We start from the raw sequence: 144179 nt of genomic DNA, 5'->3' as shown, positions 1-144179 counted from the left end.
AGGCACACCCATTCATGCACGCACCTACCTGCATGTCTTTAAACTTCACTTGACCGCAGGGAGGACATGCAGACTCCACACAGTAGGAGCTCCAGCTGAGCTAATGTGTATATATTTCGCTGTCTATGTTTTCATATAGTGGCCACTTTTATTTGACATTTGGTAACCTTAATTTTCACACTTTCTAACTAATTTATTACTCATCTTTACTGTGGCTTCAGAACTGGTAAAAGTATTCAGCCTTACCAATGTCCTACTGAGGGAAAGATGAAGTCAGTATTCTAGGAATCCACTCCCCTTTCTTTGTAGCCCAGAATCTTAGTGGTCTTCATAGTTGTTTAATATTGTTTAGCAAGATGTAGATTCAGGTTAGTTATTATCCACCAATCAAGCCATTGTTGTTTAGTGCCATTTTAATGGAAGTATATGTTTCCCAATGCTTCAACCCACACCAAATTGCATATTCTGGATTTTTTTTTATTTACATTAAATCCCAGCTGCATAAGCTGAGAGTCACCTCATATCTCACATGAGGCTGAATCCCGCATATCTGACTGCCACTCCAATCTTCATATCATTAATATACAACCTGGTCATGTTTTCTATCCCTCAAGTGAGAGCAACACAAACAGAACCAGCCGTGGCACTGAACCTATAATGATTTCTTTCATGACAATTCTCATTCTAAAACAACACTCTAGCTAGTTTGAGATCCATCCCCAAAGTCATTTTGTTTTTCTACCAACCCCTTTTATTCTGCTGTATAAAAGGCCTTGCAATGGTCCAGATCAGCAAATCTGTGGGATTCCATTCTTCTTTTCGTATTGATCTAATCACAGAACTGGAGCAACTTGCATTAGCAACTTTTGCTACCTGAAGCAGTGCTTCTGATGACAACAAGAATATGCATCTTGACACTTTGTCAGCCTTCCATAAAAAAATCTTTGTTGTAACTTCCCTCTCAAGTAGAACAGAGACTTAAGCATGTTTACTTCATATGTTCAGCTCAGTGCAAAGGAACCACATGCAATAATGAAACATGTATGTGGTATCTGTTCAATGAAATCCATTGCAACTTAACTCACTGTGTCAGAATGTGAATTAATTGCTTATGCCTGTCATCATTTGCTCACATGGAATCTTTTACTAATATCCAGTACCAGTGACTAATAGTGACCAAATATTCTCACACACAGAGCTGGATCACAGTCAAATAGGGCCTTAGGCAGGGTAATGGATCAACCACCCCACAACAGCATCCCATTTTCCCCGGCAGCAGCCCCCCCTCACAGCCATGTCAGTGTCCTATTACTTGGCTATTTCTCCCCAGTTATCAAACACTGTTCAAACCTATCAATGTGTACGCTATTTTCTTCTTTACTTCTTCAATGATCACAGATATTTGGATGTAATTTAAAGCTTTTATTTTAAATTTTATAGCACAAACACTGATGGCCATTTGCTAAACAAAACAATACTGTTTCACAATGACAACACAGTTAGCACGAACAGTAATCTTCTGTCTTGAAACTCACATTCATTGAAATGGCATTGAAACCTACATTCAAAGAAATGCATCTGGCCATTGGGGTATTAAGTTTACCTTTGGGCTGTTTTTAAATCGTAGGCCACTTGCACAGATTTTTAGGACCATGCATACATGCCTGTGTTCTTTGATTCATCTTCCTGGTTGTATTAAATTATATTTCTTGTGTAATACAGCACCACTTGCTAGAGTGTGTTTTTAATTTGAAGTTTTGAACATTTTTCCAGTAAGCAATGAAACAAAATGTATGAAACAATAATGACAAAACTACCCATTTTAGAACATTTCAATCATAAAAGGCCACTCGAACTTCTATCCTTACAGTCCACCAATATCAGTCAATATGCACAATCTCTGCAGAGGTAAAAGTCATCCAAATAATTCCACATTAAAGAGATCTGTAATTAATGAAGATGTTTCTACTGGCAAACAACTTTTCCATTTTAGTGTTTCATCTACAAATTAAGTGCCTGCTGCCCTTGAAGAATAAATTGCATATGTTACATTAAAAAAAAACATTGGTATGCTGGGAATATTGCAATAGGGGATGGCTGAAAAGTTCTTAAGCAATGAAACAAAATGTATGAAACAATAATGACAAAACTACCCATTTTAGAACATTTCAATCATAAAAGGCCACTCGAACTTCTATCCTTACAGTCCACCAATATCAGTCAATATGCACAATCTCTGCAGAGGTAAAAGTCATCCAAATAATTCCACATTAAAGAGATCTGTAATTAATGAAGATGTTTCTACTGGCAAACAACTTTTCCATTTTAGTGTTTCATCTACAAATTAAGTGCCTGCTGCCCTTGAAGAATAAATTGCATATGTTACATTAAAAAAAAACATTGGTATGCTGGGAATATTGCAATAGGGGATGGCTGAAAAGTTCTTACGCATCTCATCCAAAAGAGAGCAGCACCCTTATCCCCCTTTAAGTGCACTGCAAGAAGACAAGAATCTCACTCTAACTTCAACAAAAAAATATTGATTCTGAGGAAGTACACATCTACATGGCGTGTGAGTAAAATCCATGGTCTTCTGCACCAAAGGCAGATATGTCTACTAGAACTACTTTCAAATCCTTTGGCACAAACACTGATGGCCTTTTGCTAATAATAAAAAAAAAAAAAAAAAAAACAGACAAAAAAAAAACAAAGCAATTACAATATTAAAAACAGACAGCATGAACAACAGTAACCTCCTCTTCCCTTGAAAGTTATAATTCCTTGAAAATGCACTGAAACTCACATTCCTTGAGCAGCCTGGTAGTTGGTGTGGAGTATTCAGACTCTTATCTCCTGTAAATCAGAAAATAAGTGGAACGATACCCAAAGTTCAACTAATAAAAATGAAATGATGTATCTTTGCAGTCCACCACCACAGAGTACATCGAACACTACTTGAAATGATAAAACAGTGCTTTATTAAAATGATTGAGCACTTTCATCCATGTTAATGTGGACCTCCTCAGAATCAATATTTCCCAGAACTACAAACGCAATGTAACGTTCCCAATAAATACATCCTTTTTCGCTGGTTTGCCAGAATATTGCAAAAAGAAAAAAAATCAAACATACCCATAGTCAATACTATACTAGCCAGTTGCCAAAAGACAAAGCAGAGTCCAAGACTTTCTTGCATCTCCCTGCACTTGTACTACAGTACGTTATGCAGACCATAGACAGTACATAGAAAGAAGACAAGAATCTCACTCTAACTTCAACAAAAAATATTGACTCTGAGGAAGTACACATTAACATGACAAAAACGCTTAATCATTTTAATAAAGTAGTGTTTTATCGTTTTAGGTGGTGTTCAGTGTACTTTGTGGTGGTGGAATGCAAAGATACGTTATTTTGTTCTTATCTCCTGTAACCATGGTACAGGGTTTGAGCCTTAGCAAGTTAATTCACTCACCTATCAGCCTTAATTAGGACATTTCACAGACACATACACAAGTGGCATGTTCTGTAACTTACTGAAAGAAGGAGTGGCTTGGTTGTCTCTCTTATGGCAGCAAGCAAGCAAGTTTAAATCATGCACATGAAAAGAAGCAGCAGCAGGAATGTTTAAATCTGCGTTGAAGTGCATGCATTGTACTAAAGATGCATGCACAGACACAGAGTGTGTAGTTAAGGAAGAAACAGCATGCACAGATGCCATTAAAAAGAAATATTATTTAATTATTTTATTGTTTAATTAAAAATTAAGCCGCGGTGGTGTAGCGGTAGTGTTGTCGCCTCACAGCAAGATATTCTCCCGTTCGATTCTCGGCAGGAGCGCCTTCTGTGTGGTGTCTGCATGTCCTCCCTGCAGTCAAGTGGTGTTCGAAAGACATGTGTGAATGGGCATGCCTTCATTGGGCATTGAGCTGGCACCTCGGCAGCGTAAAAATCTACTGCCAATCATTGGCGGATCGGAGTTCCACTGTGGCAACCCCTAACCGGAAAAAGCCGAAAGAAGAACAAAAACATTGTTTAATTAAAAATTAAATGTTGTTGCAATGCCTGACCAGAAGGCCTCCCCCAGCCAGTGGGCCCTAGGCAACTGCCTAGGTCACCTAGTGCTGGATCTGGCTGTGCTCACACAGTAACACACACACGCACACACATGCATGCACACACATATATGCGTGCACAGTCACACACACACACACACACACACACACACACACACACACACACACACACACACACACACACACACACACACACACACACATTGCAAACAGAAATTCCTGCCCTGTCCCTGGAAAGACCAAGTGCCATAATGAGCAGTGTGATGTAGTATTCTGTCAGCTTCATGCACAACCTTTGTCTATCTGCCTATTTGTGTTGCAAGAAAGGTAATTTGAGACGCACACTTTATCAAAAGGCAGCAAGAGACACCCAGGTTCATACATATATGGAGAGATCAGCACAAGGTGCTTATTTGAGATATTCCTTGGCCAGTCCTTGTGACCTTATCTGACTTGTGGACTAATTTTTCAGTGTACATTAGGCATTGTTATGGAATACTACTGTGCTTTTTTCATCTCTACTTTTAGTTGCTTTAATTAGCTTGCTTTTCAAAATTTTATGAGCGTTTGACTTTAGGGCTTTGGCTTTTAGCTACTATGCCTTCCTCCATAATATGAAAGTGAGTGAATGCTACTGGACATTTAACAGCACACCAAATAAGTTCAGAAAGTTGTGCAATAATGATTATTTTTTTCTTAAATTAATGTTAAGAAAACAAAGACGTCTGATTATGAGTAACATGTTAACAGGCTCTTAAAAGTACAACTTGGCTTGCAGTACTCTTGTTAGAAAGCTGAAATGCAAGTTTAGGCATATGTGTGGAGTGCCATATCACTGTCAATGCAGTTTACTGTGTTTAAGTATTTGAAACATCCTTCATACCAAATGAATATGCATGGAATATCAACCTCACTGGTGGGTGACCCCCAGCATTATTGTTCTCTTACCATCTCATTGTTACCATGCAGGCTGGAGTCATGCATAAATAGACATTAATTCATAGAGCATTTAGCTAAATTAAACTTTTCAGAGAAGCTTTGTGCATTTTCAGTCATGTTATTTGGCACATACAATTTCCAAACTTAAGCAAAATTCTGTTTATGCATACATATATTGTCAATAAAACACAAAATGTGCAAAACTTCACTAGATGAAAGCACATATTACATATCTGAAAGGCAAGTAAACTCAGCTAATAGTAACTCTTTTTGAGCCTCATAATGAGCTACTGTACATCAAAAAGCTAATATACAACAGTTGTTCCTGGTTTTTATTTCAAGTAGATTTTATCTTCCATTTGGTTATTCAGAATTTTTTTTTTACTTGAAGTTAGATGGCGTGACTTATTCAATAGTACTTTTTCTGACAGCTACTGCATTTTCTAGCTTTGTTCCATTTACCACATCACCAATAAAATGAGTTCACTAGTTTTGAAAGCATAGCTACCCAAAAATAATTCCCAGATAAGTGATGTCATAGTCCTTGTTGAAATAACATGATCAATAACTTGACATCATATTACCTGCCAGGCAAATGTCATTTGCACAAAGACACCAATAATATTTTCATACAGAAAATAGATCAATAAAAAAGCAACTGCAACAAAACACTATTTTCATAAACAACAGCTCTGATCAGATCCATCATACATATGCACTGCAAGAAAAAAATGGTTGCATTCATTCAGTAAAGAATGCTAATGAAGTGAAAGCAAGACAAGACAGATCGTATAACAATGTAACACTGGCTTTTCTACCCAAATTTCAAAGTTTAAAAGTGTTTAGTCTGGTGCCACTACAAGCATTTTATTAATATAAATATAATTTAGCGTGACATTAATTTTAATTAATTAATTTTCTTCTCTGTTGGGAGTACACAGGAGAGGAAACAGCCTTAGAACTGAAGAAGTGTTATATAAAGCATGAAAACTTGATTTTGTTTTTAATTGACTGTGATTAAAATATTTAGCCACATATGTGAACATATTTTTATTCTACATGTTTAATAAAATGTTTGGTATACTAACAGAAATGTTACATGAAAACAGTGTTAAATAATTATGAAGCACAAAACACCACTGCTCTTCAAATGGAATTTTATGACTGGTAGGTGAAAGTTATCATTAGAAAATGGCACTACGGAAGACACACCAAGAAACATTGTTTACCCCCACTGTTATAATAAAGCTGTTTCATCTCAGAATAAGATGTTTAAACATCACTGCTTTTGATTTAGACCATTGTCTGCTATTGTACGTTGCAGTGTGATTACACAAGACATATTGTAAAGAAATATCATAATGCAATTAATTTGTTAAACGAGACCAGAAACATGTTATCTTGCAATATACGTATTGGTGTGGATAGAATATCTCAGTGCATTTTATGTTCATCATTGTGTTCATCATTGTGTTAAATATGACCAGAAAACTGGTTATCTTGCAATACATCTATTGGAGTGGTTAGGAAAATGAAGTATGTTACTTACATCTTTTAAGTTAGACTTGCCCAAGAACTTGTAGATTGCGCAGTATAAACATTTGTATGAACATTTGAATGAATATTGAATGGCCATGATAAATATTTAATTTCAGCTCCTAAGTGCAAGAAACACACACACATGCATGCAGACAAGCACACGCACACATGCACACACGCACACACACACACACACACACACACACACACATGCACGCACGCACGCACACACACACACACACACACACACACACACACACACACACACACACACACACACACACACACACACACACACACACAGTCTGTCTCTCTCACATGCACACAAACATGCACCCACTTGCATGCATACACAATACAGCTGAACAAACCGCAGCAAAAGAATTAGATGCAGAATGAACATCTAGACTTCCATGAAACATTCTCAAGAAAAATATAGTTGATTAAGTCCTACATACGTATAGCAGTAGATGTTTAAATTTCATACTGCCTCAGTGCCATCTGAATTCTGTGCCTACATAAAACCTACAACAGCATCTTTTCAGAGCTCAGAATCCTATCCTCTGACTCCCTGGGATAGGGGATTGAATAAACCCCTTCTATCAGGGGAAGCCTAACCTCTGCCACAGAAGGTCAATTATTCATGATTTAGTACTAAGTAGAAATATCCAAGCAGGACCAGAAGCAAGAATTGTCTAAAACTAACCAAGTCACAGTCACAAAACACCAAAGCAAATAAAACCAACCAACAGCACAACAAGGGTGGAGTCCATTGAATTATATACAAAATAAAGAGGATGGTGGGTGGGTGCTGCCAGTGAGGCAGTGTGAAAGTTGAATATCTACTGTTACAGGTAAGTAAGAATTGTGTACTATGTTCATAATTCACACTGCCTCAGTGGCATATGGATAGATTCCCAAAGCTTACTTTATCTTGGAGGAGGAGGAAGGATAATGATGCAGGAACCCCTGGAGAATGGTCATCACAAAGTCTACTCTGGAACTTGAGAAGGAATCCAGTTTGTAGTGCTTTGTACAGGTATGAATTGAGGACCAGGTTGCTGCCTCTAGAGTGTCCCCCTTTCCAGTATGCCACCAAAGAAGGTAAGGATCCGGTGGAATGAACCTTAAATTTTCCTGTAGCAGATTTACCCTGGTGGTAATCACAAAAAATAATAGCAGAGGGCAATCAATGAGCAATTATTTACTTAGAGACAGGTTGACCCTTCTTAGCCCCAGAATAGGAAATAAACAGCTGTCCAGCTTTATAGCAGAAATAGATGAAAATAAAACTAAGCCATGTTCTGCAATCAGCACAGTGTAGTAAACATCAGCACATGCAGTCACAGTACCAAGTAAAATGCACTTGTCCAAATACTGACACAAATCTAATATATGCTCTTAAATCAGAGAAACCTTTTAAAACAGCAAAAATAATATTTACTTAAGAAATTCCCTTGTCAAAAATGACAAAAATCTCTACAGAAAATGGAAATAAAATAATTTATTGTAAAATTGTGATTTAACAATAAAAATGGCTATAGCAGTGTTAAATCATAAAAATTAAAAAAAAGTGAAACAAATTAAATATTTTCCTGTCAGAACTTCAAAAGGAAGCAGATAAACACCAGAAACAAGAGGTCTTGTGTTCAACTGACACAACAGAACTTCAGTTTCCCAGTACAAGTCATAGGACACTTTAGAAGTGCCCGATAACTGCTTAAAAGCAGTAAGTATACAATCAACAAAACAGTAAGAATTCCTAAAGGAATAAATAACTGTAATAAATAGCAAAAATATTAAAATAAAAAGTTATATACATTATCATACATATATCTGTCTATCTCTATATACACACACACACACACACACACACACACACACACACACACACACACACACACACAAACAAATGCACACACACACACACACACATATATATATATATATATATATATATATATATATATATATATGTCTAACTGAGAACACCGACAGATCGAAACACCGAAGACGAGAACACCGACACCGTAAGACCGACAATGGAAATAACCGACAGTTCGAAATCACGGCATTGAAAACACCGACATGCGAAACAAGAGCGACTGTGTAAGTATGCGATAGGGTCGGACTTTAGGGTTAGGGTGCGGGTAAGGTAAGTGTGCGATAGTGACGGACCTTAGGGTTAGGGTTTGGGTTAAGGTTAGTGCATAGATAGTTGTGTATGTAAGGTTTAGTGTAGGTTTGTAAGGTTTTTGGTGTGCTTGTGTTGTGTGTGTTTTTTATGTAGGTATTGGGTAGGTAAATGGGATGTCTGAGTTACGTGGGTAATGGCATTATGGGATGTTGCGGTGTAGTGGGATGTGTGTGATTTGCCAGTACGGTCTTGTTTATATTTTAGTTGTGATAGTTTCGTTTATGTGTGTAATTTTGTGTAATAGTGTGTAAGAATGCTTGGTGTGGTTTATGCTGATGTTTCTGTTTGTGTTTTTTGAGTCGGTGTTATGGTGTTCGGTAATGTGGACTGTCGGTATTGTGTGGTTTCGGTGTTTTGGTGTTGGCATTTTGGCTGTCGGATTTGTGGTATGTCAGTGTAGTGTAGGGGATCTATATATATATATATATATATATATATATATATATATATATATATATATATATATATATATATATATATAGCCAATTCTGCATCACAGGGAGTCAGAGTAAGGGAATCTGAGCTCTGGAAAGTCGCCAATGGGTCTGTATTAGTTCCTTGAAATACATATTCGTGGAATACATATTCATCGACAGCTAAACAGAAAAATTCATTACAGGGAAGCATGGAATTTTTCCCAGGGTTAGGAACTACTGGGCTATCACCACAGCTTTGCCATTTTCCCCATCGTAGTGCAATCTCAGAGTTGGTATATATAGTCCGGGGGTGTGGGGACAGTGGGGGACAAATACCCCCCACTTGGGTGGATATGATTTAGTGCAGTATGTTTTCAGGAGTGCTAGAGGGCCAGTGGTTCCTAACCCTGGGAAAAATGTCATGTTTCACTTTAATGAGTTTCGCTGTTTGTCTCTCGATGAATACATATTTAATGAATATGTATTTCGAGGAACTAATATAGACCCCTGCCAGTGTATGTTCGTGCAGGCAAAGAACCTATATGTCTGTGATACAATATGACTGATAAACATATTCAGTAATATAATATGTGTAGGTTTAAGAACTGTAAACCTCTGAATTAATTTTGTCCTTGCCAGACATCATGATCAGTATATAAATCAAATTATTCAGTGCACATTAATTAACTAATTTTAACAGCTTTACTTGTTTATCTCGTGAGCCCCTGCTAAAAAGACTTGTCTAAAAATAGAAAAAAACATATGTTTTCCTACATCAAAGACTACTGTGGATTGATGGCAATGTTGTAGCCATTTGTGTAATTAAAAAAATCAAGGTATTAAGTCATTTTTGTATATTACAACAACATTGCTATCTATTAATTTCTTTGTTAATCTGTAGCATCTACATAATTTATAATGTTTCCATCCTGCCTCCATTTCTGCCAGATGTTATAGTCAATGACAGAACATGAAAGTACAGAATGCAAACAGAACAATCTGAAAGTTCAAAGACCATAGTTGTGAAGTACTTAAGCAATAACCCATGCCTGGGTGTGGGTAATGCTGGATTTACCCACAGTTGGTGTGACTTGGTCACGAGGGCGAAGCCCGAGTGGCCAAGCAAAGACAACCGTGGATAAATCCAGCATTACCCACACCCAGACATGGGTTATTGCTATTATAGAATGACATTATTGAAGAAAAAAAATACTTACTTTTCTTAAATAATGGCAATGTATAATGCCTCCTTGCTGCCCTTCCGCAGCTGTCCAGTATTCTGCGGCAGTACTGATGTACTGCTCATGCATATGGTTACGCAGTACATCAGAACTGTGTGTGTGGAAGCAACGGAGAAAGGAAGATCTCCGTTGCTTTTAAAAACTTGTCTTGCTATGTTAAAAGAGTTTAACATAGCGAGATAGCTTTAAAAAAGCAACAGAGATTTTCCTTTCTCCGTTGCTTTTTTTAAAGTTGTTTCACTATGTTAAATGAGTTTAACATAGCGAGACAGCTTTAAAAAAAAGCAACGGAGAAAGGAAGATCTCCGTTGCTTTTTTTTAAGCTATCTCACTATGTTAAACTCGTTTAACATAGCGAGATAACAGCAACGGAGCTCTTCCATTCTCCGTTGCTGTCCAAAAAAAAAGACTTATACTAATAGAAAATGTCCGGGCGACCAGACCTTTTTCCATTAGTGTAAGTCTGATTTACAATGTGCATGCTGACCAATCAGCGTGCAAGTTTTGGAATATTAATGGGGGGTCATTGTATAAATTGAAATAACACATTAAAGATTCACAATCCTACAAAGAGAGTACATCCACATTGGTTAAACCACTGTTCCTACCATATACAATCCAGTTATCCCTTTATGCAGCTATTTCTTTAGCTGTGACCTCTTACCATTAGGCAATTGCTATGGCAAACATAGTAAAGCAAAGTTAAAACACTTTTAAGTCTCTATGGCAGACTTCAGAAGATTGCACAAAAGGTTGCTAATACTAAGAGATAGTTGCCTTATATAACATATAGTTCCAGAGAGAATGAAAAATGAACTCTAGCTTTTGTTTAGTCTCTGCAATTAAGTTCTCACTGCTGTGGCTTTAAGGCCATTGCATCATGAAAACCACATACAAAAAGCAGTTTCCATTGTAATAACACACCAAAGGATTAGCTTATGCAGTAGTGACTGATGACAGTTTGTAGTACAGCAGTTAGCTCTTTCAGGACTTTCCTAAATAAAAACTTGAGATATTATTTTTGGTTGCTAACAGAATCTGAGAGGAAGTAACTATATTAATAATTAATGCATACCATTCATAGTACAGTGTAAATCAAATCAGGTATTGAACCAAAGGCTGAGAAGTTAAATTTAATTTGCAGGAACTGACGGTAAACACTGAGTTGTTTCCTGCTGTGCGTAGGTGAAGCTCTGGGAAAGTGTACTCAGCCAAGGCATCTATAATGTTTGATATTGGCTTTCTTGGGGGCCTTCATTTATCACATGCAATGAATCACTGGAATTACTTCTTCCTGTAAAATGTTAGTTTTGCTATCAGCTTGTGTACTTTCAGTTATTGTATGCAATAAAGACTGTAATATTTTTAGTTCTCAGACTTAAGAGGACAGGCAGACAGTTAAAGCAAATAAGCAAAAACTGTGGACTGGAATCTTTCAACACTTTGGATGAGACTGCATTCTTTTTTCTTTGACTTTCCTACTTAATTATGAAGGACAGTATTATACACTGTGTGATGGAAGCAAGACAGAAAGTAATTTCATTATACACTGTTTTTTTTCATGTATAAAAAACTTAGGTAGTTCTATCAAAGAGTAACATCTCATCAGTGTTAGAGCAACTGTGATAACATTTCACTTAGTATCAAGGATTCATTTCCAAAATTTATTAGAACTACACTCTGAATGATTAAAGATATTGCCATTGCTTTGAAATACTGTACTTTATTACTACATGCATATCCAGACACACAAAAATAATTTGTCTGATTATAACTTCAGAAATAATATTTTATTTATGAAAAACTGTATAAAATCATGACTAAATATCATTGTTAAAATTAATAGTTCTTATTTACAGCATAACTGCTAAATAGCAACTTGTATGTTAAGTAACTGTAAGCTACCTTAAGCAGAATGTAATAGTATCTTACACTTAGGTTTCTTAATCTATAGTGGCTATAACAATGTCATATCATGGTAATTGTTAATGAAACATTATAAATAATTTTTTTGCTTCAAAATATATTTATTGGAATGTTTTTAAGCAGAAGTCCAACATTAGAGAGAATGGCATAATTAAGATAATTTACTCTGGAATAACTAGCGAACAAGAACCTGAAGGTGAGTGCAGGCTAAACTAGAGCAATCCTTTTAAAGACAGGAACAACATTCCACAAAAGTTGCAACCACAATGAGACACTCTAGGTTTGCAATGTTTACCAGTATTTAAATACTGCAACCACAATGTAACCCAAAACAACTTTACTGACTAAATTAACTAACTAACTAAAAAGTGCAATTAATTAAACAAAAAGCTGCTCAAGCATTCTAAGAAAAATTGTCCTTGAGGTATTCATGATGCACTTTATAAATACACTTGCAAACCTTATTGGGGCATCTATAAATGAATGAAGAGAAACTGACTAAGGGACAGGTAAGCTGATACATATATCATGTTGCAGTCGCAGCACAGACAGATACAGGACAGAAATACTATCTAAACCTGGCAGGCCATCACAGGGAACTAAACAAATCTGCACATTTTTAAGTAAAATATTTTTGTATTCACTGAAGCTTGTATGTGTAATTCATAATTTAGGCACAAAATGCATCATGACATTAAATTTTCAGTGCTGTAATAGACATGAATAAAGACAACAGCACCACAGGGTACCTTGAAGTGACTGTGCACAGTATATTTTTCATAAATCAGTGACAATCCCTCAAAATCGCTCGAATATTAATGTAGTGCATGGAGTGCTGTGATTATATTTGGAAAAAGACAATTCAGTTAAGTGCTAATGTAGTGTGAGATCCAATCTTAATAAATGTTAAGCACCCCTACTCAACATTTTAAGGCTCGGTCTCTCACTAGGCAGTTAAATCTACCAGTACTGACCATCAAAGTCAGCGGCAGAATAAAAAATACAGATTTGTTTTTGCCTGCTGTCCATACTGATAAAGGGTCCCTTCCTCTTACAAACTTAGAAAGTAGTTTGAATAACAGGATGTGTGTTTGTCTGCATTTTCTGAAGGATACAAACTCTTAAACTCAAATGTGTATGATTATTTAGTGACTTGAATCCTCAGTGATTTTTTTATTATATAAATATTTTATGAGGAACAGACCAAACATATGATGCAAACCTCTTGATATTTCAAAAGCATGGCGAGGTGAGTGTAAGCATAAAGTGATTGTGTTACACTGTCTTTCTGAGAGCACCTGTTAAGCGCTTTATGGCTTTGAAAGCCAGTAAAACACTTACTCCAGGATTTACTAATCTTCTGTGTAAGACTAGATTAGTCTTACAAGGAAGTGCAAATCTAAGTGTATGACGGCAGTGCGCCATGCATATTAATGAGGGCGCACTGCCTCATCTCTAAAGCTTACACGGAGCATGGATGAGTGTAGGGGGTGTGTCGGACTGCCGAGCAGTCCAAAAATCCACGCCCTGCAATGAAGAAATGCCGCAATGTCAAGTTATATGAGTGAGTCCGCTCACATGTGCACAATGTAACACTATACTCCCCCATATGTTAAACAACTGACAAAATTAAAAATAGAAAGATTTTTACATTTTTTTTAATTTCATCTGATATACCCACCTGTATTTGTGCGTGTTTGCGCGGGTTTGCCCATTGCTTAGCTACAGTTAGCAGCTTAGACACCAGAAGAGGATAATAAGAAAAATATATGCAAATTAAGCAAAATAGCGATAGCGTAGTGGTTAGAGCCTTCGCACAAAGAGGAGGCATTCCCGGTCCAAGTCCCACTACTGCACGTTCCATTTTCTGCTGGAAATCTGTATACAAAAATATTTCCTGACATTTTTAATGTATAAGTTTTGTAAATAGCATTGAAAAGTTAAATGTAGTAGTGAACGAATTTTATATATATATATATATATATATATATATATATATATATATATATATATGAAGGTGAAATGGTTATGCATTCTGAGGCATGCGTACCCTATTTTAAACAATATAAAGTACTGCTAAGCACATTTTACCAGTATTGAGCATATTTAAATCCAATTGCTTGTAGCTGTGCACTATGTTAACCAGCACAATCACAACATATTTGCACGTAGCTGCACACCCCGCTAACCAGTGCAATGTCGGCCGTCGAGCAACATTGAGCAATGTTGAGCAATGTTGGCCAAAGTCGGGCAAAGTTGAGCAAAGTTGGTTAAACATGGCCACACATCCTTTACTGTACCTTAACCAGTCAGGTCTGCCAAGTAGGAAAATAAAAAGCAGTGACAGGGCTCAAACTCAGGATACTGTACTTAACCACTAAGCCATGACAGCATTTCATAAACATGCACTTTCAACAGACACATATCTATCAAAGGAATTTTAAACATTGCCAACATCAGCTAAGCAGGTGTGCCTACAGCTGAGTTTTTTCAAAACTGGCCAATCACAAATAAGTGCGGAAAATGAGACATATTTAAGCTCCACAGGTGGGAATACTTGCTATAACTGGTTGTAGCTTCCTTCTGCAGTCAGCATGGCTGGTGTTGGAGAAGGCACTCGATTTAGAGTGCAATGCTAGGGCACTGAGGAGTCCAAAGTAATGGTTTGGCTCCTTGTCCACAATCATGAGGAAAGACTCCTGCAGGGCCAGTACCAGGGTACCCAATATAAAATGGAGGCCTGGAACAGTCTTGCTTATGATCTCACCAGTGCCATTGGTGTTCTTCGGACAGGTGAGAAGGGCAGGCACCATTATTCTGACCTGAAGCGACGTAGGGAAGATCAACTGGACCAGTGGCTCCAGGAATCCCATGCGATGCCTAATGCCCCAGTACTGAGTAAGTAGCCATTGTATTAAGTAGTTAAGAATTGCTATGCTTGTCTATACTATGGATAGGTATGTCTCAATATCACTGCATTTACTTCACAGCTGCAGGTGTCCGGGCTATGAATCAGCAAGCCCATGAAGATAGGCTGCAAAGGCTGCATCATCAGGCAGGTTAGTAATTATTCTGCATGTACTGTTATATAAAATAAATGAGAGAGCCTTCAAAAAGTGTTTTAACCCAATAAATAAAGGTGTAATAATCCTTTAATAAATGTATAATTCCTGGAGTGCGTCTGTGTCATTTTCTTTGATATGTTGTTGTACTGTTGCATTCTACAAATAGTAGTGTTGTATTAAACAGTGTCAACCCACACTTGGGTAGGCCCATATAACGTGGATGAAGGGAGTGCCAGTAGCTTTTATGCATATTTATAGCCCTCAAGTGTTGGGTCATGCCCAGCATGTACAGGTTAATCTGGCACATGAGTAGCTTGGTATTGTGTTCCCCAGAAATGTCAGTGTGATGCCAGAAATGTAGGGAGCTGTTAACATATAACTGATACTTTCACCTGAACATATCTAGATAATAATTATATGAAAGTAGAGCTGTCAGTGTGCCATCTTTGCAGTAGTGTGTGTGAGCAACTCTCAAGATATGTAGCAGTAACATCTGCATCTTGGACAGTTTGTATGTAAGATACAGCTCATGTACATAATGATCTAGCAAAATCCAGTTGCACAATATAAGGACATTGGGTAGTGTAATAATACATGTAAGGGACATATAACAGCAGTTAATAGGAATGTGATGAAAACTAGAAGGATATATAAGTTAATTGAGCTATCTTTTTCCACCCTACTGTATGTGCATAAAAATGCAATTCAACACCTCAGTCGATATGTCTAATCTCAAAACATTTGTTGGGACATATGTCCTATTGGTTTATATATATTTACAATTATTTGTGTGCATGTGCCCTGTTAAAATACCACAATATTGGTGGCCTGTTGCGATCAAGTCAACCTGCATGCTGTTGTAATGTCCACTATTGTTCTATATATGCATGTGTTATGCTTGCTTTTCAACTGTTGAAAATCTGGTGTGTTGGGTTAATGGGAATACTTCTGCATGCTGTTATAACTAATTGGGAATGCTGTTGACTGTTACTAACCCATATCTTTATTAAACTCTCCAAAACATAGTTCGTATGGGAAGGCCGGTCCCAGCAGACCCACCTGTCCCACCTCAGCTGGCCATGGCACCTGGCACCAGCAGATCCGGTGCCCAGCCTGGGACCTCCTCCTCCATTGGTCCTGTGCCACCTTCAAGTGGAAGCACTGCAGGGGATGGGGCTCAGCCCCCCCGTGCAAGCAGGGGCGGAGGAGGGCCACCTATCATCCTTCTAACGGTCTGGGCTGTGGTGCGTAGAGAGATTGAATGTTCTGTTGCAGAACCTCTACACCAGCTTGAGGCTCAAGTGGCACAACTCACGGGTCAGCCTGCCCCTCCTACACAGCCACCCTCTGGACCGTGAAGGTGCAGTGGTAACTGACCATGGGTGGGGACCTCAGTCCCACTGTTTCCATCTAGGGGCTCATGGGCTTGCGATTTCCAAACATCCCTCCCTGTCAAAGGTGTTCACCCACCACATGTGTCATATACCGCCCCTGTATGTATCTTGTTTGTCTTGTCTGTTTACCTCCCCAACCTGCCTCCCCAAATATACGTACTTTCCCTACCCCACATTCCACTCTCACCTGAAAAAAAAGGGGCAATCTGCTCCCAAAAAACAAATTTTGCCCCATACATAGCTGCCCAATTTGCACACATGTCCACTGGACACATGAAATGTTATTTAATTGGCATTACAGCATACTTTGTTGTCCTCACCCCTCTCTTAGGGGTTGAAGGTTTCATATCTGCCTCCAAATTTATTGCATATGCACAGCTGTTGCTGTGGAAGAAATGGGCAGCTATGGACCTTCCCTACACCCGTCCTGCACATCCCAAGCTATTTTCCATACTGTCTTTCCCTCTTTGTGCCCCTTTTTCACCACTTTCCTATCTCTCCATTTTTCTTTTCTTTCAAAGAAATGAGCGCGGGGTTAGCGGGAGTGAGCACTATTAAGCAGTAGTTAGCGGGTTTGCGCGGGTTTGTGCAGGTTTGTGCTTGTTTGCGCTTGGCTAAGCAATGCGCAGCAATGCAGAAAAGCCACACAAACCTGCTTACAACTGCTTAAAAGTGTCTTAGTCACTCTGTATGTGAGGGCCCTTGTTCTGCTCAGGAGCAAAATAAAACACCTCTGTAAGTCTCGAACCCCAGACCTTGCACACACTACACAACATGAAGTACCACTAAGCCACGGTAGATATACATCAAGTTGGTGCTTAAATAAATATATCATGCATCAGAATGAGTGAATGTAAAGGAAAAATAGGAATACCATACCACACAACTTGTTCTGTGGATGTTGACCAACAGTTGTGGGATTACATTACATGACTGTGATAAGAGAAGCAGCCATTCTAGCAGGAAATAATGTTACACCATCACTTTACAACCCCACACAGTATCACAGCAGGACAAACACTGGCATATCTGTTTAGGGCAGAGGCCATACCTCCCAACTGTCCCTAATTTTCAGGGATGTCCCTGATTTTGAAACAATTTTTAGCTCTGTCCCTCTGAATCCCTCCAAAAACTACTGACTTTGGCCAGAAAGGTGGTGAATTACACTTAATGAATAATGACAATAATTAAGAGTTAGACACTTCTTTTACTTCAGAAAAGGTGTATTAATTCATATGCTCTGATTCTCTCAATGTCTCAACTTAATGGCACTAATATTTTAAAGGTGTCCCTGATTGTCCCTGACCTTTTCTTGACTTTTCCCTGAGTCTGTTCAAATATGTACCTGAGTGGTTGAGAGGTCTGGCAGAGGCAGAAACACAGAGGCATATCAGCCTTTCTGCTGTTACACACTGTGCAAATAGCTTTGGAAGGAGTTTCGGAAGCATACCCTTATGTAGGAATACAACACTGAAATACAAATGGATGTAGCCATGTACTGGTAGCAACCAACTGTAAGAATGCCATTGCTCTATTGCTGAAAAGACCTGTGTGGTGCACAGACAAAAAATAGGCTATTCTCTGGCTATCATGTGGATAGGTCCACAGTTGGGAGTTACGCAGACAGACTACTTGCCTTGATAAACTAACATGTACACAGCAACCCTGTAAGTCCAGCAAGATAAAATCCACACAATAGTACTTACGCTCTCTGTACTTCTGCAACCCTACCCAAATGTAGAATATACCTGTGTGTGCAGGGTCTACCAAGGATGTAGGTAAGCATACTCACAGTACTGAAATGTGTCCAGTTTTTCTGAGCAGCTTGTGCTAATGTCAACACTAAAAAGCACAAACTGTTTAGAACTGAGTAAATGAATATTCACAGTATAGCAGTTCACAAACAATTCTTGTGCCAAAGGAATACATCTCAATAACTAGCTTTGTATGGCAGTTAATTGTAACAGTTGAAAAGAAAGTACATCTTTCCATGTATCTTGGGGTAGCATTTTGAGGGGTGAGTACATTTCTACACTGACAAGTGGGTACTGGAAGCAGCAACATTAGGTCTGAGTACAAAATGTAAATCTCTGGCTACACCCCTGGCTTCTGATATAAGAACTATACCAACCTTCTGTCTTAAACAATGATGTCCACAGCAAACAAGGATGATCTCCATCTTGGAAAGCTGAAAGGGCCACGCCTACATGAGTTAGCAATTTATAGTACTGGGTTGCTATGACAGTGATTACTGCAATTACTACACAGCAGGCTGCATGCAATTAGCAAATGGTGGCCACTAATTGGTGCAGAGGCCATCACATGCTCATGTGCAAATTCCTACAAAAGCAGGCTGCAATCTCTGCCAACAAACTCAATCACTCTATTGCAGAGACTGACAGAGAGAGAGACAGAGAGAGAGAGAGAGACAGAGAAAAGGAAAAAAAAAAGAAATATTACCAAATCATACAAAGGAAAGGTATGTGACACATATGTATTTACTGGCATGTAGTAGATGTTATTGAAGAATAGTCTACATAATGTGAACCATTCATATGTGGCAGCAGTACTTCTTTATGCACAGATGTTCTGCTTAACTACTGCTATGGACAATACTGTGTGTACCTGTGGGCAGTGGGACATACCTGTGAAATGTGTAGCTCAGCATTAAATGTCAAAGATCTGATCCATGTTATCTGTGTTCTGTACAGTAGTGTGGCCAATGGCTGTTGGGGGGATTAGCGCTGACATTATATAAACATGGGTGTGACAGAACAACACATGCATGATAGTCATATTAAAGTGTAGCTTAGCATTGGCAACTGCTGTAGCAGTCTAGTATGCTTATCTAGCATCTGTAGCCATATATACCCCCTAATGTTAGTGTGTGTTCATATGTGACACCTGTTTGTGTTGCAGCAAGGCCCAACAGTTCAGCTGTGAGGTCCAGGGACTTACAACAGTGTGGACCTTGTGTGTGTATGCCACACACACATATGGAGAAATATATATGTGTCATATATATTCACATCTGTATATGTGCATAGAGCAGGGGACATATTGCAACTGTTTGTGAAGGGTGGAGATATATATGTTGGTGAAGGTTAGTATGCACATATTTGTATGTAGGTTTTAGTGTGTGACAAACAAGACAGCATACAGTGCTGGTATATGACATGTGGTGGTTAAACACTGTGGGTGGTTTGTTCAGTTTGCAATGTTGAAGCCAGTAAGGCCTGCTAAAGCTACCTGGGCTGTGAACACCTTCAATGCATTTATCCCAAGACTGTGCGATTTTATTACATTACTGTACACCTTACATCCTTTGTATAATTGATATTCTCACTATGAAAGGTGAAATGTATATGTGCCTACATATATATGTATATGTAGACCAATGGATGTGTATATATATATATATATATATATACTCATACACACCTACATCTACTTGTTGCAATAGATTCTCTGTACTGTTGACTGACTGTGATGGTCAATATGTTTGTGAATACATCAAAGATATGTATCTGTGGGATAGCTTAGTGGGAAACTGTTTATGTCATGGTATTATGGGTCCTTGCTTTGATCCTAGCAAAAGCTGTGTATTCTGTTGCTAGGCAGAACAAGTGCTATTGCATACAGTGTGATTAAGTCCCTTGGTTTTAACTAGGGTGTGTCATTGGAGGCTAAAGCACTACATCTATGATTATTGATTGGTACCGATGTTGAATCCAAATCCTGTGTGTACTGTAGTACTACTTGAAGCTCTGGGCCTGTACAGCAAAGTATGGTGTATGTCCACATTGCTTGCATCCACTGTTTTGTGTGGTCCCTGTATTCATCACAGATTACATTTCTCAAGATTAAGGTTGTGTAAGTACTGACACACAGTACTGTATAGTACACACTGAAAGCTTATCTGGGTTGTCATACCTTTGTGTCCTGTAATTATGTCTGATGTGTGTGTGGGTATGTCTGTAACATGTCCTTTGACATATGTGTGGTAAAACATATAACTGCGTATCTAGCAACATTCATAGTGTACTACAGCAGTATGCAACCTATATTCCCAATTGTGCACATATTTTGGCCATGGGTTTGCCATTAACAAGTTGTGTGGTATAATAGTAATACATTTACTGGACCTTACACTGATTGTGATGGATGATATATTTCTTTACACATCAGCTTGATGTATATCTGCTGTGGCTAGGTGGTGCATCGTGTTGCATACAGTGTGCCAGGTACTCTTGTATAGTCTTATATAGTGATTTTATTTTGTTGCTGTGCAGAACATGGTTCATTAGATAGAGAGTGAGCAAGGCACTTTCAAGCAGTTGTGGGGTGAGCAGTGATAAGTGGCAGTTACAGTGTTTCACTCTTGGTTAGCTAATAGGTTGCTATATATGGCAGTTCAGTGATATCTGTACTGTATAATGTTAAATGTGCCATATGACTTGCTCAGACATATTTTTGTATTTATGTCTTCCAGGGATCATGGCCCATTGCAGGAACCCCAGTTACAGTAGTGCTGAAGATGATATAATTACTAGCAGTATGATTCAGCACTACCGTCTCATGTTCTCACGAACCAGCCAGGACCAGCAGGAGCATACTGCAATGTGGCAAGATGTTGTCCGCAGGGTAAATGAGGTAGGCCTGCATAACTGGACATATGAGCAGGTACACCACCACTGCAGTGATCTTCTCAGACATGTCCGTCAGCATGCTGCTGATGTGCGTAGACAACAGCTTGCAACAGGAGGTGGTGTTAATATCCATCCCCCCTCACCAGAGTGGAGGAGCTGCTCCTGAGCCTGGTGGCACCTGCCCAACAACAACAGCAGCAGACATACACCATGATGGAGGTTGGAGCCACCCAGCAAGCACACATGGAGCATGCAGGTAACATGGCATATCTGTAGACTACTGTTATCTGTATTGGTAGATCATGCATATGTGAGATGTGGAGTGTGTCATTCAAAGATGTGGAGCCTGTTGTTGTGCAATACTGATCATTTGGAACATAATCTGTAGCCCTGTGAATGTAAACTGTTGTTGTACTGTAAGATTGCAAACACACAGTAGCAATGCCACAGTTGTGGCCACTGACAAACTGTCTCATCTCTATGTAGGTCCCTCTGGGGTGACATCAAGGCAGTGGACAGATGCTGGTGAGTGTGTTCTACATTTATTATTGTAAATAAAAGTGCATGTCATAGTTAAGGTGTAGGCCATGTACACATGTAACACACCTACCCATAATGCATGCTGTGCATGTTTGGTGTAAGAGCACGCACATCTCACTAATGTGATTAGCTGCCTCAAACACATGCAATACCCAGACCATCTCAAACAAATGTGGCTAGACTGTAGTGACCATTGGATAGGCACAGTTGATACTCAACATGCACATAACATACACATCTATGTCATACACAGAGCATTTTAACATGCTACACATAAAGGATTCCCAAACCCTCTGTAAAGACACACTCCAGTATCCAAAATCTCATCCACACATTACACATAATATACCTGAGGGTAGAGGCCTATCATGGGGCATTTAAACACTCTGCAACACACTACACATTCATGTCAGGGAATGCTCCTTATTGGCCTCCTTACAAACTCACGTAACAACTGGTTGTGAAATGGTGAATGTAGCCAAGGTAGTACAGTTCCAGCACAGCATGATTAGTGCTGGTTTGGGAAACATTTGTAGCCTTGAGTGACCACATGATGCTTCATGATGATGGCCTATGGTACTATACCCCATCCAGTTATTGTAACCACAGTACTACACATAGCTTTCATTGCTATACACCTTAATGTTGCATGTGTGCACACATATGCACCTCTAAACAATATGCATACCAATCACCATTTGCACAACTGACACATATATGTCTTGTGATGCTATTGAGTGGCTAGGTCATATGACACACATTGGGTATGTGTAGTGTTTAAATATGCAGTTGTGTTTTAGCATGCCATGTCATGGATGAGACTGGCATGTCCACAATATGATCTACACTCACCATAAGTACCGTACATTGGGTATGTGGCCGAATGGTATTCCATCAATTATCCATGCACCACTGATGATGTTGTGTGAATACTCATCATGCATGTGCTAAAAATGTGTCCACAATTATTTGCTAAAGACACAGAGGCTGTAATCAGCATTGGATACCTATCTGACACACAGATACACATCCAGCAATGGTATGTACACCTGTGAGTTATGGTGCACAGTACATTACAGGGTTATGAATACCTGCACAGCAATGTTGTGTCCATGTATGCATTGTGTTCCAGGGGGAGGCCCATCACCTAATAACAAAACACATGCATCAAAGCCATGTATACTGTTAGTAACAAGGACTGTCTACACTTGCACTGCATGCTGTTGAGCAACACATGTCCTGCATGCTGACATGTGTGATATGACTGTTTTGCTTGTGATACTGTACCCCACCATCACCTGCTATTGTGTATGTTCTGAGATTGCTGGTGTTGTGTGTGTCTGCTTTAGGGAGGAGTGTATTTTTGTGTGTGTGCATGTGTGCATGTGTGCATGTGTGCATGTGTGCATGTGCATGTGTGCATGTGCATGTGCATGGTTGCATGTGGTCTGAAGTCATGTTCAGGTCTTAAAGTGTGTTTCCTGTTTTCCTCTCACAGGTGCCGAGGTGGGGCTGGTTCAGTACAGCAGGGAACCTGATGTCACTGAGACAGACAGTGATGATGAGGATAGGTGTGTTGAGGCACAGGCAGGTTTGTCAGGGTCTGTTGTTGGGCCACCAATTGACAGTACACAAGTCTCCACCCCATCCATGCACACAGTCATACTGCCTGTACATCCATCATCACCATTGCCCTTAGCTGAGGGACAGTGTATGGTTGGCACTGGCCAGGACAGTGTGGTATCTATGGCACATGTATCAGGACACAGCAGCCATAGCCAGATGTCTGGAATGGTACCACATAGGCAGATGCCCAGGGTTCTCGTCAGAGCACTGCTGGTCATCATGCCCCTGGCAGACGTGCCACACCTCTTTCTACCACATGCATGTTCCAGGCTGTCATGGAGGCACAGACATGAATGGAGCGGTACACCAGACAGGGACTAAGGGCACAGAGGGCTCATAACACCTCTGTAAATGACAGTATCCGTGACCTAGCAGGTGCCATACATAACTACACTGAGGTCATTGATAGACATTGGGGTGAGACATTGGATGTCCTCCACAATGTCATGTCCATGTGTCAGGACAGTGTGGGATGGTTGAGACGTTGACGTGGATGTATGCCAGCAACATCAGCAGCTGGAGGTCACCGTGGACATCCAGCAAGTCACAGCCACTCCCGTAGTGCCAGTACCAGCCCCAGCAATGTTGGGGGTCTGTCCATAGACCATCCTAGCAGACCATGTGCACATGGCTCTGGCCAGTCCCAGCAGGGACCTGGATCCAGTGGACATATGTCAACCTCTTTGGATAGTACCCAATCTGGATTAGTACCTGATACTGTCTGTAGCACCCCTGCCAGGCACAGGTTCCATATCCATGGCCAGAGATGGTGATCTGTAAAGCCTGCCAGGTACAGTCTGTAGCTGTCTCACAAATCCCTGTATATGGCAGCCACATGGTGGAACTGTGTGCATGCAGACACACACACATAAACCAGAAACCTAGGGCAAACACATACCCACACACATTACATCAACATTGGCCCATAACAGTACTCATGGCCCTCACACACACATGTCGATTGTATGGCTCAGTGTAGGCCTCTGGCAAACCAACAACACACCCTGTGCATATGATGAAACCTGTGCCACCTCCTGTCATCTGTAACATTGATGCAGGAACAGGCTAACATGGTGCTGATGCACAGGGTGACTTTAATAAAGTATAGCAATGGTTGGATGTGTAGCATGTTGTCAGCAGTAAAGTGTAATGATATCCTTGAAGGTGTAGCTGAGCAGGCATGATGCATTAAAGCTGTAATTAGCAATGTTGTATTGTTTTCACCAGTGTTTATTCCAATTGTGTTTTGTTTGCCCATGTGCCACTTGGCTGATGTGTGTAGTTGTGTCAGCATGCATTATACAGTGGACAGTAAGTGTGGGGTGTGTGCAACACAGGTTTGCAGGTGTCCATTTGTGAACATGGTGGAGGTGCACTGTCTGCATGTACATGCATATTGGACACATGGGCAGGGTGACATGCCCTGTATTGGCCAGTGTTAACACTCCATAGTTTCTATTGGTGGCCAGTATGCATTGTACTACACACATTTTGGAACTTGAGTATGCATGTGTGTGTATGACATGGGTTGACACTGTGCTGTGGGTGATGCTGTTGTTGCTATCTGTCATTGGTTTGCATTACTAAGGTTAACACTGTCCCAGCTGCATAATCCTTTAGTAATGCACACTGTTCACCTACAGGGTTGCATGGACCGTGCTATCACAAACACAAGAAATTCTCACTTATACAGTAAAAGTGCATTAGTCTCATGGACCCCTGCCATAAACTAAATATATAATAGAAGGTGTGAAGTTGTACCAAAAAGAGTTACATACCAAGAAGGGATAACCTCTCTGGTCAGTATCATTGGGAAAATACAATCCCTCAATAAACATACAAGGCAAGCTTCAAAATACAAAATGGCAAGGATTCCAAAGACAACACTAAAGCTTTCTTTAGTGTTGTTTATAATCTACAGGGGAAATCTCAGATCGGGTCACAGTTAATGTAAATGGTCACAAAGTACACTTATCTGACTGACATTACCAATTCCTTGTCAGACAGTTTGAATGCGGATTTCACCACCCTGTCATTACACAAGGGCCACATTTCCAGACCTGAAGAATGTAAAACCTGATGATTCACAGACACTCTAGTTAAAACATCTCTTTACCAAAGTCCAAACCACAGTGGCAATGGTACTGGACAGTGTCCCTGGCTGTGTCATACACAAGCTGACATATGAAGTCACCACTCACCTAAACACTCTGTCCAGATGCAGCCTCTATACAGGTTACATACTTGTGGAATGATGCACGGTAATGGTGTTCACAGTCCACAAGGGTTGAGCTACAACATCTTCTTCTTCTTCTCCTTTCAGATGCTCCCATTAGGGGTCACCACAGTAGATCATCTGTTTCCATTTCTTCCTGCCCTCTGCATCTTGCGCTGTCACACCATCCACCTGCATGTCCTCTCTCACCACAGCCATAAACCTCATCTTAGGCATTCCTCTTTTCCTGTTACCTGGCGGCTTCATCCTTAGCATCTATTTCACAATATACTCTGCATCCCTCCTCAGCACATGTACAAACCAACTTAATCCTGCCTATCTGGCTTGGTCTACTAACCTTCAAACCTGGCCTGACCCTCTAATATACTTATTCTTAAACCTGTCCACCCTCATCACACCCAGTGCAAATGTTAACATAAATTGATTAAGGGTAGAACTACAACAGATCCTGGAAACTCTCACCCTATAAGCCAGACAAATGTTATCTGGAAGGCTATGGAGCACAGCATTATGGAACTCATTAACAGAGACATTATGAACCTGCAAACACTGCACCATACCCACTTAGGTTCTCTAAAGGCCAGATCATGGCTCCTACACCTAGTAGACTTCAAGCCAGTTAACAAGGCTATAGGTGAGGGAGGGGAGGTCAACACAGCCAAGCTATAGCTCACCAGCAATTCATACCCATCCCACATTCTGGTATTATACATAACCTCAACAGACTGACCATAAACGATTGTTAGATGATGGCTTGACAACTGACACACAGATGTAGGACACACAGTAACATTTGCAGCCTCCATGTACTATTCTATGCCAGTAACAAGTGGTATTCACCTGCACTCAGTCCTGGGACCACTCCTGTTTGGCATATAGCTTTCTTAGGTACAAGCAAACACAGTAGGGATATGTCTGCCCACATTTGATGAAAATGCATACTGTGGGCTATACTTTATTCTCCAGATGACACACACATCCTCCAAAAGGGTATCATAGAGACAGATACCTGGTGTCAAACTCATGCTGTAAAGCTATAAGCCAAAGAAAGCATAGTTATCCACTTTTAGAAAACAAAGTATCCCCAGAGTACCACATAGGTAGTAGCCCCCAAAATGTGGAACAGGTACTAATGTATACATAGAGCCATGTGTTTAGTCATCTCTCCTTTGATAATCACATTACCAAAGGGTTTTGGAAATCCCTCTGTGGAGCACATAAGCAATAAAGGGTTTGCATGCAGATCCACAGAGGTTGTTGCACACCTATAATGATTAGTCATCTTTGCCAGACTTTGCTTGCTTTGGAACAGGTTTCAAATATACCTCAAGCATAAACCCTCACTCACACTCTTCAATAGAAACCGTGATGAGTGGATGTGAAACAGAAGATGTAGCCCAGGGATCACTGCAGTGGCTAAGCTTGTCACAAGCATACAGAAGTGACCTAAGGTCTGGAAAGTGCCAGCACGCTCTGGCAAAGATAACAGATGCATTCATGGAGAAAGCAGAGTACCCACCTATGAAATAATTGAGGTCACATGTATGTATATGGATTTGCCCCACAGCTACCTTACATGTGTAATGCACATACAGTTGTCATTGTGATATGTCATACACTAGAAAAATCAAAACCCACTCCACATTGACCAATGGTGTCACACACCTGGAACACACACACACAGTCAGCAAGTGCAAGATTCAAACTCCTTCCTAACTACATTATGATACTACAGCAGTATGCATTTACACGACATGCTATACACATTACTGGGATTTCACCTTTCCACAGGTATATTTGTAGGATGGTGACATCATCAGACTTGACAAAGATGAGTATACCACTTTTAAGGGGTGTGAGTATTCTCCAAAAAGGTTGCTCCTCCCCAGGGAGACACACACACACAGTTGGCAAGTGCAGGATTCAAACCCCTACCTAACTACATTATGATACTACAGCAGTATGCATTTACATGACACGCTATACACATTACTGGGATTTCACCTTTCCACAGGTATATTTGTAGGATGGTGACATCATCAGACTTGACAAAGATGAGTATACCACTTTTAAGGGGTGTGAGTAGTCTCCAAAAGGTTGCTTCTCCCCAGGGAGACACACACACACAGTTGGCAAGTGCAGGATTCAAACCCCTACCTAACTACATTATGATACTACAGCAGTACACATTTACACAATGTGCTATACACATTACTGGGATTTCACTTTTCCACAGGTATATTTGTAGGATGGTGACATCATCAGACTTGTCAAAGATGAGTATACCTCTTTTAAGGGATGTGAGTAGTCTCCAAAAAGGTTGACTTCCCCCCAGGGGACACACACAGTTGGCAAGTGCAGGATTCAAACCCCTACCTAATTACATTATGATATTACAGCAGTACACATTTACACAATGCACTATACACATTACTGGGATTTCACTTTTCCACAGGTATATTTGTAGAATGGTGACATCATCAGACTTGACAAAGAGGAGTATACCACTTTTAAGGGGTGTGAGTAGTCTCCATAAAGGCTGCTCTTCCCCAGGAAGACACACACACATGGCAAGTGCAGGATTCAAACCCCTACCTAACTACATTATGATACTACAGCAGTATGCATTTACACAACATGCTATACACATTACTGGGATTTCTTCTTTCCACAGGTATATTTGTAGGATGGTGACATCATCAGACTTGACAAAGATGAGTATACCACTTTTAAGGGGTGTGAGTAGTCTCCAAAAGGTTGCTCTCTCCCCAGGGAGAGAGACACACACACACACACACACACACACACACACACACACACACACACACACACACACACACACACACACACACACACACAGTTGGCAAGTGCGGTGTTCTTAATCCAAACTAAGTATGTCTTTACACTTCAGCAAGCAATATGGAGTTACAGGGTGCAATACAGACATTACTTGCTGACAGTTTGCCCAAAGGTTTTTTCACATTTGCTAACCTCAGCAGGCTTATCATACTAGGTGTATTGTGAGTGTATTGTATGCATAGGCCATGACCATATCATATATGGGTTGATGCACCACATGCTGGCACACACAGGGTCAAACCGGTGGCTAAGCTCTGTCAACCCAATACTGGACAATACAGTCAGGAGGAGTAGGGTCATACAACCACAACACCAACTGTCTCACATAGACCTACAATATAAGCACCAGCAAAATACACACATAAATACACATTACCATACTCAGAGAATACAAATATTAATCTGAAAAAGAGAGTGTTCTCCTAAGCAGACAAGAAAGCAACATGCACCTCCAAGCACATGCCAGAAAACACATAATACACCAAAGCAGTGTGCCTCACAACAGGCCCTAAGGCAAAACAACATACCCAACACACTAGTAATAGGTGACTTCATAGTCAGGCACACAGATGTTCCACTCACTCGGCTGGACAAGGGGAAGGTTACTGTCAGTTGTCTGTCAGGTGCTATGATCCGCCACATAACACAAGCACTTACATCACTCCAGAACAGGTACATATATGATGTGTTCTTTGTACATGTCAGTGTGAATGATCTGAGACATACCTCCCAGGACAACATGACAAGAGATATATATTAGCTCTATGATCATGTAGCCCAGGCTGGTATGACCCTGACCTTGAGTAGCATCTTACCTTCACCTACATGATACTGCAATATAACAGAAAGATGATAAACTTCAACAATTGGCTGAGCTTCTGGTGTCATTCAAAGGGGATCCAGTCTCTGTCTGCCTGTGATGACATGATAGACAAGCCTCATTGCTTCACTACAGATGGTTTGCACCTGTCACCCCTATGCTTCTGAATACTGGCCAAGGCTCTTGCTGTCCCCATATTACCTTTTTTAGGCAAGGCTCAAAGGTTCATAGGTTCATAGGTTCATAGGTAGGTACTAGGCTATCGGCCCTGGGGCCTATACAAGCCCAGCCAAAAGGTACCCTGGCTTTTGCCACCCAAGAAATTTATTTTCCTGTGCCACTGTCGAGCAGAGACACAGAAGTGATCCCCAGGGTGAATTTCCTATTTCCCATCCAATCATCAAGATTTTTCTTGAAGAGTGCTAATGAGGAGCTTTGTTTGATATAGATAGGTAGTTTATTCTGGAGTATGGGAAGTCTCTGGGACAGGAATCTATCCCTCCAGCATGTTCTGTTTATTGTGGTGACAAGGTTTAGGTCCCTAGAGCGTGTAGGTTCATAGGTTCATAGGTAGGTACTAGGCTATCTGCCCAAGGGCATTTATAAGCCTAGCCAGAATGTGTTGGCTTTCACCTCCCTTTTAAATTAGTTTCCTGGGCCTCTGTCTAGCAGGGCCACTGAAGTGATCCCAGGGGTAAATTTACAATTTCCCATCCACTCGTCAAGATTCCTCTTGAAGAGAGTCAGCGAGGGGCTCTGCCTAACATAAACTGGGATTCTATTCCAGAGTGAGGGAAGTCTCTGGGACAGGAATCTATCCCTCCAGCACATCCTGTTTATTGCTGTGCTGAGGTTTAATTCACTGGAGCATGTGGCTCTAAGAGATTTGGTTTTCTTGAGGTGGAGCATGTCCATTAATTCCGGGTTGGACATGGCCTTATACATCAGGCATAGATCACCTCTGAGCAGGCAGTAAGCAACCGAGTAGAGCTGGAGTTTCTTTAGTCGAGCTGCATAGGGCATCTCTTTGAGGCCCATGATCCTCTTGGTGAGGTACTTCTGTGGTCTTACCAGCTGTTGCATGTGCCAATTAAGGTACATACCAAATGGGGCATTGTACTCTATTATGGGCCTAATGAGTGATGAGTAGAGGGGCACAATGACCTCTCTTGATCTAGAGGTGAACCCTTTTGTGATTAGGTGGGCTACATAGAAGGAATTTCTAACCACTTTGGCAATGTGATTATCAAAGGAGAGGTTACTATCTACCTGGGTCCCCAGGTCCCTAATTACATTTTCCATACCTAGTGGATTACCACCTATGTGGTAATTCATGGGCACTTTGTTTTTTCCAAAGGGGATGACTATGCATTTTTTGGCATTCAGCTTGAGGCCATGGTTTTGACACCAGGTATCTGTCTCTGTAAGACCCTTCTGGAGGATGTCTGTGTCAGCTGGAGAGTCGATTATGGCCCCAGTTTGCAGTCATCTGTGAACTTGGTCAGCCATAGTCCTCCCATGCTTGCCTGTACCTCAGAGAAGTATATACTGAACAGGAGGGGTCCCAGGACCGAGCCCTGTGGGATGCCACTTGTGACTGGTTTAGAGTCGGACATGGCACCCGCAACTCTGACCATGTGTGTTCTATCCATGAGCCAGTTGGCCACCCATCTCGTGACATAGGGGTTAATGTTCAAGCTGGTAAGCTTGTCTATGATGCCAGAGTGGGGAATGGTGTTGAAGGCCTTAGTGAGGTCCAGGTAGGCTGTGTGGACTACCTTCCCTTCATCTATGGCCTTGGTAACTGTTTCAAAGAAGTCAACTAGGTTTAGGAGGCAGGATCTGCCTTTAACAAAGCTGAATTGGGTAGGGTCCAGTGTCTGGAGGTTCCCAATGTCTCTGTTTATGAGTTCCATGATAATTTGCTCCATAGCTTTGCAGACCAGGCTGGTCAGGCTTATAGGGCGATAGTTCCCAGGTTCTGTTGTGGCACCACCTTTGTGGAGTGGGATGACTGTTGCTGTATGCCATTCTTTGGGTACATAGCCTGTGGTAAGGCTGAGTCTGAACAGTGAATTTAGGTGAGGGTTTAGTTCCTTTTGGAGCTCGTGTAAGATGCAGCCTGGGACACCATCCAGTCCCATTGATGCTGTGTTCTTAGCTTTGGAGAGGGCTGTTTTTACCTGCATGTCCATGATGTCTGGGGCTCTGCATTCTTCTGGGATGGACACGGGCCCTTTTGGGGGTGAGGGGGGTGAAGTTTGCACTGAACTTGTCTGCCAGGATGTTGGCAATGTCAGTTGGTTCAGTGTATTTTTTGCCATTTTGCAGTAGCTCAGAGCATATCTGAGAGTTGCCACCTAAATGTTTGATATAGCTAAAGAAGGCTTTGTGGTTATCTTTAGATTCCTTGGCAATTTTTCTTTAGAAACTGGCCTTGGATGATTTTATGAGTGATCGTAGTTTCTTGCTAATAATGATCAGTGATGCCTTTCCTTTTTGGAATTTTGCTCTATCATGTAGTAGTTTCCTCCTTCTGTTGTATAGCTTATTTATGGCCAAGGACCACCAGACTGGTTTCCTCTTTTTGGAGGAGTGAGTCTTGGTTTTACTTGGGATGGCTCGATCCATGCATCCCTGTAGATGCTCATAGAATGCACTTGTAAAGGATTCTGCAGATTGGATAGCATTATCCTGTAGCAAGGGGCTTTGAAACTTTCCACTTTGGTCTTGAGAAGTGTGAAGTTTGCTTTTGAAAAGTTTTTCACAGTGGTTTCCTTGACTGGGGGTGGGGTCGGGATGTGGATGTCCAGTGTGATTACTTTATGATCTGATCTTACCAGCGAGGGGTTTACCTCTGGTGTGGAACACTGATCCCCCATGTTGGTGATGATCAGGTCCAGTATGTTGTCACCTCTAGTGGGCATGGTGACCAGCTGTTCCAGGGCATTTGAGTTTATAAACTCTAGGAAGCATTGGGCAAAGGAGTTTGTACTTGAGTAATTCTCCCAGTCAATGTTTGGGTAGTTGAAATCTCCTAATATCATGGTGTTTGGTAGGACCTTTATATTTTCCAGTGTTCTCAGGAATGCTGAGTGAGGGTCCTGAGACAAGGTAGGTGATCTGTAGCAGGCTATGATCTGATAAGCAGCTTTGCCCACTGTTAGTTGCACTTGGATGGTCTCTGAGGCCTCGTGCTGTGCCACTAACCTGGAGGTGTGGGTATCCTTTATGAAAATGGATACACCCCCTCCTTTTGTATTTTGGTCCAGGTTTTGGGGCCAAAGCTCAGAGGGATTGGGATTTCTTTAAGTGGAGCATGTCCAACAGCTCTGTGTTTGACATAGCTTTGTATGTTAGGCAGAGATCACCTCTGAGTAGGCGATATGCGACAGAGTAAAGCTGGAGTGTTTTGAGACGGTCTGTGTAGGGCATGTATTTGAGGCCACTAATCCTCTTTGTGAGGTATTTCTGCAGGCTTTCCAGTTGTTGTAGATGTCTTGTGAGGTACATACCAAAAGGGGCATTGTACTCTATAATGGATCTAATGAGTGATGAGTAGAGGGGAACAATGACCTCTTTTTTCTGCATGAGAAACCTTTTGTGATGAGGTGTGCCACATAGAAGGATTTCCTGACTACTGTGGCAATGTGATTATCAAAGGAGAGACTACTGTCCACCTGTGTCCCAAGGTCTCTTATCACACTTTCAGTGTTAAGTATACTACCGCCTATGTTGTAGTTCATGGGTACAGAGTTTTTACCAAAGGGGATGACAATGCACTTTTTGGCATTGAGCTTGAGGCCATGGCTTTGACACCAGGCATCTGTCTCAGTGAGGCCCTTTTGTAGGATGTCCACATCGTTAGTAGTTTCGATTATGGCTCCTAGTTTGCAGTCATCTGGGAACTTCATTAGCCAAAGACCTTCTGTGTTAGCCTGTACTTCAGGGAAGTAGATACCAAACAGGACAGGACACAGGACTGAACCCTGTGGTACTCCACTTGTCACTGGTCTGAAGTCGGATTTGGAGTCTGCTACTTTCACAGTGTGGGTTCTGTCAGTGAGCCAGTTGGCAACCCATCTTGTGACATAGGGATTTATACCTAGTTTAGTGAGTTTATCTATAATTCCAGAGTGGGGGATGGTGTTGAAAGCCTTGGCAAGATCTAGATAGGCTGTGTGAACCACCTTACCCTTGTCTACGGCTTTGGTGACTGCTTCAAAGAAGTCTATCAGGTTTAGGAGACATGATCTGCCTTTTACAAACCCAAACTGGTTGTGGTCCAGAGTTTGGAGATTACCAATGTCTTTGTTTATAAGTTCCATGATGATACGTTCCATGGCCTTGCAGACCAGGCTCATCAGGCTAATGGGGTGCTAGTTCCTGGGGTCCATGGTGGCTCCCCCCTTGTGTAGTGGGATAACCGTCACTGTGCACCATTCAGCAGGCACAAAGCCTGAGGTGAGGCTATGATTGAACATGGTACTTAGGTGTGGTGCCAGTTCATTCTGTAGTTCATGTAGAACGCAGCCTGGGATGTTATCTGGTCCCATGGATGCTGTGTTCCTGGCTTTGGAGAGTGTTTTTTACCTGTGCAGCCATGATGACAGCAACTTTGCATTCTTCCGGTATAGAGATGGGCTCTTTCATGGGTGAGAGGGGGTAAAGTTAGCACTGATCCTATCTGCCAGGATGTTGGCAATATCAGTTGGGTCTGTATATTTAGTGCCATTGTGCTGTAACTCAGAGCAGATCTGAGTGTTGCCATTGAGATTCTTGACATAGCTATAGAATGCTTTGTGGTTGTCTTTAGAATCAGTGGCGATTTTGTTTTCATAACTAGCTTTGGAGGATTTTATCAGGGATCGCAGCTTCTTACTGAGGCTGACCAGGGAGCTCCTCCACTCATGGGATTTTACCCTCTTTTGCAACAGTTTCTTCCTTCTGTTGTGCAGTTTGTTTATGGCAGGGGACCACCAGATTGGCTTCCTTTTCTTGGAGGATAGCGTCTTGGTTCTGTTTGGGATAGCACGATCCATGCACTCATGTAAGTGCTTATAAAGTGCAATTGTGTAGGATTCAGTAGTCATAACTGTATTGTCCATCTGCATGGGTGTCCTGAAGTTCACCACTTCTGTCTTAAGAAGCATGAAGTTGGCTTTGGAGAAATTTTTAACATGGTTTCCTTAATGGGGGGTGGGGGCAGAATGTGGATATGTAGGGTAATTAGCTTATGGTCAGATTGGACCAATGAGGCATTGACTTCAGGTGTGGAACACCGGTCACTCAGGACAAACCAAACACCATAACCAACACAAATAACCACAAAGTGAGCTAAATGCTACTCATTGCCAGAAGTCTCAGCCTCCAAATGCACACACTCGAGGCACTTCTCAGTATGGAGAATATTGATATCTGTGCAGTAACAGAAACCTAGTTCAAGGCTCCAGAGAGCACACCAGCACTACCAGGATACTACTCATTCCATACCTTCCAGCATCAGAACCTGGATCATAGCACATAGGGTGGGGATGTATCCATATTCATCAAGGATACCTACACCTCTCTCTACATCCTCTCTACAGGATATGTACCCATAGAATGTTGCACAGCAATGTTCTTCCCACTCCACAGGGGTGGGGCCACAAAAGACCCTTGGCATTCATGCTCTATGAGCCTGATGAGTCTGATCTGCAAGGCAATGGAGCCAATCATAATGGAAGTCAACAATAAAGACATTGGGAACCTTCACACAGTTGAGCACACCCAGTTTGGCTTCATCAAATGCAGATCACACCTCCTGAACTGGGTGGATTTCTTTGAGACAGTTACCCAGGCTACAGATGATTGAAATGAGCTCCACACAGCCTACCTATACCTCGCTAAGGCCTTTGACACCATTCCCCAGTCAGGTATCATAGATGAACTCACCAACCTGGGCATGAATCCATACATCACAAGATGGATTGCAAACTGGCTCACAGATAGATCCCACAAATTAAGAGTTGCTGGCTACATGTCAGACTCTACACCGGTAACAACTGGTGTCCCCAGGGTTCAGTCCTGGGGTCCCTCCTGTTTGGTATAGACTTCTCAAAAGTACATGCCAACACAGGAGGGTTGTGGTTGACTAAGTTTGCTGGGAACTGTAAAGTGTTTGCCATAATAGATTCCCGGATGACACAAATATTCTCCAGAAGGGACTCTATGAGACAGATGTGTGGTGTCAGAATCATGGCCTCAAGCTCAATGTGGAAGAATGCATAGTAATCCCCTTTGGTGAAAACAAAGTACCCACAAACTACCACATAGGTGTTACCCCCTAAAACTGACAAGGTAATAAGGGATCTGGGGACACAAGTAGATAGTCATCTTTCCTTTGACAACCATGTTGCCAAAGTGATTAGGAAATCCTATGTGGCCCATCTAATCAACAAAGGGTTTGCATCAGGATCAAAAGAGGTAGTGGTGGCCCTCTACTCTTAAGTCATCAGACCCATCATTGAGTACAATGCACCATTTTGGATGTACTCGACTAAGCATATCCAGCAGCTGTAGAGACCACAGAGGTACCTCACCAAGAGGATTACTGGCCTCAAACAGTTGTGTTATGCAACACAACTGGTAAAACTAAATCTGTTCTCCGTTGCATACCACCTACTCAGAGGCACACTCTGCCTAACATACAGAGCCATGTCCAACACATAACTGTTGAACATGCTCCATCTACGGATAACAAAATTGAGTCACACTACACACTCCAGGGATATGAACCTCATCACAACAATGAATACAACATGCTGGTGGGATAGAGTACCATCCCAGACACTTGCCTTACTGTGGAACAGAGTCCCAATGTACATCAGACAGAGCCCCTCGCTGACACTCTTCAATAGGAACCTTGATGAGTGGATGGGAAACAGACAATTCACACCAGGCATCACATCAGCAGCCCCACTAGAAAGGGGCTTAGGGTACTAACTATTAGAACTAGGGCTTAGGAGACTACCCAATGGGGTGGTGAAAGCTGCACAACTTGCCTAGGCTAATATATGCCTTCGTGAAGATAGTCTACTACATACCTATGAACCTATGTGACAGGTACATGTCTACAGATAGTAGATGTGTACTTCATTGTACAGTCATGTTGTACAGCAGGCACATGGACCACATACACTGTAATGCTTACAGATACTGGTGGCTGTTATGTACAGTGGGTGAGATGTGCACCTCATGTCTTTTGTGCCATTGGGATGTGTGCTGGGTGGGACAGTCCTGGATGGCTCCCTGTCATGGTCACCCTCTTACACACATCTCTGCCCATCCATCTTTGGCTTATTATACTGTGTTCCCCTACATATATATAGGTACATAGGTAGGTAATAGGCTATCTGCCTGAAGGCATATATTAGTATGGCCAGAGTGTGCAGCTATCACCACACATGGGGTTAGTTCCCTAGGCCTCTGTGTAGTAGAGCTGATGAAGTGATCCATGGTGTGACAGTTCAGTTTCACATACACTCATCAAGGCTCCTCTGGAAGAGTGTCAGTGAGGGACTCAGCTTAATGTAGGTTGGGAGCCTGTTCCAAAGCAAGGGAAGTCTGTGAGTTAGTAATGTATCCCTCCAACATGTTCTATTTATTGTTGTGATGATGATATCCCTAGAGCATGTGGCACAGTGAGCTTGGGTTTACTTCAGATAGCGCATGTACATCAGTTCTGCATTGGACATGGACCTGTCTGTTGGGCAGAGATCGCCTGAGTAGACAGTATGCAACAGAGTACAGATTGAGTTAACTTCAGTCTTGTTGCATGGGGCAACTGTTTGAGGCCAGTAATCCTCTTGTTGAGGTACTTCAGTGGTCTTTCCAGCTGCTGAAGGTGCCTAGTCAGATTCATCGCAAGTGTGCCGTGATACTCTCTGATGGGTCTGATGACTGATGAGTAGAGGGAACCTCCTTTGACCTACATGCAAAGACCTTGGCAATTTGTGGGAACACATAGCATGATTTTCTAACCACTTTGTGAATGTGTTTCTGGAAGTAGAGATGACTATCCACATGTGTCCATAGATCCCTTATTATTACCTCCATATTTAGGGTGTTGGCACCTATGTGGTATTTGTATGACTGTAGCTCGAGGCCATAATTTTGACACCACATCTGTCTGACTGAGACCCTTTTTAAGGATGTCTCTGTTGTCCCAAACATCGATTATGACAACCTTTTGCAGTCATCCACAAACTTTGCTAACCATAGCCCTCATGTGTTTGACTGTATTTCTGAAAAGTATACACCAGACAGGAGGGGTCCCAGGACTGAGCCATGGGGACAGCAGTTGTTACCAGCTTACAGTCCAACAGGGAGACCACAATTCTTACCTTGTGGGATCTATCTGTGCCCCAGTTGGCAATCCATCAGATGACATATGTGTTTATGCACAGGTTGTTGATTTTGTGGATACGACATGTGTGTGGGATGTTGGAAAAGGGCTTTTCAAGGTCTATGTAGGCCATGTGTAGCTCATTTCATTGATGTATGTCCTGGGTGACTGCCTTGAAAACTGTCTAGCAGGTTTAGGAACCATGATCTGCCCCTGACCAAACCAAAATGGGTAGGGTTGGGTGTTTGTAGGCTCCCAATAGCTCTGTTTATGAGTTCCATAATGATGGACTCCATGGCCTTGCAGATCAGGCTTATTAGGCTTATAAGACAATAGTTCCCATGGTCTGTTGTGCACCAACACTTGTGGAGTGTGCCAAACATTGCTGTAACCCATTCAACAGTTTCATATCCTGTACAGAGGGTGAGTCTCAACAGACTGTTCAGGTGCAGGGTCTGTTTGTTTTGGAGTTCACATATGACACAGCCAGGGAAACCATGTCATCCCATAGATGCCATGTTTTTAGGTTTGGATAGAGCTGTTTAACCATTGTATATGTGATTTCTGGGTTTTCACAATCTCCAGGTATGGTAATGGGCCCTTTTGTCAGTGAGAGGGGGTAAATATGTATGAACCTGTCTGACAAGATGTTGGCAATGTCAGTCATGTACATGTATTCATTTACACTTTGCACTGACTCAGAACATATATGAGTTTACATTGATATTTATGACATAGCGAAAGAAAGCTTCATGGTTCTCTATGGACTCTTTGGCAATATTTTTGCCAGAACATGGCTTGGATAATGTTAGGAGTGCTCATTGTTTCTTGATGATACTGATCAGAGATTTATTGATCTTCTTTGGATTTTCACTTTCTTTGAACAACTTAAGTACTTGTAGTACATAGTTTGATTATGACAGGGGTCCAATATATTATATGGGTCTGTTTTCATATCACTGTGTGCAAGGCAGGATTGGTGAATAGTGACAAGTGTCTGGAGTAAGAACTGCAACTGCCAGATATGTGTGGCCCACTGCTGTACTCAGACATGGCCTAAGTGTGTGAGCATGCCCAGTATGACCTTTCAGTATGTTGTTGACTGACATTTGCTTCATTTGTTTAAGTGTGTGAGCATGCCCAGTATGACCTTTCAGTATGTTGCTGACTGAAATTTGCTAAATTTGTTTAAGTGTGTGAGCATGCCCACTATGGGCATATATACTATATGTGTGTGAAAAATCAAGTTGGTTTTACTTCAGGGCTCACCTTTGTGTTGTACATCGACAGGAAGCACGCTGTGCCTGCAGGGCTTCCATGAGTCAATTTGCATAGACTTATCAACATTTCTACATACAGGGGGGACAGCTATTATTTGTACATTTCTACCCAGGGGCACACCTGATTGTTACTGTGGGTGTACATAGGATGAGGGGTACACCTGACACTTATACACATTTGCTAGGCCTGCACTGCTATGTCAGGTACTCCATTTCAGTCTGTACTGTTGCCTATCATACTGGCTTGAGGCATACCACTGTACTACAGACCTTAGCTTCCAATTACATGCATATTAGTTTGTGACTTCATAGCCTACCCAACCCACATCACACTGCCTGGCCTGCTGTTATCTGTCTGCATAGGCCTGGGGGGAGGTTACTCATATGCCTCTTCAGAGGGCATGATACAGCATTTGTTTGTGTTTGCATTTGTCTACAATTGTCCTGCTGGCTGTGACTGTTAGGTATGTGACCCCCCAACTGGTATGTGTGAGTGACTTAAGTTGTGTCTGTGCCAGTGAAATGCTGTCATGGCTTAGTGGTTCAGTACTGTGACTATAGTGCACAGTATCCTGAGTTTGAGCCCTGTCACTGCTTTTTATTTTCCTGCTGGGCAGACCTGACTGGTTAAGGAACAGTAAAGCAGGTGTGAGCGTGTTTACCCAACTTTGCTCGACTTTGCCCAACATTGCCCAACTTTGCCCGACGTTGCGCTGGTTAGCGCGGTGCGCAGCTACGTGCAATTGTATTTAAATATGCTCAATACTGGTAAAATGTGCTTAGCAGTGCTTTATATTGCTTAGAATAGGGCACTCATGCCTCAGGTGGTGCTGCAGGGCTGCCTATGTCGGATGCACATAGTACACTCCCTATACATGTTTGAAAACAGGTAGTGTCAAGTTAGGCATCCCTTTTACTGTATGTGCGAGTCAGAGAGAGGTGTCATTTCCAGGGTTCCTACTGAGTCAGTGTATGTGCTATGCGTTGCCTCTTTGCCAAGGCCAGGGCATACTGGGCATGCCTCCTTCTGCCTACTGGGGCAGGCTCAGGTTGTTCCTCCTCCGAGTCACGCTGTGCCTGTGCAGGCCTTGGCAATGGTGGGGGGCTGTTTGGCCCTGCCCCATGCTGTTCCTGCTGCAGCTGTTTCCACAGGATCATATTGTGTAGCATGGCACATACCATAACAATTTGGGTACATGTAGTTGGTGAGTACTGCAAGGCTCCACCAGATGTGTCCAGGCACTGGAACCATGACTTGAGCATCCCAAACACATGCTCAATTATGTTTCTTGTTTGTGCATGTGCCTCATTATGGAGTTCTTGTTCAGGTGTGTGTGCATTTCTGATGGGTGTCATCAGCCACGGCTCCAGTGCATATCCAGCATCCCCCACTAGGTGACCATCAGGGATGTCCCCATTGGCAAATCTCTGGTACAGCTGCGTCAGATGCCAGATGTGGGAATCGTGATAGCTTCCAGGGCAGCCAGCACACACATTCATTATTATGCCCTGGGCATCGCACACAACCTGGCAGTTGATGGAGGGAAAGCCCTTGCGGTTGATGTAGACCCTACCCCGCTCACCGGGTGGTGCTTTGATGCATATGTGCGTGCAGTCTATTGCACCCACTACCTCAGGGTATTCTGCTATTTGGTGGAAAAGATGCATATTGCTGGCCAATGCCTCACGGGAATTGGGGAAATATACGTGGTCACCGACATGTGCTGACATGGCATCCAGGAACTGGTGGAGTACCCTGGATGCTGATGCCTGTGAAATCCCCATCATATCACCAGTTGGTCTCTGGAAGGTACCTGTAGCTAGTATTCTTATGCCAACACATACCTTGGTATCCACTGGGATGGGTTCCCCTCTGTTGGTTCTGTGTGTGAGGCATGGCCGGCACAGCTCAACAATTTGCTGCAGGAGGTCTCTGTCCACCCTATAGCACTCCACTATCTCCAGCTCATGTAGCCCCTGGTAGGTTACCCTGGGTCTGTACACTCTTCTCCATCTCCTCACTGTGGGTTGCTCAGCAGCATTCACAACATCACCACCCTCAGCACCTTGCACATGTTGGTTTATGATAGCAAGAGCAGCCCCTAACATTTTGTCTGACTTAAGCTTTTTAAGCTTTCCCTCTTTGTATACTGCAGTGTTGCAGAGTTCTTGGGAAAAAACAGGGGGGAATGCTGTTTGCAGAGTTTAAAGTGCTGGGCTGGGCTGGGATAGTCTGCTGCCTGTATAATTGGCTGATTCTGATATATTTCACCTTGCAGCTCTGCTAGTTCTCCTTGGTTAACTTTCTACTACTTCTTTTTCCTTTCTGTTTCCGACTGGGGAAGCACTTTGCAAACAAGCACTCATGAGCGCACACGCTGTGTGCATGTTTGCAAGAAATTTCTGAAGTTTTAACAGTGTGCACCTTTGGTTTCAGGTTTTCAAATAGGACAACTGTAGACACACCTCTTGCAATCCTGAGCAACTCAGGGCAAACACAAGCCACTGTGCTCCAATTAGCTTACAGCCTTTCTGACATACCCCCTCATGATGTCACCTATATTCTACTCTACTACTCACCTACTCCTACACTTACACTCTTGGGACATGGCTCACATGCTGGGGAAAATTGGGATTCACTATCCTTATCCTCATTTGCATAGGATTGCCTACTAATGCATGGTTACATCTCTCACACTGAGCTTCCCCCCTTAGCAACCACTACTCAGTGGCCATGTTGTCTTCAGCCTGCCATTCACCTGCATGGCAGGATAAGCTTTTTAGTGAAAATGCCTATTTTGGCTATTTTTAAATTATTTTCTTGTTTTTTAAAGCACCGCACGTTTGCACAGTGCTGCGCTATGCTTAAACATCAGAGATCGGGAAAAAAACAAAGTTAGATTTTAATAATTTTAAACATTTATAAATGCCAATGGCCTTATATTTGGCCATTGGCATGCTTCCTCAACTGTATGCATCCTTTATTTTGAGCTGTCATAGCTCCGTTTAGCTATTTGCAGAACGGTACTCCGTTACCAACGGAGTACATTTCTGCAGATAACACTAATCTTCCACGGACAGGTTAGTGTTTCCTGGATTGCAAATTTACCTCATTTGTATAGCTTTCAGCAGCAAATGTAATTTGCATACCATGACGCTGTCCGTGCAAGAGTAGCTTTAGCAGCTCTCGTGCACGCCCCTGCCGGCTGTACCTGGATCACACGGCAGACATATTGCCGTTGTGAGCTCCTACACTCTTCTTGCACTCCGTGCAAGCTTTTGTAAATCCGTCCCTAATTGTTTTTATTTCCTTTAACTAGTAGTACATGGAGTTGATAAAGCTCCATCCACTACAAAGAATTATTTATTTATTTTATTTATTTATTTTTATTTTACATTTTTTAACCGGGATAGTCCGACTGGATTCATGTCCATTTTCAGTGGAGGCCCGGGGAGAAAAGCTCCACATAACAAAACAAAACAGAGACAGTTAATACATATCAAAGTTTTTAAACACAGGAAACATATCAAAATATAAACATAGGATACAAACAGATAACATCTTCCAATATGTACAGACATACATATGTAATGTGGCATGGGTAGATTACTAAAAAGCAAATTAGGAAGGGACACTTATTTTAGTGGAGGTGCTAATCAGGATTTGAGCAAAGGCAGAGCCAGTGTGATTTAAAGTAATTTTGAGGCCTTTTTAAATAGGGGTAGTGAAGTTTCCTTGGTAAGGTTAGCAGGAAGTAGATTCCAAGTTTTACCAATTGAGTTGGCAAACAGAGCATCTCCTGCAGAGTTGTTGGATTTTTGGGTCAGTACCATTAGTTTATTAGATGAGCGTAGTGGCCTGAGGGCACTATGGGGGCTGATAATGTTTTTAAGGGCAGAGGTGTTTTCAGGTTTGTGGAGGACTTTGTGCACTACTATAAGCTGGTTGAACTGCAGAAAGGTAGGAAATTCTAGCCATCCTAGAGCTTTTAGGTTTTGACAATGATGAGTCCTATATGCCATGCCAGTGGCAAATCTAGCTATGTGGTTGTAACAGCAGGATAATTTGTTGAGATCGGTTTTGGACAGCTTGGTGAGTACAGGGGAGGCATACATAAGGGTAGAGGGAGATGGGAATGCGCAAAAGACATCCTAGCAAGAGGGGTGAGGAAAGGTTTAAGCTTGTACAGGGAGTCAAGTTTTCTGTTAATGGACTTAATAGTATGGTTAACATGCATATCAAATTTAAGGTTGTTGTCTGTTAATACACCTAGAAGCTTAGTCTTGTCATCTGGGGTGATAATGGTGTCATTGTTAGATTTAATGGTGAAGAATGGAGGAGAGCACCAATGGGTAGGGGAGAAAAGCAGCAGTTTGGTTTTGTTAAGATTTAGGAACCAGTGATTAGCTAGCCAGTTTTCTACGGTGTTGAAAGTTGTCTGGGTTAGGGACAGTAGATGTGTTGGACAGAAGGCAGAACATATCAGTGTTGAGTCATCCGCATATTGGATGCAAGTTGCTTTTGGGATGGTTGTGTGAAGATCGGTAATAAAGACTGAGAAAAGAAGGGAACCTAGTATGGAGCCCTGTGAGACTCCTAAGGTTATAGGCAGATGGGTTGACAGCTTATTCTGCCATATGACAGCATGCTGTCTACCAAGTAGGTAGGACTGAAACCATTGTATAGCATGATGGTCTAAACCGATGGATTCCAGGGTATTGAGCAGTAGCTGATGAGTGACCATGTCGAAGGCCATTAAAAGATCTAGAAAGAGTGCTGAGGATAGTTTGTTGTTATTACGATTAAGACTGATGACATTAGAGAAAGATAGGAGAGCAGTGGTGGTACTGTGGAATGGCCTAAAGCTGTGATGAGAGTCAGCGAGCAGCTTGTTTTGAATAGGAAAGTGCATAAGTTGTTTATGGATGCATTTTTCCATGATTTTATTTATTTTATTTTCAGTTTGATTACCGGGGAAGTCCACTGGGCCTAAAAGTGCCCGTTTTCAGTGGAGGCCCAGGGATAAAAGCTCCGTAAGCAATACAAATACATTAAAGGTTACAAAATGTTAAAGAAAAATACAAGAATAAAATTCATACAATCAGTAATGTAAATGCATAAGATGTAAATCAAACAATGCAGCTAATAGGTAATAGAGAACACCTTTTACAGGAGTTCCAAATTCAAAACAACATGATACTAATAATGACAAAAATGCTCTTTTAGCTAGCGGTGACAGAATGGCTATTGGTCTAAAGTTAGACAGCTCTGTGGAACTACCTCCTTTATGGAGAGTTATTACATGTGAAATTTTCCATATTGATGGGATGCTTCCCTTGGAAATGGATCTATTAATCAGGATAGAAATCGGGAGCGCTATGGCGTCCGCAGCTTTTTGCAGATATTCAGCAGGGAGGAGGTCGGCAGCAAACGTAGTAGATTTTAGTTTCTAATTCGGTTTCCAATAAAAACCTTTAATCATGTGTACTGTACATGGATGCCAAGATTCACCTCTCTAGCTGTGCTTTTAAGGTGAATTTCTTGCCATCCATGTCTCAGACACATAATAAACAGGTTATGATAGGTGGCACAATTACAATCCTCTGTATTAATGCTTAACGTCTGATCAGTAAGAGTATCAGGATCCTTAAAGTGATCTATTGCCATCAATCACAATGAACAAAACATGCTGGAGGGATAGGTTCCTGACCCAGAGACTCACCATACTCTGAACTAGACTGCCCATACATGTCAAGCAGAGCATGTCCTTGGCCCTCTTCAGAAGGAACCTTGATGATTAAATGGGAGATTGGAAATTCACCCCAGGGATCATGTCAGTCACCCTGATAGACAGGGGTCCAGGGAAGTAAATATTGTGGGAAGAAATATCCAAAGAATTGTTATGGCTAGGCTTGTATAGGCCCTAGGGCTGATAGCCTAGTACCAACCTATGAACCTATGACAATATTCTTTGTTATTGTTGCCTAAATACAGCATAGAGCATTTTTTTGTCATTAAACTGGACATGGTTACTAACAGACCAGGAATACAAAGAGACCATACTACTCTTAAGTTGAACTGATTTTTAGGTGCATGTTAGCATGGCAGGTACCTAAGAATCTTCAGCAAAGTTAATAACCCAGGTATATTGCTAGATGGGAAAAGCTAACATAAATGTTAAAAAGGAGAGGTCTCATTCCCTATTCCTGAGACATCCCCCATACAGACCAAGTTACGTACAGAAGAAATATTTCCAGTTTTACTATTAGATGTGCAAGAAGTAAGTTGATTTCTTATCCACTAAATTATTTAGGTGTTAACCTTTAACTTAAGCAAGGGATATAGTATTTAACATTTCACTTCTTGATTAAATCAAAAGCCTTGTCTAGGTACAGAGATATAATATCTAAAGACATTCTAACATTAATACAGTCATAGGTTCATAGGTTCATAGGTTCATACTAGGCTATCTGCCCAAGGGCATTTATAAGCCTAGCCCATAGTTATTTGGCTTTCGCCACCCCTTTAGTTTGAATAAAACTATGCCCATTATTTTGCTGTGCATCTGTCAAGCAGTGACACTGAAGTAATCCCTGGGGTATATCTGCGATCCCCCATCCATTGGTCAAGATTCCTCTTGAACAAGGCCAGCGAGGTGCTCTGCCTCACATGTACCGGGATTTTGTTCCACAGCATAGGGAGTCTCTGGGTGATGAATCTGTCCCTCCAGCACGTTCTATTAATAACCGTGTCAAGGTTTAAGTCTCCCGCCCTTGTGGTTCTGAGGGATCTAGATTTTTTGAGGTGAAGCATATTCATCAAATCAGGGTTTGACATGGCCTTATATGTCAGGCACAGGTCACCTCTGAGCAAGCGGTATGAGACTGAATAGAGCTGAAGTTCTTTCAGTCGGGCAGCATAAGACATATTTTTGAGACCCTTTATCCTTTTGGTGAGGAACTTTTGGGGCCTTTCCAGCTGCTGCAGGTGTCGGGTCAGATACATTCTGAATGGGGCATTGTACTCAATCATAGGTCTTATGAGTGATGAGTACAGGGGGACGATGACCTCCCTTGATCTAGATGTGAATCCCTTCATGATCAGGTGGGCAATGTAGAAGGTTTTCCTAACTACTTTAGCAACATGAGTGTCAAACGAAAGGCTACTGTCAACCTGGGTCCCCAGATCCCTGATGACTTCTTCTGTGCTCAGTGGATTGCCACCTATATGGTAGCTAGGGTAACCTTGTTTTTCCCGAAGGGTATGACTATGCATTTCTTGGCATTTAACTTTAGGCCATGGCTCTGGCACCAGTTATCCGTTTCTGTGAGGCCTTTCTGAAGGATATCTGTGTCAGATGTGTTTTCGACTATGGCCCAGTTTGCAGTCATCTGCAAACTTTGTCGGCCATAACCCTCCTGTGTTTGCTTGTACTTCAGAAAAGTAGATGCCGAACAAGAGTGGACCCAGGACTGAGCCCTGTGGGACACCACTTGTGACAGGCTTTGAGTCTGACATGGCTCCAGCAACTCTGACCCTGTGGGTTCTGTCACTTAGCCAGTTTGCAACCCATCTTGTGATGTATGGGTTTACATTCAAGCTGATGAGTTTTTCGATGATACCTGAGTGGGGTATTGTGTTGAAGGCCTTTGCCAGGTCAAGGTAGGCTGTATGGACTGCCTTTCCTCATCAATGGCCTTGGTGACTGTTTCAAAAGTCAACCAAGTTTAAAAGGCATGATCTGCCTTTGACAAAGCCAAACTGGGTTGGATCCAAAGTCTGCAAGTTCCCTATGTCTTTATTTATGAGTTCTATTATGATCCTCTCCATGGCTTTGCAGATAAGGCTTGTCAAGCTAATGGGATGGTAATTTCCAGGGTCGGTGGAGGCACCGCCTTGTGAAGTGGGACCACAGTCGCCGGCGCCACTCCTTGGGTGCGTATCCTGAGGTGAGGCTAAGATTAAACAGCTGTCCTAACTGCAAGGGTTTAATTCCTCATTGAGTTCGTGGAGCACACAGCCGGGGACACCATCCGGTCCCATGGATGCTGTGTTTTTGCTTTGGAGAGAGCAGTTCTCACCTGGGCGTTTGAGATGTTTGGGGGCTACAATCCTCTGGTATAGATATCTCTCCTTTTGGGGAGAAGTTTGCACTGAACCTGTCAGCCAGTATGTTGGCAATGTGTGTAGGTTCAGTAATCTTCACATCATTTTGAACTAATTCTGAGCATATCTGGGAGGTTCCTCCTAGGTTTCTAACATAGCTAAAGAAGGCCTTATGATTGTCTTTTGAGTCCTTGGCGATTTTTCTCTCAAAATTTGCCTTGGATGATTTTATGAGAGCTCTTAGTTTTTTACTTATAATGATCAAAGGTGTCTTACCTTTCAAGGATTTTGCTCTATCTTGTAGTAGCTTCCTCCTTTTTTTGTTGTAGAGCTTGTTTATGGCTGGGGTCCACCAGACTGGACGCTTGCCTTTGGTACAAAGAGTCTTAGTTTTGTTTGGGATTGACTGATCCATGCAGTCCTGTAGGTGCTGGTAGAAGACATTTGTAAGTGATTCAGCGGTTTGAGTAATGTTTACCACTGGCTCAGGGGCCTTAAAGGAGACCACACTAGTTTTTAGAAGTGTGAAGTCTGCTTTTGAGAAGTTTTTCACTGTGGTCTTTTTTATTTCAGGTGGGGGCGGGATGAGGACCTCCAGCGAGATTAGTTTATGATCTGATCTCACCAGTGAGGGGTATACTTCCGGTGTTGAACATTGTGATCCCATGTTCGTGATGATGAGATCAAGTATGTTTTCTCCTCTTGTGGGGATGGTGACTAGTTGTTCCATGGCATTTGAGTTTATGAACTCCAGGAACCTTTGGGCTAGAGTGTTTGGGCTTGAGTAGTGTTCCCAGTCTATATTAGGGTAGTTGAAATCACCTAGTATGATGGTGTTTGGAGATACATTTATCCCCTCCATTGTTTTCAGGAAGGCCATGTGAGGTTCCCGAGTTTGAGAGGGTGGCCTGTAACATGCTACAAATTGCAGAGCAGTCTTGCCTATGGTTAATTGCACCTGGATGGTCTCCGATGCATCGTGCGTTGCCACCAACCTTGAGGTGTGGGTGTCCTTTATGAATATGGACACCCCTCCTTTCTTGGTGTTGTCCGGATTTTGGGGCCGGAACACATGATATGAGGTGAAACCTGATAGTGCTGGGGTGCTCTCAGGAGCCTTGAACCAGGTTTCTGTCACAGCACAGACATCGATGTTCTCCATACTGAGAAGGGCCTCGAGTGCGTGCATCTTGAGATTGAGACTTCTGGCATTGAGCAGCATTACCCTTAGTTTTTACTTTTTGTGTTCTAGGGTGGTAGGTTTAGAATTTGAGCCTTGCCTAAAAAGGCACTATGGGGTGGCAAGAGCCTTTGCCAATATCCGGAAGCCTAGGGGTGACAGGTGCAAGCCGTCCCTTGCGAAGCAGCGTGGCTTGTCCAGCATGTCATCCCAGGCAGACAGACATTGATCCCCTTTGAATGACACCAGAATTTAAGCCAATTATTAAAGCTGATCATCTTATCACTGTATTGTGGCATCATTCTAGGTGAAGGTAGGATACTGCTCAAGGTCAGGGTCATACCTGCCTGGGCTACATAATCAGAGAGCTCCTCAATGTCTCTTTTCATGTAGTCCAAGGAGGTGCGTCTCAGGTCGTTGACACCAGCGTGGACAATGACTGAGTCGTACTTGTACCTGCTGTTGAGAGACCTGAGTGCTTGTGTTATGTGGCGGATTCTAGCACCCGACAGGCAGCTTACTGTGACCTTCTCCTTACTCAGTCTGGTGAGCGGGACGCCAGTGTGTCTGACTATGGAGTCACCTATGACAAGTATGTTTGGTGTTGTATTTGGCCTTAAGGGCAGTGACTGCTTTGCACACTGATTTTGTTGTTTATGTGTTGTTTGTGTGGTGTATTGAGTTTGCAGTTGCTTGGGTGTCTGCTTTGGAGGCCTCTGCTGTTTAGGTAAATTTTTACTCAGAGCCTCCGAGTATGTCTTAGTGTGTTTATGTGTTTGATTCAGTGGTGTGGTTGAGTTATGTGAGACTGGTATTGTGGTGTGTGTAGTTGCCTTCTCCTCCTGCCTGGTCTTGCCAGTCCTGAGTTGAGAGAGCTCAGCCTCCAGTCTGGCTAAATAGCTGCATCTCTCACAACTATATCACTGGTTCATAGGCTCATAGGTGTGTACTAGGCCAACGGCCCTGGAGCTTTTTCAAGCCTAGTCCATAGAAGTGCCCTGGCATCATGCTGCCGTTAGTTCCCGGTGCCTCTATCAAGTAGAGCCACTGGAGTGATCCCTGGGGTGAACTTTCTATTTCCCATCCACTCATCAAGATTTCTCTTGAAAAGGGCCAGTGAGGTGCTCTGCTTGACATGTATGGGAAGTCTGTTCCAAAGCATGGGCAGTCTCTGGGTTATGAACCTGTCCCTCCAGCATGTTCTTTTGATTGTGGTAATGAGGTTGAGGTCCCTGTAGCATGTGGTGCAGAGGGACTGGGACTTTTTTAGGTGTAACATTTCAAATAGGGCTGGGTCAGACATGGCTTTGTAAGTCAAGCAGAGAGTGCCTCTTAATAGACAATATGAGACAGAAAAAAGCTGGAGTTATTTTGAATCTGTCCATGTAGGGCATATGTTTAAGGCCTAGGATCCCTCTTTGTGAGGTATTCTTGTGGCCTTTCCAGCTGTTGCATGTGTTTAGTGAGGTACATGCCAAATGGGGCATTATACTCGATGATTGGTCTAATGAGGGAAGAGTAGATAGAGAGATGATGACCTGGATGCAAAACCCTTGGTAATGAGATGTGCCACATAAAAGGACTTTCTGACCACAGTGGCAATGTGGTGGTCGAAAGAAAGATTGCTGTCAACCTGCGTCCCCAGATCTCTTATAACGCCTTCAGTGTTCAGTGGGCTACCATCAATGTGGTAATTAGTTGGAACTGAGTTTTTCCCAAAGTAAATGACAAAGCATTTTTTGGCATTAAACTTAAGGCCATGGTTTTGACACTAGTCGTTGGTCTCAGTGAAGCCTTTCTGTAGGATGTCTACATCACTTGGGGAGGTAATAATGGCTCCCAGTTTGCAATCATCAGCAAACATGGTCAGCCAGAGTCCCTCCATGTTGGCCTGGATTTCTGAAAAGTAGATGCCAAACAGGAGAGGACCCAGGACCAATCCCTGTGGGACTCCACTTGTGACTGGTTGGCAGTGTTAAAATTAATCATATTGATAGTGCACAGCTGCATAGGACTGAAGACATGCTATTCCTGGTATACTGCCAAAGATAAATTAGCTGGCATGTTTTAAATATGATCTGCTCAAATATTTACTCAATATGCTCATTAAGCTAACTAGCCTGTAGCTGTTTGGAATGCCTGAGAAATCACCCTTCAGAGCAGGAACAGTGAAAGTTGTTTTCCATAATTTAGGGACAGATCCAACTGATCAAGAATGTTGTAAAAGATAAGTTAAGCAACGGACTATCAACTCCCTACTATTACAGACAATCTGGACTGGTGGCTGAGTTTGCTGTAACTTTATGAGGTTGTTTGGCTAATTCTCCTGTTTTTTTGAACAACCGTGGAGTACTTTCAGTTTAAGTTAGAAAAGGAAGTTTAGATCTCATTTTACCAAAGAATGCCTTGGAAAACAATTTTAGGATTTTCAAAGTCAAAGTAAACTTTATTGTAATTTAGCCTACACAAGTACATTCTAAACGAAAGTGCATGCATCAGACTCAAACTGAAACAAGATATACATACATACAATAACACATACAATGGACATATATTCAGCATTTCACATTAGACAGGTTATTCCACTACATATTACCACAGTTTACCTTATCTATAATTTTCAGCAGCTGAATTATTTCTTATTGCACAAGTTCCTATTGCACTCTGTGATTCTCACATGAATAAGATGATCTAGTTAGCATAATATTGCACATTCATTGCCATCTATGTACTGTTTATGTTTACAATCTGATCTGTCATTAATTCATTTGCACCAAAAGAGTTGGCTGTCCCATATCTTGTCAGTGTCTGACTTGCCTGAGATTATTGCCAGAGTTCAAAAGTCTCACCAACTGAGAGAAGAAGCTGTTTCTGAACCTGGATGTTTTACAGCACACACTGTGGTGTCTCCTGCTGGATAACAAGCATGTGAACAGTTCATGAGCAGGGCATGTAGGATCCTTGATTATTTTTATAGCTCTGTTGTGACATTTTGCTCTGTATAACTCTCCTTTGTAGGGCTTTTTGGTCTGAAACTGAGCAGCTCCCAGTACTACACTGAAAAGTTACATGTTAGGAACTTTCTGTGGTACCATAATAGAAAGTGGAGAGGATAGGGGTGGTAGACTCGCTTTCCTCAATCTCCTCAGGAAATGCAGATGTTGATGAGCCTTTTTTACTATACAGCTGGTGTTTATTGACCAAGATAGAGCCTCTGCAATGTGACCCCCAGGAATTTTGTGCTCTTTACTCTTCCCACCATCTCACCATTAATCATGAGCTGGTTGTGTTTTCCTGAAGTCTATTATGATCTCCTTTGTTTTGTTGACATTAAGGTTGAAGTTGTAGTTGGTACACCAGTCAGTGTGCCCACTTCCTCCCTATAGTCTTTTTCATCTCCTTTATTGATGAGGCCCACAACTGTAGTGTCATCCTCAAACATGATGATGTGGTTGGTGTTGAATCTAGCTTTACAATTGTGGGCTAGTACAGTAAACGGTAATGGACTCAACATACAGCCCTAAGGCACGTCTGTGTTGATTGTGATACTTTTTGAAGAGTTATTGCCCACACATACCCTTTAAGGTCTTTCAGTCAAGAAGTCCAGGATCCTGTTGCACATATGGGCATTGATACCTAGATGAACAGTTTTTCGATTAGCTGTTGTGGGGTGACAGTACTGAATGCTGAACTGAAGTCAATAAACAGCATTCTAACATGCTGCTGTTTGTAGTAATCCTGTCCCCATCCTTAAGTTGTACATAGTTGTTTGTTTCTTTATTGTTACACCTAAAATGCTTATAAAAAACTTTATTGTTGTCCTTATCGTATACTGTCATCCTTTACTGATATGCTACCTTAGCTTTTCTTACAGTTCTGTGCATTAAAAAGCTTGACTTTCGGTATTTGTCCAAATATATGGCAGCTGGAAATTGTTGACAAGTTGTCCAATGATGTCAAAATATACTTTTTCTACCATAGTAGAACAGAATTGTTCTTTGGCTGATATTTACACTGGGGGAATGTTCTCATTAATCAGTTCATCCAATTTGTGAGAGAAATATTCCTAACAGTCAATAATACTTTAATGTTCCAGCACAAAACCTAGTCATTCATTAAGCTAATCTGTGATTTGATCATGTTTACTCCAGGGCATTTGTTCCTGCTACACTCCAAGCAATACAGCTGTGGTCAGAATTACACAACCCTGGCAAGGAACAATACAAGAAGTATGTCTAGATTAGCATAATGTCAAAAACATTGTGTTTCCAAGTGACAAAAGCAAACTTTTTTAGATAGCCATTAAGAGCCCACTAGTCAGTTATCTGTTTGTAACATGATTTCACCTAGAAGTAAGTATTCCATTTAGTATGAGATGCATTGAGATCATCAGCTATTACAAGGTAAGGGTTTTAAATATTAGCTGTAAATTCTGTGCTGAAGTTTTTGACCTCCTTTACTGACAAGTTTATAGTATTATATAACCCTGTGTTTGGCAGGGGATGTTTATCACAGGAAACATTGACAACACATACTGTAGTATTGTAAACGTAGAACTATAAAGATGCCTTCACTAGAGGTAAGCGAGTTGTAATTGTAGTAGCCAGTAAAATGCATGAATGATGAAGTTAAACTTTTAAAGGTAAAGTAGTTTTCAGTTGAGATAATAATTTAGAACCTGAAGTGTGCTCTAAGCTAAAGTATCATCTTTAGATGTTGCATAGTAATTTATGAAGGAGTATGAAGTATGAGAAAAGAAGAGAAGAAAAGTAAGTACATTAAGGAGAATAAGAGAAGAGAAGTAAGAGATTGTGGAAAGTGTTTGCCAGAGGTTGTAAAGTATAATGAAGACTGTATATGGCAGGATAGTTCAAAGATAAAGTAGGTATGTTTAGGATAAGGTATTTCAAGTATAAAGTAGGTAAGTAAGCTGATATGTGCATGGGGCTGATTATGGGGGAGATAAGTATGCAGCTGAGCAGATATGAGTTATCTGAGAGAAGTCTTGAAAGGCTCAGTGTCCAAACATTGTATTGACTGTAAAGAGGTGAGTAAGGAATATGACCAGTGGAGTAAATGGAGGGTAGTCACGGTAAGACACTGTCCGGTTCGACTCTCAGCTAGAGCGTCTTCTGCGTTGAGACATGCGTGAATGGGCTTTCCTTCGTTGTCCATTAAACCTGCTCTGAGGCAGTAACAACTCCAAAATTGACAGAATGACAGTTTATTGATTGCCAGACCATACAGTTAATATCCATATTAACCAAGACACTGGACATTGTCATTTTAATGCAAGGCCATAGCCAAACATCATAATCAGCTATTTATACTGAATCTGAATTAATGCCAACATGGGAAAAAAATGGCAGTGTTTCTAAACTCCTCAGCCACTTGGAATAGCATCATTGATCACCTCCTAAAACCACATCACATGACCCATAAAGCAGCATACCACACCGTTCATTCTCATCATAAAACATTTCAGACAAAGCCAAGGGGAAAAGGAGGGTGGAACCTAAACATACTGCTGTAAAACAGCTTGTTCCTCCCCTTTCACATAAAACCACTTCTTCAAACTGCTTTTTGTAAAAACAATGTTAAATAAAGATTAAATAAATCGAGGTCCATCTCAGTCAAGAGAACACCATCTTCTCTGAACTAGACACAGTCCTCATCTTCAAATCTCAATATTCAGTCATTGGCAGACCTAAGGAACCTTCTGCCCTAGCTACCCTATGATTAATAGATGTCATTGCTCCTTCAATAGCTGAAATCTTGATAGCCCTATACCAAACAAACAAGCTATAACTGGTGACCATACTATCAAACTTCCTGGGGATAATCATTGCAAATTCAACAGATACCTGATAATGTGGAATAGCAGTCTCATCTATGGTATTTACCCAAATCATTCCTAACCAAATGAACAATCGCATCTTTAATCAAGTCAGCTGACATATGGGAGTCCTTTACCATATTAATAACTGATGACATATTGTACCTATCCTTCCTCTCCAAAGAGTACCTCAGTTAGCTAAATCAAAGCCCAATAAACTACCCCTTGGCCTGAAAATCAATCTCTTTGGTGCCCAAAAAATGGAATGGCCATTTATTAAAAATTCCATGACCTGCAAAATATTAAATGGTACCAAAACTAGCTCACAATAATATTATTGCAAACAACAATAATGGTATTAACCTAACATATAAAATAACCAAAAATTTAACTGAACTGGAAATTGCCCATGCTTTTCTAATTTATAACATGCTACAAAATTGCTTAATATACTTATTACAAGCCAGCAATGTCCATCTACCTGTCCTCTTGATAACAGCAGGCTTATCCTAATCTGCCAGATCTGATGCCTTACCAGTTCTGAATGAATGTGAAGAATATCTGCCTCTATTAATACTTGAGATAGAAAAGCCTTCTATAACGCCACCTCAAAATTCCTATAATGCACAGGGCCATAATCAGCAAACTGGAATACTAACTCTTTGACCGGAAATCCAGGCAACTTTTTCCATGACAGTGCCCACCTCATTGGACACAAAAGAGTATATTTTTGCCTTTCCAACTCATCCTTTGGACCTTTTCCATATTAATTCATTTTTGACCAGGCTAACCAGAGCAAAACTGTTCCATAAGTAATACACACATCAGCCAAATTTAGACTGCCCAAGTGAATTATTGGTCTGAAGTACGTCTTTATAAAGAGAAAATATTAAAGTTGCCAGAACACATATTTGTTAAAAGAGGTGCTACCATGTAAATACCTCTCAAAACAGCCTTCATAAGCCTCTGACTGATGGGCAGTCTACTGACAACTGACATACGTCTTATCCTTAACCATCCTTGCTACATATTTGTTATAAATCAATAAGTAATAAGATCCTTACAGTCTACCAGTTTTGCTGTTGCACTTGGCACTGCGAACTGAGCCCACAGTGAACACACTGAATCATGCAATCCTCATCAATATCCACAAAATAGCAAGCCACAAGTGGTAGAGACTAACTTTTTCACCTAAAGGCAAACCCTCCAAAAATACAGAAAACACCCAAAGATGAATTAAAGTTCCTGATTGATCGGACCCATGACTGTTGGCTCAACCATCGAGCTACAATTTTCTAATCTGCCATACTTACCTTAGTAGCATTGAAAGTATATATTATGGATCTGAGGCTAACAACCAAAACATTTGAAACTAAAGACAAACTATCAGCAATACAATTCAGGCCACCTGGAGCATGCTTCACTGAGAACAATACATGAATCCCTAAAAAAGTGCTGAACTAACTTCCTCAGCAGCAGCTGAACCCTGTCTGATTTGGATGACCTCTTCAATGAAACCTATTCTATCTGAGTAGAAAACCACGCTCCTCTTACTAAACTCTTCATGCCATACCACTATAGCTGCCCAAAAAGGCATATGCTCAGGGGAAGTTATGTCCTTCCTCCAATTCAGTGGTTATTTCTGCAGCCACTGTGCCACCAACCACTCACTGTTAAAATACGTACCCATTCCTAAACCCCCTGTAGCATCTGTATACAACTGTAACTCTTCTAATGCTAACCAGTCTTTTTGCCACATTGATACTCCATTAAAATGTGTAAAAAATGCTTACAAATCATTAAATCCTCTTTCACCTGTTTAGAAATTCTAACCCTGTGATGCCTTTGCCTTTCCCCTCAATAAATTTGCCAGGGCTCTAATAAATGACCTCCCAAGACCAACCACTCTGTAGATGAAATTCAGCAACTCCAACATTTCCATGACTTTCTTGAATCTAGCTTTTTCTTTACTGAGACAACCATCTATCTTTGCTTACAAAATAACTAACTTATATAAACCATAGATTGATCTATGTCACTTGATCAATGAATGACATTGTCGAAACCCACATGGTTGAGACAGCATGATCGAAATGCAGTTCATCGACCATTTTGACTGAGATCATGGTACAGTGGAGAATGGGGAATGTGCCCTTTTCCCCACTGTAGTGCGATCTTGAAGTTGGTATGTATAATTTGCAGGGGGTGCAGGGGGCTTGCCTCCCTGCAAAAACATTGTTTTTATGTTGTTTATGTTGATAGATGAATGGCATTGTCATTGATGTGGTCTTGACCACGTGGGTTTTGATAGTGTTGTTTGTTGATCAACTGAAATAGATCCCCATAGCTACATCTAACGCTAAACCCATAAAAAGTGAGTACTTTCATTAGACCCTCTTATTTCTCTTTCATCAGAGGAACACCTAAATCATCAAACAAACTTAAAACAGCTTAGAACCCTTCTTGTACTCCTTCACACCCTTTTTGAATCAACAAAAAAAAAATCATCTAGGTAATGAACAGCTTTTTGCCAGGACACTCCATGCTCCCAAATCCATTGCAAAGCTAAACTTGAAATTCTCAAACAATCATACAACCCATAGGCATAGCTTTATCAAAATAAAATTTACTGTTTAAAAGCATACCTGACATGAAGTCAGACTTCCCTTCTGATCAGCAACAAATGAAATGACACCTCAGTATCAAACATCACCAGCCAGAGGTCATCAACACTCTTAATGAAATACACTGACTGCACTTTCCAGTGATGTATACGGTACATCAGCCTCCCCTTTGTCAATATGATCACTTACTGAGGAGGCTTCTGGAAATGAAATATGATGTATATACCTATATTCACCCATTTTTTTTCCTTAGAGACTAAACCAATTTGCCTGAGGGTTAATCTTTCTTCCTGCTACTATAAAATATTGACATATTTGCAAGATTTTGCTCAATTTTAAGAGCTTATGTCCTTGTTGCCTGGCTTGGCATACCTCAAAACCATCTGACATACACAGCTGATATAAGTGTATATCTGATATTGTTAATCCTCATTCATTCCTTACATATGGGTATCGATTCCGACCCCGGAACTGAGCTGGTCATCTTCCAAGCTCACGTCAGCTACAAACTCTCGAGCTAAACTCTTACCCATAATTCCCCTCTCCCTGTTACCCCAGATTTCATTTGCCGCGTTGCCATTCAGTCGTGTCAAGCTGCTTCTCTTGAGCTAAGTATAGATATTTGTTGTCAGACTAGTCTGTTATATAACCTTTCTGTCAGAAAAGTTTCAAATTTGTTGTCTCTTACCCTATCGCATTTAGCAACCATATTTTCTTGAGTTTTCTTCCTTTTATTCTACACTTTTTACTGTGAGGTATTTTCTCCCTTGCCATTGTTGGTAATCCCTTCCTTTTCTTGATTACCTTCGGGTATTCTTTCGTACCATTGCTGGTACCTTTTCTTCTGTCTCCTTTTCCATCATGGCAGATAAAAAAGGTAGTCCAGGATTTAAAAGGTGTTCTGATTGTGGACACAAATTACCTACATCAGATGCACACTCTTTGTGCATTTATTGCTTGGGTGTGTCCCACTTATCTGTTGACCCACCCTGTGGTATTTGTAAAAAATTTTCCAATAGAACTTTGATTGAAAGGAAAAATAAGTTGTTGCTGAAGGGACTTCATAAATCTCCCTTTTCAGAGGCTATTTCTGGGTCGGAGGCTTCAACCCCTCCTAGAGCCCATAAGAAAATTTTGGATGATCCTACTAAGGCCAAGTCTTTGCCTTTGTCCACGGCTGGGGACTCCCACCAACCAAAACCCAAGAAGGCTAAAGTTTCTGCTTCGGAGCTCACTCAGTCGGCCCCAGTGCTTTCGGTGCCTAGACCTTCGGCACCGAGGCCTTCGGCACCGCCAGTGATCTCGGCTCCATCTTCTCCTGTAGCCTTTACTATATCGGTACTGAGGGGCTCCTCGGTTCAGACTATTGCGACTACTACACCAGCACCGACAGTTCAATCAGTGCAGACCTTGACCATGTCAGCTCCGACATCTTTCTTGGAACCAACGGCTCAGTTATTGGCACCAATTTTGTCAGTTCCAGCTTTGGTACTGGCAACCACTTTGGCACCGATCCCTTTGTCAGTGCAGACCATGACCTTGGCACCGTTGTTCTCAGTGTGGATTGGTGAGGTGGGCACCAAGCTTGTTTCTTCTGAGGACAGACCTGTTTCTCCCTCAGTCTCTGTGAGATCCTAGAAGCCTTTCCGAACATGATGTCTTGCGTCTTGTGGATCAAGTGCTTCTGGCCAGAGGTATCCCACCCCCCCAGGACCTATCCTTCCTTGGGAGGTGATCACCCATCACCAAAGACCCCTTCTTATTCTCCTCCTTCATTGCCTTTGAAGTCCATTGATATAGCACAGTCTTCCCCCTCTGTGGTTCCCTTTATGGATCTCACTAAAGAACTGCAGTTGCCTTTGTGGCAGGAGAGTTTTGCTATGACCAAGGATGACAGTTGTGACATGTGTAATTTGTTGTTTCACAGCCATCTGGGGAATCCAGGTTGGCAGGCTGAGCCATTTAGGGGAGGGGTGACCCCTGTCCTGGACACTCACTCCTCTTTAGGTGCACCAGCCTTCCAGCTGCAGGAGAAGGCTCTGGCATCTGCTGGAGATACTGTGCTGTCTATCCCCCCACCCTCCTCTGGTCCACTGTGTTCACAAGTTGCACCTAGTGGACACCGGGCACAAGGGCCTCAGGATATTCCCACAGGAAACCCCCTTTCCATTGTCTTCCCCATCTTCTCCCTCTGAGGAAGTTCACCCTAAAAGTTTGTGTAAGAGGAAGCACATGGACTCCACAGAGGAGTCCCTCAATGAAGACACAGACTTTGATGAGGGGGAAGGATCCCCCTGGTCACCCTCTAAGGTATCCTTTGGTGATATCCTCAAAATCCTTAAACAGAGAGGTGACTGGCAGTCCTCTAATCCAACCTCTGAGGAGTCTATGTTTCTGCAGGCTTTTCGCGCCCGGCCCCCTACCTCCTGGGTTACTCCACCTGCAGATGAACTTGTCTGGCTCATCATGCAGCATGCATGGAAGGCTCCTGACACTGTCGAGGCTATTCCACGGAGGCCAGATAAGATTTTGTCCCCTCCTGCTATGGATCTCCATTGGTCTAAAGGTCTTCCTGTGGATGCTCTGGTGGTGGCGGCCACAACCAAAAAGGATCTGGCAGAAGAAGAAAGCCAGACTGTCCACCCACCTAACAAAGAGTCCCAGGCACTGGACAGGATAGGGAAGTGCACCTTTGCATCAGCGACCTTTGCCATCAGGTCCCAGAATTATATGGCACACTTTACTAGGCTTCAAAGGGATTTGATTTCCGAACTCTCTGAAACCTTGGCTGGTGCCGTGTCTGATGAGGTCCGTGACAAGGTGGCCTGTCAGCTGGCCACCATTGAGTCAATATCTAACTCCTCCATGCGACTGATATCTCATGCATCAGAAGGAGCAGCTAGAGTGGCGCATTCAGCTGTGGTCTTGAGACGACAAGCCTGGATGCGCTTGTGCAATTTTGTGGAACCCGTTAAGGCTTCCTTTCTTAATGCTCCCATTGAGGCCTCTTTGTTGTTTGGACCCAAAGTTAAAAGCACACTGGCCAGATGTGAACAGGACGGTAAGACCCTTTCTGCCGTAGGTGTCCGTTATTCTTCCCCTCAACGTGCTTTCTCCTGAAACCAAAAGAGTTGGAAGATATGGTTCAAGAAATCTCAGGGTCCTTTCCATGACACACAGGCTGAGTTCTCCCATAGAAGCAGAGGGGGAAACTCACAGGGAAGACGGCCCTTTTGGGGCAGAGGGGGGTCCGCGTAACCAGGGTTCCAGGGTCTCTTTGTCTGGCCAGTCTTACCAGCGCTCCTGAAGAGCGGCCCAACTCCTTTCATCTGGAGGTGGTTGGGGGTCATTTCTCCTTGTACCCTTCTGCCTGGCTAACCATCATCACCGATTCTTGGGTACAAAGTATTATAACCAGAGGTAATCATATCCCCTTTGATCTTTGTCCTGTCCCTTCAAAAAACCTTCCCGACGTTCCACCCAGTCAAAGGGAAGAAGCAGCACTAGAGACAGAAAAGCTGCTAAGAAAAAGAGTCATCCAAATAGTCCCTCCAGACCAGATAGGATCCGGATTCTACTCAAGACTATTTTTGGTGCCAAAGAAAAACGGGGACTGGAGACCAATTTTGGATCTCAATGTATTGAACAAGTTTGTGAGAGTACAGAAATTCCGGATGGTCACAATACAGTCTATCCTCCCGCTTTTGGAAAAAAACGATTGGATGTGCTCGATAGATCTTCAAGATGTGTACTACCACATAAAAGTGGACAGGCCATCAAGGAGATTTCTGCACTTCCATGCAGGAGCCAATCACTACCAGTTCAGAGTACTACCTTTCGGATTCTCTACAGCCCCCAGAGTATTCACAAAGTGCATGGCAGTCATTACAGCTCACTTGCGACTACAAGGATTCCAGGTGTTTCCTTACCTAGACGACTGGCTCATTTCCACCCCCACCAGACATCTATTGGAAGAAGCCCTGGCATACTCTCTCCTTGCTGCACAAAGGCTAGGCATAACCATAAACTAGCAAAAATCCAATCTCACCCCATCTCAGTCCACAGAATTCATAGGGGTCATCTTAGATACAAAGAATTGCAGAGCATACATTCCAGAGCACAGAATTCTAAGGAAAAAGCAACAACTGATCCCAATCCTTTCAAGGGAGAAATCCAAAGCTCACTCTGTCCTACAGCTGTTGGATTCCATGGCAGCCTCCATCACCATTGTTCCCCTGGCCAAGTTTCATATGAGGCTTCTACAATGGCTCCTGCTCACCCAATGGTATCCTTTTCAGCATCCTCTTTCAACCAGGATTCGAGTAACCCACAGGTGAAAACAGGATTTAAATGGGTGGATGACCCACAACCCGTCACAATGGTCTTGCCCCTTCTCTCCCCAGCAACTCAAGGCTACAGTGACCACGGACGCCTCCCTAATGGGGTTGGGGGGCTATGTCAGGGACAGACAGTCCAAGGCACTTGGTCCGAATTGGAGGCCCAACTGTATATAAATGTACTAGAGCTGAGGGTGGTGCTTCTGGCATTGCAAGCATTCCACCCCCTGCTGCAATCTGGGATGATTGTGATTCAATCAGACAACATGGCAGTGGTCTGGTACATCAACAAACAAGGTGGAACCAAATCTTACCCCCTTTTGTCGAGAGGCCATGAGGATATGGCAATGGGCAATGGCTACCAACCGTTTTCTTCTAGCAATGCACATTCCCGGGAGTTTCAACGTGATAGCAGACAGACTCAGCAGGTGCATTCTACAACCTCATGAGTGGTCCCTGAATCCCTTGATAGCAGCAGAGATCTTCCACTGCTGGGGCCATCTTTGCTGCGACCTCTTTGCATCCCCAACCAACTACAAATGCAGCAACTACTTCGCCCTGATTCCCCCTCTGGGACAATCACACAGGGACACTCTAGACCACGATTGGCCCTTGGGTCCTCTTTATGCATTCCCACCTTTTCCCCTCATTCCCCAGTTTCTGAAGAAAGCCCGTTGGTTGAAGAGTAAGGTGATCCTCATAGCACCATACTGGCCTCGTCAGATTTGGTTCCCCTTCCTTTGGCCTCATCTGCTAGATCAACCATGGATTCTCCATCCAACCCCGGAGTTGATCTCACATCCACAGAACCAGATTCATCCCAACTTGGACTGCCTGAAGCTCACAGCTTGGCTCCTCCAGTTCCTTTGATTGCCAGGCAGAATGATCTTTCTTTACCAGTACGGGACATTCTTATTGCATCTCATAAGTCTTCCACTAGAATTACTTATCTAAGCAAGTGGAAAAGATTTACCTGTTGGCTGAAAGAAAAACAAGTAGATCCCTTCTCAGCACCGGTGTCGATAATACTAGAGTATCTGGCCGACCTATTTCAATTGGGTCTATCGGCCTCTACCATTAGAGTTCATTTGGCTGCAATATCTAATTTCCATGAGAGTGTCCAAGACTCCTCTCTTATGTCACACAAATTATGCAAGACCCTCATAAAAGGTGTGAATCATTTGAAGCCCCCTTTTAGAGAGCCTATTCAGCCATGGGACCTGTCATTAATTCTACAAGCTCTGACAATGCCACCCTTTGAACCAACTTCTTCTTGCGACCTCAAATATTTGTCATGGAAAACCTTGTTTTTGGTCACTATTACTTCTGCCAGACGTATCTCTGAGCTTCAAGCTTTATGCATCAAGAGTCCATACTTGATTTTTCATAGAGATAGAGTGTCTTTGAGAACTAATCCTTCATTTCTGCCAAAAGTGATCTCTGAAATGTCCATTAATCAAACCATTGAATTGCCAGTTTTCTTTCCCAATCATTCAAATAGAGGAGAGTATTGCCTACATACCCTAGATATTCACAGGCAAATCCGCTTTTACTTGAACAGGACTAGTTCCTCTCGCAAATCTGACCAATTATTTTTGGCCTATTCTGGACCTAGATTAGGATCTGCTGTTGCTAAGGTCACATTAGCTAGATGGTTGAAAGACTGTGTGACCTTCATTTATACACAATGTAATATCCCATTGCCTGCTACCATGAAGGCTCATTCAACAAGGTCGGTGACAACTTCTGCTGCCTTCCATGCCAGAGCTTCTTTACATGACATCTGTGCAGCTGCAACTTGGGCTATGCCTTATACTTTCATCAGTCATTACAAATTGGATTTGGCCTCCAGGGGAAGAGCATCTTTTGGTTCTATGGTGCTCAGGAATGTCCTTCCATGAGAGCCTCCCAGGAATAGAGGTAGCTGGGGACTCTGTTTCATACGTAAGGAATGAATGAGGATTAACAATATCAGATAAAGAAGGTATGTCTTACCATAACGTTCCATCTGTATTGTTGATCCTCGTTCAGTCATTACGACCCTCCCTCCTTCCCCTTCCTGTGGCTTCTAGTGGATCTCACTATCCGGTTCTCTTAGGTCTTTTGACCAGAGGTAGCCTCTACCTTCTTTTGACTTGCAAACTCAATCTGAGGTAACAGGGAGAGGGGAATTATGGGTAAGAGTTTAGCTCAAGAGTTTGTAGCTGACGCAAGCTTGGAAGATGGCCGGCTCGGTTCCGAGGTCAGAACCGATACCCATACGTAATGACTGAATGAGGATCAACAATACAGATGGAACGTTATGCTAAGACATAACTTCTTTTTTTTTTGCACTTGCTATATCTGTTTCATTGATATTTAATAATTCTGTGCTTGGTGTTGCTAAGTTTGTGTGTTAAACTGTTTTTGGCTTACTTCTGAACACTTACTGTGGGTGTCTGGCTCCATTTGATTTTCCCTCTCACCGGCCCTATTGTTGTTGTGTTCTTATAACATGGTGGTTTTTGCTTTGCCCACCTCTAATTATAAATTTGTTATTGGACACTCCTCCCAGTCTCATCGCATCAGCTGTTTCTACTGACTACGGTGAGGCTGTTTGGTAAGGCCTGCCCCCTTAGCTCTTACCTTGAATTGTCTTCTGTTTCCTCCCTTTCTACGTGACAAAAAAAAATTCTGTTCAGCTGCTTTTACTGTATTTTACTGTATTTATACTGTGCCTTTTTCTTACTTTAATACTTTATTTTGCTTTTGCTGCTGTTCTTGAAAGTGTTAAATTGCATTTATACCACCTCTTTTATTACTGCTGGTTAGTAGCCTGATTACATTGAGAACACTGTTCTAGTGAATTGGTGTTCTTTTAGCAGTCATGACTGTGATTTTAAACACTTTAAATTTCAAATACCTCTGCACGTAGCATAGGCTAGATTCAGTCTTATGGAATCTTGACTGACTTGTATCACTTGAACACTAAAACCAGTTCTTCACTGAGATATTGAAAGATCTGAGGCATCCATTGCTTCCAACTAACTATAAGTGCCGGTTTCTGCTCTTATATTGCACTCTTAATTAGAATTTGCATTTTACTGTCTGAATTGTCGGAACTGTTTTTGGGCACATACTGTACAAGTTCAGCTGCATAGATCATTTCCATGCTTGCTGTTTCTGGGTTTGTTTTGTAACCTCTGAGCACCAAATTCAAGCCATCTTTGCTGGATGAGGCCTTTCTGCACCCTTGTGGGAGGAGAATGCTTTCTGGGTTCCAATTAATTGAAGGTGTTTGGACTAGAGCTCAGAGAGTGCATCCTTATTTGCTAGTTTGAGTTAAAATGGTTATTTCTTGTTTTATATAAGCCATGCATCTGTGCTTCTTGTGTTTAGTAGTAGTCACCGTTGGTGGTTATAGTAGCAAACATTTTGCTTGTTAAATATACCCTTAGCATGTTGCTTGCAGCCCTCCAGAGGTCTTTTTATGGCTCAGCTCTGCTGTCAGGTGGAACACTAAGCCTGGCATCAGAGGTCCCATCACATCTCTCACCCACTAGCCATTCCTAAGTGCATCCTCTCCTCCTGACCATATACATTTACCTAACACTATGGATGCACAATTTCCCACAGTTTCTCCAGCTAGCTTGGTCAATGTGAGCATCCTGAGACAGTGTAGTAACCACCTCATGTTCACCGACATCCTTCTGCTCCTATACCACACAAACTCAACATGTGACAGATGTAACTATTTTAAGAACCTTGAATCCATGCTCCCTCACACACCAGTCAGTACATATGACAATGAGCGGGTCTTCAGCATGCACACCTCACCTCCTACTCCACCCAAACTCACATCCCACATAATTATATATGCAGAGGTCCTCAACAGAAACATACCTAAACACCAGAGACCTCCCAATCACAAACACAAGCACTCTACACTTAATACTTCCTCTGCAGAACACAAGACACATAATAGCTCATAAACCAGTGTCTCACCTGTCAAGCCCTTAAGGCAAAACACAAATCCAAACATATTAGCCATATTTGATTCCATCATGAGACACACAGATCCCCCTTTCACCAGACTGGGTAAGGAGAAGGTCACTGTCAGCTGTTTTGTCAGGTGCCAGGATCCACCATATCACATATGCACGCATGTCTCTCAACAACAGATGCTGTTATGAATCTGTTATAGCCCATGTTGGTGTGAATGACTTGAAAAGTACCTCTCTGGACTATATGAGGAGAGAGACATGATTGAGCTCTCGGACTATGTGTCTCAGGCTGGTATGTCCTTAGCCTTAAGCAGTATTTTGCTTTCACCTAGGATGATGACTCAGTACAAACAGAAAATGACTGACTTCAATAATTGGCTTAGTTTCTGGTGTCATTTCAAGGGGATACAGTATCTGTCAGCCTGGGATGACATGATCGACAGACTTCAATGCTTTGCCAGAGATGGTCTTCATCTGTCATCCCTGAGATTTCTTCTACTGGACAAGGCTCTTGCCACCCCCATAGTGCCATTTTTAGGCAGTGTCTCAAGGACAAAATTCCCAATGTAAAAACTCCATCTAAGAACAACCTCAAGGTTTTGCTGCTAAACACTAGGAGTTTTAACATGAAACTGCATTCACTGGAAGCAGTCCTCACCTTGGAAGACATAGATATTTGTGCAGTCATGGAGACCTGGTTAAAGTCTTTGGAGAACACCCCAGCCATATCGAGCTACACCTCCTTCCACATGTTCAGACCACAAACTGAAGGCATGAAAACTAAAGGAGGCAGTGTATCAATATTCATTAAAGTAAATTCACCTCCAGATTGGTTAGACAGTATGATTCCCTGGAGATACTTAAGGTGCAATTAACTGTTGTTAGGACACCTATTCAAGTCATTGCAAGCTACAGGACCCCCTCCATGAATCAGGATATCCACTCTGCCTAATTGGATCTACTTGAGTCTATCAAGAAACATCCAAACACCATGGTTTTGGGTGACTTTAACTACCCATCCATTGACTGGGGAAATTACTGATGCAGAAACTCACTTGCCCAAAGGTTCCTCGACTTCATTAACTCCAGTGCCCTGGACCAGCTAGTTGACACCTCCACAAGGGGTGCCAACATCCTGGATCTGGTGCTTACCAATATGGGGGACCACAGTAGCACCTCCATTGCGAGGTCTGTCCTGGTGAGATCTGACAATAAATCGGTCTCATTTGAAGTTATTATCACACCTGACCCCCACCCACCTCGTAGCACAACTAAACTAAAAACCTTCTCCAAAGTAGATTATAACCTCTTACGGGATGGTATAAATAGCTTCACTGCACCTCCTCCCTCAGATGGAACTGACAACTATGCCGATTTCTACAGAAATGCTTTATACAAACTCCTGAACATCTGCGTTGACTTGGCCATACCTGATAGGACCAAAACAAGCTCTTCATGGAAGAGCAAACCTGTCTGGTGGACAACTGCCATTAACAGGCTTTGCAATAAGAGGAAGAAGTTGCTGTCTAAGCATAAGAGGGAGCAAGTCCAAAACTAGAAACACTACCTCCTCAGCTTAAACAAGCAAATAAGACTCCTTGTGAAGTCCTTTAAAGCTAACTATGAATCCAAATTAGCTTCTTCAACTAAGGACAACCATAAGGCATTCTTTAATTACATATTTTACCTAAAAGGAAAGGTTCAGATTTGTGCCGAACTGGTAGCTAATGATACCACATATACCGAGCCTGTGAACATCGCTAATGTTTTAGTTGACAGGTTCTGTGAAAACTTCACTCCCCTTTCCCCACTATATTTACCCCAAGACATCCCTACCACCTGTTCTCTACCCTGTATCTCTAAAGAGCAGGTCATGAACGCCCTCGCTAAGGTCAAAAACGCAGCATCCATGGGACCTGATAACATCCCAGGCTGCGTCCTACATGAACTCAAACAAGAATTAGCATCGCCATTGGGTACCCTTTTCAATCATAGAGTAAGCACTGGCTTTGTCCTAGCTGAATTAAAAAAGGCTACCATTATCCACTTGTACAAAGGTTGTGCTTCCACTACCCCAGGAACTGTAGGCCATTAGCCTGACTAGCCTTATCTGCAAGGCCATGGAGAGAATCATCATGGACCTCATCAACAAAGACATTGGGAACCTCCAAACACTTGACCCTACTCAATATGGATTTATCAAAGGGAGATCATACCTGTTAAATCTGGTGGACTTTTTCAAGACAGTTACCAAGGCTCTTGATGAGGGAAAATTGTGCATACAGCCTACCTAGTCTTAGCCAAGGCTTTTGACACTGTCCACCACTCAGGCATAATTGGCAAACTCACCCAGCTAGGTATCAATCTGAATATCACTAGATGGGTCGCTAACTGGCTCATTGATAGAATCCATATGGTCAGAACAGGGGAATCCCCATCCAACAGCAGCCCTGTAACCAGTGTGTTCCACAGGGATCAGTCCTGGGACTGCTACTGTTTGGAATCTATTTCTCAGAAGTGCAAGCTAAAACTAAAGGTCTGTGGCTGACAAAGTTTCCTGATGACTGCAAACTGGGGCAGTCAAAGAATCTCCAAACAATGTCAACCTTGCACAAACAAATGACTGATGCCAAAATCATGGTCTTAAACTCAAGGCAAAAAAAATGCATTACCCTTTCGGTAAGAGTGATGTTCCTGCTAACTACAACATCCATAACAACACCCTACATATGCACTCAGTGGTGGGAGATCTGGGCACACAGGTTGACAGCAAACTTAGATCCCCACATCTCCACAGTGGTAAGAAGAGCATTCTATATTGCTCATCTCATAAGTAAGGGCATTGCCTCCAGAAAAAAGAAGTTATAACCTCCTTGTACTCTTCCCTCATCAGGCCAATAATTGAGTACAATACCCCTTTTGGTATGTACCTTTCCAAGCACCTGTAGCAATTGGAGAGACCACAAAGGTTTCTCACAAGGGAAATTCAAGGTCTTCAGCATCTGTCCTATGAGGATCATCTGAAATCACAATCACTTTATTCTGCTTCATACAGACTTCTCAGAGGCGATCTCTCTGCCTTGCATATAAGGCAATATTTAACCCTGCTTTACTGAAAATGCTGCATATCCGTAAGTCAAATGGTACACTGGTTACTCGCTCTAATGGCCTTAACCTGGTATGTCACATTAACAGAACCTGCTAGAGGGATAGATTTGTCTCCCAGAGGTTACCACACCTTGGAACAGACTCCTGCTTCATATCAAGCAGAGCACCTCATTGGTCCTCTTCAAATGCAATCTGGATGATTGGGTGGGTAACTGTAAATTCGCCCAGGGGTTCCACCTATGTCCATCTTGGACAGGAGTGATAGGTGCTGATTATGGAAATAAGGGTAAAACTTGGCTAGGCTTGTAAGGGCCCTAGGGTCATTAGCCTAGTAACCTCCTATGATCATGCGATCCCAATGGTAATAACCTGGATTTTGAAGAGGTGAGGAGGGAGGAACCCCTAAGGGTCCCAATAACCTACTGGCTATTAACTCGTTATTTAACAATCCCTACAAAATAGCTTCCTTATCTTTTACCGATTGCACATCCATATATAACTGTTTGTTATTTCAAACTGTCACCTCTTTTTGAACTCATAGCAGGCACTGCCCACCTTCTCCTTCCTCTCACAGGCATCACACTTGACATCTCTTCAGATGGCTGCTGCTGACTTGATGCCTTTTTAAAAAAATTCTTCTGCTTGTGGGGCAATAGCATCCCATATTTCTCTTAAGTGAACTGTCTCTGACATCTTAAAAAGAAAGAAAGAAAACCATTAGTATCATATTCCCAGTTTCCTTCTCCCTCCTTTCATTATACCCTTCCCCTCCAGCACCCATCCATCCATTTCATCCATCTCTTACCACTAGGATGAAGCTTAATACTACCTCCAAACATGTCCCATGTACTTCAACCCCCCAACCCATGTTCTCTCCCATGCCCTTCATCAGACCACAACAGAAGCACACACAGCTCCCTCTATTACCAATCCCTGTATTATAGGTACTATCTAACTGGTCACTGATAACGTAACTCTCCACCCTTTGTCTGGAACAAGACCTCACTCTTCTCTCAGCTAAGGAGCACACTGGCACATCTTCTCAGCTATAGGTTGCTGCCGACGCCACTAACCTTACTTAAATTTTGTCTTCCCAGTAATTTACCCTTCTTTCTTCTGTATTGCTGTCTTAACATATTTTTTAATTCCCTTTCTTGACTCCCCATGGTATACTCAATTCATAGACTGGCAAGCAGCTACTCGTAATAGCAACCAACAGCCACCTCTCTCAACTGTCTTTGATTCTAGGGTCATCTCTGATTTACAATAGAAAAGGAATGTGTTGGGTTAAACTTAATAAGTAATATCAATAATTAAGAGATATATCTTATTTCAAAAGGCATATTAATTTACATTATCTTATGTGGTCCTAGTTAATAGCGTTAAAAATATAAAAGTGCCCTGATTATTTCTGGCTTTGTCACTGATTCTGGATGGAAGAGGTGATAACTACATCACTGCCCAATGCATAACTCCTTGTCAGCCTACATCATAAACTATCACAAGAGTCCCCACTTTTATTGTCCTTTATGACTACTAATTAATATGCATTATATTCCGTTTGCATTTTTTTTTTTGAAGGACCATTAACCAAATTTTATGGCCACTACTCTGCTTCTGCTCTACACTGTAGCATTCACAATCCAAACCATCCCACATATTATCTCTCTCTTGTTTTTCACCTTTGCTAGTCTGTGTTAAGCTTAAGCATGCAGCAACAGCAGATAAAATAGTACAAGCAATGCTAATATTAATGTGTTTATTCCAGCTAGTATGGCTATAAATAAAAATGTGCTTTTTTATTGGGTGTTGATCCTGCATCAACTCTGAATGTTGTACTTTTAACACATCATTTGTTTTCTCGTTCAACCACACAGCAGCAACATGCAGGCAGACAGCAACTGATCTGCCCATTGAGTGCCCTGAAGATATTCCCCCAACCTTTGACCTAAATGCAATAGCAGCTGGGCCACACAGATGTGAAGTGCAGAGTTTCCCACAAAAAGGGAGAATTCTCATTAAGTAAAACTATCTTCTCTTATTATTCATTTATATTTATCTTTTAACTCCATACTCTCTGACCAGTCCTGAATGGACTGCCTACATCAGCAACACCCAGGACTCCTGCCTCACCTCCTCAACAATGTAACAAGCCTCCCATTTCCAGAATTTTTTTGTTGTTTTTGCCTTTTTGTATTTTACAGAGAAATTCAAATGTAATGGTATTGACTTATGAATGTGACATGCATTTACAGATATAGCAAACAATAATTGGCAATATTCATTAAACCACACTGATTTCTTTTTTTAAAGCATTTCAGTACTGTGTATTTTCATTCAACTCCTACTAACTCTGTCGAACACTGACTCAGAGGTTATGACATCCATATCATGACTTCATGGTCTGGGGTTTATTCTTATCCTTCTGTCACTGATTGTGTGGCATTATGTGTCCTCCCAGTCTCTCTGGCAAATCTCTTTGCCTATTCAGTCCTGTCACTCAGCTCTGGTCACCTACCAAACTAAGAGCTCTAACAGTCAACTAACAGAAAAAAAAATTCCCTTCCTTCTTGACCACTGCTACACCAAATGAACAACTACCACTCTCAAAGAAATAGCTCCTTAGCTCTCTGGGCACCAAGCTGATTAGCTTACCTAAAACCTGGGTACCTGGCCTGGCAACAGGCACTTGGGTGCTGGCATATCAGAGACTAAATCCTTCTACTATAATCCCATTCCTAAAATACCCCTTACCCCCTCCCTATATTAAATTTCTACTTCCTTTCCTATGATTACATATCCTGTCATCCTAACTCACTCTCCCCTCATTTGCCCAAAGGCAGGCTTCCTAGACAACAAAGTCTGCTAAGGCAGACTCTTTATTCTAATCTCATTGAACTTACATCCCCCTCAAGCATGAAGCAGTTATAAGTCTGTTCACCCTAGGAGTAATTTTTTCACACCACGTAACACAGAATCATGAATAAGTAATTTTGGTTATCTAGAAATGACCTTTCCTTGGCCTTGCAGCTCTAACTGTAGGAACTATTTTGGAAAATGCATGATGTCATCATGATAATCAAGAAATCAAATACATTACAGAATCCTGCGTAGGAGATATTCAACATGAGATATATGCAAAATATAAAAGAATGACATTTGGTATTTTGAAGCATATCAAAATGAAAACAAAGAATAAAAAATATGCTGAACTGAAGCTGTTCTTCCACACATTATGTAGATACCTATCTTCTACATTTTTAAGATAATTATCTATAAATAGCACAACATATTTAAGATCAAAGTTAAAATTACAGTTAAGTGCATTATGGGTTATTTAACCATTATAATACATATAAAGGTAATCATTGTGGTAATTATGATATAAATTGCAATATTTACTAGTGATAATTGAAACAGAAGTAGTTCCTGTCCAGTAAATATAGGAGCACAAGACACATGACATTTTAGCAAAATATTATCACAAAAGAAACATTGTAGGGTTTGAAGCTAGAACAACAGCTCTATAAGTTTTGAGTTACATGTGAAACATGTATAATAAACAAATACAATTTATAAGATTAACAGATGTTTCTTAGCACGGACATTTCTAATAGTCTCTAGAAATTATAAGTTATATTGGGAATGTCAATGTTCACAAACTGTCAACCATAGTTAAACAATAAACCACTCATTAAACTACTGATTTATATGCATTGTGATTTTTCTGTCAGATGTTCTCATACCTTAGGATACTTATTTTTGTATGACATAAATTTGTTAGAAATTTTCCACAAGTCTAGACAATGCTTAACATATGATTTCCATAAACTGACTGAGAGTTCGTCTGTTCTTAATCAGCCTTTAGTTACACAATTTCTAACCCATTAAGACATTAAATATGTCAAAAGATATCCTACTGTAGAAATAATTTTAACTAATGTATATCTAGAAGACGGAATAATTACAGGTTTGGATACTGGAAATAATGTGACTGCTGTAAATACCCTTTAAAATAAGAGATCAACCAATTTTGATTGACTTACAAGAGTAAAATATGTATAATAGTAGCAGGGACCAAGGCTGTCATCACAAACTGAACAATACTGACAACTTAGTTTTACCCATTGTAGCTATTTTATGAGAAGAAAAAAGCCACTGAATAATACATTTGAGTAATGTACTAGAGCATAAGCATTCTTCTCAATTAATTGCCAATTTAAAAAAAATATATTTCTTTTAGAAGGGAGTCCCAGTAATATGACAAATGAACAACCATGTACTACTTGGAATTTATAACTGAATTATAAAGACATGAGAGAAGTTTTCCACTTTGGATAGTTTATCTAAGATGAGATAAGTTTTAATTTGTATGTATCATATTTCAGAAATAGCATTCATTTTAGTAAGACAAAAATGATCAAATTTAGGAAGGGGCAAGCCAAACATTTTTAAATTGTACTTCCAAAGCATAGCACTTAGAAACGATCTTACTATTTTGTATCAAGTAAGAAAGGTACAATGGGAAAAGCATAGTAAATTGCTCAACATGAATAGGTACTATAATTTTATTGCAATATTGGGATTGTTTAAGAGACATAGCTAAACAGGAAACTCATTAAATTTGTCCACTCTCTTTAATAATAAAGTCAGAAAATGTAGAATATATCATTTTAGACAAAGTGATAGCAGGGCAATATGCTTTGAATTTATGTTGAGGAAAACAATATATTTAAATAAGCCAGCTAAATCTTCCAGTTGGGATATTACTGCATGAATCAATAATGGGGTGTCAGATGAATTATGTTGATAATAACATGAAATAGGTGAAAGCTTAATAATCCTAGATTAAATGCAATATAATTTGAAACTAAGTAACTTTAGGCTATTTTTAATTTTGGGCAACAAACAGCCTATTCAATCTGATTCTTATGCCTTCATTATTCCAGAGAACCCAATTATATTTATTTTAACTGATTTAAAACAATCTGGAGAAATGTGTGTAAGTTTACTATTGCACTAGTAAAACAGTGTGGGAGAGTATTTATTTTAATCATTGAGGACTTTCCCAATAGTTCTGTTTAGACCATGGAATGAGGAAATTTTCCATTATTTTCATTGACTTTCTTAAGTTAATACTAGCAAGTGAAACCAAGTATGCTCCAAAAGTGACCTTTAAATATTTAAGTCCTTTAAGTGATGCATTTATTTTAGGAACTGCATCTTTGTCATGTGTGATATCTCATAATACATGTGGAAAGAGTGTTGATTTCTCTTTATGTAATTTATAGTAGGAAATCTTGCTATTCTCCTTCATAATTTTCAAAATCTAAGGAACTTATAGTTTAGGGTTATTTAGATATAAACAAAATATGTGAAAAAAGGCTGTTAATTTCTGTTATACTGATGCTTATAGCTTTATACTCATAAAGTATAATTCTGAATACTATGGTAAAGTACTGGCTTGAGTAATAAAATAAAGTGATATGTGGATAAAGATCATTCTGGATTCCCAGTTAAGATCTTTGTTAGAGGAAAAATTCCCAGTCACTTTTATATTTTCTCTAACAAGAAAACCTCAGCTTTGGCCGGCTAAGAACTTGCTGTATTCAACTGGACGTATAAGAGAATTTAAGTACCTTTATCTGCACTTTTTTAAAAAAAAAATACAGTATTTAAATTGATTTTAACTGTGTGTTGCAGGAATATTAACTGAACTGGAAGTTAGTCAGTGTTTGCTGAATTTTGTTATTTGCTAGTAATTACAGGTGTGGGGTAGCCACATTCTTTGATTTCATGTCCTTGCCTATTTAAGTGGTACAGTGTGAAATATTTTCTGCTTAAAAACCTCAGCTTTGGCCGGCTAAGAACTTGCTGTATTCAACTGGACGTATAAGAGAATTTAAGTACCTTTATCTGCACTTTTTTTTCCCAAAAAATACAGTATTTAAATTGATTTTAACTGTGTGTTGCAGGAATATTAACTGAACTGGAAGTTAGTCAGTGTTTGCTGAATTTTGTTATTTGCTAGTAATTACAGGTGTGGGGTAGCCACATTCTTTGATTTCCTGTCCTTGCCTATTTAAGTGGTACAGTGTGAAATATTTTCTGCTTAAATCCTCAGCTTTGGCCGGCTAAGAACTTGCTGTATTCAACTGGACGTATAAGAGAATTTAAATACCTTTATCTGCACTTTTTTCAAAAAATACAGTATTTAAATTGATTTTAACTGTGTGTTGCAGGAATATTAACTGAACTGGAAGTTAGTCAGTGTTTGCTGAATTTTGTTATTTGCTAGTAGTTACAGGTGTGGGGTAGCCACATTCTTTGATTTCCTATCCTTGCCTATTTAAGTGGTACAGTGTGAAATATTTTCTGCTTAAAAACCTCAGCTTTGGCCGGCTAAGAACTTGCTGTATTCAACTGGACGATAAGAGAATTTAAATACCTTTATCTGCACTTTTTTCAAAAATACAGTATTTAAATTGATTTTAACTGTGTGTTGCAGGAATATTAACTGAACTGGAAGTTAGTCAGTGTTTGCTGAATTTTGTTATTTGCTAGTAGTTACAGGTGTGGGGGTAGCCACATTCTTTGATTTCCTATCCTTGCCTATTTAAGTGGTACAGTGTGAAATATTTTCTGCTTAAAAACCTCAGCTTTGGCTGGCTAAGAAATTGCTGTATTCAACTGGACGTATAAGAGAATTTAAGTACCTTTATCTGCATTTTTTTTTCAAACACAGTATTTAAATTGATTTTAACTGTGTGTTGCAGGAATATTAACTGAACTGGAAGTTAGTCAGTGTTTGCTGAATTTTGTTATTTGCTAGTAATTACAGGTGTGGGGGTAGCCACATTTTTGATTTCCTGTCCTTGCCTATTTAAGTGGTACAGTGTGAAATATTTTCTGCTTTAAATCTCAGCTTTGGCCGGCTAAGAACTTGCTGTATTCAACTGGACGTATAAGTGAATTTAAGTACCTTTATCTGCACTTTTTTTTTCCAAAAATACAGTATTTAAATTGATTTTAACTGTGTGTTGCAGGAATATTAACTGAACTGGAAGTTAGTCAGTGTTTGCTGAATTTTGTTATTTGCTAGTAATTACAGGTGTGGGGGTAGCCACATTTTTGATTTCCTGTCCTTGCCTATTTAAGTGGTACAGTGTGAAATATTTTCTGCTTAAAAATCTCAGCTTTGGCCGGCTAAGAACTTGCTGTATTCAACTGGACGTATAAGAGAATTTAAGTACCTTTATCTGCACTTTTTTTCAAAAAATACAGTATTTAAATTGATTTTAACTGTGTGTTGCAGGAATATTAACTGAACTGGAAGTTAGTCAGTGTTTGCTGAATTTTGTTATTTGCTAGTAATTACAGGTGTGGGGGTAGCCACATTCTTTGATTTCCTGTCCTTGCCTATTTAAGTGGTACAGTGTGAAATATTTTCTGCTTAAAAACCTCAGCTTTGGCCGGCTAAGAACTTGCTGTATTCAACTGGATGTATAAGAGAATTTAAATACCTTTATCTGCACTTTTTTTTCAAAAAAATACAGTATTTAAATTGATTTTAATTGTGTGTTGCAGGAATATTAACTGAACTGGAAGTTAGTCAGTGTTTGTTGAATTTTGTTATTTGCTAGTAGTTACAGGTGTGGGGGTAGCCACATTCTTTGATTTCCTGTCCTTGCCTATTTAAGTGGTACAGTGTGAAATATTTTCTGCTTAAAAACCTCAGCTTTGGCTGACTAAGAACTTGCTGCATTCAACTGGACGTATAAGAGAATTTAAGTACCTTTATCTGCACTTTTTTTTCAAAAAAATACAGTATTTAAATTGATTTTAACTGTGTGTTGCAGGAATATTAACTGAACTGGAAGTTAGTCAGTGTTTTCTGAATTTTGTTATTTGCTAGTAATTACAGGTGTGGGGGTAGCCACATTCTTTGATTTCTTGTCCTTGCCTATTTAAGTGGTACAGTGTGAAATATTTTCTGCTTAAAAACCTCAGCTTTGGCCGGCTAAGAACTTGCTGTATTCAACTGGATGTATAAGAGAATTTAAGTACCTTTATTTGCACTTTTTTTTCAAAAAAATACAGTATTTAAATTGATTTTAACTGTGTGTTGCAGGAATATTAACTGAACTGGAAGTTAGTGTTTGCTGAATTTTGTTATTTGCTAGTAATTACAGGTGTGGGGGTAGCCACATTCTTTGATTTCCTGTCCTTGCCTATTTAAGTGGTACAGTGTGAAATATTTTCTGCTTAAAAACCTCAGCTTTGGCCGGCTAAGAACTTGCTGTATTCAACTGGACATATAAGAGAATTTAAGTACCTTTATCTGCACTTTTTTTTCCCAAAAATACAGTATTTAAATTGATTTTAACTGTGTGTTGCAGGAATATTAACTGAACTGGAAGTTTTGACTCTGCTCTTCAGTTAGTCCCACCCACCCTCCCTGTTTTGTTTTGGTGTTAATCTTAGTGGCCTTGAAACTGCCTGCCCCTCTTGTAAATTTGTGTTTGGATACTCCTTCTGGGCCCATCTCATTTGCTCACTCAACTGAGTGCAGTGAGATCATATTCTGATTTCAGGCACTCCTACTGTGTACAAAGAGAGCATCTGGGAAGCAGAAAAAAAATTTAAGCTTGTTTCCTGCCTTTCCTGTTAAGTGGTAAAGACTATTTGTAGGCTTTTAAGCCCCCAAGCCCTTCTGTGTTGGAAGGAAGCCTTCTAGCTTAGTTTTTTTTTCTTATAACTAGCCAGTTTTCTAGTTTCAGCACTCAAATCTGTTTCTTTGATCTCAGCACTTGTTCAAAAAAAAAAAAAAAATTCATCTGCTTTTACTGTACTTGTGTTTCTACCTACTTTATTTTACTTTTGCATCATCTTAAAAGTACTCAGTTGTATTTATTACTGCTTGGTGTAACTCATTCTAAGCCTTTTGGTTTAAACACTTGTGCTTCGGACCAGTTGTTTTGCACTGAGAGGGTTTGCGGTCTACACTGTAGTGGCAGAACAGGTAGCTTACATCCTTCTAGGTTGGGAACTGCTGATTGAGGTCTCAGTGTCTGTTATTCTAAAAGTGTATTAATTCTGGTTTAAGCACTTGGGCATTCAGGCCAGTTATTTTACATTAAGAGGGTTCGTGGTCTGCACTCTTGTGGAAGGAGAGGCTGGACTCTGCCCTTCTGAGCTGGGAATTTCTGGTTAAAGGCTTATAGTGCATGCATATCTGAACTGCTTCTTACTGAAGTTGGTGCGCCTTGTTTGCTGTGGCATAGACTGGATTTGGGCCTGCTGGATCTAGCTTTGTTTGTGTAACTTGAGCACTAATCCAGGCATTCTCTAAAGTATTCAATTGTATTTATTACTGCTTGGTAGTAACTTGATTAAAGTGTAGCTATCATTCTAAGTCTTTTGGATTAAGCACTTGGGCTTCAGACCAGTTGTTTTACATTAGGAAGGTTTGTGGCATGCACTGTGGTGGCAGGACAGGTAGCTTTCATCCTTCTAAGTTGGGAACTGCTGATTGAGAGCCCAGTGTCTGTTATTCTTAAAGTGTATTAGTTCTGGTTTAGGCACTTGGGCTTCAGGCCAGTTATTTTACATTAAGAAGGTTCGTGGTCTGCACTCTTGTGGGAGAAGAGGCTGGACTCTGCCCTTCTGAGCTGGGAATTTCTGGTTAAAGGTTTATAGTGCCTGAATATTTGAACTGTATCTTACTGAAATTGGTACACCTTGTTTTCTGTAGCATAGACTAGATCCAGGCCTGCTGAATCTAGCTTTGTTTATATGCTTGTTGTTTGTTTGCTTGTTATTTCCCTGGAACACTAATTCCACCTAATACGTGGCTTCTCAGCACTTCTGTGGATCACTAGTGATATCTGCATTGCTTACTGTACTTATTTCCTTGTTTCACTTGAAAGAAAGTTACTGTTTGTCGTTTCTGCATTTAAGTTACCTGTAACACATTGCACTTAAGTTACTTGGCACTTGCGCACTAAAGCAATTATATAAGTCAGCACTAAAAATTAAAAGCACTACACCCTCACTCCCCACTGGCCCTTGTTTTCAATTATTAAGGAATTCCCAATATTATTCTAGCATGTCCAAAGGTCAGTTGTCAATCTCCTCTCCGGTCCAGCTGGTGAATCTGGGAATCTTGAGGCAATGTTACAACTGCCTCATGTACACAGACAACCCTCTCCTCCTCCCAACAAATTCCAACACATGTGAGAGATGCAACCATATAGCCAAACTGGAGGCTAAGCTCTCTCAACTCAGTATTGGCATAACCAGTCAGGAGGAGAAGGAAACCACACTCACTACAATTCCAGTCTCACATAGACCTACCACGACAGCAAACCAAACACATAATCACACAAAAATATTTATTTTATTTATTTATTTATTTTATTTTACATTTGTTGACCGGGCTAGTCTAGCTGGACATATATCCGTTTTCAGTAGAGGCCCGGGGAGAAAAGCTCCAAAAATATGAAAACAATGTACATCAAAAAAGCAAAGCAAATTACAAAATACAATGGTAGGCTTGTGTAATAATGTAAGAGAAAAAATGAACAGTTAGCAAGCACAAGGCAAGTCAACCAAAAACAGCTGGTTAACAATACAAATTTCAAGGATGCAACATACTGAAGTTGGCACAATAACTTATAAGAAAATATCACAGGATGGTAAAACATGCAGAAGGAAGATAAAAAAAATGTATTTAATATAATATAAAAGAAGTAACTGGCATCAAATAGTTATATGATTTAGAGGGACAGTTAGTGGATAGAGAGGGAAGGAAGGAGTGAGGGAGAAGTAATTTCAGTCGGGATTAGTACAAGGACAAAGCCACTGAGTTTTAAGATATTCTTTGATGTGTTTTTTGAATAGGGGTGTGGAGTTAAGGTTAGTTATTTCTTGAGGGAGCTGATTCCAGACTTTCCCAACAGAGTTTGCAAATAATGAGTCACCAGCTTTAGTGTATGATTTAGTAGATGCTACTAGAAGTTTATTTGCAGAGCGTAAAGTAGCTAGGTTCTTATAAGGTGAGATAAGTTTTGTAAGGCTTGGGGTAGCTTCTGGGTAGTGAAGCGACTTATGAACGATAAGTAGTTGCTGATAGTGTAAGTGATTATTTAGTTCTAACCAGTCAAGTTGCAAGAGGTTGAGACAATGGTGAGTTCTAAAGGGAGTAGCAGAGATGAATCTAGATATACTATTATAACAGGTAGAGAGTTTGGTCAGGTTATTCTTTGATAAGTTAGTATATATAGCAGTGGCATAGAAAAGGGTAGAGATCAGGTGGGTCTGGGAAATGGTCTTTCTAGCTGCTGCTGTAAGAAAGGGTTTAATTCGGTAGAGAGTACCTATTTTTTTGTTAACTGATTTAATGGTATTGTTAATATGGTCATCAAAAGTAAGACGGTTATCAATAGTTACTCCTAGTAGGCGCGTGGTCGTGTCTGGGTTAATACAAGTAGCATTATTAGAGGAGATGGTAAAGAAAGGTGTGAAGGATTTGTGAGTAGGGGTAAAGAGAAGAAGTTTTGTTTTTTTGGAGGCTCTAAATAAAGATCTGCCTAAGCAGCAGAGACCTCCAAAGCAGACACCCAAGCAACCGCTACCCCAAAACAAAACACGTGCAACACATATCTCACAAAGCCAGTGTGCCAAACAGTCAAAGCCCTTAAGACTAAACAACACACCTGATACACTTGTAATAGGTGACTCTATCGTCAGGCACACTGACGTCTTGCTCACCAGGCTGAACAAGGAGAGGGTCATGGTAAGCAGCCTGTCGGGTGCTAGGATCCGCCACATAACACAAGCACTCAGGTCACTCCAAGGCAAGTACAAATATGACTCAGTCATTGTCCATGCTGGTGTGAATGACCTGAGACGTACCTCCCTGGACTACATGAAAAGAGACATAAAGGAGCTCTCTGAGAATGTAGCCCAGGCCGGTATGACCCTGAACTTGAGTAGCATTTTACCCTCACCAAGAATGATGCCACAATATGAAGACAAGATGATCAATTTCAACAATTGGCTTAAGTACTGGTGTCATTCAAAGGGGATCCAATGCCTGTCAGCTTGGGATGATATGCTCGACAAGCCACGATGCTTCGCTAGGGACGGCTTGCACCTGTCACCCCTGGGCTTTCGGATATTGGCAAAGGCTCTTGCTACCCCATAGTGCCTTTTTTAGGCAAGGCTCAAAAGACAAACCCACCTCCATAGGTATCACAAGGGATAAGAAACTAAGAGTAATGCTACTCAACGCCAGAAGTCTAAACCTCAAGATGCACACACTCAAAACTCTCCTTAGCATGGAGAACATCGATATCTGTGCAGTAACAGAAACCTGGTTCAGGGCTCCCGAGAGCACCCCAGCACTACCAGGTTATACCTCATACCATGCTTTTCGGCCCCAAAACTTGGACCGATACACAAAAGGAGGGGGAGTATCAATATTTATCAAAGATACCCACACCTCCAGGTTGGTGGCAAAGCACGAAGCATCAGAGACTATCCATGTGCAACTAACAGTGGGTAAAACTGCCTTCCAGTTTATAGCCTGCTACAGACCACCCTCCCAAACCCAGGAACTCCACTCGGCCTTTCTGAGAACACTGGAAAATATGAAGGTCTCTCCAAACACCATTATATTGGGCGACTTCAACTACCCAAACATAGACTGGGAGCATTACTCTAGCTCCAACACCCTAGCCCAAAGGTTCCTAGAATTTATAAACTCAAATGCTATGGAACAACTTGTTACCACTCCCACAAGAGGGGAAAACATACTGGACCTGATCATCACCAACATGGGGACTCTATGCTCCAGACCAGAAGTGTATCCCTCACTGGTAAGATCAGACCATAAACTAATCTCACTGGATATTCACATCCCAACCCCACCCCCTGCCCAGAAAACCACAGTGAAAAACTTCTCTAAAGCAAATTTCACACTCCTCAAAACCGAGGTGGAATCCTTCAAAGCCCCCGGGCCTGTGGAAAATATGGCCCAGACTGCAGAATCCTTTATAAACGCATTCTATGAACACCTTCAGGAATGCATGGATCATGTGATCCCAAATAAAACCAAGACCCAATCCTCCAAAGGCAGACATCCTGTCTGGTGGACCCCAGCCATAAACAAACTATACAATAGAAGGAGGAAGCTACTAAATGATAGAGCAAAATCCCAAAAAGGGAAGGCATCACTGATCAGTATTAGCAAAAAACTACGGGCACTCATAAAATTGTCTAAGGCCAGCTTCGAGAGAAAAATTGCACAGGACACTAAGGATATTCACAAGACTTTCTTTAGTTATGTTAGAAACCTGGGTGGTAATTCCCAGATATGCTCAGAATTAGTCCAAAATGACAAAAAATACACTGAACCCACAGACATTGCCAACATCCTAGCTGACAGGTTCAGCGCAAACTTCTCCCCACCAAAAGGGCAAATATCTATCCCAGCAGAGTGCAGCCCCCCTGACATCTCAGATGCTCAGGTAACAGCTGCCCTCTCCAAAGCAAAAAACACAGCATCAATGGGACCAGACGGTGTCCTGGGCTGCGTCCTACATGAACTCCAAGAAGAGCTAAACCCAAACATAAAACTACTGTTCAATCTCAGCCTTACTACAGGATATGTGCCCAAAGAGTGGCGTACAGCAACAGTGGTCCCTCTCCATAAAGGTGGTGCCTCAACGGATCCTGGAAACTATTGCCCCATAAGCCTGACTAGCTTGGTCTGCAAAGCTATGGAAAGGATCATCATGGACCTCATAAATAAAGATATTGGGGACCTACAGACATTGGATCCTACCCAGTTCGGCTTTGTTAAGGGCAGATCCTGCCTCTTAAACCTGGTTGATTTCTTTGAAACAGTCACCAAGGCCATTGATGAGGGAAGGTGGTCCACACAGCCTACCTGGACCTCGCAAAGCCTTCGATACAATACCCCACTGGCATTATAGATAAGCTCACCAGCTTAAATATAAACCCCTATGTCACTAGATGGATTGCAAACTGGCTCAAGGACAGAACCCACATGGTTAGAATTGCTGGAGCCATGTCAGACTCCAAACCAGTTACAAGTGGTGTCTCACAAGGCTCAGTCCTGGGACCTCTCTTGTTTGGTATATATTTCTCGGAGGTACAGGCCAACACGGAAGGACTGTGGCTGACCAAGTTCGCAGATGACTGCAAACTGGGCGGCATAATCGACTCTCCAGCCGACACAAGCATCCTCCAAAAGGGCCTCATAGAAACAGACAACTGGTGCCAGAGCCATGGCCTCAAGCTAAATGCCAAAAAGTGTATAGTCATCCCCTTTGGCAAAAACAAATGCCCACAAATTACCACATAGGTGGTAATCCATTAAGTACAGAAGAAGTAATTAGGGACCTGGGGACCCAAGTTGATAGCAATCTCTCATTTGACAACCACGTGGCCAAAGTGGTTAGAAAACATTTTATATAGCCCACCTAATCATGAAGGGATTCACATCTAGATCAGGGAGGTCATCGTGCCTCTTTACTCATCCCTCATCAGACCCATAATTGAGTACAATGCCCCTTTTGGGATGTACCTTACCAGACACCTGCAGCAACTGGAAAGACCCCCAAAAGTATCTCACCAAGAGGATCAAAGGGCTCAAACAGATGCCATATGCTGCCCGGTTAAAGAAACTCCAGCTCTACTCAGTGGCATACCACCTGTTCAGAGGCGATCTGTGCCTGACATATAAAGCCATGTCCAACCCGGAATTAATGGACATGCTGCACCTCAGAAAATCCAAATCCCATCGAGCTACGTGCTCGAGAGACTTGAACCTCAGCACTGAAATAAATAGGACATGCTGGAGGGACAGATTCATAACCCAGAGGCTCCCTTCACTCTGGAATAAAATCCCAGTCCAGGTTAGGCAGAGTCCCTCACTGACTCTTTTCAAGAGGAATCTTGATGAGTGGATGGGAGATCGTAGGTTTACCCCGGGTATCACTTCTGTGTCACTGTTAGACAGAGGCACAGCATACTAACCTCGAAAAAGGGCATAGCAAAATAAATTTAAAATGGGTGGCGAAAGCCAAACACATTCTGGCTAGGCTTATAAATGCCCTAGGGCAGATAGCCTAGTATGAACCTATGAACCTATGAACATCTGAGCTAGAGGTCTTACCTGGTTTTATGGAGCTTAAAATTTTAGAAAATTCCTGCACAGAAAAATAAGCCTGGAGTGCTTCCAGCATATTGTTTGAGACTTTAGTAAGATTAAAAGTATTCAAAAAGTTAAAAAGTTTATATATATATATATATATATATATATATATATATAAAACACACACACACACACACACACACACACACACACACATATATATATATATATATATATATATATATATATGTATATGGTTTCACGTTACAATCCTGAAATATGGAAATTCAGCATCTCGAGATTGTAAAGCCAAAAACTAAAAAACCCAAAACCCTAAAAGTGTGAAATTCAAATTCGCGTCTACCCACATACACACTCCACTCACAAACAAACACACATACACTGTCCTCCCTACACTATAAATCAACAAAACACACACACACAAAAAAACAAACACACACGCTGACCCTACATATAACTTATATATACTAACTACGAGGTTGCACTAAAAACACAAACACACAAAAACCACCACTACACATTCTACACTCCCCTTGCTCAAACACATGTCACATACATACAAATACCACCACTAGCAACACTTACACACTCACAATCTTACCTACCTACCCTAAACCACACCTCAAAACTCCAAACACACTCACACACACTAAAATCCCTACCCAAAACACCTAGTAAAGCATCTCTTACCTGAATCTCCAGCTACATACACACCATGGATTCACCATTTCTGCATTTGCCATTTCCGCACTTGGTATTCCACACTTTTGCGCAAGTGCAGTTTCGACACTTCGGTCTCGAGCTACTGGTTTGATACTTCAGTAGTTTGAGATTCTTAAGTGAAACCATATATATATATATATATATATCTATGCACACACACACACACACACACACACACACACACACACACACACACACACACACACATAACATATATATATGGTAGCCAGTACCATTGTCAAATGATGGTTTGTTGATATCCGTTTAGTCAATAAAATTTGGTCAGCAAAATAGATGACCAACAGGTATTGATGTGTGTCAGGGACTGGACAGTTCTCTGAGTTGGGGAACATGTCTTTTCCCAGAGAACTGTGTGATCTTGGAGTTAGTATATATAATTAGCAGGAGGTGTGGGAGTGCAGGGCTCCCCCCAAAAGATGTTGTCATTTTTTTGTATTTTTTATTTTGCTAGGCACATCTATAGTAACTTGTCAACTTAAGTAGTCTTGATGGTTTTGTGTTGATGATGTGCACTTCGACATGCAGGTAATTTGATATATTTAGATAAACCCATATATATCAGATGAATTAATGTGAGGTTCTGTAAATTTTTACATGGTATTATAAGTATCATATAAAAACAGAAGCGTGTCTTGTCACTTACAATGTAGTGAATTATTTTCTTTAACAAAATAAATATTTTTGGAGTTGTGATTAAGTTTTAGTATACTTCCAAGAAGCTTAGAGGGAACAATGACTCATTTAGCATATCTGGCTGAAATGTTTGTGTCAAAAATTGGTTGGTTAGTCACTTGCAATGTTTTTAATTCACTGAGCTGAAGTTAGGCTGAGTATTTTGGATTATCAAAATGTTCTGTGTGTCTTTATCTGAATTAGTAATCAAGACACCACTTCAGTTATTTTCTTGATTTTACATTTCTTTAGATAAAGTGCTTTACTGATTAGGATAATTCTTATTGTTACTTTAAATACCACATATCTAATATCAAATAGTAAACTGCTGTCCCCAGTATTCATATAGCAACCTTAGATTATCATTGTGGATGTAATTTTCTTTTAGCAACTCTGAGTTGAATCTCCTGTTAAATTGCAGAATTATGGCTGTATGACACTGAATACAAAAGATGTAATAGAGAGTGGTTTGAAAATAAACATGGTTTGATTTTGCATTTCAAATCGTATTTATTCTGGGATTTTGAAAGTAAAAAGAACTCAATGTTCGGCCACATTTTATGTGGAGGTGAGAAAAAGGTGAAGTCCTTACTGTTCGGAAACAGGTATCTATCTGTCTGTATGGGTTAAGAAAGTCATTTATATTAATTTTTTCAGACAATAATATATTTTCTTTCTTTCTTTCTTTCTTTTTTTTTTTTGATGAAATGATATTAAGATCCTAACTTGCCATATTCAGAATCCATGGTTAATTTCAATGCCCTGCTTGTACATAGTCCTGATTGATGAAATACAGCATGTGGTAAAAAGATATCTTAAAAAAGGATTGATTGTCATCACATAAAGCAAATGCTGAAACTATTACTAGTGGTATAACAATGTTAGGACTGTTGCATTCAGTTATAATAAACCTTCCATTTGGGTCTTCCTTAACATTAATAATTCTAAAATGGATCAGGTTTTTCACACCATATTTATTGGAAGCCATTGGCAGAACAAAGGACAGAAATGCTTCCTTTTCTGTGAAACCTATATATAACAAAGATTCCATGATGGGAGCCTTTGTTATTTCATTTTTAGGTAATTTAAGTAACCCAGTATGGTATAAATAGCTTTGGAATTATGGAAAGGCCCATAGAATTGATCCACACACACTAGATATAGCCTTAGCTATATGGGTTATATCCTGCCAAGGATATAACGGCCAGCAAGCTTCCAAAGCTTCAGGTCACCTTCTACATGCCCAAACCGTCATTCAGCACAAGTTGAGATGACTGAAAAGACAGGTTTGGATCAAAAATGATTGGAACAAGTCACTATAGGAAACTTGTAACCAAACAACAATAGACTTCCAAGCTACATGAACCCAACAAACCAAACTGAGTATGAGAGCACAAAAATGTTTTATCAACCTTCAAAGGTTACCAGTTAAGCACTTTTGTCCTGAAAGGACATCTTCAGAGGCCCTTTTAGGATGAAAGAACTTAACTGGTAACCTCTGATGGTTAATAAAACATTTTTTGTACTCTTATACTCAGTTTGGTTTGTGTTCGTTAGGCTCCATGTAGCTTGGAAGTCAGTTGTTTGGTAAAAAGACAGGTTTGGATGCCAAGCTCTTTAGTGCTTTCATACCAACCAAGAGAGGGAGGCTGTAGTCTGAAAGGACAATGCTAGGAACAACAAAAAACAATAATCACACCCTGGCATAAACAGCATACCTAAAAACAAGGGGATGAGGGAGGGTACGGCTACTGCAGCAGTAATTATTCATCTCCTGCTAGGGTAAGTTTACTTACACAACTGTACTATGTTCATCATATTTTGATTACTGCTTCAGTAGTCTTAAGTATATGGGTAGATTATCCTAGCTTACTACATTTCCGTGGTGGAAAGGGAAGGGTCTAGGAATACCTGAAAATGGTCATAGCAAAATCTGATATAGACCTAGAGAAAGAATCAAACTTGTAATGCCTTGTAAACATATGCATAGTTGACCAAGTTACTTCTTCTAGAATACTTCTAGAATCCAACACTTTCCAAAAAGCTATAGATGAATCCAAGGCTCTGGTAGAGGGGGCATTGACCCTGCCTGGGTAATTTTGTTGTGTTGAGTAAAACAAAAGGTAATAACATGAGACAACCATTTGGAAATAGTCTCTTTTGAAACTGATTGTCCCTTCCTACCTTCACAAGAAATGAACAATTGATTGAAAGGTCTGAAAGATTTAGTTCAGTCAAGATGGTACCTAAGTTGTCTGTGGACATTCAAGGTATGAAGTATCCTTTCTCCCTCATTTTTAGGTTCATGTACAAAAATGGTGAGATGAATAGTTTAGTTTAAAGTAAACTCATATACAACTTTAGACCTAAAAGAAGGAATAGTTCTCAAATAAACCATGTGTCCATAGAAATCCACTGAAAATAAGATAGGGATGACTCACTATATGAGCTTGCAGCTCAGATACTCTACTTATAGTGGTCAGAACAATCAGTAAAACTGCTCTAAGTGTTATGAGCCTGAACTCAGCCAGATTAGCTGGTTCAGCTCTAGCAAGTATTAGCTTCTTTAGAACAAAATAAAGATCTCAAGAAGGGTCCACTAGTTTTCTTGCAGGCCTCTTATGCAAAACCCCTTTCAAAAACATTTTGAAATAAGCATGCATTGAAATAGGAGGATCCATGGGCAGACATACTATAATGAGAATGAAATTGTGTGAGTACCCCATTCTGTGAGTAAGCTTGTAGTAATTGCCCCTATCCACTTCCAAAAGAGTGGAAGACCTCTGTTGCCTAGAAAAGAAGGGAGTTACCACAATAATCTTGTGAGATTCTTTCTGAATTTCTAGACATACCCAGAATACCAGTGAAAAGGGTGGAAAAGCATACAAGCGCATTCCTGTCCTAGGAAAGGAAAGGGCATCTGTCTTCCAAGCCTTTTTGCTTAGAGTCCTGGAGCAAAATATTGCCAGGTGATTGTTCAGAGAGGAGGCAAATAGGTCTTTTTGAGGAGCTCCTCACAGGTGGATCAGATCTCAGAAGACTCCCCCATCTAGTTTCCATTTGTAATGATCTGTCTTTACTCTGTTCAGTTTGTCTGCCATGCAGTTTTGCTTTAACGGAAAGTAGGATACTTGTAGAGTCAAATAATACTGTGAAGCTATATCACAAGCTAACATGGCAAGTCTGCAAGGGGGGGGGGGCACTACCTGGTTCTCATTTGCTTGTTAATGTACCACATGACTGTAGTATTGTCTGTAACAACCTGGAGAGGTCCAGGGACCAAAGATGATTCAGAGAGTTGAGTGCCTTCATCAGGACAATCTTTCCTTTCATATTAATGTGTGTGCATCTGTCCTTGGTGTCCAGCACACCCTACATATTTTGTCCCCAAGCAAAGTCTGAGGCATCTGTGGTGACTGATTGCTTTGGAGCAGAAAGGGAGAAGGGGAGACCTTTTACTTGCTGTGATCTTTTAAATTACTGCTGCATTGTAATAGTTCCATTACATAGAGAAAGAAAGATAAGCGTTTTCATTTCTTGATCTGATTTTATATTCATTTTAACAGTCTGTATTTGTTTTAGCTAAATCCTTTAAGCCTATGTTAGTAATTGTAGTGCATAGCTACACCGCATTTTGCTGTTTAACTGGTCTAACTGTTGGTATTAAACTCTAATTTCATTCTTATGTACTGAGTGTTTGTCAGGCTAGTTCAAGACTAATCTTTGTGTTAAGGCAGTTCCATGCCAGTCAGCTCAGAACTAAGGGTCCAATTGTTTTTCCCTCCCACCCATTATGGTATAGCTGTGTTCTTAAACCCAATTTATCTGTTGTTGCCTGACCCTTAAGATAATTTGACAATACAATTCCCTTCCTCTTCCCATTTATTGGCTGTTAACGATAAGCACATAAATATAAATCTGATATTGTCATTTTCATTCATTCCTCAACTGTTTGGTTTGGATCTAATCCTTGGATCCGACTCGCCACTTCTTCTAGCTCATAGAACACTGAAACTCTTGAGATCCTCTTTTACCCGTAATGCCCTCGTCACCTTACATAACTCAGGTGTCATTTGGTGCCTTAGTATTTGGATGTGGTCACTGAGAACACTTGAGTGAGCCTTAAATAGTTTTTGTGAGTTAGCTTAATTTCTGTTTCAGACAAATATTTAATAATTTTTCACTCTTTTCCTCCCTTTAGTCCTTTAACTCTTTACCTCTGAGTGATGCCTCCAGGTGTGTCTGCAGTTAACTCCTACTGATGCCTCTCGACATCAGATATTGCTTGTTCATATTTGCATCAATAATTCCAAAAACCCTGCTATGTACAAGGTTTTAAAGATTTCATCTTAAAGCTTACACAATGGCTAACTCAACTGTTTTAATATTTGACCTCTGTCTTGTGCAGGTAAATAGATATCAATTGTTGTTTTATGATATTAATTTAATTTATATAGATATAATTTTCCCATTTTTCTAAATATATCAACAAACAAGTAATGCAAACAGAACTCCTTAGCCTCTTATGAAAGCTCTCAGCTGGATGAATAAAATGCTGCTGACAGTATGTGTATAACTTGAGTGGTTGCTGAGATATTGTAAATTGCTTACAGAATATTACAAATGGTGAGATGAATAGTTTAGTTTAAAGTAAACTCATATACAACTTTAGACCTAAAAGAAGGAATAGTTCTCAAATAAACCATGTGTCCATAGAAATCCACTGAAAATAAGATAGGGATGACTCACTATATGAGCTTGCAGCTCAGATACTCTACTTATAGTGGTCAGAACAATCAGTAAAACTGCTCTAAGTGTTATGAGCCTGAACTCAGCCAGATTAGCTGGTTCAGCTCTAGCAAGTATTAGCTTCTTTAGAACAAAATAAAGATCTCAAGAAGGGTCCACTAGTTTTCTTGCAGGCCTCTTATGCAAAACCCCTTTCAAAAACATTTTGACATAAGCATGCATTGAAATAGGAGGATCCATGGGCAGACATACTATAATGAGAATGAAATTGTGTGAGTACCCCATTCTGTGAGTAAGCTTGTAGTAATTGCCCCTATCCACTTCCAAAAGAGTGGAAGACCTCTGTTGCCTAGAAAAGAAGGGAGTTACCACAATAATCTTGTGAGATTCTTTCTGAATTTCTAGACATACCCAGAATACCAGTGAAAAGGGTGGAAAAGCATACAAGCGCATTCCTGTCCTAGGAAAGGAAAGGGCATCTGTCTTCCAAGCCTTTTTGCTTAGAGTCCTGGAGCAAAATATTGCCAGGTGATTGTTCAGAGAGGAGGCAAATAGGTCTTTTTGAGGAGCTCCTCACAGGTGGATCAGATCTCAGAAGACTCCCCCATCTAGTTTCCATTTGTAATGATCTGTCTTTACTCTGTTCAGTTTGTCTGCCATGCAGTTTTGCTTTAACGGAAAGTAGGATACTTGTAGAGTCAAATAATACTGTGAAGCTATATCACAAGCTAACATGGCAAGTCTGCAAGGGGGGGGGGGCACTACCTGGTTCTCATTTGCTTGTTAATGTACCACATGACTGTAGTATTGTCTGTAACAACCTGGAGAGGTCCAGGGACCAAAGATGATTCAGAGAGTTGAGTGCCTTCATCAGGACAATCTTTCCTTTCATATTAATGTGTGTGCATCTGTCCTTGGTGTCCAGCACACCCTACATATTTTGTCCCCAAGCAAAGTCTGAGGCATCTGCGGTGACTGATTGCTTTGGAGCAGAGAGGGAGTAGGGAGACCTTTTACTTGCTGTGATCTTTTAAATTACTGCTGCATTGTAATAGTTCCATTACATAGAGAAAGAAAGATAAGCGTTTTCATTTCTTGATCTGATTTTATATTCATTTTAACAGTCTGTATTTGTTTTAGCTAAATCCTTTAAGCCTATGTTAGTAATTGTAGTGCATAGCTACACCACATTTTGCTGTTTAACTGGTCTAACTGTTGGTATTAAACTCTAATTTCATTCTTATGTACTGAGTGTTTGTCAGGCTAGTTCAAGACTAATCTTTGTGTTAAGGCAGTTCCATGCCAGTCAGCTCAGAACTAAGGGTCCAATTGTTTTTCCCTCCCACCCATTATGGTATAGCTGTGTTCTTAAACCCAATTTATCTGTTGTTGCCTGACCCTTAAGATAATTTGACAATACAATTCCCTTCCTCTTCCCATTTATTGGCTGTTAACGATAAGCACATAAATATAAATCTGATATTGTCATTTTCATTCATTCCTCAACTGTTTGGTTTGGATCTAATCCTTGGATCCGACTCGGCCACTTCTTCTAGCTCATAGAACACTGAAACTCTTGAGATCCTCTTTTTACCCGTAATGCCCTCGTCACCTTACATAACTCAGGTGTCATTTGGTGCCTTAGTATTTGGATGTGGTCACTGAGAACACTTGAGTGAGCCTTAAATAGTTTTTGTGAGTTAGCTTAATTTCTGTTTCAGACAAATATTTAATAATTTTTCACTCTTTTTCCTCCCTTTAGTCCTTTAACTCTTTACCTCTGAGTGATGCCTCCAGGTGTGTCTGCAGTTAACTCCTACTGATGCCTCTCGACATCAGATATTGCTTGTTCATATTTGCATCAATAATTCCAAAAACCCTGCTATGTACAAGGTTTTAAAAGATTTCATCTTAAAGCTTACACAATGGCTAACTCAACTGTTTTAATATTTGACCTCTGTCTTGTGCAGGTAAATAGATATCAATTGTTGTTTTTATGATATTAATTTAATTTATATAGATATAATTTTCCCATTTTTCTAAATATATCAACAAACAAGTAATGCAAACAGAACTCCTTAGCCTCTTATGAAAGCTCTCAGCTGGATGAATAAAATGCTGCTGACAGTATGTGTATAACTTGAGTGGTTGCTGAGATATTGTAAATTGCTTACAGAATATTACAAATGGTGAGATGAATAGTTTAGTTTAAAGTAAACTCATATACAACTTTAGACCTAAAAGAAGGAATAGTTCTCAAATAAACCATGTGTCCATAGAAATCCACTGAAAATAAGATAGGGATGACTCACTATATGAGCTTGCAGCTCAGATACTCTACTTATAGTGGTCAGAACAATCAGTAAAACTGCTCTAAGTGTTATGAGCCTGAACTCAGCCAGATTAGCTGGTTCAGCTCTAGCAAGTATTAGCTTCTTTAGAACAAAATAAAGATCTCAAGAAGGGTCCACTAGTTTTCTTGCAGGCCTCTTATGCAAAACCCCTTTCAAAAACATTTTGACATAAGCATGCATTGAAATAGGAGGATCCATGGGCAGACATACTATAATGAGAATGAAATTGTGTGAGTACCCCATTCTGTGAGTAAGCTTGTAGTAATTGCCCCTATCCACTTCCAAAAGAGTGGAAGACCTCTGTTGCCTAGAAAAGAAGGGAGTTACCACAATAATCTTGTGATATTCTTTCTGAATTTCTAGACATACCCAGAATACCAGTGAAAAGGGTGGAAAAGCATACAAGCGCATTCCTGTCCTAGGAAAGGAAAGGGCATCTGTCTTCCAAGCCTTTTTGCTTAGAGTCCTGGAGCAAAATATTGCCAGGTGATTGTTCAGAGAGGAGGCAAATAGGTCTTTTTGAGGAGCTCCTCAAAGGTGGATCAGATCTCAGAAGACTCCCCCATCTAGTTTCCATTTGTAATGATCTGTCTTTACTCTGTTCAGTTTGTCTGCCATGCAGTTTTGCTTTAACGGAAAGTAGGATACTTGTAGAGTCAAATAATACTGTGAAGCTATATCACAAGCTAACATGGCAAGTCTGCAAGGGGGGGGGGGCACTACCTGGTTCTCATTTGCTTGTTAATGTACCACATGACTGTAGTATTGTCTGTAACAACCTGGAGAGGTCCAGGGGACCAAAGATGATTCAGAGAGTTGAGTGCCTTCATCAGGACAATCTTTCCTTTCATATTAATGTGTGTGCATCTGTCCTTGGTGTCCAGCACACCCTACATATTTTGTCCCCAAGCAAAGTCTGAGGCATCTGTGGTGACTGATTGCTTTGGAGCAGAAAGGGAGAAGGGGAGATCTTTTACTTGCTGTGATCTTTTAAATTACTGCTGCATTGTAATAGTTCCATTACATAGAGAAAGAAAGATAAGCGTTTTCATTTCTTGATCTGATTTTATATTCATTTTAACAGTCTGTATTTGTTTTAGCTAAATCCTTTAAGCCTATGTTAGTAATTGTAGTGCATAGCTACACCGCATTTTGCTGTTTAACTGGTCTAACTGTTGGTATTAAACTCTAATTTCATTCTTATGTACTGAGTGTTTGTCAGGCTAGTTCAAGACTAATCTTTGTGTTAAGGCAGTTCCATGCCAGTCAGCTCAGAACTAAGGGTCCAATTGTTTTTCCCTCCCACCCATTATGGTATAGCTGTGTTCTTAAACCCAATTTATCTGTTGTTGCCTGACCCTTAAGATAATTTGACAATACAATTCCCTTCCTCTTCCCATTTATTGGCTGTTAACAATAAGCACATAAATATAAATCTGATATTGTCATTTTCATTCATTCCTCAACTGTTTGGTTTGGATCTAATCCTTGGATCCGACTCGGCCACTTCTTCTAGCTCATAGAACACTGAAACTCTTGAGATCCTCTTTTTACCCGTAATGCCCTCGTCACCTTACATAACTCAGATGTCATTTGGTGCCATAGTATTTGGATGTGGTCACTGAGAACACTTGAGTGAGCCTTAAATAGTTTTTGTGAGTTAGCTTAATTTCTGTTTCAGACAAATATTTAATAATTTTTCACTCTTTTTCATCCCTTTAGTCCTTTAACTCTTTACCTCTGAGTGATGCCTCCAGGTGTGTCTGCAGTTAACTCCTACTGATGCCTCTCGACATCAGATATTGCTTGTTCATATTTGCATCAATAATTCCAAAAACCCTGCTATGTACAAGGTTTTAAAAGATTTCATCTTAAAGCTTACACAATGGCTAACTCAACTGTTTTAATATTTGACCTCTGTCTTGTGCAGGTAAATAGATATCATTTGTTGTTTTTATAATATTAATTTAATTTATATAGATATAATTTTCCCATTTTTCTAAATATATCAACAAACAAGTAATGCAAACAGAACTCCTTAGCCTCTTATGAAAGCTAAAAAAACACAATTCCTCCACTCCTTCACAAATCAGATATAGAAAATATACAAAAGAAGAACACCAACTGCTGCAAGTTGAATTTTTTTAATTCTGGTACCTCGGCCTTCGCCTTCTCCTGGAATACAATTTACATAACACACCACACATTTTTATACAAATTCTTTAATTAAATTATTGGTGCACCATCCCCCAATTATACAATTAGGCTCACTATGTGCTGTTTTTTTTATTTGTTATTCTATCCACACTTGTTTGGCATCTTTTCCCCACTACATAAAAATGTACAAAATATTAGCTGGAGAATAAATAACAATCAATTCATAAATGCTTGTTCTGATTAATATATACATAAATATGAATACTATTATAAGAAAATACCTGTTTATAATTTAATTTGACCCTTTCATGCAATTCCTTTTCCTTGAATTTTGAGAAATATGTGGAAAGTACATTACACCTCCAAATTCATCCCATTAGGAAACAATGTTTTTAAATTGAGAATGAACCTTGATTCCATCAAAAGTAATTTATCCCGGAAAATAGCTTCATTACCATATGCATTGGGTCTACCCAAAACACTGAATACAAAACCGTCTGGAACCCCCCTGTGGTTATCAAAAAAATGTTTTCCTACTGGACTCTCTAATCTCCTGTGCCTTATATCTCCTAGGTGTTCCAAAATCCTTAATTTGACCCTCCTGGTGGTTTGTCCTATGTACCAAATTTGTTTCTCACAGCCACATCCTATTATATACACAACCCCTGTTGAATTGCAATCATAAAAATCAGTGGCATTATATCTAACCCCATTAATTTTGAAGCCATCCAAGTTCCTAACCCACTTACACACCTTACATTTTCCGCACTTGAATGTTCCTTTTCTATCATCTTCACCCGATCTACCATTTTTTCTGAAATTCAAGATTTCCCTGAGATTAAAATATCTCTTATATGAAAAGGTCACCCTTGACGGAAAAAGTTTTCCTATTCTCTCATCTTCATAAATAATGGGCCAAAATCTGTCCACTAATTCCTTCAATATTTTAGAAAAATGAGAAAATCTGGTTACAAAAAATATTTTTTCATTTAAATCCTTCATGCCACCGTGATTTTCAACGTCTGTTCCAAAAATCCCAGAGTGCCCTAGACCCCTAAATCTAACCCTATTACCGGACCTTTTTATGAGACCTAACTCATTCTCCACCCTCCTTCTAGCTTTCTTGACACTCATAACAGAGTATCCTCTCTCTACCAACTTTCCTTCCACCTTATTAAATTCTTCAGGAATCAGATTTTTCTCTGAAATATGTGAGAAACAAATTTGGTACATAGGACAAACCACCAGGAGGGTCAAATTAAGGATTTTGGAACACCTAGGAGATATAAGGCACAGGAGATTAGAGAGTCCAGTAGGAAAACATTTTTTTGATAACCACGGGGGGGGGTTCCAGACGGTTTTGTATTCAGTGTTTTGGGTAGACCCAATGCATATGGTAATGAAGCTATTTTCCGGGATAAATTACTTTTGATGGAATCAAGGTTCATTCTCAATTTAAAAACATTGTTTCCTAATGGGATGAATTTGGAGGTGTAATGTACTTTCCACATATTTCTCAAAATTCAAGGAAAAGGAATTGCATGAAAGGGTCAAATTAAATTATAAACAGGTATTTTCTTATAATAGTATTCATATTTATGTATATATTAATCAGAACAAGCATTTATGAATTGATTGTTATTTATTCTCCAGCTAATATTTTGTACATTTTTATGTAGTGGGGAAAAGATGCCAAACAAGTGTGGATAGAATAACAAATAAAAAAACAGCACATAGTGAGCCTAATTGTATAATTGGGGGATGGTGTACCAATAATTTAATTAAAGAATTTGTATAAAAATGGGTGGTGTGTTATATAAATTGTATTCCAGGAGAAGGCGAAGGCCGAGGTACCAGAATTAAAAAAATTCAACTTGCAGCAGTTGGTGTTCTTCTTTTGTATATTTTCTACCTCTTATGAAAGCTCTCAGCTGGATGAATAAAATGCTGCTGACAGTATGTGTATAACTTGAGTGGTTGCTGAGATATTGTAAATTGCTTACTGTTAAATAAATTTGTTAGAGTCAGACTGTAAAAATCATTGAGTTATTCAAACACAATGTCAATTAATAACAAACAATAATGCAGGAGAAACTCAGATATCACTAATGTACATTAGGAGGCAAAAAACCATACACAAAGTTTGTATAGAATTTTGACTGCTTTATTGACCAAAACACATTGGTTATATACATTTCATTATCAGTTTTGCCCACCTTACTGGTGTGGTCAGTGACAGGGTCTTTACATCATAGTTATTCATAAAAAGTGCTGAGTTTGTGTTTTTCAAAAAGTCCTTTTCCCATGAGAATGTTGCAGCCTTGCAAACAGCTGGTCAGTCACGATGACCTCCTGAGGATGTAGCCAATTCAAGGTTCTCTGATTAGTTCAAATACAATAGATGTAAGTCTTCCTTAAAGCCTCCTTTTGTTTCTCCTGTCAGCTGTGCACTATCAGAGATAGTGCGCACAAGGCTACTTCCCTGGTGGAGGCAGGTAAGAGGACATACATGCTAACAGATTTATTATTTTCTAACTTTGCAAAATAATCTTTACTTGAAAGACATGAGCCAGACTGCATCTGCAAGCTGCCAAGGTCAAATTTCTGATTACACTGCAGCTTGTACTTCAAGCAATAATATGCAGGTTTATTTCTACTGTTATTCTAGTAAGACAGAATTAAATGCATTAAGTACATTTATTCCTAACTAAAGCACATATTTCTCTATATATTTGATCACACAACTTATATGTGTTTGAATGATTAAATACACATCTTCCTAAGCAGCACACATTGTAAATATATTTTCTAGGCAGCATGTATGTAAATATATTTTCTAAGCAGCACACATTGTAAATATATTTTTCTAGGCAGCATGTAGATTTTTCTAACATTCTCCCTCCTTTTAATGCATTTTATTCTGTTTAAAGCATAAACAATATTATTTCATTCCTCAGCCTTTCCTTTCAAGGGCTTTCAGCTAAGTAAGTCATTGGTTTTATATTTCAGAAAAAGCATCATTTGAAATTAATCTTTTAATTTCAACACTTTGGTAAAGAGTTTCAGTAGCAGATATATCAACAAATTTTTATTAATCTTTTCATGCAGGGAATTTCACAGTAAACACATGTTCCTATTAGGAGTATACCCACACAAATAGCAATTAAATGTTTAATAGGATGGAACCCCACCCCCCCAAACAGATTCTGGAAAAAGTCCGTCAGTGGGTTTGGGCCTGGTTTAGTCATTGCTGATACTTGCTGAATTACCTCTAGGTGGTCATTGATTTCATGTTGGTTGTCTGGAATGTACGCACAGCATTCTTCTTCGTGTACCACCTCTTGCCGCTAGGGTGAAGTAAAGAGCCATTCGATTTTGTAGCACAACAATTTTTATTGCATTCAGTTCATTAGTCACCAATTCTAGGGTGGAAAAAGTTGCATTGCTCATGACTTTTTTTGACAGCTTCCTCAGCTCCCAGATCGATTTGACTGCTCCATAGGCTGGTGGCATTCCTGCCCTGGATATAACACTGTTGCCCAAGTTCATATGAGTCAATTTACTTTTGTCTTTCACTGAATTATGGCCTTTTCAACCAGCTTCGATTTTACCAACTGGATTCACAGGTTTTCTTTTTCTCACTGGACCTTCAGATTCTCGAGCTGTTTTCCTTACGTTTCGTATTTTACCCAAAGGTAATTCTGCAGTATGTCTTATTGCTGAAACCAGATAACCCAAAACAACTGCCGGACCAATTCTCAGGTAACCATTTATATGCCTTTTTCCCACAAATAAAATCATTACTTTGGTACTGATACGTGTTATCCCTGCATGAAACATTTTCCTATTCCTAATAGACAATTGCTTAGTTAAGACTAGATTGTCACATACTGCATTTAATGTAGTTTTCATTGAACTCAGATATGAATCATGGTTTGTATTACAAACAGTACCCCACTTTTGACTTTAATGTAACATTTATAAGACATTGTTATATTACCATTACTCCAGCCCACCTGGAGGGTATTACTCTCATACAATTTCTTTTTGTGTGAACAGGTAAAAATAAAGCAATTTTGTCCTGTGATCTCACAGTGCCTGTGTCAAATAACAGGTTTTCCCAAGTTTCATTTATTCCCAAGGGGACAGCAGACATTAAAAGTCCTCCATATGCTGTGGGTATTGCAGTACAGACCCAGCAATTTGAAACGTTCATAGTCTCTACATAAACTCGTTTCATAGCCAGGTATGTGTTAAAGTTTGGGTGCCAGTCTGTAGCCAGTCCTTCATCACGTTTTATTAATTTTACTTCTGTAGTTATATGCAAGAAAACCATAACAACAAAAAGGTTACTACAAACATAGTTATTAAGTGTATGATCAGTAGGCCAGTGAACCAATGTCTCTGGGGTTGTTTCACATTTTTATTTATTCTGCCTCTGGCCATCCTGTTCCTGTGGTATGTCCAAACTGAATTTCTTAACAGGTTTGCAGTGGGTTAAATGAACCCAAGATGATCTCTCAGCAATTTTTACTGCAGTGGGTGTTGCCAACAGTGCCTGGTACGGACCTTCCCACCTTGGACTCGCCCAGTTCTTTTTCTTTATGACTTTCAGCCAAATCCAGGACCCCAGGGTCAGCACGGCTTCTGGTTTTGTTTCTTGTTTATCTGAAAAAGAGTTCAACTGCAAAACAGTCTTATTTATAACAGTTTCTTTATTTAATTAGCTAGTGAACTGTCAGCCTCCAGCCCTGCAGGCATGAGAGCTTTTACTGAGGCACATAATATGCCTTTCCAAATACTACTTTAAAGGGATCAAACCCTTTACATTTGTTACTGTTTTTCATGCTCAGCAATGCTAGAGGTAAACAGCAAATCCAATTCTTCTGAGTCTTACTCATCAACTTTCTTAACTTGTTTTTAAAATCCCATTGTACCTCTCCACCAGTCCTGCTGACTGTGGGTGGTAAGTACAGTGATTCCTTAAGGAAAAGCTTCTACCCATTTTGAAAACATATCTATGATCACTAAACAGTATTTTTCCTTCACATTTATTTAACTCTATGAAGTCCATACGAATAGTATGGAATGGATATGGTGGTGTAGGAAACTCCCTTGCTTGTTTTAAATGCTCCTTGTGCATGGTGCTTTGTTACAAGTATGACAAGCTGCACAAAATTTTATTGTATAATTTATGTATCCATATGTTTGGAATATTTTATTTACTAACTGTACCATCCCCCCTGTTGAGACATGGCTCTGCCCATGGCTCAACAAAGCTGCATTTCTAAATAAATTAGACGGTAATATTGTTTTTCCTTTGGAAATGTACAGTCCATTTTAAAAATTGCACCTTGTTTTACCCAGTTTTGTTTTTCTGCTGTTGTAGTAAGCATTTGCATTGTTTTTAACATGTCTAAATGTAAAATCTCAAAGGGCTGTAATTTTCGATTAAAAAAAAATAAAGTTCCTGAGTCTGAGGCTGCTTGCTTTGCAGCTGCATCAGCTCGTGCATTACCTTTGAAATCTTATCCTGTTGTTTTGTATGAGCTACACATTTACAAATAGCTACTTTGGTAGGCAACTGAATAGATTCTAATAGCTCCAAAATAAATTGCGCATGATTAATAGGTTTTTCACTGGATGTAATCATCCCTCTATTTTCTTCATTATTGTGCAACACATGCACTGTAGAAAAGCATACTGATTATCAGTATATATGTTTACTTTTTTGCCTTTTACTAAAATACATGCTTCTGTCAAAATTACCAGTTCTGCTGCTTGAGCATACAAGTTGTGTGGCAAAGTTTGTGCTTCTAAATTTTTAGTGTCTGTAACTACTGCATACCCCACCAGATTTTTCCCTGTAGGACCCCTTCTGCATGAGTCATTCACGTAATATGTCACCTCAGCATTATCCAAGGGCATATTTGTAAGATCTTATCTAGGTAAAGCTAACTGTTTATATGAGGTTGACTCAGCAGTATGGTCATACATGAAAGATGTCTAGCAGGAGAAAGGTATGCAACTTTTTCTTGTGGCAGAATTATTGCAACTGCATGAGGCATTCTCAATGTGAGAGGGTGGAATAACACCATTGAGGCTGAAGCCTGTACTGCCATTGCTGCTGCAACTACTGCTTGTACACAGTGAGGCAAAGATTGCACCACTGGGTCTAACTGTAATGAATAGTAAGCTATGGGGCATTGCTTATCCCCATGTTGTTGCTTTAATACTGATGTCATGTACCATTGCTTACAATCTATGGTCTAAAAAAAAACGTTTGTGATAACTTGGAAGTCTTAAAACTAATGAAGAAGCTATTAACTGCTTCAACCTGCAGAAAGCCATTTCTGCTTTTGTTTTTCATTGTAAAATAATTTGGTACCCAGTTCCAACAAAAATTAGTTGTACCTAGGAAAGACATTATTTCTTTTTTAGTTGTTGGTTTGGGTGCTTGCAAAATTGCTGTTTTTTTTTTTTCCCTTTTCTCTTTCCCACTATTTAGTATTTTACCTTTACTGAATATCACATATTCCAGGTATCTAACCTGTGTTTTTTTTTCCCAAAGTTTGTAACTTACTCTTGTTTACTTTGTGTCCTTGTATTACTAAAAATTTTAACAATGCTACTGTATTCACCCTGCACTGCTGCTGGGTGCTGCTAGCAAGATGTCATTTACATAAAGTAAAATTTGACTACCTTCTGGTGGGGTAGACCCTGCCAGATTGCTAGCCATTTTTTTGTGCAAATATTATTGGGCTCTCACAATATCCCTGTGGTAGTCGTGTATATGTATACCTTTTACCCTGAAATGTAAATGCAAACCAATATTGACTATCAGGATGTATAGGTATTGAAAAGAAAACATTGCTTATATCTACCACAGTAAAATACTTTTGTTGTGGCTTTAAATAATTTAACAAGGTATGTGGGTCTGGCACCGTAGGTGCTTTAGGTATTACTGCATTATTCACAGCTTATAAATCTTGTACCATCTGCCATTCCCCGTTTGCCTTTTTTTTTTTTTAACAGGAAATAGGGGTGTATCACATGGTGAATCAGGAGATTCTACCAGTACTCCTTTTTTGAGTAATGCTGCTTATTATAGGCTTAATTTCTACTTTTGCATTCTTTCCCAAAATGTATTGTTTTTTTCTGTGGTCTAAAAGCTGACTTTGGGGTAATTGTAACTGGTCCTGCTGCTTGAATAAGCCCTACATTTGACTTGCCTGTTGACCACAGAGTTGTTGGAATTTTACACAAGGCCTTTTCTTTTTCTTTTAATAAAAATGCTAATCAGCTGTCCTTACTAGATTGCAAGTGTACAGCTGTATGTGTCTGTGTCAACCAATTCAGTTTTGTTTTCATATCCCTTGTCCTGACATTTTAAATCAGTCTGTTTTCCCATTTTGTTACCTTTTTTCTAAGTCTGCCCATTTAAAACTATTGGTTTTTGTCAAGCTGACATGTGGCAGTCTATTGGACTTATACAATCTCATGAACTCCTGAGGTAATGAACAGCTTACTACACTGTTTCCCTCAGTATCCCAGCATAAAGTTTGTAATATTAATTTGTCAGCAGGATTTTTACTTATATTTTTTATTAGGTCCTGGTGTGCTACAGTAGTATGGAGTACAATGTAACAAGTGCCGCTGATCAGTGTCAAGGGAGGGTACCTTACTGATGGCTACGTTTATCAGTTCTTTGGTTACTGCCCCTGGACCAATCATAACTAGGTCCTGGCTGTACCAATAATAGGCTTCACCCTCTGATCACACCACAAGAGCATTCATTTGTCTTTGTGCTTCCATACCCTGCATGGTAGGAACTACTGCTATGCCAAATATCTGCACAAGGTCTTTTCCCAGTAAGTTTACTGGATATTTTTGCAGAAACTACAATTTTACTTTTCTGAGTCATACCTGAAACAGGGTCAGTTATTGCTATATTATGGGAAAGTGGTTCCCTGTATAGCTGTCTATTTGCTGCTTTTACTAATATATAATTAGGTGATTTAGAATGTTTTGGTAACTTGGAGGGTGTATCAAAGTCCGTGGCGCTCCTGAGTCACACAGGAATTTGACCTTTCTTCCCTCCACCAGAAGTGTTACTTCTGGTTTTGTATTTGCTAGGTAGAGCTCCAGGCTCAACAATGCTAAATCTAAAATTTTATTTTCATTTTATTTTTTACATCTGTTTGTACTTCCTCTATTCCCTCTACTACATTCACATTTTCTTTTTGTTTATTAACCTTTCCTGATGATTTTTGGTTATTATCACTATTATATAGTCAGTCCACATCTCCTTTATCTTCTGTTATTGCTTTCTTATTTTGTTTATAGTCCCTAGCTAGATGCCCTTTTACCTGACTGTAATACAAATACTTCAGCTCCGTCTTCAACAGTGAAGACTTGTGCCCTTTTTTCTTTTTACTATTAAAGTGTCTTTCAGTACGTCTAGCATACTCAAGTAAGGCTTGCAGCCTGCTTGTTCAGTGATTTATCATATGCCTTGTAATAAAACTACTAACAGAGGCAATGCAACCTTTTAAAATGTATATATATATATATATATATTTTTAATTGTTATTTTAAGCATTTTAATAATCTAGCATAATATCCATCTACTGTCTCATTTTCCTGTTGTAGGCATTAATTAATGCAAGTCCAGTCTACTCTAAGTTTTCATTTTTCAGAGATCCTGTCTGTTAGACCTTTTACTCTGTTGTCTAAAAATGTTTCAGAATTTTTAAGCTTCTGTTTTCTTTTGCCTGACGCCCTGCATCAGATTAAAACTTGTTTAAGGAGTTTAACTAGTGAAAGTTTATCTAGTTTACTATCAAATTTATAGTTGTTAACACATTTTGCAAAATATCTCACATTATCTGCTCTCTGTAATTGCATATATTTTGCATCTTCTGTTAGAGGCGGGTCACGTGACCCTTTAGTGCATTCGTTTCCCATGTCTCTGAAAGAAAAAAAAAGAGAAGAGAGAGAGAGAGAGAGAGAGAGAAAACAACAACAGAACTGTTACGTAACCCTTTCTCTTGTACCACGTGGTATCTCTATTCCCGTATTCACAGTAGTGTCTAGAATGACTGTTTACTTTGTTTTGCTTTATTTCCTGATCTATGACTCAAGATACAATACTTGACTACCTCTCTCCCTGCTATCACAAACCTTAGCAATAGCACAGTGTAACCTGGTCCCTGATCTAAAACAAAACAAAGAGAGGAATTCTGCTTACCGAGCCTCCTGCTTATGTTTGATAGGCTTTTTAGGACCCAGTTTTCCGCTTTGCCACAGATCAGATAAGTGGACAGCCTCTTTAGGCACGACAATTCAGTCGGAGGTCTTTCCTTCTTCTGCAGACTTCAATACCACCTATATATTCTGACCTGTAGCTTACCAAGGGAATTCGCACGATTAGGACCAAGATGTTAAATAAATTTGTTAGAGTCAGACTGTAAAAATCATTGAGTTATTCAAACACAATGTCAATTAATAACAAACAATAATGCAGGAGAAACTCAGATATCACTAATGTACATTAGGAGGCAAAACCATACACAAAGTTTGTATAGAATTTTGACTGCTTTATTGACCAAAACACATTGGTTATATACATTTCATTATCAGTTTTGCCCACCTTACTGGTGTGGTCAGTGACAGGGTCTTTACATCATAGTTATTCATAAAAGTGCTGAGTTTGTGTTTTTCAAAAGTCCTTTTCCCATGAGAATGTTGCAGCCTTGCAAACAGCTGGTCAGTCACGATGACCTCCTGAGGATGTAGCCAATTCAAGGTTCTCTGATTAGTTCAAATACAATAGATGTAAGTCTTCCTTAAAGCCTCCTTTTGTTTCTCTTGTCCCCAGCTGCACTATCAGAGATAGTGACAAGGCTACTTCCTGGTGGAGGCAGGAAAGAGGACATACATGCGAACAGATTTATTATTTTCTAACTTTGCAAAATAATCTTTACTTGAAAGACATGAGCCAGACTGCATCTGCAAGCTGCCAAGGTCAAATTTCTGATTACACTGCAGCTTGTACTTCAAGCAATAATATGCAGGTTTATTTCTACTGTTATTCTAGTAAGACAGAATTAAATGCATTAAGTACATTTATTCCTAACTAAAGCACATATTTCTCTATATATTTGATCACACAACTTATATGTGTTTGAATGATTAAATACACATCTTCCTAAGCAGCACACATTGTAAATATATTTTTCTAGGCAGCATGTATGTAAATATATTTTCTAAGCAGCACACATTGTAAATATATTTTTCTAGGCAGCATGTAGATTTTTCTAACACTTACAGAATATTACAAATGGTGAGATGAATAGTTTAGTTTAAAGTAAACTCATATACAACTTTAGACCTAAAAGAAGGAATAGTTCTCAAATAAACCATGTGTCCATAGAAATCCACTGAAAATAAGATAGGGATGACTCACTATATGAGCTTGCAGCTCAGATACTCTACTTGTAGTGGTCAGAACAATCAGTAAAACTGCTCTAAGTGTTATGAGCCTGAACTCAGCCAGATTAGCTGGTTCAGCTCTAGCAAGTATTAGCTTCTTTAGAACAAAATAAAGATCTCAAGAAGGGTCCACTAGTTTTCTTGCAGGCCTCTTATGCAAAACCCCTTTCAAAAACATTTTGACATAAGCATGCATTGAAATAGGAGGATCCATGGGCAGACATACTATAATGAGAATGAAATTGTGTGAGTACCCCATTCTGTGAGTAAGCTTGTAGTAATTGCCCCTATCCACTTCCAAAAGAGTGGAAGACCTCTGTTGCCTAGAAAAGAAGGGAGTTACCACAATAATCTTGTGAGATTCTTTCTGAATTTCTAGACATACCCAGAATACCAGTGAAAAGGGTGGAAAAGCATACAAGCGCATTCCTGTCCTAGGAAAGGAAAGGGCATCTGTCTTCCAAGCCTTTTGCTTAGAGTCCTGGAGCAAAATATTGCCAGGTGATTGTTCAGAGAGGAGGCAAATAGGTCTTTTTGAGGAGCTCCTCACAGGTGGATCAGATCTCAGAAGACTCCCCCATCTAGTTTCCATTTGTAATGATCTGTCTTTACTCTGTTCAGTTTGTCTGCCATGCAGTTTTGCTTTAACGGAAAGTAGGATACTTGTAGAGTCAAATAATACTGTGAAGCTATATCACAAGCTAACATGGCAAGTCTGCAAGGGGGGGGGGCACTACCTGGTTCTCATTTGCTTGTTAATGTACCACATGACTGTAGTATTGTCTGTAACAACCTGGAGAGGTCCAGGGGACCAAAGATGATTCAGAGAGTTGAGTGCCTTCATCAGGACAATCTTTCCTTTCATATTAATGTGTGTGCATCTGTCCTTGGTGTCCAGCACACCCTACATATTTTGTCCCCAAGCAAAGTCTGAGGCATCTGTGGTGACTGATTGCTTTGGAGCAGAAAGGGAGAAGGGGAGACCTTTTACTTGCTGTGATCTTTTAAATTACTGCTGCATTGTAATAGTTCCATTACATAGAGAAAGAAAGATAAGCGTTTTCATTTCTTGATCTGATTTTATATTCATTTTAACAGTCTGTATTTGTTTTAGCTAAATCCTTTAAGCCTATGTTAGTAATTGTAGTGCATAGCTACACCGCATTTTGCTGTTTAACTGGTCTAACTGTTGGTATTAAACTCTAATTTCATTCTTATGTACTGAGTGTTTGTCAGGCTAGTTCAAGACTAATCTTTGTGTTAAGGCAGTTCCATGCCAGTCAGCTCAGAACTAAGGGTCCAATTGTTTTTCCCTCCCACCCATTATGGTATAGCTGTGTTCTTAAACCCAATTTATCTGTTGTTGCCTGACCCTTAAGATAATTTGACAATACAATTCCCTTCCTCTTCCCATTTATTGGCTGTTAACGATAAGCACATAAATATAAATCTGATATTGTCATTTTCATTCATTCCTCAACTGTTTGGTTTGGATCTAATCCTTGGATCCGACTCGGCCACTTCTTCTAGCTCATAGAACACTGAAACTCTTGAGATCCTCTTTTTACCCGTAATGCCCTCGTCACCTTACATAACTCAGGTGTCATTTGGTGCCTTAGTATTTGGATGTGGTCACTGAGAACACTTGAGTGAGCCTTAAATAGTTTTTGTGAGTTAGCTTAATTTCTGTTTCAGACAAATATTTAATAATTTTTCACTCTTTTTCCTCCCTTTAGTCCTTTAACTCTTTACCTCTGAGTGATGCCTCCAGGTGCGTCTGCAGTTAACTCCTACTGATGCCTCTAGACATCAGATATTGCTTGTTCATATTTGCATCAATAATTCCAAAAACCATGCTATGTACAAGGTTTTAAAAGATTTCATCTTAAAGTTTACACAATGGCTAACTCAACTGTTTTAATATTTGACCTCTGTCTTGTGCAGGTAAATAGATATCAATTGTTGTTTTTATGATATTAATTTAATTTATATAGATATAATTTTCCCATTTTTCTAAATATATCAACAAACAAGTAATGCAAACAGAACTCCTTAGCCTCTTATGAAAGCTCTCAGCTGGATGAATAAAATGCTGCTGACAGTATGTGTATAACTTGAGTGGTTGCTGAGATATTGTAAATTGCTTACAGAATATTACAAATGTAATTGAAACTGCATTTACTGTGACTTATAAAATTCTGTTTATGACCTAGAACCTAAAGAATACTACCACTATAAAAATAGTTTATGCTGAAGTGTTTGCCATTTGTACTTCTTTCATAACCCTTATGGTTCCAGAGATACGAACATTTGTTTGAAATGTGAGGACATAATTTGATTCTGTCAAAAAGCTTAGGCTCTGCCCATTGAAAGTTACAATGCAAACTTCCTGAGCTCCATGAGAATGAACGAGTTAAAAAAAGCCATTGTTAAATCTCTTTCGCCCTTTCTAGTTTACACTTAGAGTATACCTTAAATACCATTATTGGTATTCTGCACAGTACTTCAGTACTTTTTAGTACTTCCCTGTAATTACCATTGTTGGTATTTTCTTCTCTTTTCTTATATGTTAAAAAAGGATTTTTCTAACATATTTTCTACATCCTTTTGTTGTTTTACTATGTCTGACAAACCTTCAGTTTTTAAAAAATGTGTGGCTTGCAGCCAAAAAATACCCACCTCAGATGTACACTCAAAATGTGTCTGTTGTTTAGGCCCCCCTCATCTGGACTCTGACTGTGGCATTTGTGAAGGATTTAATTCCCGTGCCTTAATCGACAGGAAGAATAAACTAATTCTTAGGGGATTGCTGCCCACTAAATCTGCTTCTACAGCCTTTGGGGTTCAAACCCCCCAAAAGAGTAGACAAAAAAAGGAGATTCTCATACTAAGGAATCATGTAAGAGATCTCCATATCCATTAACATCTGCTTCTTTGGCTCCATTAACTGAGCCTCCTCTTAAACAAGCCAGAAAGTCAGATCTGACAACTTCAGATCCAAACCTAGATCTGATAAATCTCCATGGATCCATTGACCTCAACTTTTGTTGAATCCAATCTCCTCTTAGCTCCCATCACCCTTTTTGGCACAATCTCCTCTGCACCATTCAAGACCCTCATCCACGGCCTCATCCATTTGATCTTTTAAGAGCCTTACAGAGGCTGATGTGGACAGGATGATGAGGACGTGCCTCAGGATGCAGATATAAATGGTAGTTCTCCCAGCTCTGACCACATCGAGTCCAGAGATCCTAGTCAGTACTACTCCTCCTTTATTAGCTCCTTCTCTGAACCGACCTTTGGTTTTGGAGCCATTATATCTGAAAGTCCTGGAGTCGTCTGCATCGAAGCTGAAGATGTTGGCATCTTAGACTCCGATGGTGTCTCTGAGTGGTCTGGCACCAAGTATTTTGGAGATGGATGACTCTTGGAGCCATAGTGTTGTTGCTAGCTCTGTGGTGTTGGACTCAACTCAGAAGGTGTTGGAGCTGTCTCTGCCCCTCAGAGCTTTGGAGTTGGATAGCTCACATCTGACTCCTTCCTCGAGTAGTTTGCCTTCGAGGCAAAGGGAACCGATGGTCTGTAGACCTGCCTTATTGGATCCACTGGTGTCCTTTTCTCCAGGATGATTTGCCTTCGAGGTAGTGGAGAGAATCTTCTCTCTTCTCAGAGTTCAGACTTCTCTTCCCTCTTTGACTCCAATTATCCAGTCTCATTTGATTCTGCATCCAGAGCCTCAGTCATCCATTCCAGTGGGACAGCCAGCCTGAACCAGTCTCCAGACTACCAAGAAAGGTATAGCAATCTCTTTCAACACCTCTACAAAGCATCTCACCAAAGAAGTCCCTTGGAAGAGAAAGTACAAAAGAAACACTTAGACTCTTCGCAAGAGTCTGTCACAGAGGACACTGACTTTGATGAAGGGGAAGGGTCTCCTAAATCACCATCCAATGACATCTCATTTGGAGACATTTTAGAACTTCTGAAACAAAGGGGTGGTTGGTACCTCGATAACCCTTCCCAAGGTGAGTCAGTGTTCCTGGAGGCCTTTGGCACTGGCCTGTCTACTTCCTATTTAACTCCACCTGCCAACAAGCTCATTAATTTGCTTTCCCAATGAGCATGGAAGGAGCCTGACATGATTGAGCCTATTCCTAACAGACCATATAAGATCCTGGCAACACCCAAAGATAGAATGTATTGGAATAAGGGAGTACCCATTGATGCCATAGTGACAGCCACTAAAAAGGAACTGGCAGAAAACAAGCTCCTCTGTCCACCCCCCTAACAGGAATTTAGGGTGCTGGACAGATTTGGGAAGCATGTTTATACTTCAGTGACCTTCACTCTTAGGTCTCTGAAATATATAGCACATTTTATGAGACTACACAGGGATTTGATTAAAGAACTTTCCAAATACCTTTCTGAGGCCACATCTTCTGAGGTAGAGAGCACTATTTCCTTACAGTTGGCTACCCTTCAGTCCATTTTAAATTCATCCATGAGGCATATCTCCCACATGGCTGAGGGCACATCATGGGTAGCGGGTTCAGCCATTTCAATCAGATGACATGCCTGGATACACTTATGTGACTTTGAAAACCCTTCAAATCTTCCTTCATCAATGCTCCTTTTGACAGAAGTTCCTTATTTGGCCCCAAAGTTAAAAACACACTCTCTAGCTGTGGGCATACATTTTTCCACCCCTCAACGTACCTTTTCTAGGAACCAATGAGGTGGATAGAAAATGTGGTTCAAAAAGTCTCACGGTCCCTTCCAAGATCCATGTGGAGACAGTTATCCAGGAATAGAGGGGGAACTCTAATGGAAGACACCATCCCTGCAGCAGATGAGTTCTGCATAACCAAGGATCTCAGGATATTTTCACTGACAGATCCTATCAGCACTTCTGAAAGGAGGCCCAACTGTCCATCTCTAGAGGTAGTCAGTGGCCATTTATTCCTGCACTAGAGAGCCTGACCAGAAATTACAAAAGATTCATTGGTGTGGAGGATAATATCTAGATGTTATATAATACCATTTTCCCATCCATCCCTGCTAGTATCAAACAAAATCCCCGATGTTCCACCCAGTCAGAGAGAAACAGCAGTACTAGAAATAAACAAGCTGCTAGAAAAAAAAGAGTCATCCAAAAGGTCCCCCAGACCAGAAAGAGTCCAGAACTTATTCAAGATTCTTTTTAGTGTCAAAGAAGACAGGGGACTGGAGATCAGTCTTGGATCTCAGCAAACTAAATTCAGTTCAATATACAAAGTTCTAGATGGTCACAGTTCAGTCCATACTGCCTTTTCTGCACAAGGACGATTGGATGTGCTCAGTAAATGTTCAGGATGTGTATTATCACATAAAAATGAATAGACGGTCAAGGAGATATCTATGCTTCCAGCTGAGAGCCAGTCACTACCAATTCACAGCACTGCCCTTTGGTCTCACCCCAGCCACTAGGGTGTTTACCAAGTGTATGACAGTAGTTGCAGCTCACTTGAGACTGCAGGGATTCTGAATGTTTCCATATCTTGATGACTGTCTCATAACAGCTCTGACAAGGCATCATCTAATTCAAGCTTGGGACTACTTACTCCATTTATGCTCTCATTGGAGGATTTCTGTCAACTACAACAAATCTCAACTCGAACCAACTTAGACATTGGAATTAATTGGTACTCTGTTCTGTACAGTTGCTCAAATAGCTTCTCTCCCTCTGTCCTGAGTTCAAACAATTCAGTTCCAGGTCAAAACTATCATTTAAAGTTCTTCTCTTAAAGCTAGTCTGATACTCCAAGCATTGGGATCCATGTCAGCAGCACTCACTCTTGTACTGCTGGCAAGGAGGATCCTTCAATGGACACTTGCAATTCATTGGTCTGTTCTCCAACAACCATTATCCATTCAAGTCAAAATGACACTGCAGGCTTGCAAAAATTACCTTCTTTGGTGGATCCATTCCAATCAAATACAAGAAGGCTGTTCCTTTGCTCTCCCTCAACTCAAGGCCACAGTGACCATGGACACCTCACAGATCGGGTGGCAGGGCACTTCTTGGGAAGGATGGCCCAAGGCACATGGTCCCGCTGAAGAAGCCAACACTCATATCAATGTCCTGGAAATGAGAGCTGTCCTCCTAGCATTGCAGGCCTTTCAAGATACTCTCCCAACTGGGACTATTGTTATTCACATGGACAATACGTCAATAGTCTGGTACATCAACAAACAAGGGGGAACCAGATCTTATCCTCTTTTTCGATAAGCAGTGAAAGTAGGGCAATGGGCAATCTCGTCCAATTGCTTTCTGATAGCAACACACATGCTAGGGAAGTCCAATTGAATTGCAGACAAGTTAAGAAGATCTATTCTAATGCCTCATGAGTAGTCTCTCAAAATGAAGGAATTGGAGAGGATTTGCCATCAATGGAGCCAGCCATGCTGCAATCTGTTTATATCTTCCTCAACACCAAGTGCAGCGGGTTCTTTGCCCTGATCCCCACAGTGAGGGAGTGCCTGAAAGATGCTCTACTTCATGCTTGGCCCTCCTTGTCTACTTTATGCTTACCCCCCCCCCCACATACTCCTCATTCTCAAATTTCTCCAGAAAACATCCTAATTGAAGAGCACAGTTATCCTATCCTCATTGCACCTTACTGGCCTCATCAGATATGATTCTCCTCCTTTGGCCGTATCTTCTACACCTACCCTGGATTCTGGATCCAGCTCCAGACCTACTGTCTCACCTGATAGACATGACTCATCCAGACATTTCAGGCCTCCAGTTGACTGCATGGTTTCTTCAGTTCCATTAATTGCTAGACAATCCAGGCTCTCCTCCCCTGTCCATCACATTCTTTAAACATCCTGCAAAGGTTCCACTAAAAAAGTTTATAAAAGTAAATGGAAAAGATTTGCTTTTTGGGCACATAAAATAATTTAGATCATTTTCAGCTTCAATTTTTTAAGGTTCTTGATTTTTTGGCTACAAGTTTCAGTGAAGGGGTTAACTCCTCAGCTGGCAGAGTACAATTAGCAGCCATTTCTAATTTTCATATAGGAGTAAATAATTCAACATTAGCATCTTCCAGGTTTTGCAAAGACTTCTTCAGAGGAACATATCTACTTAACCCTCCGTTAAAGAATCCTACTTCTCCTTGGGGTTTAAATATTGCTTTACATGCCTTATTTCAACCCCATATCGAACCATAAGCTAAGTATGAATTAAAATTTTTGACCTGGAAAACTATCTTTTTAGTTGCTGTTACTTCTGCCAGAAGGGTTTAGGAACTCCAGGCTCTGTCATCTAAACTTCATTATTTGATTTTTCACAAGGATAGATCATCTTTACAGACCAATCTTTCCTTTCTGCCTAAGGTGGTGTCAGAATCCAATAATCAGGTTATCAACCTTCCAGTCTTCTTTCCAAATTTCCCACATAAAGGAGAATATATGTTACACAAACTGCATGCTCACAGTTATGTCTCTATCTTCATAGAACCAAAAATATGAGGAAATATAAACAATTGTTTCTTTTTCTGAATTGAAATTAGGTAAACCAGTTTCTAAAGTAACTTTAGCCAAATGGTTGACTGATTATATTACATTTGTTTATGGAAAAGCACGTTTGTCTTTACCAAAACCACAAAAAACCCATTCCACCAGGTCTATGCAACTTCTTCAGCCTTTTTGTCTAGAACAGGGGTGTCCAACCTTTTGGCTTGCTGGGTCCGCATTGAGTGAACAGAAATGGTCTTGGGGCCACATATAAAATATATCATTCATATTGTTAACTCTTTCATTGCTCCGGAAGAACACAGTCGACCTCCTGGCTGTACTGTAGGTGCATTTGAACAATGAATAAACGTAATAAATGCATAATATTTGCCTAAAAATTCTAATTCTCATTCTAATTCTAATTCTAATTCTTTAATCTAGCAGTTAACTCTAACATCTTAGTTAATATATCTATATCTATATATATATATATATATATATATATATATGTATATATATATATTTTTTTTTACAAATAAACAAATATTCACTACAGCACTAGCATTTCTCACTGGGAAAACCATTCCAGCAGTCCAACTACATAAAATGTCAACATCAGCAGTCCTACAATATGATAATCCACAAAAATAAACCAACAAATTTGCAATAAAGTAAATAATTCACATTACTGACTTAATAAAACAATTCTGAATAAGCTACAAGAGGGTCTCACCCAAACAAATAACTGGTGCAGAAATATGGCCTCAAGCTAAATGTCAAAAAATGCATCATCATCCCCTTTGAGGAGAGTGATGTCCCCACAAATTATCACATTAATAACAATGTTGTAAGCATGCAGTAAGTCGTATGGTACTTTGGCACCCAGGTTGATAGAAACCTGGCTTTTGACCACCACGTTGTCTCCGTTGTAAGGAAAGCTTTTTACATGGCCCACTTCATTAGTAAGGGTACCTCATCCGCGGACAAGGAGGTCATAACATCCCTGTATTCTTCCTTTACAAGAGCCATTATTGAGTGCAATGCCCCTTTTGGCATGTGCCTCAGCAAAACACCCTGCCAAAAGAAAGACTACAACCATTTCTGACAAAAAAAGGTCAAAGGACTAAGTTCACTTAGTTATCCAAACAGACTAAAAAGCTTCTTGCTTTCCTCTGTCTCTCACTGGCCCCTATAAATGTCATCATTGGTTTGCTTTCCAGGTTAAGAAAGATCCTGCCTTAAGAGACTTCCTCTACCTCAGAAATACTGGTTATACTTAAAACGCTCACAACAAAGATCACAGCCTTCACTGCAACATAAACAAGCCACTTTTTTATGGACAGGTTCTTGACACAAAAACCTTCAACTTCTGTAAAAAGCTCCTCTCATTATCAAACAATGTAGTTCAGCAACACGATGGCTGTTTGGATAGCCATAAATGTAGTCCTTGGGTAAGTAGCATAGCCTTCATCAAACTAGATGGAAAATCCACATACTAACCTTTCCCAGCTGGATGGCTAAGATCTAATATTGGTTATTCAAGTCTAGTTGCTCAAGAAGAGGGGCATGTTTAACTAAGAATTCCATTTGCAAAATTATATTCAGTATACATATTAAATCTCTCTCTCTATTAGATACACACACACACACACACACACACACACACACACACACACACACACACACACACACACACACACACACTCAAAAAAGCCCCTACTTGTAAAATAGGCAACCTCAGTAATCACATGACACCCGCTCACTGAATGAAATTGTCTGGAAGTCAAAATATCTGGAAAAAAATCATAATAGAGATGCATTCATCCATGTAATTTCCCACCACCAAAAGGATCATCAATAAATCAACAAACAACTGCTCAGCAAAAAGTAAATCAACAAGAAAACCATAAACTATAATGCTACATACTGGTGTAAACATATAACTTGTGTCAATCCCCAGGTTAATCCATACCAAAAGATTGTTTCAGAGCTTCAGCTATGTACAAACAGCTTTCTCCTAAAAACTTTACTCATTGATATTTGCCTTGCTGTAATTATAACTGTAAAAAAAAATGTTTTTAAGTTTATTCTGTACCTCAATGATTCTCACTGTTGCGAAATGTAATCTCTGCCATATTGTATGAGTACTACATCCATAATTTGCTGCCTCTCTCTCTCATGTATTGTATTAAATTGTTTGTGTTATTTTTGGAGCTTTTCTCCCCGGGCCTCTGCTGAAAATGGACCTGTGTCCAGCCTGACTTTCCTGGTAAACAAATGTAAAATAAAATAAAATAAATAAAAATAAACTTCCCTCCAATCTAGAGCCATTTGACATTCAGACATTTTAATTTGTGCAGAAGTTACTCACAGATTGACAGTTTACTGAGCTGTAATGCTGACCTTCGCTTTTGAAAAAAACTAATTCCCAGACTTTGTCAATAGCTCAAAGTGTAGAGAGGATTATTTATTTATTTTTTGGAAAACATCTTTAAAACTGTTAAACTGATTACACACCCAGAAACACAGAAAAGTTATTGTGATTACGTAAACCACAGACTGCTCCAAGAAATCAAAGTCACATTAGCACTCTATGCTTATGTCCGAACAGATGAATCATACCTGTCAATTCCAAAATAAGTAAAGTAGCTTAATAAGAAGGTTATTTGCAAGGTTACATGGCAGTTTATATTGGAAATAAGCAGAAATATTAAAAAGGCTCTGCTTTTCATAATTATGCCAAAAAGTCTTCCAAGGTAAATACAACTTCTGATTTAGTATGGAACCATACATCTCAACCTTAGAGCAAGAAATCTGGACAAAGGGAAAAATAAAAGTGGGACACAGGCCCAAAAATAGTTATGCATCACAGACACCACTGAAACAACTGTAGCTGCAAACATTAGACATCACTTATAATCTTTCTATCCCATCATTGTCAGTTAAGCATTATATGGCTCATTCAGTCCTGCCTTCTTCTGCAGCAACGAAACCATGCTTTGAAATGACAAATGCATTAAAAATAATAAATAAAACACATTGCATCAACATCCTGCAACTTCCTACCTGCAAGCAACCACAGAGCTTTCACTGAAACTAGGGCTACTTGTTTCCCCAGAATGACAGCTCTCCCTAATTAAGTCTAATGATATACAATCTACCAGTATCTGGACTACCTGAAATAAATTAAATTATGGCCATTAAATTGAAAGTATACTTTCTTTAATTAAACTATATTTCTAAGCCCACTTACTATATTTTTTCAGTAACATCCCAATATCCATTTCCAGGTCACTTTACAAGACATTGGCAGTGGTAGACTTGGCATCCTTCAGAACCCCACAGGCCCACGCTAATACATTGTCCATTAAATGTAAGTACCCATCCACTGTAAATGACAAGAAGCTATGTCTTAAAAAATCTACTTCTGGCATGCGTACCCAAGTATTAGGTTTTGAAACAAAGAAACATATTCTCCACAGTCCGTAAGTCTCTGTCTTTAATAATCATCTACTGTTGCAGCACTCCCAACCCACCAATGAAAAAACAGTACTAGGTGTTTTTTTTGTTTGTCTGAAAAAACAATACAGCTTTATATGTTACAGTCCCACATAGTCAGTCCACTACTGACCCATTAACCGTAGGCTGCTGTCTCATTCTTACTCCCTGGAACTGCATTACCTTGGATGACTACTTTTATTTCCTAAGCAAAAGACACAAATTGGAAGATAAGTCAAAAATCCAGACATTCTTTGAAAATCCATACAGTTAAGAGGTATGAGTTCATGTTCAATACAACACTCTCCCTGTCAGGAAAAGCCGCAATTTAATGAAAGTGTACTCTTAATGTATGATATATTTGTGAGCTAACTTGTTTCTGTTCAGTAGGTAGACTGATCATTGTTAGCCTCTTTGTGCATGCGTCTCTCTCAGTCATGCACACATATACACACATACACACACACACACACACACACACACACACACACACACACACACACACACACACACACACACACACACACACACACTTCTTCTACTTTCACGCACACAATTCTACTTTCATGCATGCACTCACTCACTCCATACTTACCTATTAACACATGTAATTGCTGTCCCTTTCAAAGGCAACAGTGGCAAATCCATACATGAGTCCCTCTTCAGTGAGAACACACACACACACAGACACACACACACACACACACACACACACACACACACACACACACACACACACACACACACACTGATTGTCCGGCGCAAAATAATGGCATAAACACACTGACCCTTTTTTGGCTCAAAAACAAAACTAGAAGGGTGCTTTGGCGCATGTGCACACCGACATTAGCATTACAGGTCATGGGAGCGAAAAACACAAAAGAAAAAAAGTGTTTTGGGGTATGCGTGCATTGATGTTGCAGTTAGAGGTTGAGGGCTGCATGGAAGAGCTCTGAGGGCCGCAGGTTGGACACGTCTAGTCTAGAACTTCTTTGGATGATATTTGCGCAGTTGCAACTTGGGCTAATCCTCATACCTTTATTGTTCATTACAAATTAGATCTGGTCTCTAGAGGAAGAGCAGCCTTTGGCTCAGCTGTGCTCAGGAATATCCTTCCCTAGAGTCCTCCTGTTATTTAGGTAGCTGGGGACTCTGTCCCAACAGTTGAGGAATGAATGAAAATGACAACATCAGATAAAAAGTTATGTACTCACCATAATGTTTTATCTGTGTTGTCCATTTTCATTCTTCATCAACTTCCCTCCCACCAATCCCCCTCCTTTGATTTACTGTTGGAAAGATTGACAGATATTGGAGGAAGCGCCGCTCCTTTGTTTGAGTCCCAGATTCTATTATGTTATAATACATTACGACTTTGTAGGTCTGTGGGCAGCAAACAAGATCTGACTTATGTAAGGTGATGAGGGCATTATGGGTAAAGGGAGAATTTTGAGTTTCAGTGTTCTGTGAGCTGGAAGAAGTGGCCAAGTCAGATCTGAGGATCGGATCCCAACCCAACAGTTGAGGAAGAATGAAAATGGACAACATAGACAGAATGTTATAGTGAGCACATTTTTTTTTTTGGGCAAAGTCTGTCTTCTTAAACTACTCACCAGTATAAAACATCTTTGATATAACTGCTTAATATTAAGTGTACTGGTACTGATTACACGGGTTTTAGTATTGAATTAATACGTTTTTTTTTTACTATAATAAATTTACTGGCTAGTTACTTTGTAATGAACTTTAAATATTCAGTAGCAATTCCACCCAAACATTATCCAAAAACCGAACTCAAAACAGTTATAGTTATCCCTCCCCCAGAATTATTCCTGTTGGTATAATGGGCCAGCAGTTTCCCACAACTTCTCTAGCCAGCCAGGTTGAGATGGGAATCGTGAGACACAGTAACAATTGCCTCATGCTGTCTGATGATAGTCTATTACTCAAACAGCATACAACAGTCTGTGAGAGATGCATATATATATATATATATATATATATATATATATATATATATATATATATAATATACTTGGAGGCAAAAATCTCACATACAGCAAACTCAGACACCAAAATTGTCAGCAGTACACCACACATCACATCTCACCAAGGCCATCACAATACACATAATTCATCATATGCTGGGGTTCTAAAAAGTAACTTGCCTAAATCTCAAATACCTCCCAAAACATAACACAGGGATAAAGCATACTCAGCAAGTTAAGCCTACCTCCTCACATTGCACAAGGAGTCCCAAAGTCACAGACGTTGTACCCATAAGACAGACATTGACCCCACCAAACATTCTTGTTATACGTGACTCCACTGTAAAACATACGGATGTGCCTCTTACCAGGCTGAGCAAGGAAAGAGTGATGGTTAGTTGCTTCTCTGGTGCCAGGATCCATCAGATCATGCATGCATTGAAGTCCTTGAACAACAAGTACCAGTGTGACTCTGTCATAGCTCATGCTGGTGTCAATGACTTTATTTTGTTTATTTTATTTTATTTAACATTTGTTTACTGGGAAAGTCCAACTTGGAGTGTGTCAATTGTCAGTGGAGGCCCAGGGAGAAACACTCCAGATGCATGTCTTTGTAATGTGGGGGGAAACTGGAGTGCCAGAGGAAACCCACATGAATGCAGGGAGGACATGCAGACTCCTCACAGAAGGCACCCCAGCCGAGAATCAAACTGAGGAACCTCTTGCTGTGAGGTGACAACGTTAACTGCTGCACCACTGCATTGAGGTGTACCTCCATGGATTATATGATGAGAGACATGATGGAGCTCACAGAATATGTGTCCAAGACAGGTATGAGCCTAGCATTGAACAGCAGTCTACCTTCTCCAAGGATGATGCCGTAATGTAAGCAAAAAGTAAGTGACTTCAATAATTGGTTTAGTTTTTAGTGTCACTCAAAAGGCATCCAATATTTGTCAGCCTGAGAAGATATGCTCGACAGACAACACTGCTTCACTGGGGATGGTCTGCATCTGTAACCTCTATGCTTTTGATTATTGGCAAAGACATTCTCCTCCACCATAGTGCCTTTTAGGCAATAACAACCTGATAGATCTACCAACATAATGAAACAAGTAAAGAAGAATATGAAGGAGTTACTGATCAATGCTTGGAGCCTAAACAAAAAATTCCACTCACTACAAGCACTTTTTACCCTAGTGGACATTGATGTCTGTGTAGTGATAGTTGAGAGGACTCTGGATGTCCAGGGCTATAATGCCTTCCACACGTTTAGACCAGCTAGTGCACAGGAGGGGAAAAAAGGTGGCGATGTCACATTCTGTATCCAGAAGAGACCGACATCAAGGCTGGTAAAGCAGCACGATGCTTCTTCATATCCAAATAACCGTCAGAAAGGTCCCATACCATCTATTAGCTAGCTATAGAACTCCCTCCATGACACAAGAAAGCCACAATGCCTGTCTAGAAGAACTTGAATTACCCAGTATTAAACACAATACCATTTTCATAGGTGATCTAAACTATCCAACTATAGAGTGAGAAACCTACACCACCACTAGTGCGCAAGCACACAGATTCCTTGATGTATACTTGGTATTTATCAATACAAAAGGCCTGGAACAATTAGTCAGAGTACCCACTAGGGGGAATAACATCTTGGGCATTGTTCTAACTAATATAGGAGCAGTTTGCACTGTCCCCTTGCATATCTTCATCACTTGTTAGGTTTAACCATAAAGCAGTCTCCTTCGAAATAACATTGTAACCAGAGATCCCTTCCATCCAAGGTACATTAGAATGTACTTTAAGACAAACTATCTTTTCATAAGTGATACATTGGCAAGCTTCAATTTTCCACCAAACCCAATTAACTCCACTTAATATGCAAAAACATACAACTCCACACTATATCAGCATGTAAACAACTGCCTAGCTGCAGCTGTACCTCATAGGAACAAGTGCAGGGCAAACCTGAGAAACAAACCCACATGGTGGAACCATAATATTAACAAGCTTTATAATCTAATGGAAAAGAATTTGACCAAAAATAAGAAAAGTAATTCCCCCAATGTTATTTGCCCTGTCACTGAAATAAACAAACAACTCAGGAGCTTAATAAAATCCACCAAAGCTATGTCTGAGGTCAAAATAGTTACTCAAGCCAAAGACAATCATAAGGCATTTTATAGTTATGATCATAATATCAAAAACACAATGCAGCAATGCTCTGAGCAGAATGTGAATGATGTTACCTTCACTGATGCTGAAGATATAGTGAACATACTGGCCAATAAATTTAGCTCTAACTTTATTTTGTATCCCATCTGTCTGTCCCTCAAGATATACCTGAAACTGGCTGGCCTCCAGCTATCACACAAGACCAAGTCCTAAAAGTGCTAACAAAAGCTAAAAATACTGCATCGATAGATCCTGAATGCATCTTAAATAACATGGTGAATGAATTAGCCACAACACTAACAGCACTGTTCAATCTCAACCTCTGTACAGGTTTTATACCAAGTGAATGGAGACCAGCTACAGTCATTCCCCCTGCATAAGGGAGGACCTTCAACAGACCCAGGCAATTACAGACCCATAAATCTGACCAGTCTCATATGCAAGGCCATGGAAAGACTTATCATAGAACTAATCAGTCAGAACATAGGAAGCCTCCAAACATTGGAATTGTTTCAGTTTGGATTTGTCAAGGACTGGTCATGCTTATTCAATATGGCAGATTTTTTTAAATGGTCTCTAAAGCAATGGATGAAGGCAAAATGGTACACACCACATACCTCAACGTAGTCAAAGCTTTTGACACTATTCCCCTCTCAGGCATGGTAGAAGTGGTAAGTAAACTAGGACTAAACCCCTATGTCACCTTCTGGTTTGCCAACCAACTCACAGATAGGATACAAGAAATCAAAACTGGGGAAGTTACCTCCACAAAGAGACCAGTCACCATTAGAGCCCCCAAAGGTTCTCTGCTGGGACCTCTCCTGTTTGGCATCTACTTTTTTGAAGTAAAAGCCAAAACAAAAGGGCTCTGACTAAGTTTGCAGATGACTGCTCTCCTAATTATTCCTTTGTTAGCAACAGCTTCTGTTCTAGAGTCTATTAAAAACTCTACCAGCGCTTGTCTTTCATTTAAGGGCCCCCTATTTCTTTCTCTTTGCCTATACTCTGTTATCAGTCCTTGACAGGGAAGGAAATCTCTAACCTGCAGTCCAAATACATTTTTGGCCTCTTCCCATTCTGTTAACTTTCTTTTTCTAGTTATTTGCTCCCAATACCTTGGTTCCTTTGCCAGTTTTCTCCAATAAATGCCAGCCCCCTCTTGTCTATTATCTGTATCCCTAACCACAGTCATCCCTATCGGCAGAATCTCTTTTCTCCATTCTTGTGCTGGTTTAGTTCTTAGAATGCCCCCTGCTATTTTATGAATATAATAATTTGTATGATTTTTGTTGTTCTTCTTAAGAGTCTGCATCCAGCATCCCAATCTCTCCTTATTTATTGAGCTTCCCCCCTGTATCATCATCATCATTTATTTCCACTTTGAATTATAGTTTTGTGCTTCTGCTATGTATAAGAGCCTTAACTGTCTTGCTCTAAAATACCCCCTCAAATTGGGTAATCCTAGTCCACCTTGTTCTATTGGAAGAATCATCTTATCCCACTTGACCCTTGCTATTTTCCCTTCTCAGGTAAAATCTTTCATCTCTTTTTAATTGCCATCAACAGCTTCTCCTCTGGTTGATAAAAATATGCCTGACCTGTGTATAAGACTAAAGGGACTAAAACATTTTAATTACTTGTATCTTAGTATCTATATCCATATAACAAAGTTTCCAGTTTCTCATTTTTGGTATTATCTTCTGTTTAGTCTCTTTCCACATTTCTTTAGCTGCCACAACAGAGTAATTTCTAATCCATACTCCTAAATACTTTATTTTATAATGTCCCCATAAATATGGATATGGTACCCAATTACATTTAGAAAAATGAATACATATACAAGTAGTAGTGTTTAAACAAGCAGCAGCACTTTCAGAAATGTGGAGCCACAGTGACACTAAATAAATGCTAGTACTCTCAAAGGTTTAATATTTTCTAAAAGACCAGACACAATGAAAGGTTTAGAAATATTTAATAATAAATAAAAAAACAGGAAAATACTGAATATCTGTTTACAATAAACACCAAAGTTTTACCCACAGGAAATAAAAAACAACATTGATGGAATGACTCAGAAAGATACAGAAAAAAATGTAGTATTTAGCTAATCTCACTATATTTTTTAACTGACTGAAGAATTACTGTTCCCCTTGTTACTTACTAAAGCAAGGCAAGATGGAGGTGGATAAGTGCCTTGTCAGGTCCAAAAACAGAGTGTACTCCTCACATATCTCAGTAGTATTCAACAGAATGACATCACATCTGGTCACCTGACTCTGTGGTGCCCACACTACCCTCTCACTAGAAACTGAGCCAGAATCTGGCACTGATGTGTCACAATACAAACATAGAACTTTAGCTAATGTTTATTACTACATTTGGAGACTATAAAACAATTTCAGCACTTCCACCTTCCTGCAGAAACTACCATGCCATTCTCTGGCACCCCAGAGTAGCAATTAGTTCACCACTAAGGAGAATAGATCAAGCTTTTCACAGACACTGCATCTCTGGCTGCATTCAGACATGCGAGATAAAAACCTTTATGGCCTAAACCAAGTTATTTAATTTCAGAATGCTTTTCTTAAGGTTAGTGGTCTGATCTTAACCCCTTCCCTTCTAGTATCCTCTGTTAAATTATATACATTCCATCAGTTACAACAATACAGTCTGACATACATGTATATTTCTTTTCTGTCCAGAAGGACCCACTGTTGATACATTTTTAAGACAAGCAACTTTACAAATACATTTTTAACACAAACATCTGTACAAATCAGTTTGATATTCAAATGACATATAATTATTTACAAAACTCCAGCTAGCTATGCTGGCATATGTTACACATGCAATTATCTGCTCCCCCTGCACAGCTGGCACTACCTCACATCATCACAGCAGACAAAGTCACTTATTCAAGCTTTTTTTAAACTGTGCATTCTGTGGGCAAATGTGTCTAATACCAGACATGAATTCATATGTTAAGATAATTTGACTTCATTCAGTCAGGTGTTTAATGCACCAGTACAGTATGTTATAATACTTTAATTTAGAATACCATGTTAGAGTTAAACTTTCATATGATCAATAATTGAATGCTTCTGCCCCCCACCCCCACAAGCTGAGATCAATGTCACATAACATAAACTGGTATCTTTATTTAAAAAAATGAATGTAACAACTACATCTGGCCCAGTGCTACAAGTGAAGATCATGTACAACATTTTCTGAGCAGATACCATTGTAAAAATTAATAATAAAAAAAAAAAACATTAATAATAAAATTGCCCACCTCCATGCACTGCTAGACATACATGTTTTCGACATCCTTTGCCTATCGGAAACCTGGCTCAAACCAGCAACCCTAGACAAAGAGATTACTCCACCTGGCTACAACATCTTCAGACTAGACCGTATAGCCAAAAAGGGTGGTGGGATAGCTATTCTTTACAAAACAGATATGCAAATTACTGTCAAACATGAAAAACCTCCCACTATAAGTAATGCCAAAATCCTTATCTCCAAACTACAGCTTAATACACACAAATCCATCTATATAATCTGCACCTACCTTCCCCCTGGAAATAATATCAGTTTCCTAAAAGAGATCCTTAGCTGGCTTTCTACTCAATTCCCACAAGAAACCATAGTCCTAGGCAATGTCAGTATAGACTGGAAAACCTGTACCTCTGTTGACCCTCCCACCCTCTTAAATCTTCACGGTTTTTCACAAACCAGTCAAACCCCAACCAGAACTAACAAAACTAACAACAAAGAAAGCATATTGGACTGGATTCTGATAAATAGTCACTACCAAACTTATACAGTAGGGACACTACCTGATGATTTAAGTAACCACGCTCTCACTTATCTAATCAGACATAAAACTACTACCCCTAACCTAACTAAATACAAAATGGTCAGCTCAAATAAAAACTTTAACCCTGAAAGCTTCCTTTCAGAACTAAATGCTTGCAACTGGTCTCCTCTTAAACTACTGCCACTGGATGATGCTGTAGCTTACTTCAACTCCAGGTTCCTTTCTATCCTAGACTCTCATGCTCCCTTAAGATCTATTAGAATTAACTCAAAACCTGCCTCTTGGCTCTCAAAAGATACAAGGCATAAAATTCTCCTGAAAAATAAACTCTGGAACAAATTTCGTAGCACTAAAGATCCCTCTGACCATCTTAACTTTAGACAAACAAGAAACTCCACTAAAAAAGCTGTACTTCAAGATAAAAGAAACTACTACTGCCATTTATAACAAGCTAACCAACAAAATCCACAAAAGTTCTGGGCAGGTATAAATACTCTCTTAAAGCCTGGCCACACTGATACCCCATGCCCCTTAGGCACTTCCCAAAACAAACTGATGATGCCTTTAATACCTTCTTTTTTGAAACTGTCCAGTCTCTAGCTAACCAACTATCCCCAAATATCTCCTCTCAGTCCTCCTCCTCTAGCACTTCTATTCCCATTTTTCAACTGCAGCCAGTACCCACTTCACTTATCTGTTCTCTTCTCCACAAACTTAAAACCTCCTCTCCTTCTACCAGCTCAGTATCTAAAAATTGCAGCCAATCCATTAGCCTGTCCCATTTCCATTCTGATTAACATAACCTTTGTTGAAGGCTATATTCCTTCACTCTGGAAAATTTCACATATCAGTGGTGGTGCTGCGGTAGCATTGTTGCCTCACAGTAAGACGCTGTCCGGTTCGACTCTCAGTTAGAGCATCTTCTGCGTGGAGACATGTGTGAATGGGCATACCTTTGTTGAAGGTTGTACATCAGGGCTGGCAACTCGGTATATAAAACTCAACTGCCAATCATTAGCGGACCGGAGTTCTACTGTGGCGACCCCTAACCGGAAAAAGCCGAAAGTCACAACAACATTCCCCTGCATAAAGGTGGGATCTCTACAGAACTCTCAAACTACCGTCCCATAGCCTTACTCTCCCCCCTAGCTAAAATCATGGAGAAATGCATCCTAAAACAACTTCTTAAACACCTGTTAAATCACAACCTACTATCTGACTGTCAAAATGGTTTCAGGCCATTCCACAGCACCACTTCAGCCCTCCTTTCCTTTACTGACTGCATCAACAAAAACCAGAACAATAATATACTTACCTCTGCTCTCTTTATTGACCTATCCAAAGCATTTGATATGATCAATCACCATATACTGTTAAACTTACTTAAAACTTTTGCTCTTGACTCCGGTACGATAAAGTGGTTCAAGTCATATCTTCATAACAGACAACAGGCAGTGCTCTGGCAAAACAACTTATCCAACCTCCTACCCATTACCCTTGGAGTCTCCCAAGGCTCAATACTTGGCCCCCTTCTGTTTTCTATTTTCATTAATGATCTTCATACCAGTAATTCCTCTACTACCTGTATACAATATGCTGATGATTCTACTTTGATTTGTTATGCCTCATCCCCCTCTGAACTGCACTCTATCACCCAACAGACTTTCCAAAATGTTGACAAATGGTTCCTAAAATGATGCTTAATCTTAAACCCCAAGAAAACCAAACTGTTACTTTTCTCCCCCACCTGAAAATCCTCTCCACTCAACTTCTCTGTCTTGTCTAGTAATGGCACCACCATAGCTCCTGACTCTACCACCAGGCTCCTTGGAGTAGAGATAGACAACAACCTATGCTTTGATTCTCACATTAACAACATAATAAAATTAGTTAACAGAAAACTTGGCTCCCTGTTTAGAATTAAACCATTTCTTATACCACTTGCCAGAACTTCCATTGCCCATTCCCATCTGATTTCCACCCTCCTTTACGCCTCTCCTATCTACACATATTTGTCCAAAACTAACCTCTCCAAACTGGCTGTTGCCTACAACAGTATTGCCAGATTTGCCTCTGGCTCCACCTTTAGAACTCACCACTGCTTAAACTTAAAACAATTGGGATGGCTTGAGCTGAAATATCTGATCTTATTTCACCAGCTCTCCTTAGCCCATAAAATCATTTACAAACCTACCAACACCCCTATACTCACTACCCTTATTAGTCCTTATTGTAACCTCAAAAGCCTACGTTCTTCTAACAAACTTCTAATATCAACCTATAAATCCAACAACTTGGCAGGTGACTCCTTGTTCTATAACACAATAGGAAAAGCCTGGAACTCCCTTCCTTCCAACCTCACTGCTATCTCCTCTCTTCCCAGTTTCAAATCTCAACTCAAAACTCACCTATTAATTCACTGGCTCTGCCTCTGTTCTAACCCTGACTAGCTTGCAATTTGCTCCTAGTACTCTCATTTATCATGCATACAAATCTTTACTAAAACTTACTTTTCTGCTAACATGCTCAGTTTGAACACCCTTTTTGTACTTATTTGTCTTATTGTAGCCACTGTAAAAATACTATCATGCTATTATTATTTTTCTCTGAGCTATATTTGTAACTCTGTTTTTTAATGTTTAATGTTTTCACTTGGAGTTTTTCTCCCTGGGCCTCTGCTGAAAATGGACATATATCCAGTTGGACCAGACTGGTCAACAAATGTAAAATAAAATAAAATAAATAAAATAAAATAAATAAAAAGTAATAAAATTAAAATGGAGTGGGCACTTTTCCTCATTGCATCCACACATGTCGTGGCCAGTGTTTTGCCAGGTTTTCCCTTAAGATAAAATTTATAGATTTAAGCCCAGTGTCCACCAAAAGAAAGAAACATGTGTTATGCCTCACAATGGGTCCACTTTACATTACTGAAACGACACTTCACCGACACGGAGAAGACCGAGACGAAACGACCGACAAGCAAGTTGACCGAAAAGGTGATTTGCCGACAGCCGAAAGACCGACAAGGGTAACGTGTGAGCGCGACTCGGTAAGTGTGCGATTGTGACGGAGTTAGGAGCGGTCAGGTAAGTGTGCGATATTGTGGGATTTTGGGTTAGGGTGTGGGAAACGTCAGTGTGTGGTAGTGTCGGAGTTAGGGTTCGGGTAAGGTAAGTGTGTGATAGTGACGGACTGTAGTTTAGGGACGGGTTAAGTGAGTTAGGTTTAGAGTGTGGGTAGGGTGAGTGTGCGATAGTGACGGGCTTTATGTTTTAGGGTGGGTTAAGTGAGTTAGGGTTAGGGTGCAGGTAGGTTAAGTGTGCGATAGTGACAGTCTTTAGGTGTAGGGGTGGGTTAAGTGAGTTAGGGTTAGGGTGCGGGTAGGGTAACTGTGCGGTAGTGTCGGACCTTAGGGTTAGGGTTTGGGTTAGGGTTGGTGGATATGTCATTGTGTGTCATGTGTAGTTTACATTGTTTGTGTCGGTGTAATTGTGTTCAGTTTTGTGAGTTGTCGGTGTTGTGTGGTTTCGGTTATTTGGGGTCAGTGTTTTGTGTGTCGGTGAAGTGTCATGTCGGTAATGTAAAGTAGACCCCTCACAATATACTAAGATTATTCTTAAGTGCCCCAATATCCATGTAAAGTTGCAAATTCTTCAGAGAATTCAGAACAGAAAGATAGTATAGCAATAATTGCTGATGTGGGTGTGTTATATTGAGGATTTACCCATAGTTGGTGTGGTTTAATCACATGGGTGAAGCCAGAGAGATTAAACAAAGTGCCAACCTATGAACCTATATGATTGGATGGGAGAAAGGAAATTCATCCCAGGGATCACGTCTGTCGCCCTGCTAGACAGGGGTCCAGGGAAGTAAATAGTGTGGCAAGAAATAGCCAGGGAATTGTTATAGCTAGGCTTGTATAGGCCCAAGGGCCGATAGCCTAGTACCAACCTATGAACCTATGAATCATGGGTAAATCTTCAATATACCACACTCAGGAGTCAGTTATTGCTATTATACAAGGACATTATTTAAGAAAAAAATGACCTAGTTTTCTTAAATAATTTTTTTTTTTTATAATGGCTCTGTGATGTTCTTCTGCATTGTTCTCTGATTCTTCTGCTTTGTTGATGTACTGCACATGCGTATAGGACTTCCATTCCCATGTTTACACAGCACATCAGTGTTTTGGAAACCAAGCAATGGAGATAGGAAGATCTCCGTTACTTATTTATTTATTTTTTTGGAAAAGAAAAAAAAGATGTAACCTCTGTTGGAAAAGAAAAGAAAGCTGTAATCTCCGGACAGTTCAGAGGTATGAGAGACGGGGAAAATACAAAGAAAATCAGGTATGTTTCTTTAGTTTTGCAGAATATACCTGATGTTTCTTGTATTTTCTCTGCTGTCAAAAGTACCTCTACCTCTTTTTTTTGAGAGATTTTGTGGTGTAAACCTTCGCTCTAGAATGATTGTTACTGTTGTAGTGACACCTCAACCCTATGTGCAAAAATGGGAAAAGGGTTGAGGATGGATGGATTTGCATTGTCTGAAGGAAAGAAAGTCTGAATCTGAAATGCATGTCATTATTTAGCTACTTTGTTCCTCAGTGACTTGTCAGAAAACCACAAATTTATGTGGAACAAAGTCACTATATAATAACATGCATTTCAGTTTCAGACTTTCTTTCCTTTAGACTAATGCGTGTCACTACATACCAATAGATAAAACAGTCTGGCCACTCAATGATGCTTTATCGGCCAGACTTTTACCATTGGTATATTCTCGATTTACAATTGGCACACTGGTTGAGGTGATCGATCAGCGTGCTCATTTTTTGAATGTTAATGGCAAGTCATTGTATAATGGGAAATATAAAATGCACAACAAATATATCATAAATCTGCCCTGAGATTGTGTATGTGTAAGGATCCAAAGTAGTGGGTTAAAAAAATGTAAGGGCTACTGCTCATCTATTAGGGGAGACATGGCTAATAACATTTCTGCTTCCGTTCAAACACACATAAAAATCAAAGCCTTACTTCAAGGAAGAAGTGTGGTACATCATCTTAATACAGCTAAAATACATTGCTATAAGCTGGGAAAGAGTAAAACATCCACCCACTCCCTGCAGCACTAGTCTATGCAATGAATACTATTATACCTCTAAAAATAGTATTATAAAGAAGAACCACTAAAGACTACTCTGAGATACACAGCAGCAGGGAGACAAGATATAGGACCCCCTGCTCCATAAAGAATGAATATACTGTTTACCAATACTGCAAATATCTTAAGTTTGAAAGTGATAACACTGTAAAGGTATCTCACCAAGGAAACAGAATTTCTTATTAATTAGTAAATGGTCCTTCTGGTCAGCCTTACAGTCAGGTGAATAATGACAATAATAGCATATTAATAGTCTAGGTATACTCAATTAGTATGGAAATAGGAAAGACTAACAAGTACATTCAGATAAAACAAAAGTAAACATTCTATACTTCACCCCCAATCAAGATTCTGGGTCTGAATTAAGGTTTTTTTTTTTACCTCACCAAGGCAGTGAAAACATGACCATTTGCTCTAGGGCTTATTTCAAAGCACAGTGCACTGACAGAGTATGAATAACAGGTCAACAAAAACAGAAGAAAATAATAACTTGTAGTATCAGAAAAAACAAAAGTAAAGTATCCTGTACTTCACACATACCACTTCAAATCAGCTTTCTGGAACAAATTAAAGCTCCTTGGTGCTAAAAAAATGTACAAACTGGGATGGCAAAACAATGAGCCCCAGGGAATGATGCTACAAAACCAGCAATGAAACAGAAGAAAAGAGCTGTTCTGTCTGGATATAAACATGAGTGTGAGATCAGGCTAGCATTATATTACTTCTGAGCAGATTTAATGCAAAATATTACAATATATTTACTTTGCATTGGAATTAATTGATAGAGCAGTTAATAAAGCTTCATCTAAGTTAAAAAACATCTTGTGCTTGTACAGCAGTTTTTACTACTGAATCATAATGGTATTCTTAAGCACAACATGAAATAAGTTGTTCCATTAGTATAACTATTGCCAGAGTAGATCTTCATAAATATATCCTTTTGTTATTTTATATAAGTAAACATTTCCAGCTATGGTCTAAAGTGTGTCATGCTGTCTGAATGGAAAATTAAACAAAATAGTTAAAATACTAAAAAACATTGTTTCTATTTTTATCTTACACTTCTTATATGTTTGTACATTTGAGATAAAATGGGATAGTATTTATGGATTTGATTACTATTGTTTATTTTGTGACAGTAGAAAAGATTCCCTATATTTCTATTTTGCCACCAAGGGAACCTCTTCTACTTTTACTATAAATAATAACATTATTATAGACATTCTGGGTGCATATGCAATATCGGGGACATACATAAAAAGATTGATATTAAAACTAATAAGCAGTTTATGCAGAGATGACCTGAAAATGTCCACATACATTCTAGAAGTTTATAAAACTGTGTCTTAATTACATACTATTGTCAGCTACAGTTTAGCACCACTAAAGAAATAACAGCTAATGAATTTAACACATTAATGTACTTCCACTAATAAACAGTTACTGTCATGATGTAAAATGAAAGGGACCGTGCTTAAAAATGGTTTGTTAAGGGATGACTCTGCATAGCATCCCAATATATATCCATATACTTACACACATAGGTTTGTACTAGGCTATCTGCCCTAGGGCATTTATAAGCCTAGCCAGAGTGTGTGTGGCTTTCACCACCCCTTAGGATGAGAATACTACGCCCTTTTAGTGTTTAGTTTACTGTGCCTCTGTCTAGTTGTGACACAGAGATGACCCCCGGGGTAAACCTACGATCTCCCATCCACTCGTCAAGATTTCTCTTGAATGGAGTCAGTGAGGGGCTCTGCCTAACATGGACTGGGATTCTGTTCCAGAGTGTAGGGAGCCTCTGGGTTATGAATCTGTCCCTCCAGCACATCCTATTTATTTCTGTGTTGAGGTTTAAGTCTCTTGTTCTCGTGGCTCTGATGGATTTGGATTTTCTGAGGTGGAGCATGTCCATTAATTCCGGATTGGACATGGCCTTGTACGTCAGGCACAGATCACCTCTGAGTAGGCGGTATGTGACTGAATTGAACTGGAGTTTTTTCAGTTGGGCAGCATATGACATATGTTTAAGACCCTTTATCCTCTTGGTGAGGAACTTTTGGGGTCTTTCCAACTGTTGCAGGTGTCGGGTGAGATACATCCCAAATGGGGCATTGTACTCAATCATTGGCCTGATAAGAGAAGAGTACAGGGGCACAATGACCTCTCTTGATCTAGATGTGAAACCCTTCATGATAAGATGGGCAATGTAGAAGGTCTTCCTAATCACTTTGGCAATATGAGTGTCAAATGAGAGGTTACTGTCAACCTGGGTCCCTAGGTCCCTGATTACCTCTTCAATACTTAATGGATTACCACCTATGTGGTAATTTGTCGGTACCTTGTTTTTCCCAAAGAGTATGACTATACATTTTTTGGCGTTCAGCTTAAGGCCATGACTCTGGCACATATATACATACCATACTTTTGGATAATTCTGCTCTGCAAACCATTCAACACACTTCACCTTTGACAACTAATTAATAAATCTCCATAGTCTATTACATAAATCTGTACATATAATATATATATATATATATATATATATATATATATATATATATATATATATATATATATATATATATATATGTGTGTATGTTTAGGATAAGGGGTAGGAGGGGTGGTTATGAAAGGTTTTGTGGCAAATTATAACTATGTATGCATATGGTAGTATAATGTGTTCCCTCTTTCTCTGCATCTAAATAAGTTGTGATGATGTGAGGTATTGCCATCTATGCCAGGGAGAATAGGGCAGTGCATGTGCAACATATGCCAGCACAATTAGCTGGAGTTTTATAAATCATTTTGTGTCATTTGACTTTCACACTGATTTTGTACAGATGCTTATGTTAAAAATGTATCAGCAGTGTTATTATAACTGATTAAATGTTTATGTTTAAACAAAGAATTCTAGAAGGGAAGAGTAGAAGTTTTTGAAATTGTTCTATAATTTTGAAATACTGCAGTAGTATCTTAGAAAAACTCTGAGTGTGTACTGTACTAGAGTCAGGTGATCAAATGTGATGTCATTCCATAACCAGCACTGAGAGAATGGAACTCACACAGCAGCTTGTTTTATTTTGTTTTCTTTGGAACCTGATATAAAACTCTATAACAGTTATCACAGTCAGTTAGTTGAGATCAGTTCAGTTTAGTACTTGGAAGCTCATCACCTTGCCCAGTGGAAGTAAGCATCTTAGTATCTCATGTTGCCTTGAAATGCAAGCAAATATAAAAAGTTGTATATAATATAAAATATACAACTGTAAAACTAATACTGTTCCTTACATAGCACTTAATTAAATTTATATTATATACAACTTTTTATATTGTGTATTTATGGGAGAGGAACATTTTAGTTGAAGCTACTTGTGCCTGTTCCTTTAAGGTAATTGGAGGATGTGTTTTGTAATAGACTTTGCTTGCAATGGCTTTAAATGTAGCAGCACTTAAGTGTGAGTTGTTATTTTTCAAAGTCTGAAGAAGTTAGTGCAGGGCGCCGACGAAAAGCAGTATCATGGTGCTTAATAAAACTGAAGTCGTTCGTTTATTGGCGTCTTGTTTGCTTATCCCTTTGGAATTTAAAAAGACCTGCTTTAGTGAGTTTGGCTATCTGGCTGAGTTTATCTTTGATGAGTTTCACCTCTCTTACTGTGCTTATTGGAGGTGTTTAGTTCTGCTGCTTGGAATTAGGAAAGTACAGTTTTGTACCTACCATAAATGTAGATGTCCGATAGATATGCAACTGCAGTCATAACATATGGGTTGTCCTGCCTCAGGCAGCCCTCGGTCGGCCGGATTCCAAAGTCTGGGTCCGACGTCAGCTGATGTCGCATTTCTCTCTGACGTCAGAGTGGCTGGAGTATATAAGCATCAGCCGACGCCATTTTCTTCAGTGTTTCTTGCCCCAGATGCCAGGTGCCCTCCAAGGAAGGCTGTAATCAAATTGGAAGACAAAAACAGGTTTCCAGACAAATAAGTAAGCAATAAACAGATACACCATAACAGATATCCCCAGCTAAGAGTAACAGGGATAGGAGTGGACCCTAGGCATAGAGGGGAAGGAGGGAGGGAAAATCTGACTGCAGTTGCATATCTATCGGACATCTACATTTATGGTAGGTACAAAACTGTACTATGTCCTTCAAGAATGCAACTGCAGTCATAACATATGGGTTGAATACCATAGCTTAGCTGGGGGAGGAGGAGTGCTCTAGGAAAGAGATGGTGTGGCTATCAAACCCTGCAGGACTGCCGAAGCAAAGCCTGCTCTGGATCTGGAGTATAAAGGGAGGTTGTGGTGTTTGGAGAATGTATGCACGGAGCTCCATGTAGCAGCTTCTAGAATGTCTTTTGTAGGTACCCCTCTTAAGAATGCTGTAGAGGTGGCTGTAGCTCTGGCGGAGTGTGGTCTGACATTGGCTGGAACACTCTTTCCATGGAAGGAATAACAAAATCTGATGCAATGTCCAATCCATTTTGAAATAGTCTGTTTGGAAATTGCTTTTCCTTGTACTCCAGGGCGTAAGCTACAAAAGCTGATCAGACTTCCTACTGGTCTTGGTTCTGTCCAGGTAGTAGTTGTCTGTGAATGTCCAAGGTATGCAACAGTCTTTCCCCTTTGCTCTCAGGATTGGGAAAGAAAGTAGGCAGGTGAATAGCTTGATTTAAAGAAACCCTAGATACCACCTTTGGCATAAAGGTAGGGTTGGTTCTTAAGGAGACCCTGTCTCTGTGAAAGATTATGAACAGTGGTATTGCCATTAGGGCCTGTAGTTCCGAAACCCTTCTTGCTGAGGTAATTGCCAACAGGAAAGCTGTCTTCCATGAGAGAAATTGTAAGTCCACAGAAGCTGCTGGCTCAAAGGGAGGTAGAGTCAGTTTTCTAGGACAAAGTTGAGGTCCCAAGCTGGTACTGGAGCCTTTCTTGGTGGCTTAATATTCTTGATTCCCCTAAGGAATTGCCTTAACAAAGGATGTGAAAACACAGGCGGATCAGTGTTATATCTAGCTGAAATAGCTGAAGCATGTATCTTTATGGAAGAATATGAGAGTCCATTCTGTAGCATATCTGCCAAATATTCCAGGATGAGTGGGATGTTCAATAATGATGCATCATGGCCCTTGCTGGTATTCCAAATGCTGAATCTCTTCCATTTTGCTGAGTAAACCTTTCTGGTGGATGGTCTTCGGGCTTCTGTTAATATCCGCTGAACTTCCTTGGAGAGAGATATATTGAGGTTATTCATGGGATCTCCCAAGCTGTTAGCTGCAGCGTCTGAAGGTTGGGATGTACTGTTTTGAAGCTGTGTTGAGTCAAAAGTAGGGGCCATTGGGGAAGGGCCCACTTTTTGTTGTGACATATGCTCCGTAGTAGTGGGTACCAGTGTTGTCTTGGCCAGTCTGGAGCTATTAGGATCCCCTTGGGCTTCTTTGCTTTGATCTTTAGTAATACTGTGGTCATCAGTGGCAGAGGTGGGAATGCATAGATTTTTAGGAAGTTCCAGTTGAATGAAAGAGCATCTATTTTCCGTGCTTGTGGATGATATGTCCTTGAACAGAATTTTTGTAGATGATGATTGAGGTGGGAGGCAAATAGGTCTACTTCTGGCCTGCCCCATGTCGAGGTGAGTCGTATGAAGATTTCTGGATGTAACCTCCACTCGTGGGGGTCTATGAAATTCCTGCTTAGGCTGTCTGCCAGCACATTGTCTTTGCCTGGAACAAACTGGGATTGCAACTGTATGTTTAGGCTCAGTGATTTTCAGTGATTTTCCAAAGATTCATTGTCAGTCTGCAAAGGGGGTAAGAATGGGTGCCCCCCTGCTTGTTTATGTACCACATCACAGTGGTGTTGTCTGTCCGTATTAGTAGATGGCCTTGCTGAAGTTGTTGTCGAAAGGCCTCGATGGCATGCATTACTGCCAGCATTTCTTTTTGGTTGATATGCAGGTGTGTTTCCTTTGGAGACCATTGTCCTTGAATACATCTGCCCTCCATGTGTGCCCCCCATCCAAGGTCTGAGGCGTCTGTGGTCATGATCTGTGTTATCTGAGGTTTTTTGAATGACATACCTGTGTTTGCCTGGCTTACTGAGGCCCACCATAGAAATTCCTTTTGTAGGCATGGAATGAGCGGTATGATTGTCTCTAGGTTGTTGCTGTGCTGAGACCATAAGCTTTTTAGGTACCATTGAAGCTTTCTCATGTGTAGTCTTGCTAATGGAACCAGGAGAATGCAGGATGCCATGTAACCCAGGGCCTGTAGGAATCTCCTTGCAGTCATCTGGGTGAGCTTTGCCAAACCTTTGAAATAATGAGTTAACTTCTCTTGCTTGTCTTCTGTCAGGTAAGCCATTTGAGAGGCTGTGTCTAGTTTGGCTCCTAAGAAGGTTATTTGCTGGGATGGCTGAAGTCTTGACTTTTGGAAGTTGACTGTGTATCCCAGAGCCTGTAGCAATTGTATGACATAGTTCAAGTTTTTTGTCAAAATCAATTTGTCGTCCGCTTTTATGAGGCAGTCGTCCAGGTATGGGTAAATTTGGATCCCCTGGAGCCTGCAATGAGCAATTACTGAAGCCAGGCATTTTGTAAATACTCTGGGCACAGTAGATAAGCCAAATGGCAATGCTGAGAATTGATAATGCTCTGGCCCTGCAAGAAATCTGAGGTATCTTCTGCAGCTGTGTCTGATAGGGACATGCAGGTATGCCTCCTTGAGGTCCAGAGTAATCAGCCAAGACCCCTTGCCCAGCATGGGAAGGAGTTGCTGTAGAGTCAGCATTTTGAACTTTGGTATTATGAGAAAAGTGTTTAATGCGGACAAATCCAGTATTGGTCTCCATTGAGTTTCTTTTCTTGGAACAAGGAACAGTCTTGAGTAAAACCCCTGGCCTTGTTCTTGTTGTGGAACTCTTTCTATTGCTTTGATCTGAGCAAGCAGAGAAATTTGCTTGATAGCCTCTGCCCTCTGGTTTTGTGGTAGGTTTGGCATGCCTTGTTTTCTTGGTAAGGTATGAAAGTGGAACCTGTAACCTTGGTCTATAATGTCCAAAATCCATTTGTCCTTTGTCAATCTGTGCCAATTGTCTGAAAACAGAGATAATTTTCCACCCAAAGGAGCTTCTATTTGCTCCTTGGTCAGCGGAAGTAGAGGAAAGTCATTGAGATTGTCCCTGTGGGGCAGGAGAGACCCCTGTGTCACTTCTTTGGTTTGCTGGTTGCCATTGTCGTCCCCTGTAGGAACCTCTGTATTGCCCTCTTCCTCGGCCACGCCTGTTTTTACCCCTTTGAAATCTTTCAGGATTAGGAAAGGACCAGTTTTTAGAAGGCCAATTCCTGCTGAATCTGGGTGGCTGAACCTAGAGGAAATCTTTGACTGTCTGAACTGACTTGGCTTTTTCCTCGATGGACTTTAACACATCTTTAGCATTAGCACCAAAAATCTTGTTCTTTTCCAAGGGTGCATCAAGAAGTTTTGCCTTAACATGATCTGGTAGAGGTTGTTCTTTTAACCATGCATGTCTACGAATGACCGCCCCTGTCATAGCTGCCCTACATGAAGCTTCCAATGCATCATATCCACACTGCAAAAAGTGATTGCTAACTTGCTGAGAATTATGTACAGCCTCCTGCAAAGACTTCCGGTCTAAAGGTTCAGGAGAGGCCAATGTTTTCTGTAAATCATCTAACAGGTAATCCTGATATTGAAACATATGAAAGAGGCAATTCAGAGCTCTCATAAATAAAGTAGTGGAGGTGTAGACCTTTTTCCCCCATCTCTCTAATGACCTAGCTTCCCTGTTGGAAGGCAAAGGATTTTTGGAGGTGGTTGCTGAAACCCCTTTAGGTCCCTGAGAAATAGTTTCTAAATCAACAGCATGGGCCCTAAAGAAATGAGAATGTGTTTCTGGGACCCTATAGTATCTGTCTGGCTTGGCAGGAGCAGGAGGAAGAGTATCCGGGGTAACACTGGAGTCAGAGTATAGATCATCCAAAACATCAAGCACAGGAGGTATAGCCAAGGGCCTGTGTTGGGGCTTTTTAAGGAAGGTTCGAAGGCGCTTTCTGGAATCAGAATATTCCTGGCCTTGCCACTTAAAATGTTCCCTCATGGAATGTAGAACTTCCCCAAAAGAAATATCCTCAGGAGGGGAGGCCGAGGGGATGGATTCCTCTGCATCTGAGTCCTCATAGGTCTGGAAGGGCTCTTCCTGGCTAACGGAGTGAACAGAGTCCTCAGAATCTTCATCTGAAGGGATAGGGTCAGAGGGTTCAACCCGGGGCCTCTTATCAGAAGGAGGCTGGGATCCTCTCTCACGATGGGCCTGGGAACCTCTGATCATGGAAATTAAGTCTGCAGCCATAGTCATGATTTGTGTTTCAGGAGTAGGCTGAGGTAAGGCTTTAGCAGTAAGGTGCTTGGTCTTGCTGGCTGCCTTAGCATGTGTGTAGGCCTTAATAGACATGGCCATAGGAGGCCTAGCAGCTCCACGTGCAGGAGTGACCTTATCCACAGCAATGGTCTCGGGCATTTCCTCGGTTTCATTATCCGGAGGAAAATCAATAACTGGTGTCGGTGTGGTCTCCGGTATCGGAGGTATCGGTAATGCGGTGTCTTTGGTTCGGAGCGGTGAAATAACCGTCTCAGAGGGAACGGCACTCGTGGTAGGTTTTGGCATGGAGTCGGTGGAAGGCGGGCGGATGTCGGTCCGGTCTTTCGTTTATTAGAGTCTGCGATGTCGGTAGTTCGGCGGCATTGTATAATCAAATTTTTCGCGAAAAAGTCTTCAGTGAACTCCGCCCGGTGCCTGAGTGCAATTGAAGCAAGCACAGGCGGCAGGCCGAGACGTCGTGGTCTGGGCCAAGGCAAGGAAGGCAGTAAGAGTTGAAATCCTTATGAGGTATTTGTTTACCACAAGACAAACAATTATTAACTTTTTCAGTAATTTCTGACATCGGCTGAGGCAAGAAAAGGTCCCCAGCGAGTTTTTGATGACTTCGGATTCGAAGAATACAGGAGCTGACCAATCGGCACTTGCAAACTGCTTCTGCTTTGGGCACCGCGCAGCAAGAAAAACTGAAGAAAATGGCGTCGGCTGATGCTTATATACTCCAGCCGCTCTGACGTCGGAGAGAAATGCGACATCAGCCGACGTCGGACCCAGACTTTGGAATCCGGCCGACCGAGGGCTGCCTGAGGCAGGACAACCCATATGTTATGACTGCAGTTGCATTCTTGAAGGACATCTGTGTTGGCTTAGTAGCAGCTTGTTGTTTTTGCCTTTGACTTCCAGAACAAGCATACATGTGTTTGGGAGGCGTTTAGTCCTGCTGTTTGGCATCAGGAGCTGTGCTGGTTTAGTAGCAGACTCTAGAAACGTCAGTTTCTTTTTGGAAATCTGAAGTGGGATCATAAGGCATACATGCATATAATCTGTTATCTTGCAGCTGATTGTTAGCTTCAGTGACACATAAAGATTTATCCATAATAACAGTTACTCCACCTTTATCAGCTTGAACTATAACTATATTTTTGTTGTTTTTCAGCTGTGTCAAAGCATTCCTTTCTTTGCTAGATAAATTAGAAGGAGAAACATATTGTTGACAATTTAGCCCAAAATGTAACTCCTTAAGTACACATTTCTGAAATACTTCTACATTCTTATTCATAGGTGGAATAAATATTGATTTATTGAACTTAAAACCACTATTTTCACTAACATATTCCCCATTCTGAAAATATAGTTTCAAATTAGGCAGTCTGCAAAAAGCATATAAATCTTCCACAAAGACATCCTCAGGGACAAAAAACCCTGAAATAAAATTGAGGCCCTTGCTCAGCAACAAACTTTCAGATTCAGACAAAACCACTGAAGAGATGTTAATCACATTACTGGAAGACACTATCTGGGTTTCAGGAAGTTCAGCATGGCTTCCAGAGATCTATCGATCCCTATTTTTGGACTTATGTTTTCTACCCCCCCTTCTTTTCCTAAAGGTAAAGGGGCCAAGTCAGAATTCAATAACAAATTATCCTGCATTCTCATACATGACTTTTTGGTAGCTGGTGGCATTTCCTGTCTATCTACCCCTGTATCCGTATATAATGAGTCTTCTCCTGAAGTATCACTCATAGATTTTTCAAAATAGACATTTCTTTTTCTTTTCTGCCCAAAAAAGTCATATCTCAAATAATAATCTCTTTATACTTGTACATCACTTTTTCTGAATGGTGGAACTTTTTTAGGATAGCTATTTTTTGGCATTTAAAAGTTGATATTATGGTATATGTCAATCCTTTCCTCATAATAATGAATATTAAATTACTTTAAGGCTTCTCTCTCTCTCTCTCTCTCTCTTTCTCACTTTTTTCCTCTTTATAAATAGATTTACCATTTTTAGTGTTATCTCATATGTGATTGTAGAGAATCTTCATGCACATAAGATACAAAGCAGGTTTATGCTGGAGATTACTATATGTTAAATAATAATATGAAAAAAGTATGTAAAAGCAGTGGAAATAGAAATCATTTAATTAAATTTTGTAAAACTAAATAATTTATTTTCATCACAGAAAATATATACTATGGAATAAAACCATAAAGATAAGTTCTTTGTAGGCAAAACAAATATTGAGAATATGCACAGAGTGAATAGTGCTAAAAAAATACCATAGAGAATATGAAACAAAAGGGGCAGTCAGAAATCTGGAAAGAGAGACATAAAACTAACAGTGTTCTTTTTTTAAACTAGATACTAACATGGATAATGCAATGCTTATGACAATGTTCAAAGGTCTGAATCTGAAAGAGAGTAAAATAAAACCATCAGTTTGTATACCACTTATCTATTCATATTGTCATGTAACATCACTAAGTAAGAAACTGCTTATTTTATTTTTTGGTTCCTCTCCCTTCTGTCATTAGTACCAGCCCTGCATCCTGGTTCCCCATCTATGCTGGGTCTACCAGCTCCATGCCCTCCTGGACTATACCTATAATGCTAAGACCAGTCGTAGACTTTAGCCATCTGGGAGTTCAGCACACATTTGCATCTGTCTAGGTTGATTTTATTTTGTTATGACCTACCCACTATTTCTCCCTCCTTTGAGGACCTAATGGTTCTTGTCTGAGGGGTGGGTGTGCAATGGAGATGTGCAGCATATTGCCCTGGCACCCCAGCAGCTCAGCCATGTCTCCACTCTTTCCCCATCTTCTAGGCATGTCTACCAATGTGCTGTCCTTAGTCTGTACTATAGTTTGACACTGAGGACATCCATTGGTCCACCCACCCAACAGGGATGGTAATGCCCAGCCCTCCCTCCCACTCTGTTAGTCACCCAAGCTGCTAATAGAACCCAAGTTTGCTGGGTTATAGTCAGGGCTTTATCCCTCTGTGCCACCAGACCAGCAAAGAAACTGCTTACTTGTAAACATAAGAATATGAAATACATGATACAATTCCAGGTACTGGGAATGGAAGTTACTGATGTATTAGATCACTGGACTTGCTAGAAGCTTAATATTGTGAAAAAGACTTATAATGTGAATGTTCAGAGCAATTATTTTTTTTTTTGGTATGAGGGATTTTTTTCCCATTTGAGTCATCATTGTTGTTGTTTGGCATGTGTTCATCATATTCACACAGATTCTGCAGTATTCCCAATAGCTCATGGTCTATGGAAACTTCCAGTACACTTGAGGAGTAGAATCAAGAATAAAATTAGCAGAATAGAGCAAATGGGCATGACAGCAAAGCCACTTCTTCCTTTTAGATGTGTAGGACTCAAGGATGGTTCTGTGGTTGTGTATTTAGTGTACTGCACATGCACATATTGATTAGTATGGATACACATATGCAATGCACTGATTCAGTATAGTTTGAGCTACTGGGAGATGACCTGTAAATAGACATTCCCTGGGATTCAATAAACTCTTTGTAGGCTTTGTGAGAAGCCTAAACTGAGTGTACATGTGTGTGCAGTGAGGCATAGTAAGCAGCAGCACTCACTGCATATTCATGCCATGCACCACGTTTAAAAGTAAATAAGTGAGGTTTTGCAGCTGGCAACAGTGTTGCCAGCCAGGAAACTCTGTAAGTAAACATGGATAGCAATCCTGTTTAAATCAGAGCACTGAAAGTCCGTTGTTTTGCACAGAATGCCACAATGATCACCAGGGCTTCACAGATAGCTCTCAGTCTCTTAGTGCAAGACATCTGGACAAAGGCCAACATAATGCGGGGACAATGACCCAGAAATAGGTGTGTGTGTGTGTGTGTGTGTGTGTGTGTGTGTGTGTGTGTGTGTGTGTGTGTGTGTGTGTGTGTACATATATATATATATATATATATATATATATATATATATATATATATATATATATATATATATATATATATATATATATATATATATATACATATACATACATGCCTATATATAGATGTGACATATTTGCTCTTTAGAAATGTACTAGAATAACCAGGGGTTTGTGTTAAGATAAATGTTCTGAATGATTTGAAGTCTGAAACTCAAATGAATGTAATTATTGAGTCACAGCGGTCCTGAGATCATCTGTATGATATGCCATAAAACCATAAATTTGATAAGGAACACACCAAAAGATGTAAAAGCAAAAATCTGGATATTCTGTGAAAATATGGAAAGTTGAGAGGTAGGATAGTTAAGTATATGGTCCAAACACAGTACAGGACAAAAAGCAAAAATCTGGACATTCTGTGAATATCTGGAAAGTTGAGAGGTATGATAGTTAAGTATATGGTCCCAACGCAGTACAGGACAATGTATGTACAATGCAGATTATTGTGAAATCCCATTCCTGGCATTCTGTACTGAGGTTGTGTAATTGATCTGTAAGGATACATGAACTGCCATGTAAAATAAACACTCAAGAGAAGTTTGTGTATTGAATAAGGACACACAGATGAATTGTGGGAATAAACACAAGGAAAGAGGACAGGTGAAACGACCTAATGTACAGCAGATGAGGGCATATCAATGGAAGACAGTTGTATCAGCTACACCTATCACATATCAATCTGGTACAGTAAGGACCGAACAGTGAGAATGTGTATTATGTGACTGTCACACAAGGTGATATAATCTGGAGGAAGTCTGTCTATATAAATATATATATATATATATATATATATATATATATATATATATATATATATATACACACACACACACACACACACACACACACACACACACACACACACACACACACACATATATATATATATATATATATATATATATATATATGGCACTGCTGTCACTAATGTTATCCATGCCATTAATGCTGTCAGACACCTATGTATGTACTGTGTACATCACCAGAACAGGTAGCACACATGCATCTGGTTTAACAACTTGATGGGGGTTCCTCACCATGAGACAGTAATGTTTATGGCACAAAAAGAATATCTTGGTATGGCCAATATGATGTGTGACAGCTCACTGTGGCAAAGGTAGTACATTTCAGTTACACATCACTGGAAAGTGTGTAGGGAGGTACATGAAGAAGGGTGCATTGTACTCAGTTATTGGTGTGATGAAGGCTGTGAACTACGGAGGTATTATGGCTTTTGATGTGGATGCCCTTCACATACTCAGTAGTTGTGTTACATACAGTGGTGTAGTCAGCACTGTGGCCACACGCTGGTGGACGTTCCACATAACATCCATCTTAGGACACAGGTCACATACCTACTGATCTGATTATAGGGTGTGATGTCTACATTATACTTGGGTTGTGTGTTTCTTTATTTGACGTAACAAATCCCCCCATCTCTTTCTGTCATTGCAGGTGTTGTCATGGCTGTGGCAGCAATCTTTGGTGTGTGTTGATACTGTCTGTATTATACTAATATCACAGTTGGAGTCAATGATTGCCCACAGTCTGTAGTCCTTCAGACAGCTGTTTGGACGCAGGATGTGTATGTCATTTGTGGTGTTGTGTGACTTAAATAATGGACTGGAAAGGGTCTAGCAGACACCACTGTTGTATGGACCTGATCTCCGGACCTGAGATATAGGTCACTTCACACATTTCAACATATTTACAGGCAACGTATGTGATACAGTGGTCTTCCCACTTGGTGATATAGGTGTTTATGGCCACATCTAACAGTACTGAGTGAATACCTCACTGTGGATTTGTGTCAAATGCCTTGGGCTTGTCAAGTTCAGATGGATGATAATGTTGTCATCATGCATGACCTTGATGACCTCTTTGAGGACATCTAACAGATGTAACAGACATGATGTAGCATTAACAACTCACACAGCTGTGTTGCATACAGCTGGGTTATTACTAGTGCCCATTTAGAAACAGTTTGTAAACACCAAAACACAACCAGATATCCACTTCATCACCATAGAATTCAACTCCAGAAAATGAGCCTATATATATTTTGCCTTTAACATAACAAAAGCCACTGAGACAGCAGTATAACACAGATTAAGCCTTTAATTCACAATGGGCCATATTTACAAAAGCTTGCACGGAGTGCAAGAAGAGTGTAGGAACTCACGGAGGCAATATGTCTGCCGTGCGATCCAGGTACAGCCAGCAGGGGCGTGCATGAGAGCTGCTAAAGCTACTCTTGCACGAACAGCATCATGGTATGCAAATTACCTCATTTGCTGCTGAAAGCTATGCAAATGAGGTAAATTTGCAATCCAGGAAACACTAACCTGTCCGTGGAAGATTAGTGGTATCTGCAGAAATGTACTCCTTTGGTAACGGAGTACCGTTCTGCAAATAGCTAACCGGAGCTATGACAGCTCCAAATAAAGGATGCATACAGTTGAGGAAGCATGCCAATGGCCAAATATAAGGCCATTGGCATTTCTAAATGTTTAAAATGATTAAAATCTAACTTTTTTCCCCCTGATCTCCGATGTTTAAGCATAGCACAGCACCGCGCAAACGTGCAGCGCTTTAAAAAACAAGAAAATAATTTAAAAATAGCCATTTTCACTAAAAAGCTTATCCTGACATGCAGGTGAATGGCAGACTGAAGACAACATGGCCACTGAGTACTGGTTGCTAAGGGGGGGAAGCTCAGTGTGAGAGATGTAACCATGCATTAGTAGGCAATCCTATGCAAATGAGGATAAGGATAGTGAATCCCAATTTTCCCCAGCTTGTGAGCCATGTCCCAAGAGTCTAAGTGTAGGAGTAGGTGAGTAGTAGAGTAGAATATAGGTAACGTCATGAGGGTGTGTGTGTCAGAAAGGCTGTAAGCTTA

Source organism: Protopterus annectens, chromosome 2.part1, assembly GCF_019279795.1.
Source record: "Protopterus annectens isolate FY-2018-M chromosome 2.part1, PAN1.0, whole genome shotgun sequence".
NCBI classification, from domain to species: domain Eukaryota; kingdom Metazoa; phylum Chordata; order Ceratodontiformes; family Protopteridae; genus Protopterus; species Protopterus annectens.
This window is presented reverse-complemented; position numbering follows the sequence as displayed.